Source organism: Theobroma cacao, chromosome 1 (genome assembly GCF_053813885.1).
Source record: "Theobroma cacao isolate CCN51 chromosome 1, ASM5381388v1, whole genome shotgun sequence".
NCBI classification, from domain to species: Eukaryota; Viridiplantae; Streptophyta; class Magnoliopsida; order Malvales; family Malvaceae; genus Theobroma; species Theobroma cacao.
The window spans coordinates 34,415,058-34,550,241 of record NC_142639.1 but is presented as its reverse complement, the minus strand read 5'-3'; the positions used below and the strand labels follow the sequence as shown (position 1 = coordinate 34,550,241).

The 135,184-nt window shown below is 35.0% G+C and overlaps 5 protein-coding genes and 4 long non-coding RNA genes across 26 annotated transcripts; 7 read left to right on the top strand and 2 right to left on the bottom strand.

The window, feature by feature from the left end:
* Positions 1 to 30,681: 30,681 nt before the first annotated feature.
* On the top strand, positions 30,682 to 34,177 carry AT-HSFA7B (winged-helix DNA-binding transcription factor family protein). Of its 5 annotated transcripts, none has more exons than XM_007050421.3 (5): positions 30,682 to 31,454; positions 32,312 to 33,508; positions 33,630 to 33,694; positions 33,803 to 33,930; positions 34,011 to 34,177. In XM_007050421.3, exons 1-2 carry the CDS (start codon positions 31,152 to 31,154, stop codon positions 33,095 to 33,097), a joined length of 1,089 nt encoding a protein of 362 aa, XP_007050483.3. In that variant the 5' UTR covers positions 30,682 to 31,151; the 3' UTR covers positions 33,098 to 33,508; positions 33,630 to 33,694; positions 33,803 to 33,930; positions 34,011 to 34,177. The 5 variants fall into 5 exon arrangements, with proteins under 5 accessions (XP_007050483.3, XP_007050485.3, XP_007050484.3 ...); XM_007050423.3 differs by having other exon boundaries at positions 33,630 to 33,728; positions 33,852 to 33,930; XM_007050422.3 differs by having other exon boundaries at positions 33,630 to 33,728.
* A 2,851-nt stretch (positions 34,178 to 37,028) lies between these two features.
* LOC18613277 (uncharacterized) lies at positions 37,029 to 43,630 on the top strand. 9 transcript variants are annotated; one of them, XR_016028327.1, is made up of 8 exons: positions 37,029 to 37,151; positions 37,964 to 38,116; positions 40,098 to 40,526; positions 40,640 to 40,712; positions 40,804 to 40,955; positions 41,788 to 41,888; positions 42,078 to 42,155; positions 42,922 to 43,630. It is a non-coding gene; the product is annotated as an uncharacterized LOC18613277 (long non-coding RNA). The 9 variants fall into 9 exon arrangements; XR_016028171.1 differs by adding an exon at positions 39,517 to 39,629 and having other exon boundaries at positions 40,098 to 40,712; XR_016028030.1 differs by having other exon boundaries at positions 40,098 to 40,712; positions 40,804 to 40,857.
* A 2,646-nt stretch (positions 43,631 to 46,276) lies between these two features.
* Positions 46,277 to 50,501, top strand: IDD12 (indeterminate(ID)-domain 12). Its single transcript, XM_007050417.3, has 3 exons — positions 46,277 to 47,277; positions 47,366 to 47,762; positions 49,398 to 50,501. Exons 1-3 carry the CDS (start codon positions 47,109 to 47,111, stop codon positions 50,146 to 50,148), a joined length of 1,317 nt encoding a protein of 438 aa, XP_007050479.3. The 5' UTR covers positions 46,277 to 47,108; the 3' UTR covers positions 50,149 to 50,501.
* Positions 50,502 to 54,747: 4,246 nt separating this feature from the next.
* On the bottom strand, positions 54,748 to 66,045 carry LOC18613274 (2-oxoglutarate (2OG) and Fe(II)-dependent oxygenase superfamily protein). 5 transcript variants are annotated; one of them, XM_018113959.2, is made up of 15 exons: positions 65,845 to 66,041; positions 65,607 to 65,684; positions 65,190 to 65,273; positions 64,922 to 65,095; positions 64,636 to 64,704; positions 64,417 to 64,543; positions 60,134 to 60,206; positions 59,893 to 60,009; positions 58,590 to 58,709; positions 58,427 to 58,445; positions 57,702 to 57,777; positions 57,182 to 57,510; positions 56,616 to 56,731; positions 56,423 to 56,516; positions 54,748 to 55,242 (listed from the first exon to the last, which is right to left on the bottom strand). In XM_018113959.2, the coding sequence occupies exons 1-15, from the start codon at positions 65,932 to 65,934 to the stop codon at positions 55,162 to 55,164; spliced, it is 1,647 nt and encodes a 548-aa protein (XP_017969448.1). In that variant the 5' UTR covers positions 65,935 to 66,041; the 3' UTR covers positions 54,748 to 55,161. The 5 variants fall into 5 exon arrangements, with proteins under 5 accessions (XP_017969448.1, XP_007050476.1, XP_017969450.1 ...); XM_007050414.3 differs by lacking the exon at positions 57,182 to 57,510 and having other exon boundaries at positions 57,702 to 57,782; positions 65,845 to 66,042; XM_018113961.2 differs by lacking the exon at positions 57,182 to 57,510 and having other exon boundaries at positions 56,616 to 56,766; positions 65,845 to 66,042.
* Positions 66,046 to 86,155: 20,110 nt separating this feature from the next.
* Positions 86,156 to 88,077, bottom strand: LOC148764760 (uncharacterized). The gene is made up of 2 exons (XR_016028331.1): positions 87,664 to 88,077; positions 86,156 to 87,387 (listed from the first exon to the last, which is right to left on the bottom strand). It is a non-coding gene; the product is annotated as an uncharacterized LOC148764760 (long non-coding RNA).
* Positions 88,078 to 92,508: 4,431 nt separating this feature from the next.
* Positions 92,509 to 112,298, top strand: LOC18613271 (protein SPIRRIG). Of its 2 annotated transcripts, none has more exons than XM_007050409.3 (19): positions 92,509 to 93,313; positions 95,362 to 95,431; positions 95,514 to 95,599; positions 96,461 to 96,596; positions 96,698 to 96,754; positions 97,056 to 97,232; positions 97,504 to 97,695; positions 97,808 to 97,873; positions 99,278 to 99,392; positions 100,257 to 101,419; positions 101,667 to 102,366; positions 102,451 to 102,553; positions 102,655 to 103,766; positions 103,853 to 105,491; positions 105,676 to 108,723; positions 109,047 to 109,355; positions 109,589 to 109,895; positions 110,035 to 110,181; positions 110,593 to 112,298. In XM_007050409.3, the coding sequence occupies exons 1-19, from the start codon at positions 93,123 to 93,125 to the stop codon at positions 111,766 to 111,768; spliced, it is 10,794 nt and encodes a 3,597-aa protein (XP_007050471.3). In that variant the 5' UTR covers positions 92,509 to 93,122; the 3' UTR covers positions 111,769 to 112,298. The 2 variants fall into 2 exon arrangements, with proteins under 2 accessions (XP_007050471.3, XP_017981486.2); XM_018125997.2 differs by having other exon boundaries at positions 95,359 to 95,431.
* A 718-nt stretch (positions 112,299 to 113,016) lies between these two features.
* On the top strand, positions 113,017 to 116,547 carry OTP86 (Tetratricopeptide repeat (TPR)-like superfamily protein). The gene has a single exon (XM_018113856.2). The coding sequence runs from the start codon at positions 113,183 to 113,185 to the stop codon at positions 116,081 to 116,083; it is 2,901 nt and encodes a 966-aa protein (XP_017969345.2). The 5' UTR covers positions 113,017 to 113,182; the 3' UTR covers positions 116,084 to 116,547.
* A 2,023-nt stretch (positions 116,548 to 118,570) lies between these two features.
* Positions 118,571 to 121,007, top strand: LOC148764759 (uncharacterized). Its single transcript, XR_016025318.1, has 2 exons — positions 118,571 to 119,826; positions 120,856 to 121,007. It is a non-coding gene; the product is annotated as an uncharacterized LOC148764759 (long non-coding RNA).
* A 6,594-nt stretch (positions 121,008 to 127,601) lies between these two features.
* On the top strand, positions 127,602 to 128,509 carry LOC108662071 (uncharacterized). Its single transcript, XR_001927852.2, has 2 exons — positions 127,602 to 127,931; positions 128,044 to 128,509. It is a non-coding gene; the product is annotated as an uncharacterized LOC108662071 (long non-coding RNA).
* Positions 128,510 to 135,184: the final 6,675 nt, after the last annotated feature.

Genomic DNA, 135,184 nt, shown 5'->3' with positions numbered 1-135,184 from the left:
AAAAATCACAACTTTAGGATTTAACTAAAACTTTGGAGTAAAACCCATAAACTTAACTACCGAAAAATCATTTCTTTACCTCCAAAAATGTTGAAAAACAAGTTTAAACGGTTGAAATCAAGTTGTTCTTCAAGAAAAATGATTTTGAAGCTTGAAAGAGAGTTGAAAGAGTTGAGATGGTGGCAAAAGAAAGGTTTGGCGGTTCAAAAATGTAGGAAACCATCAGATCTCGAAATTGGTGACCTATTCATAGTGTAAGGGGTGAAATGACAAGTTTAATTCTTATTTTTTTCAAGTCTGGCGTTGAAGTATCGATACCTTTATGTCTTGACACTTTTTGAAACAAAATGGCTTTGTTTAAGGTTTCTCGACTCAAGTCTCCAAACTTCTAATGGAAGTTTCAATTAGATTTGACAATTTTGGACATGACACAGTAAGATACAGGTTAACTAGGTTTGAGTTTAGTCTTAACATATTTCGTGTTTAGCATTAGTTGAAAGTGCAATTGAATATGAGAAAGTAACTTTCAGGAGGAGGTAGGTTTTTTCATATAAGATGTTGTGCTCATATGCTTAATTTGATTGTGCAAGATGGTTTGAATGAGTTGATAATGCTGTCCAAAAAGTAAAGGAAAGTATTAAGTATGTGAAAGGTTCTTAAAAGAGAAAACAAAAAAGTGTGCAAACCTAGTGAATTTGAATGCAAAAAGATACTTAAAACAAGATGTTCCAACTAGATGGAACTCTATATTTCTCATGCTTGAAAGTGCACTTTATTTTCGCTTAGCTTTTTCTCATTTGAAAATTAGTAATTCAAATTTTAAGCATTCTCCATCTAGAGATGAGTGGGGATAGAATTGAAAAACTTAGCAAGTTCTTAAGTGTTTTTTATGAGATTAATTGTGTGTTTTCTGAAACAAAGTATCCCACAACCGACTTGTACTTTCCTTTGATATTCATAGCACACATGACCTTGCAAGAACATATGAGTGGAGATGATGTGCATTTGAAAAATAAGGCTACTCAAATGTTTGTTAAGTTTGAGAAGTATTGGTCTGAATTTAGTTTGATTTTAGCTATAGCTGTGATATTTGATCCTCGATACAAGATTCAATTTGTGAACTGGAGTTATACAAAGCTTTATGGGAGTAATTCAGCTGAATTTAAAAAGGTTTGTCGTGACGTGCGGGTCCGGGAACCCGTCCGCCAGACGCGGGCAAAAATTAAATATGTGTGGGTGTGGGAGTCGCCACCAATCTTTTTTATCTAGGTGTGATTGGTCACCTATTAACCCGATTCTTAATCGACGAAGTCCTAAATTAATTTTAGGTCCGTCGAAAGAACGAGAACTGGTCTACGTTTTTTTTTTTTTTCAGGGATGGGTTCGGGAGTGCGGTTACGCGCGGAGAAGGGTTAGCACCTCCGTGACGCCCGTTCTTCGAACGGTACCATTTAATCTTAAGTTATCTTAATATAGCCTTTTCTTGGTTTAATCCCTATTTTATTAATTAAATTTTTTATTGAATTGTCAGACTGAGTTTTTCACTTGATCTTACGTATGCATATGATACAAGCGTAGAATGATGTCGTGACTTATTTATTTTAAATGATGGAGTCGGTAATCTTTTATTGAAAAATTATTCGAAGACTATCCCAACGCTTTGGTGAAGTCTCGAAATCCTCCTCACCTAGAGATATCTCCGGAAGAACTCGTCTCTACAAGCTCCTCGGGGAAATCCCATCATCGGGATTCTCGCACCATTTGCAAAATAAGAGTGGCATGCAATGACCGTATAAAATGCTGGTATCTATATGCACGCGTTTATTGTTTTTAGATGTTTAAAAAAAAATTGGATTATTTATTAATATTTATTTAAATTAATTCGAATGTAACAAAATTTTCTTATATTATTTTTTAACAATAACTATTTGACTTAATGGGTTTTGAAATCTAGAGTTCAGATTTATCCCGACGCTTCGGTGAAAATCCGTCTCTAACTTCGCACCCAAAAATATCCACCGAAAAAAGGCAACTCTTTACCCCTCTTTGGTGGTAATACTCAAATATTTGTTCCAATTATATTGTTTATTATTATTATTTATTTATTTTTCATTTTATTATTATCATTAATTTTTTATTTATTTTTTTTATTTTTTATCTAAAAAATATAATATAATATATATATTTGCATCATGAATTATTATTATTAATTTTTTTTTAAGCCTCCAAATATATTTATAATATAAATATTTTTTATTCACTTGTCATTGTTATTATTTACATATATATTTTAATTTTTATTTTTATGAAATTTTTTATTTATTTACTTATTTGATATATATGTGCTTTAAACTATGCATTTTTACCATTATTATTATTTTTTTTTATTTTTTTAATACTATCATTATTTTTTATTTTATTTTTGATTTTTTAATATTAAATATAAGTGTCCATATTATATAAATATTTTTTCCTAAAAAAAATGATAAATGCATTTAAATTAAAATGGGCTAGACCCAACACTAAGACCCAAGCAAAACAAAACAAAAAAGGTTATACCTTGTTGGGCTGCGATTGGCCCAACTCGACGGCCCGCGGGAGCCCAAATCTAACACCCCGGCCTGTTTCTGGCAGCACACGAAGTAGGACCCAAAACGCACCGTTTGATGCCTGCAAAGCCACTCAAAACGACGCCGTTTGGCCTGGACCTTCCGGCTTCTTCTTGCCTCTCTGAAACGACGCCGTTTTGCCCACGAAACCTAGGTATTTAACCCCCTTTTCTCTCTTTCTCTCTTCACTTTCATTCCTCACTTTCTCTCTCTAGCGGCGGCACCCTCCGCCTTCTCTCTAGCTTCAAACGCCTGTCAACTCCCTCTTTTCTCCCTTTCTATCTCTGGCGCCCCTCTCCTCTCAGATCTCACCCTTCCGTCGGCCTCACTCCTCTCAAATCTCTCCCTTCCGTCGGTCTCTCTCCTCCCAGATCTCACCCTTCCGTAAGCCCAGCCATCCCCATTTTTTTTTTAATTATTATTTATTTTATTTAATTTAATTTAATTTTAATTAATTTTTTTATTTAGGTGTCTACAGTTGCCCCTCTTTGTACATTCTTGAGAATCAAGGATAGTGCAAAGACGTAGACACCACATTTGGCTTATCTCGAAGCTAGTTGGTTTAATCAAATCGATCTAGAATCGACTTATCTCAAAATAAGTTCGATTTTAAACAAAAATGAAATTTCTAGACTTGATCTGGGCCTGACCCATGTTAGAACCAAATCAATTAATAATTCTTAGACTTAATCTAGGCTCGACCTATCTCACAACAGGTTCGATTTGAACAAAATTAAAATTCCTAGACTTAATCTAGGCTCGACCCATCTCACAGCAGGTTCGATTTAAACAAAAATTAAAATTCTTAGACTTAATCTAGGCTCGACCTATCTCACAACAGGTTCGATCTAAAAATTGAAATTCCTAGACTTAATCTAGGCTCGACCTATCTCACAACAGGTTCGATTTAAACAAAATTAAAATTTCTAGACTTAATCTAGGCTCGACCTATCTCACATCAGGTTCGATCTAAAAATTGAAATTCCTAGACTTAATCTAGGCTCGACCCATCTCACAGCAGGTTCGATTTAAACAAAAATTAAAATTCCTAGACTTAAACTAGGCTCGACCCATCTCACAGCAGGTTCGATTTAAACAAAATTAAAAATTCTTAGACTTGATCTAGGCTCGACCTATCTCACAACAGGTTCGATTTAAACAATATTAAAATTTCTAGACTTAATCTAGGCTCGACCTATTTCACAACAGGTTCGATCTAAAAATTGAAATTCCTTTAATGCTAACTTAATTGGAATAACATGAAATGAAAAGACTCAAATCCTTCCATTGAAGTTTTACAATCTCAACCCTTTAGGTCGAGTGACTTTCTACTTTCGACACTTGGGACATGAATTAATTTTGATTCTTGTCGAGTGCATGGCTAGGCATATATGCATGATTGACATGATAGAATGTTTTTCATGTTTATGATTAAGGTTCCAAGACCTTCTCGCTTCATTCGATTTTTCACTGCAACTTTCGATCTTCTTTGCCTGTTTTCTTTCCTTCTGTAGAATTCAGGTAACTCCAGACTTTCCCTTAAGTACCCTCTCCTTTGACATTTGACTTTGCCTTAGGTTCAGGGCTCTGCCATTCCTTTTTCATCCTTAAGTCTTTTGCTGAACAATGAGTGTAATTTCTTGCTTAATTAGTTTATTTCTTTTACCAATCATCATTCATTTCCATGACAATCATTATGTGAATCATGGGATGGTAAATAACGAAAGAGTTGAAATAAAGAGGCGAAGAAAAACTTCATATATGAGGAATCAAATAGTTCAAGGTAAACAGAATTTACAGGGCAGACATTAGATCTTTTAAATAATGAACACCCAGACCACTAAGAGAAAACAATCTGATATTCGACTTCAAGAATTGTCCTTGATTGATGCTTTGATCAAATCTGTAGGTTGCAGATTCCTTAGCTTCCCCTTCTTTGTGAAATTGTGGAGCTCCATCTATGGTGTATTTAGGCTGACATCCCCAAATTCCATTCTATCTTCCTGTTTTTTCGGCCTCAAGCCGCCCTTTTTCGGGTTTTCGGCATGAGCCTCCTCCCTTAGGTACGAGCTGCCCTTTTCGGATTTTCAGCACGAACCCCCTCCTTTAGGTACCAGCCGCCCTTTTCGGGTTTTCAGCACGAACCCTTTTAGTTTTTTTTTTTTTTTTAAATAGTTTTTTTTAGGCATAGTACTTCTTCACCGCATCCGCATTTATTGGATTAGGCAGATCTCCCCCATCCATGTTAGCCAAAATCAAAGCTCCTCCTGAAAAAGCCTTCTTTACCACGTATGGCCCTTCCCAATTCGGCATCCATTTTCTCCGAAAATCAGTTTGATTAGGGAGTATTCTCTTGAGAACCAACTCTCCTTCTCGGAACTGCCTGGGATGAACTTTTTTCTCGTATGCTCGCATCATCCTTCGTTGGTACATCTGACCATGACAAAGAGCCGCCAGCCTTTTCTCCTCAATCAGATTCAACTGTTCGTAACGGGAGCGAACCCACTCAGCATCTTCTAATTTCGTTTCCATCAACACCCTCAATGATGGGATTTCTACTTCAACAGGTAGAACTGCTTCTGCACCGTATACTAATGAGTACGGAGTTGCCCCGGTGGAGGTACGCACTGAAGTTCGATATGCATGTAAGGCAAAAGGAAGTTTCTCATGCCAGTCTTTATAAACTTCAGTCATCTTTTCGACAATCTTTTTGATGTTTTTGTTGGCCGCCTCTACTGCTCCGTTCATCTTCGGACGGTAAGTTGTCGAGTTATGATGCTTGATCTTGAATTTAGCGCAAACATCCTTCACCATCGCACCATTCAAATTGCTTGCGTTATCCGTAATGATCCTTTCTGGAAGCCCATACCGACATATGATCTCCTTTTGGATGAACCTGCACACCACCTTTTGTGTCACATTGGCATAGGAAGTTGCTTCTACCCATTTCGTGAAATAATCAATGGCCACTAATATGAATCGATGTCCATTAGAGGCTTTTGGCGTAATAAGTCCAATCACGTCCATTCCCCACATTGAAAATGGCCAAGGTGCCGTGAAAACGTGAAATGGGGCTGGTGGAGCATGGATTCTATCGGCGTATACTTGACACTTGTGGCATTTTCGAGCAAAGTTTATGCAGTCTGATTCCAATGTCAACCAATAATAACCAGCTCTCATAATTTTTCTAGCCAACATATGTCCATTAGCATGAGCTCCACAAGTTCCTTCGTGGACTTCTTTCATTATTTTGTTGGCTTCCGCAACATCCACACATCTCAAGAGTACTTGATCCCGACTCCTTTTGTAGAGCACTTCTCCGCTAAGAAAGAAACCCATTGCTAATCTTCGAAGAGTTCGCTTGTCATTGTCCGTGACATTCTCAGGATATGCCTGATGCTTGATGTATTGCATGATATCATGATACCACGGCTTACCATCAACCTCTTCTTCAACATTCAAGCAGTGTGCGGAGACTTCACGAACTTCTAAATCAAAAGGGCATACATCGGTCGCCTCTCTTATTTTGAACATCGTTGCGAGGGTGGCCAAAGCATCAGCAATCTGATTCTCTTCTCGAGGCAAATAGTTGAAGCTGATTTCTTTGAATTGTTTGCTTAATTCTGTAACCAGCTTTTTATATGGAACTAGTTTAGGATCTCTAGTTTCCCATTCACCTTTCATTTGGCATATCACTAAAGCCGAATCTCCGTAAACATCTATCGCGTCAGCCTTCATCTCAATTGCTGCTTGTAATCCCATTACCAACGCCTCATACTCCGCCATATTGTTGGTACAATTGAAATTTAATCTCGCCGTGGCTGGATAGTACTTCCCATTTAGAGAAATCAACACTGCCCCAATTCCGTGCCCCAAAGCATTGGATGCCCCATCAAAATACACCTTCCATGGATTAAGTTCATTGGGACCAACTTTTTCTACATGCAAGACGGCCATCAAATCTTCATCTGGAAAATCGAAACTTACAGATTCATAATCTTCATTAGCTCGATCTGCAAGGAAATCGGCGATGGCGCTCCCTTTGATTGATTTTTGGGACACATACACAATGTCATACTCAGACAATAGTACTTGCCATTGAGTTATTCTTCCGGACAGGCAGGGTTTTTCAAAAATATACTTGATGGGATCTAATTTCGCCACCAACCATGTTGTGTGATAAAACATATACTGTCGGAGCCTCTGGGAGGTCCATGCTAGCGCACAACACATCTTTTCGAGCGCAGAATATTTGGACTCATACTCCATGAATTTCTTGCTCAAGTAATATACGGCTCGTTCTTTCTTCCCAGTTTCATCATGTTGTCCCAATACACATCCCATAGAATTCTTGTTCACAGTCAAATACAAAATGAGAGGTTTTCCGACCGTCGGTGGCATCAACACCGGTGGATTTGTGAGATATTCTTTGATTTTATCAAAGGTTATTTGACATTCTTCATTCCACTCTCCTGGGTCTTGTTTCTGAAGCAGCTTGAAGATTGGATCACATTTGCAGGTGAGCTGGGATATAAATCGAGCAATGTAATTCAGCCTCCCTAAAAATCCTCTCACTTCTTTTTGCGTTTTGGGAGGTGGTAGCTCTTGAATAGCTCGTATTTTATCCGGATCCACTTCGATTCCTTTTTCACTTACTATGAACCCCAACAATTTCCCAGAAGTTACACCGAAAGTGCATTTTGCAGGATTCAACTTGAGCTGGAACTTCCGCAATCTCTCGAACAGTTACTTGAGATTGACAGTATGATCCCTTTCTGTATGAGATTTTGCAATCATGTCATCCACGTATACCTCTATCTCTTTATGCATCATATCATGGAACAAAGCTACCATTGCCCTTTGGTAAGTGGCGCCTGCATTCTTCAATCCAAATGGCATTACTTTGTAACAAAACGTTCCCCACATGGTCACGAACGTTGTTTTTTCCATATCTTCGGGTGCCATCTTAATCTGATTGTAACCAGAAAAGCCATCCATGAATGAGAACAAAGCATGTTTTGCCGTGTTGTCCACAAGAGTATCAATATGTGGCAAAGGGAAGCTATCCTTCGGACTTGCTCTGTTCAAATCCCTATAATTGACGCACATTCGAACTTTTCCATCCTTCTTAGGAACTGGAACTATATTAGCTACCCATTCAGGGTACTTAGCCACCTCTAAAAATCCAACATCGAATTGCCTTTTTACTTCCTCTTTAATCTTCAGCAACATCTCTGGCTTCATCCTTCTCAACTTCTGTTTAATAGGCTTGCAATCTGGTTCCAAAGGTAACTTGTGAACAACCATGTCAGTATTAAGACCTGACATGTCCTGATATGACCAAGCAAACACGTCCACATATTCACGGAGCAATTCTTCCAGCTTCTGTCGTTCATCAGATGACAGCGAAGTGCCAATCTTAACCTCTTTCTTTTCTTCCCCATTTTCAAGGTTAATCATTTCTGTGATTTCCTGATGAGGTACAATCTCCTTTTCTTCCTGTTCCAACATTCTCGACAAATCAAGGGGTAAACTGTAGTCATCCACCTCCTCTTCATTTTTCAATTCATCAATATTCGGAATTATCTCAAAATCGATATTCAAATCGTTGTCTAGATTGTCTTCGTGTTCATTATTTAAAGACCTGCAAACAGGTAAAGTTGGACGGGTGTATGGGCAAGTATTTATTGGCTAAAAGAATAGATGAAAGGAAATATGCAAAAAGATTGATGAATTATGAAACACATTATGCATTGTCATTTATTCAAATGATGAAGGTAACAGAAAGCCCTACTTAAACAGGAAATTAATCTTAACACCCTTGGGCATAGGCATTTAGATAAAATTGTTCATTACATTTTGGAAGACTTAAAGATGATGGGCAGTTCCGTGGCTGTCCAATTGCTTAGCTCCTCTCCTGGCAGTACTGGATACACCACAGGGGTCTTCCCATCAGGTTCTTCATCTCTGATCATATGGATTGATAGCTCATCAAATATCCGTAGAATCTGATTGACCTTTGGTGGCGCTTCGGGATGAATGAAACCTGCAGAGCGAAAAGTCTCATATAGGTGTGGGATTGTCCGTTCCCCGAATTCTTCTTCCTTTCCCTCAAGTTGAGCCATCCTTTTAATCTTCTTTTGAGCTGTCAGTTTCCTTCTCTCTTCTTTGGTAGGCTTGTACCCCAAACCAAACCTTTCTTCGTTCTTCATTGGAGTCAGAGGACGGTTAATTCCTTGTAAATTCTTTCCTAACCCCAAACCAGCACGGCATCCTTTACCCACAGTCTGCTTAACTCCCATTTTAGTGGCTACTGACAAATGAGGGGTCGGTATCACTTTTCTTTCCCCCACATAAGTAGCATTAACAAATTCAAAAGATCTGAAAGAGCATTCTGGGACTTCTTCTGTCGCCTCTACATAGGGAGCAGATGATGGTTGAATAGCCAGTATGTCTTCCTCCGCACATACACTTATCAGTTGGCCTTCAGCTATGAATTTAACTTTTTGATGAAGGGAAAATGGTATGGCTCCAGCCATATGAATCCATGGACGCCCTAACAAGCAATTGTATGACGGGGCAATGTCCATGACTTGAAATTGGACCTCAAAAATGCAAGGGCCAATTTTTATCGGTAGTTCAATGTCTCCTACCACCTCCCTTGTGGTCCCGTCGAAAGCCCTTACAACCATGCGGCTGGTTCTCATATACGACACATCTACTGGCAATTTGGTTAAAGTAGAGCGAGGCATGACATTTAAAGCGGAACCATTATCGACCAAGACCCTAGGTATGGCATGGTCCTTGCATTTGATGGTAATGTGCAGCGCTTTGTTACTTCCTCGACCACCCGATGGTATTTCTTCATCATTAAAGGCAATGAAGTTTCCCACTGTAATGTTCCCCACGATGTGGTCTAACTTTTCCACTGATATATCTTGTGCCACATAAGCTTGGTTCAAGACTTTGAGCAGTGCGTTCCTGTGTGCTTCTGAATTCAACAGTAAAGACAACAACGAGATGCGAGCGGGCATCTTGGTTAATTGTTCTACCACACTGTATTCACTGTGTTTGATAAACTTGAGAAATTCACCCGCTTCTTTCTCGATGACAGGATTTTTGACCTCACTGTTCGGGGCAACTACGGATTCGTCAACTTGGTCCTTGGAAAAGGTATATGCTTTCTTTAGGCCTCCCTCTCCCTGTGCTGGTTTCCCTTTTCCGACTCTTTCTGCTACCTCAGGGGAATAACATCGCCCGCTTTGCGTTATACCCCCCACACCAGTTATGTCTTCAAAAGATGCTTGGGGGGCGGATGAAGCTGTGCCCAAAATATTACACTCATAATTCCATGGGACAGCCTTATCGCTCTTGTAAGGGAATGGGCTGGGGACTTCGATGGTGATACCATTTCTGATCATAGTTGGGGATGTATCATTCATCGAACTTCTGTTTTCTTCATAGAATATGGTGAAAGGTTTAGGTTTGTTTGCCCCGAATGAACTTGATGCCACTTCAGCTGGGGTGTCTCCATTTATGGTTCCAACCAAATTCTCTTCAGCTCCTTCATAAAACTCAATTATCGATGAATCCATCAATTCTTGCAACTTACGACGAAAGCCATCACAATTTTGAATGGAATGCTCAATTGCCCCCATATGAAATTTGCAAGAATAAGCGAGATCATGCCCCAATTCCTTTGTGTCGATGGGTTCTGGAGTGATGGCATTTATCTTGGACAACGCCCCAAACACTTTATCCATCGGCGTTTGAATCTCATCAATACCCTTTTTCACCCTTCGAATCATCCCTTCATGTATGGCATTCACAGTCGATCTTCCATGATTAGGTAACGGGTTCCCATCAACACTCGAGCTGTCTTTTTTGGCAAAATTTAAAAGCCCTGCCTTAATGAGCGCTTGGACCTTGTGTTTTAAAGCAGTGCAATTCTCGGTGGAGTGCCCTTGAATTCCAAAATGGTAATCGCAATGCGCATTCGAATCATACCATTTCAGGAAAGGTGGTCGGAGTGGTTCTAAAGGGGTTCGAGCAAGGAGTCGATTTTCTATGAGTTGCGGCAGCAATGTAGTGTAAGGGACTGGAATATGATCAAATTTTGGTCTTTCTGGGGTAGTTTTAGGTCCTCTTTGACCATGGCCAGGATTATTGGTTGAAGCTATCGGCCTTGGTGGTGGAGTTTGTGGAAGAACATTGGTTTGAAATGTTGGTTGCGGGACGGGTTGGTACACATATGAGTTTTGTGTGATGTTGCCTATGTGCGGATAGAAGGGTTGGTATGGAGGGTACGGGTAATATGGGTTAAAGTTGTGGGCTTGTTGGCTGTCGTGAGCGACTGCTTGCACATCCCCTTCTTTCTTCTTGGGCGTACTCCCTTTCTTTGAGCTGGCAACTTCATGCCCTTCAATTTTTCCGCTTTTGATAGCTCCTTCTATTATTCCTCCCGATAAGACCAAATCTGCAAAGTTTTTCATGGCATTGCCGATCAAGCGCTCATAGAATGGAGCTCGGAGGGTATTTATGAACAAAACAGTCATCTCCTTATCAGTGAGAGGTGGCTGAACTTGCGCTGCTGTATCTCTCCACCTTTGGGCATATTTCTTGAAGTTCTCGCTTTGCTTCTTCTCCATAGTTTGTAATGACAACCGATCAGGGGCTAATTCAGCCACATGCTTGTATTGGGCTATGAAGGCTCTTGCTAAGTTTTTCCAAGTCTTAATACGGTTTCGATCTAGCTGTACGTACCACCGAGCAGCTGACCCAGTTAAGCTGTCTTGGAAAAAATGGATCAGTAACTTATCATCGTGAAACTGTGTAGCCATCTTCCGACAATACATAGTAATATGTGCCATGGGACATTTTGTTCCGTCGTATTTTTCAAATTCCGGAACCTTGAACTTGGCAGGGATCAATACATCCGGCACTAAGCATAGCTCGGTTGCGTCCATGGTACCAAACCTATCAACTCCCTCGATAACACAAAGACGTTCTTCCAACATATCATACTTTTTTTGGTCTTTTTCATTTTCCCCTATTTGTGACGAGTCCTTTCTTAGTTTTTCTTGCTCTTTTGGATCATCTAAATCTGAGACATTTATTGGTTCAGCAGGATTTATCCCAGAATATGGCCCAAATTGCCCATGAGTCGGTTGATGGCCTAGAGGGGGTGGTGCATTGTAATAGACGGATGGCATCACTTGAGGGTGGACCCTTTGAGAGGTTTGGGCATGTGGTGGAGTGAACCCTGGGGGATAGGATGGATCATCCCTTTGGTTTCCACTGTCTTGTGCTGGTGGGTTTTCTGACGGAACTGGCTCTTCAATCGCTCTTTTTCCTTTACTAAGACTCATCATCAATTCCATCATCTTTGCTAACTGTTCTCTCATTTCTTCCTGAGCTCTTTCCATTCTGTCCATTCGTTCTCTTTGTTCTTCTTCCATGATCTTTGCTCGCTGACGCATATTATGAACACGTTGGTCACTTGGCTTAGGTGGTCGAGCTATTTTGGAACCTTATTATTGATCATAAACATGAATTAGATGCGTATTTGATGCATGAGTGAACCCATTATCTTTATTTTTAAATGAAAATACTTATTGCCATGAAATGATGATTTATGCATGTATAGATGATTATGTACTAAAAGTATTCATCACATGACACCCAACAACAAAAGTCATCCATTGCATAAGATATTTGTCTTAGATTACAACTCAAAGGCCATCTAGAAATATTCGCCAATCTTATTATAATGGCTATACACTTCATCTAAATACTTGATCAACTGTTACTCTTGTTTTCCAACTGGAAAGATCTGGCTCCTTAATATGTCCGTTTTCCAAGCCATGCTTCTTGCCTTGTAAGCCACCTCCCTCATTTGCCAAACCAAGTAATCCATCTGGTCGTATTTCTCTGTATAAGCTTGTCTGTAAGATTCACCCCATTCTTGGATTCTGGTGCTCTGTTGCTTGAGGCGCTCATATTCCTGTTGATAAGTCGTCATGACCCCTTCGAGCTCTTCATACTCCTGTCTTAGTAATTGGATGGACTCTTGTTGGAATCGCACTTGTCTTCTTAACCCATCATTGTGCGTTTGAAGTTCATTGCCCTGATTTTCTCTCACCTATATTTCCCTTTGAAGTTCACTGGTTGTGGCAGAAAACTTATCATTCAGGCTCTCATACTTCCCTTCCATTTTTCGGACTTTCTTTCTTTGCTCACTTACTTCTCTTTTCATTTTCTCACACTCTTTTTGGAGGTCTTCATATCGTTGTTTCCAACTGGCATTTTTAGCTTCGGACTTCTTTCGAGCCAACTCACTTTCGAGCAAAGCGTCTCGTGGTTCTGGATCAACTGGGCCACGTAGTGCATCTTCTTTCGGATATACCACATCCTTAACTCGTTGGTCATGCCACATCTGATATCCGGTAGTCACTTCGTCGGTGTACCTCCCTTGATCCACTCGGCTGGTTTTCTTCCAAGCTTGCGCAATCTCTTCAATCTTTTTTAGAAAACCCGGCTCTCCATAAGCAAACTCCAAAGTATTAAGTCGGTGTGTCATTGGCACAAACTGCTCTGACCCAAATTGTCTTCTTACCATAATCGGGGCGTAACTGATGGCTCCCCATGGCCCCATTAACGGTACCCAAGGTTCATTTTCGCATTTGTATAAGACAGGGTGATGCGGTATCCACGGGGCTCTCCATGTTACTTCCACACTCATGAGTTCCCGAAGTCTAGAGATCCATTGTTCCTTAGTCCTATTTTCTGGCCATTCACTTTCACAAAAGTCTCTGATAGGGGCGGTTTGCGGATGAAATGGCTTTCTGAATTTATCGACCTTGCATTCAAAGTGGCTCACTATCCAGATGGAAAGAAGCTGTGCACATCCCACAAATCGTCCCTCACCTTTTCTTCGACAGTGATTCAGTGATCTGAGAGTTTCTGCTAGAATAGAGGGCGAAGGATTGGCCTTGTTGATGACTTGCTCGAAGAAGTCTATAATTCCGACTTCTATATGCCCCAAAACTTTGGGGAAGATCACTAGCCCATAAATTCCCAAGGCCATCACAAGCTGTCCTTGCTCGGTGTCCCGTTGCTTCATGATATAACTACGTAGAAAACTCCACGGGATACATTCATTGTCCCCTTTTTTCCTTAGGTTCTGATCAACTTCCGCCGAAGTAATACCCATCATCTTGGCTAACTTTCGCCTGTGTCCGGTCTTCTGTCCTCTCCAATATATCTTGTCCGGATTATCGAGATCGATTTGCAGGAGAGCCGAGTATTCTTCGATTGTGGGGACCATATCCACCTTATTGAACACGAAGCATCTATACGACGGATCCCAAAATTGCACAATGGCCTTCAACAAATGTTCATCTATCTGAACCTTGAGGAGTCGAGCTATGTGGCCATATTTCCTATCAAAATTTGTCTGAGTGGTAGCCCCCCACTTATCCCATATGTTGAGCAAATCGGTGAAGTCGTTCTGTTTGAGATCAAGGTGGACCCTATCAGGTAGTGATGAGAAGTGATCCTTTAACAAGCAATCTCCTTCACTTTGTTGGGTACTCGCCATATGCTGAGTCACTTGATAAATTCCATCGTAACTTGAGGATGGCCATGATGACTCCATATATGCAACTGGATCTACTCTGTTAATGGTTGTCAGGTGACAAATACTTTTCCTATTATGATGCAAATATGCATATGACAAAAAATTCCAGTTAGCACTATAAACAAAAATTCCAAAAGATGAATGAAAGTAATTAATAACCTGATACCTTTATTATTCGAGGAGAAGAATTTAGGACAAGGGGATTATGAAAATTCCTTCATGTGTACCTAGTCCAAAGGTATATTCTCACGGGTGAAGCTCTACCTAAGCAAAGGCAACTCTTGGTATTCTACATGCTGAGTTTGGGTTGAAAATTGAGCTAAAGGTTCCCAAATCGCTCCTCACTGTCGTCCACACGGACTAGTAAGGCACCCCGGTCCTCACCCATTACAGGCTTCAAACGGACTAGGTTCGATTTGAGTGGGAGTCTTCACTAGCCCATGCGGAGGTTATCACCTCACGAGAGCGTAGCTACTTAACTCCCTCCTAATTAAGGATAAAGCCCGGGTGGAAGGCTTATGCATGAATGCAAGATGTGTAGTGTGTGAGAAGGAATATACCGACCTTGGACCAATAATTTCACATTCCCCTTATCCTAAATTTCCCGTAATTATTAAAATAGTGAAGTAATAATAACAAAATAAATAAATGCATTAAACAAAAATATGCAAAATTAATGCTAGGGAAAACAACAAATTATTCAAGGCTAAAGATAACTTATGATTAATTAATGGCTTGACTCTCGAATATCCCCAGTGGAGTCGCCATCTGTCGTGACGTGCGGGTCTGGGAACCCGTCCGCCAGACGCGGGCAAAAATTAAATATGTGTGGGTGTGGGAGTCGCCACCAATCTTTTTTATCTAGGTGTGATTGGTCACCTATTAACCCGATTCTTAATCGACGAAGTCCTAAATTAATTTTAGGTCTGTCGAAAGAACGAGAACTGGTCCACGTTTTTTTTTTTTTTTCAGGGATGGGTTCGGGAGTGCGGTTACGCACGGAGAAGGGTTAGCACCTCCGTGACGCCCGTTCTCCGAACGGTACCATTTAATCTTAAGTTATCTTAATATAGCCTTTTCTTGGTTTAATCCCTATTTTATTAATTAAATTTTTTATTGAATTGTCAGACTGAGTTTTTCACTTGGTCTTACGTATGCATATGATGCAAGCGTAGAATGATGTCGTGACTTGTTTATTTTAAATGATGGAGTCGGTAATCTTTTATTGGAAAATTATTCGAAAACTATCCCAACGCTTTGGTGAAGTCTCGAAATCCTCCTCACCTAGAGATATCCCCGGAAGAACTCGTCTCTACAAGCTCCTCGGGGAAATCCCATCATCGGGATTCCCGCGCCATTTGCAAAATAAGAGTGGCATGCAATGACCGTATAAAATGCTGGTATCTATATGCACGCGTTTATTGTTTTTAGATGTTTAAAAAAAATTAGATTATTTATTAATATTTATTTAAATTAATTCGAATGTAACAAAATTTTCTTATATTATTTTTTAACAATAACTATTTGACTTAATGGGTTTTGAAATCTAGAGTTCAGATTTATCCCGACGTTTCGGTGAAAATCCGTCTCTAACTTCACACCCAAAAATATCCACCGAAAAAAGGCAACTCTTTACCCCTCTTTGGTGGTAATACTCAAATATTTGTTCCAATTATATTGTTTATTATTATTATTTATTTATTTTTCATTTTATTATTATCATTATTTTTTTATTTTTTTTTATTTTTTATCTAAAAAATATAATATAATATATATATTTGCATCATGAATTATTATTATTTTTTTTTAAGCCTCCAAATATATTTATAATATAAATATTTTTTATTCACTTGTCATTGTTATTATTTACATATATATTTTAATTTTTATTTTTATGAATTTTTTTTATTTATTTACTTATTTGATATATATGTGCTTTAAACTATGCATTTTTACCATTATTATTTTTTTTATCTATTTTTTTATTACTATCATTATTTTTTATTTTATTTTTGATTTTTTAATATTAAATATAAGTGTCCATATTATATAAATATTTTTTCCTAAAAAAAAATGATAAATGCATTTAAATTAAAATGGGCTAGACCCAACACTAAGACCCAAGCAAAACAAAACAAAAAAGGTTATACCTTGTTGGGCTGCGATTGGCCCAACTCGGCGGCCCGCGGGAGCCCAAATCTAACACCCCGGCCTGTTTCTGGCAGCCCACGAAGTAGGACCCAAAACGCACCGTTTGATGCCTGCAAAGCCACTCAAAACGACGCCGTTTGGCCTGGACCTTCCGGCTTCTTCTTGCCTCTCTGAAACGAAGTCGTTTTGCCCACGAAACCTAGGTATTTAATCCCCTTTTCTCTCTTTCTCTCTTCACTTTCATTCCTCACTTTCTCTCTCTAGCGGCGGCACCCTCCGCCTTCTCTCTAGCTTCAAACTTCAGTCAACTCCCTCTTTTCTCCCTTTCTATCGCCGGCGCCCCTCTCCTCTCAGATCTCACCCTTCCGTCGGCCTCACTCCTCTCAAATCTCTCCCTTCCGTCGGTCTCTCTCCTCCCAGATCTCACCCTTCCGTTGACCTCTCTCCTCTCAGATCTCTCCCCACTCTCCTTGTTTTTCTTTTTTGTTTCTTCTTTGTGTTTTTCTTTTTCTGTCGCTGACTCCTCTTTTCCTTCTTTTTGGAGGTTGCAGGGTTTTAAAGAGCCGGGTTGTCCAAAAAATTGGACAACCCGGCGAGGGGGTTCTGGCACCCCCTGGAGTTGGTGGCCAGAACCCCCATCACACGTAGTGGGTGGGGGACGCCCAGCCATCCCAATTTTTTTTTTTAATTATTATTTATTTTATTTATTTATTTTATTTAATTTAATTTAATTTTAATTAATTTTTTTATTTAGGTGTCTACAAGGTTAAAGATCATTTATTTGCTATTTATGATGAATATGTTGTCAAGGTTTCTAATACTCCATTTTCTTTAAATGACACACCTTTTGATGGGAGAAAGGTGCAAAAGGGAAAAAAGGAGTTCTTAAAGGTATTTTTTTTATTTTTGAAGTATTATTTGTTATTAAAATTTAATTTTCTTTTGCTATTTTTTATTTTAATTTTTTTAATTGTTTTGTTTTTATTAATTAGGAGTTTGACAATTTTCTACGTGAGTTTGAGGCTGCCAAGAACAAATCTCAACTAAAGTAATATTTGAATAAACAAATGATTGAAACGACAATTGAATTTGATATTTTACAATTATGGAACACAAATTAGTGTCGTTATCCTGAAGTTTTTACCGTGGCTCGAGATATCTTAGCTATTCTTGTATCGATAGTGGCTTTCGAGTTTGCTTTTAGTGTTGGTGGTAAAGTTCTTGATCAATATCGGAGCTCACTTAAACTAGATGTTGTGGACGCAATTTTATGTTGTAAGGATGGGTTACTTAGGGAACTTGGTAATATATTTTTTCATTTATTTTTTATTATGTTTCTTGTGTTTAAATGCATGATTAGAGTAAGTTTGATTTATTTAAGTGTTTTTAATAAATATTTTATTTATATTGTAGCATATGTAGAAACAAATATGAACAATCTTAACACAGATGTCATGAATTTGGAAATTAGTAAGGAAGAAATGTCATCAGCCGAATTCTTTAATATTATTGATGTCGATTAAACATCAATGAAAGGTAATGCTTTAAACTAAATTTTACATTTTATTTAACTTTTTCTATTTTGATCTAATTTTATTAATATATTGTTTTCATTTCATTATTAGGTTTTGTGACGCCGGATTGATGTGACATTAGTGAACAAGTTTTTGATTTTGGTTTGTTCATGATTGATGATGTAGTTAATGATAAGTATTTAATTATGGTTGAAAATTATGGATGATTTTATATATTATTAGTATTTGAAGGTTAGATGTTAATGATGGATTTTATCATATTATATGATAATGAATTTTATGTATGTTATTTATGTTAAATTTTATTATATTTGATGTTATTATTATTTTTGCTATAATTGTTTTTATAATTATAAATTTGAAATATAAATAATAAAACTATATTTAATTGTAAATATTTTTATTTAATCATGTTAATTGTGTTATTAATCGTGTCGTGTCGTATATTGACATGTTTAATAAACGTGTTAATTGTGTCATGTCGTATTATACGGTTATTAAACATATTCATGTATGTATTTTAGATTTAAGATATGAATATTATTCGTGTCGTGTTCATGTTTAACTTTAACGTGTTTCGTGTCTAATCGTATTTGACACGTTTAAGACACGAAAATACGAATTATCAGGTCTAATTTTTGATACCTGCTTTTTTGGATAACAAGTCTCACTTCCTTCTTCTCGTCAAGAAAGCCTCAATACTTCTTGGATATTCCTTGGCCCTAAAAATTATTTTTAAGGAAAAATCAAATCTCGTAATCCTTATTGGAAATCTAACTTTCCCAAAACTTATTTGAAAATATTTAGAAGATATTTTTAAAGCCTGTTTGGCCTGATTTTTTTTTTAACTTAAAAGTTGTTATAAAACTCTTATGAAAAATAATGTTTTTAAAATTAAAGTAAATCTGTTTAGTAAATTTAGTTTTATAAGTTCTTTTTTATAAAGAGTTGTTTGACACAATAATGTATATAAGTTCTAATTTTGATCAAAATTACCATAAAAGGTATTTAATAAATAATTTTCTATTAATCACAAATTTTTTTGTTCATAATGAAAAAAAGTTAATTTTATTTTTTTATTTATAAAAAGTATTTCTATATAACATAAAACTTATAATTAATAATAAATTATATAAAAATGAAAACAGATAATGTTTGAATTATTTTTAATAGATGAGGACATTTTTGAAACAAAAAAAATTCTCCTTAAAAAGATACGTGTTTTTTTTTTAAAAAAAAAAAAGAAAGCTCCTCTTTGGAGCTTTTTCTAAAGCTTTTTTTTAAAAAATTTATTCTTTAAAAAAACCTGCTTATTTTTTTAAGAGCTTTTTCAAATTCTTATTTGGTCTGGTTTTTGCTTTTAAGTGGTAGATAAACTGAATAAAAGACAAACCAAACAAACACTTAAGCTAAAAAGTGTTCAATGTCAAACCTTAGCTCACCAAGTTAAGTTAAAATTTTATCCTTAAATTAAAAGGTGGGAATTCACATAAAGGTATATTTCGTCTAAAATAAAAGTGCAAAGTTTTTATTGAACGTAATAGAAGAATAAGAGTTTATTTAAATTTTTTAAATAATTCAAGTGCTTTTTTAAATATTATGTCTATTATAATATACTCTCTCTATCTCCATTATAATAAATTTAATTTTTATAATTATTTTTTAAAATATTATATAAAATTAAAATTTCAATAAATATGTTTTGAAAAGTCTGAAATTCAAAATTTTTAAATTTTATTTTTAAAACTTTTATAACTTTATAATTTTATAAAAAATAAAGATTAAAATTGAATTTATTTGACAAAAAAAATCAATAAGAGACAAACAAAATGAGATGGAGAAAGTATAATATATGTTTGGAAAGCCAATTTTGTTGAATACTCAAATAGAGCTTAAATCGTGTCACATAAAATTTTTGTAATAAAATATTACTTTTTTCGAGCATATAAAATTTTTAATTTCACAATGCAATATAAATCCCATCTATTTCACAAATTCCATCCATTCCATCTCAAAATTAGGATCAAAAGCCTTCAAGATCGATAATTCCAAACACAGTATACAATTAATATAGCAAGAAATGTACTAGACCTTTTCCCCCATGGCTCTACGCTTAATAAAGGAAAGGATTCTCTTCATTGTTAAAAATAATGGTCATCTTCATTATTTAATTATAAATTGATACATATATTGCCATATAAATCCATGGTCAAAAATAATTCACATTATTATTTTTTTTCTTATCTTTTTATTCAATTTAAAATTATTAAAATTGTAGTCATAAATTAATTTTAATACATCAATGCCTCTAAAATCAAGGATCTCCGCCAGTACCCGCTGTGCAGCTTGAACAAAGACATACAAGTTTCCGTTTTTTGCTTTCTTTTCTTTTCTGTAATCGTCTATCAAACAATAATCAGTACGGAAAGGTTACAAGTACTAGTAGATATTTTGCAATTATTTTATTATTTATTCTATAAAGAGTATTAGTTTATAATTGATATGGCCGTGGTCCTGCCACTAAGTTTTCTAGTCTCATGCCGATATCAAGAAATATACTACTAACATTAATATATACTACTTACGTAATCTGCAGTTACATTTAAATAAAGAAGGTTAAATATCCAAATAAATCTTTGAATTATATCAAAAAAATCAATTCAGTCCTTATCTTTTTATTACGTTCAAATAAATTTCTGAATTTCTATTTCGGATCAAATAAGTCCCTCTCTCTAACTATTGACTAACTTTCATTAATCAACAATACATGTGACATTTTTATACCATGTCATCTACCACGTGGTAGATTATGTAGTATTAAATATTGTTTATTAAGATTAAGTAAATGAGTAAAAAAGTAAACACACAAATCCTAATTAATAATATTTAATGTCACGTCATCTGTCACGTGATAGATGAAATGATATAAAAGTACCACATGTACTATTGACTAATGAAAGTTAGTTAACAGATAAATAGAGGGGCTTATTTGATAGAAAATAAAAGTTCAAAGATTATTTAAATATAATAAAAGAATAAGAGCTAAATTGATTTTTTTTACATACTTTAAGGACTTATTTGGATTTTTAACCAATAAAAAAATAAAGGCAAGTGGAGAAGAGTGGATTTTGTGCTTTTGACTTCACTTTTATAAGTTCTTAATTAAGCTCTCCAAATAAAGAGGTTCTTCCGAATGTCTCATTACCAAGTCGGCTCCTCACCTGTTATGATTATTATTTACACTCGTTGAGTACTGCAAATGACCAAACCCCATGTAAATTTTTTTTTTGTGGTTTCGTGCTTTTTCCTTCATTAATTATACTTTTTTTTTAAAAAAATTATCTTCATTAATTGTGCTTAATGCTTAACAATACCAACTTGCATAATCAAATCATTAATGGTGATTATAAGAGATCATAGTTTCATCTATTACCTGCAAATTGATCTTAAATAGAGATGCTAATGGTTATTTTGTAATCGGGTACTTTGTATTACTCACTAGATTAAGGTGCCATATAATTGGGATCAAATAGGATTTAAGTAGTAAAACTATCACTTGTCACAAGTTTGAGTAAGGTTTAAATAGTGGTTTTACGATACTCATTATTCAAACTTTATTATAAATAATTATTTTTAATATTAAATTTTAGTTTTATATATATTATTTTTTATTTATAACTTCTTATAATTAGTGTAATACTTACTAAAACTCATTGATTGTTATAAATATGATTTTAAACTTTAATTTTTGTGAACTAACTTTAATTTATCAATTTAATTTTCATTAATAATACACATAAAAAATTTTAAATTTATATTACTTAAATATTTAATGAGTAGTATCTAGAATATTCAGATAACAATTCAAAAATTTAATCGGATATTTACAAAGTTCGAGTTACCTATCAAATAATTGAATTCAGGTTAAGGTACTTAAAAAATAACAAGAACTCTAACCATTGACATCCCCAATATTAAAAAAAATAGTGAATTTGATCCTTATTAATTACCAAGTCCCGTTTTAAATGGTTCAACCAAACTAGAGAATTAAAATTAAAAAATGCACAAGTTATATGATTTTATAAGCTAAACAAATTCTCCCCTTCTTCTTCTTCCATTGAAATTGAGGTTTGGTAAAATTATTCAACTTCAAGATTTAGAAATAATTTTTACTTGTTGAGTTTGGTGATATATATTTTTTAAGTTATTGTTACATTTGATTTAGGATCCAAATAAATAAATTAAGGTTTTACTTTTATTTTAATTTAGGGTAAATGATAAAAATGGTAAAAGTATAATACACTTAATGAAGGATTTTCTGTTATAATTAGGGATCAAATCGACTCGCTGCCCACCTCATCTTTGTACAATGTTAACCAGCAAAAGAATTACTTCCTTTTAAACTACAAGGCATTCTGCTTCTGCATCACTTCTTCTCTCTCTTTTTCTCAACAAAAAGAAAATCTCCATATCAAATTCTTCACTCAACTCTTTCTTAGATTTCAGCAATACTCTTTTTCTTAAGGATTCAATAAAATTTTAGTCTGAATGCCTGCTAAATAACAAGAAAAGTAAGTGAAAGAGGCTTTGGAGAAAAGTGAAAATATTTTAGTTTTCAATTCTAATGGACAAAGAAGGAAGGGAGAAGAAGATGACGGAGTTAGAGAGAGATAGAAAACAGAAATAATAAATGAATGTTGTGAAAGAGTTGGAGAGACAAAAAAAAGAATTTTTATTTTTTACTTAATTTATTATTAAATTTTTTTAATATTTAAATTTAAATCTTTAAAAAAATTTAATTTTACTTATTAATGAGATGTAGTATTTTGTGAGCTGAGAATGTATAAAACTGTCATTGTAGAAAATATGACTCCAATATAAAGAAGAAAGAAACTGCCAAATTCTTCCCATGATGTACAGTGTTTTAGGTGTTGAGAAGAGAGGAATATCCAGCTAGGCAGTGAACCGCCTAAAGTAAAAGACGTCGAGGCCTTTGTGGTACTGGAATGCTGAATACAAAAACCATTTTTCTCCCGACACGTGTATGTCTTACTATTGCCTTACCATGAAAATTCCTATCATCATCTGCAGATTACTTTTGTTCTTTAGAACAGATTATCATCTGTACTTAAATTTGCGCTTTTCCAGGTAAATGATTAAATACTTTCCTCATCCAAATCAGAACAAACCTAGGACCGTAACGTGTCGTCTTGCAGCGTTACAGCCTTTACATTTAGTAAAGTACAAATAATTTTCTTTTATGATCGGGAGTTGCTTGAGCGTTGAGTACGAACTAATATTGCAACATGCGTAAGCCCTGTTCAGTGGACGATATAGGTAGTAGATTATTTTTAAAAATTTTATAATTTTATAATTTATTAAAAATAATGATCAAAATTAAATTTATTTGATAAAAATATTAATAAAGGATAAATAAAATTGGATGAAAAAAATACAATATTTGTTTAAAAAAGTAAATTTTATTACATACTCTAACAGAACTTAAATTGTATCGCTTAAAATTTTTGTAATAAAATATTATTATTTTGAATATATAAACTTTTTAATTACACAATGCAACATAAATCTCATTTATTTCACAAATTCCATCCATTTTGTTTTCATCTAAAACTTTCAAGATCGATAATTTCAAACACAATATACAATGAAAAAAGCAAGAAACTTAGTAGACCTTTTCCCCTATGGCTTTATGCTTAACAAAGGAAAGGATTTTCTTAACTGTTAAAAGTAGTGGTAATATTTATTATTTTATAATATATTGATACCTATATTTTCATATAAATCTATGATCAAAAATAATTTACATTATTATTTTTTAATTAACTTTCAATTATCGTTTTATTCATTTTTTTTAAAAGATAGTACTTTTATTATTATACTTAAATCGGTTTTGAAAAACAAACTCTTGAGCATGCTTGATTGGGGGAATGAAATAGTCATTCCTTCCCCTATTATCATTCTTGAGATAAAACTATATTTGGTTCAATGAAATGACTATTCTTCAGAATAACCATTTCAAGAGAAGCTTGAATAGTCATTACTAAGGTCTCTCTTGGTAATAGCTATTCCAAATTATTGAGAATAAGAAAATAAGTTGATTAGACAAATATATTCTTTTACAATTTAAAAAATTATCTTATAAAAAAATACTAAACCTATTTTTTTTCTCTCTCTTCCTCACTCCTTCCCTCTTTAAAGCACAAAAGACACAAAAAATTTTACTTCATTTTCAAAAAAAAAGGAAATGGAAATATTTAAATATTATTTAATATATTAATATTATTTCACTATAATAAATATTATAAACTATATTACTTAATATTATTATTTGAATATAATAAATGTAATAAAGAATATTATTTAGTATTATTTAAATTTAATGAAGAATATATTTTATCTTTTAATATTAAATATTATTTAATTATAATAAAAAGTTTAATTATCTTCTAATACAAAATATTATTAAATTATAATAAAAATATGTTTGTATTTTGGTGAAAATATTATTTAATTATAGTAAAAGTTATTTTAATTTTATTGCTCAGAATATTTTTATCTTTTAACAAAATAAATTCTTTAATTTTAACAAAGAGTATTTATTTTTCATCATAGTTTTTTTTATTTTTTAATTAAAAATTTTTTAAATTTTAATAAAAAGTATTTTTATCATTTACTCATTATTCCTTAGTCATTCTTAAAATTATTCCTACCAATCAAATAATAGAATAAGTAATAATAACAATTTCTATCCTATTCCATTTCGATGAACCAATTTACATAATAGTTATTTTTCTTTTATTCTATTTGCTTGAAATGACTATTCTATTCTCATTCTATTCTTTCTAGTGAACCAAGCATGCTATTAACATATCATATATTAACAATCTCCTGACTCTAATTGAAAGACTCTCAAACATAGCATCATCATCATCTAAATTAAAATAATAATTAACTATATAATCAGCTACTATGTTACTTTCACTATGGATATGTACTAGATGAACTTCTCATTGTTTTGTAAAATATCCTTGATTGCACATATTAAATTCATAATTCGCATAAAGACGTAATTTATCCACTAAAATCGATTGTACTCATATTATTTTCAACTTGAACCATCACTTTCTTAAACCCCGAATCTCAAGCCAGCCTAAGTTTGTAAAGCATTCCCCAACCACAACTCAACTCTATTGGCTGAACAGGTGTCCAATTTTGCTACAAAGCCAGCTTACCAATAACCCTCAAAATTGAGAATCACCCCCTATAGTAGCTTTGCCTATTGATTTCTTATACGATTTATCAAAATTTAAACTTACCCAACCAGCCAATGATGCAATCGATCCAATTAATACTTCTTATTTCCTTCGCATCTGAATTGTTACACCAACAAAATTTACAAATGCTATTTTTTAGCAATCAAACGTAAAGTTATTTCTGCGCTTCCACAAATACCAAAATTGCAATCATAAATTAAATTTAATATACATCAATGCTTTTGAAATCAAGGATCTTTACCCGCTGTAGAGCTGAACAAAGACATACAAGTTTCTGCTTTTTCTTTCTCTTCTGTAAATGGCCTATTAACGATAATTAGTACGGAAAGGTTACCAAGTACTAGTAGATATTTTGCAATTGTTTTATTATTTATTCTAAAAAGAGTATTAGTTTATAATTGATATGGCCGCGGTCCAGCCACTATGTTTTCTTATCTCACGCTGATGTCAAGAACTATGACTGTTAACAATAACACTAATATTTAAATAAAGGCAAGTGGGGAGAGTGGATTTCGTGCCTTGGCTTCACTTTTATAAATTCTTAATTAAGCTCTCCAAATAAAAGGGTTCTTCCGAATGTCTCATCACCAAGTTGGCTCCTCGCCTGTTGTTATTATGCTTATTATTTTCACACGTTTAGTGCTGCAAATGGCCTGACCCCATGTATTTTTTTTTCGTGGTTTCATGCTTTTTCCTTCATTTATTGTGCCTTTTTCTTGAAAAAAATTTATCTTTATTAATTGTGCTTAACGCTCTACAATACCAACTTGCATAATCAAATCATTAATGGTGATGATAAGAGATCAGCGTCCCATCTATCACTTGCAAATTGATCTTGAATAAAGATGTTAATGAGTATCTTATAAGCAGGTATTTTGTACTATTTATTATGATAGATAAGATTTAGGTACTATATAATTAGGTTCAAATAATATTCAAGTAGTAAAATTATTACTTGTCACGAATTGAGTTTGGGTAGGGTTTAAATAGTGGTTTTATGATACTCATTATCCAAGCTCGATTATAAATATTAAATTTTTTTTCTTCAATTTTTAATATTAAATTTTAGTTTTTTATATATTATTATTTTGTTTATAACTTTTTTATAGTTAGTATAATACTTACTAAAATTTATTAATTGTTATGAATATGATGTTAAACTTTAATTAATTTTTTATGAATTAACTGCAATTTATTAAATTAATTTTTATTAATAATATACATAAAGACAATTTTAAATTTATTTTAATTGGGTTTTTAATGGATAACGTCTAAAATATTCGGGTAAGAATTCAAAAATTTAACCGCGTATTTATAAAGTGCAAGTTGCTTATCAAAAAATCGGATTCAAGTTAAAGTACTTAAAAAATAATAAGTACTCTACCTGTTAAAATTCCTAATATTAAAAAAAATGATGAATTAGATCATTATTAATTATCTAGCCACGTTTTAAAGTAAATAATCATATATTAATAGGTTTGTACATGGTTCGACCAAACTAGAGAATTAAAATTAAAGACTGCACATGATTTTATAAGCTAAACAAACTTCAAATTGAAAATCGCACTTTAAAACAATATATTTGTATTATGGTGAAGTTGAAAGAAAATTATAGTTGAGTTTAAGGTATCATTATTAATCTAAAAGCACATTATAATATATAGTTGCAATGTATAAATAAATATTATCAAAATATACAACAGAGGATCAATTAGATATTGAAAAGGGGAAATAAAAGATAAATATAAAGGTTTATAGTTGATGCATTAACAGTTTTTATACAATGTTAGTTTACCAAATGCTGTCATCTCATTAATGAGTTAAAATTAAAAATCTTCAGAGACTTAAACTTAAATATTAAAAAGTTTTTAATAATTAATTAAAAAACAAAAAAAAATCTCTCTAACTCCCTTACAATGTTTTTTTATTGTTATCTTTTTTATCGCTTCTAACTCTATCATCTTTTTCTCTTCTACTTCTTCCATTAAAATGAGGTTTGGCAAAATTGTTCAACATTTCAAAATAATTTTTACTTGTTGACTTTAATAATATATATTTTAAGTGATTTTTACATTTGATTTAGGGTTCAAATAAGTAAATCAACTTATTTGCTAATTTGAGTTCAACTCAAATTAAAAACTAAATCAAATAAATTTTAAATTTTTTTATTATTATAAATAAAAGAAAAAAATTATTTAATCTTTTTATATTATTTTATTTCAGCATAATGTAAGTTATTCATCTAAATTTGACTTTAGGTATAAATTTTTTTTTCAAGTTTTTTTTATAAAAGGAGAATTCAAACTTAATTTGTACAAAGAAGATAAATTAATATACATATTTTAGAATCATATAATTAAGCAAGAAAATATTTATATATATTTTTTAACATCGTAAGTCTTTTACATTTAAATATATGGTTTATTACTAAGTATATCTATAATTTATTTAAAGGATTTGTATTTTTCAATTTAGTCTCTCAAAATCTCAATCTTATTCAATTTAGTTCATCTATTATATATTTTTGTTCAATTTAGTCACTATGACATGACATCAATTTTTTTGATCTATCACATGGCACTGACATTAGCATTGCCCACATCATCATATTAGTGTCACTTGGCATTACCATATCATCATGTCGATGCCACATGGCACACCACATCAACATGTCTATGCCACATAATCAAAATTACCACGTCAGCACTGATATCATTTCTTTTAACGATAAAATCGAGTGCCATTAGAAAGATGGACTAAATTAAAATAATTATCAAAATTAATAAACTAAATTACTTCAATTTTAAATACAAAAACTAAATTGAACAAAATGTATAAGTACAGAACTTGATAGATATTTTGACTTAATAAAAATGATAAAAGAATTATACTATTACAACTTAATGGAGGATTCTTCTATTATAGTGAAGGGTCAAATCAGCCTGCTGCTCACTTGATCTAGTTATAATGGTAACTAATAAAAGAATTACTTACTTGTTGAGTTATAAGGCATTTTGGTTCTACAGTACTTTTTCTCAACAAAAAGAATATCTTCATATCAAAATTCTTCACTCAACTCTTTCTTAGATTTCAATAGCACTCTCTTTATTAGGGATTTAGCAAGATTTTAATTTGGATGCCTAGCGAAGAACAAAAAAAGAATATGGAAGAGGTTTTGAGAAAAATTGAAAATATTTTAATTTTTAATTTTAATGGAAAAAGGAGAGAAGAAGATGATGGAATTAGAAAAAAAAAAAAGAAAAATAATAAATGAATGATGTTAGAGAGTTGAACCAAAAATAATTTTTTATTTAATTAATTATATAAAGTTTTAATATTTAAATTTAAAGTTTTAAAAAATCAATTTTATTTATAAAATGTCAACATTTGATGAGTATCAGTGCATCACTGCCGAATTCATCGCATGATGTACTGTGTAAGGTGTTGAGAAAGAGGAATGTCCAGCTAGGCAGTGAACCGCCAAAGGTAAAAGACGTCGAGGCTTAGTGTGACAGGAATGCCGGGTACAAAAACAATTTTCCTCCCGACACGTGTATGTCTTATTATTGTCTTACCATGCAACTTCCTATCATCATCTGCCACGTATCTATTTGACAGATTACTTTTGTTCTTTATAACAGATTATCATCTGTACTTAAAATTTGTGCTTTGGCAAGTAAATAATTAAATACTACTATATGCAATTGCTTTTACCTTCCTCATCCAAATCAGAACAAACTTAATACGCTAACGTGTCGTGTTACAGCGTTATAGCCTTTACATTTAGCAAATGGCAAACATTCTTCTTTTATGGTCGGGATTTGCTTAAGCGTTAAGTACGAACTAATGTTGCCACAGGCGCAAGCTCTGTTCAGTGGACCATATACGTAGTTGATTATTTAAGTGATTATTTAAATTACCCAAAAAATAAATAAAAGAAAGAAAGAAATTGAACTCTATAACTACCTAAAACTTTGTTTCCAGAACATTGTAGAATGTTCTACTTAAAAACTAAATATTTGGAAGTGACGCGGTCCTTATTTCTTGGCATTCGCGAGGTTCTGTATGGCTTTTTTGATAATAGAAGTTGGAGTATAGTTTATCTCGAAACTAATAAAATAATGAATTGTTTGCTTTATTTTGGGATTAAAAAAGAGCAACTTGCATGATACTGTTTCCAAACAGAGTTGCTCACTTGTCGTAGCTGGTGAGCGCCTGCTTGTCGCCTTCACCATAGTCGAGAAATGTGAAACGTGTCGCGTTCATGCATGCCACGGTGTCCACTATATTTATTTTTGGGTCTGTCATTCTGCCTCATCTAGACCATCGAGAAGCCAACCTCGAAAACTGTCCTGATAGTAGTAATCAGTAAAAACGGAATCACGGATTATTACTAAACAAGATGAGATTACGTATTCATTTCGTTATAGTGATGTAGTTGGTCAACCAAATTTTTTTTCAGTAATCATAAGTGGTAATAATAGAAATTCATCACTAATATTTAAACAAAGTTACTACAATAAAACAACAATTACTAATGAATAAAACGAAGTCATATTAGTTTGTTAATTAAAAAAAGTACAAGGCAAAATTTAAGTAAGCAACACCAATAATATTCATCAATTTTCTTAATCCTTATTATTTTGAAATCATATTAAGTTGTTTTTTTTTTTTATTTTTTTAGTAGAAGGAGGAAGCAGGCAAAAAAGTACAGGTAATGCTTAGCTTTTTTTCCACCTGAAACTCAAGCGTTGGTAGGGAGTGCAAAGACTAAATCCTTCCAACAATTAGATATAACAAAATTGACCTTTTTGTATTTGATTTGAACGTCATAATCACCACAACCACATATTTTCCCTCAATTTATTTCTTTAATCAATAAATAAATATATTTTTTCAAGTTGAGAGATAGATCAAAAAGAAGAAAAAAAAAGCCCCGACGTCCATTATGCATATTTTCTCAATTGTCATTCCATTAGCCCATGCTATTAAGTTACACCCTACCAACCAAAACACATCAATACACCCAAAGACCAAAACAGTAAAATCTTACATAATTTGCGAGATTTTTTATCTTAATCTAGTAGTGATCTCCGATTGATTGAGACCCCAGTTATAAATGGGATCAGATCCAATCAGACTTTAAATTACCATAGAATCCATTATTTTTTAAAAATAAAAAATATATATACAAAAATGGGTCCCCCACCATGCCTGCACCATACCGTCCTTACCCTTGAAGTTCCAGAACTTTCTAAGGACCACATAGAATCTCTCATACTCGCGAAATGAAGAAACAGATACGATCAAAAGAAAGGAAAAGGTTTATTTAATTGATTATTTATTTAAATCATCTTCTAATTTCACCAAAAAAAAAGAATTAACAAAATAATGAGTTCCATTTTATAGATCTAGAACTTTCTAAATGATTATTATAAAGAAATCCCCAATATTTTTCTTTTAAACCCTTTATACATCTGCTTTCGTGGCTTCTTTATATACGGGCGTGACAAAACTACCAAACTCTACCATAACGGCATAAACGACCTTCCCAAAGAAGAAACCTCTCCACCAAAAAAAAAAAAAAAGAAAATTCTAAAGCATTAGTTTGTCCTCCTCTTGCTTTTGTCTAATTTTCTGTTTCACTTTCAATCTATAGTTGTACTGATTCTCTTTAGATTCAGCTTCAATTTTTTCTCTTATTTTTTTGGTAGATTTTACATCTTTGAGTCCGTAGCTTGGAGTATATGAAGTTTCCCCTGTTTCCTTTCTTCTCTGCCTTTTATCCTTTTCTGCGTTTGATCAAAACAAATCTTCAGCATTAAACTTAGAAATTGTCAAAGCAAGAAATTGAATTCTATAAAGAATCGAATCAAATAGTATCCGTATCCTGGAAGAAAAAGTCCTGCAGAGTTTTTGAACCATGAATCCATATTTTTCGGTAAAGGAAGAGTACCCGAGTTCAAGTTATTCACAGCCCGAAGATGACCCGCCAATGATGCTGCCGCCGCAGCCGATGGAGGGTCTCAACGATCCAGGGCCACCTCCATTCCTTACTAAAACCTTTGACATGGTGGATGATCCTGATACTAATTATATAGTTTGTTGGAGCAGAGGAGGCAGCAGCTTTGTTGTATGGGATCCTCACTCTTTCTCCACTAATCTTCTCCCTAGATATTTCAAGCACAATAATTTCTCTAGTTTTGTTAGGCAGCTCAATACTTATGTAAGTGTTCTTATCTCTTAAGTTCCGTTTTCAATTTTGATGTTTCCTTTCCCGATTTTTACTTCTCTCCAAATATTAGTACATTTCAGAAAAATTAAAACGGGGTATTTGGAAAGTCTGGTAATGATTTCGAGAAACATGTTCTTTTTCTTTTTTTTTCCTGTTTATGTTTTTTATAGCTACTCTTTCATTAGAGTCTATTCAGTTGAAACTTTGGAGCAATAATCGGTTCTTTACTTGTTTCGTATTGGGTTTTCTCAAATAGTCAAATATCTCTGTCTTCATTGGATGCTAAGAATTTCCACTTACCGTGTCTTAAGAAATTCTTGTTTATGTATTTATTAATTGATGCTTTAGATTGTTTTTGGTAGTTCTAGAATCTCACATGACTTGCAGATCATAAAAGCCAATAAATCCATGCTAGTGTTATTTTATTCCGTTTTGGTAGAATGTTCTTTAAAGCACTTTTCCGGTTTTCCCCTCTATTATTTTCTGCATTTTAACTTTTGAGCAATCAGTGAGTAGCAGCTTAGTCTCACTTGGTTTTTTATTGTTTTTTCACCTCCAATGCTTCTTTCTGGCAGTGGGACCTTGCTCAATTATGTTTTGGTGGCAAGACTAAGAAAATAAGATATTACTTTATTCGGTTTGCTGGCTGCATACTCTTGTTTTGATGGGTAGTTGTCTGCATGCTCTTGTTAAGTGCTTGAATTGTTAACTAAGTCTGTCTCCATCTTCAACGAAATTAAAATCAATTATTAGTGTCTTAAGTTTTTGGCTGGTTACTGTGTGATTTTATTGAGCCTGAAATATTGGTAATTGATAATGACTCTGGAATTTTCTTTCTTTTCCTGTAGGGTTTTAGAAAGATTGATCCAGACAAATGGGAGTTTACCAATGAAGGGTTTCTCAGGGGCCAGAAGCATCTCCTGAAGAGTATTAGGAGAAGAAAGACCACATCTCAGCCCCCACCATCTCAACAAGCTCTCGGTCCTTGTGTAGAAGTTGGCAGGTTTGGACTAGATGGAGAAGTTGATCGTTTGAGGCGTGACAAGCAGGTTCTAGTGATGGAATTAGTGAAGCTAAGACAGCAGCAACAGAACACTCGAGCCTATCTTCAGGCAGTGGAAGAAAGGTTACAAGGCACAGAAAAGAAGCAGAAGCAAATGATGTCTTTCTTGGCTAGAGCAATGCAGAATCCAGCTTTTCTCCAGCAACTAATGCAACAAAAAGAGAAAAGGAAAGAGCTTGAAGAAGCCATGTCTAAGAAAAGGAGGCGGCCGATTGATCAAGGACCTAGTGGTGTTGCCGTAGGTGAGTCAATCCGAGGTAGCGAGGGAACAAACCATGTTAAAACTGAACCTTTAGAATTTGGTGATTATGGATTTCAAGTAACGGAGTTGGAAGCACTTGCACTGGAAATGCAAGGCTACGGAAGGGCGAGAACGGAGCAAGAGGAAGCGCAAGATGAGCTTGAACATCGGCAGTGTCATGACAAAGAACTCGATGAAGGATTTTGGGAAGAATTGTTGAATGAGAGATTTGAAGGAGAGTTAGATATACCAGGAACTGAAGGAGGTGAAGATGAAGATGTGAATGTATTGGCTGACAGGTTGGGTTATTTGGGTTCATGTCCAAAGTAGAGAAAAGTGAGTACATCTAGATTCTAGAGGATAGCTACTTGTGAGACCAGTTCAGCGTTGCCTCGGTGACAATATCCCTTTGGTGGGAGGCTTTTGCACAGCACGTTTTGTAGCACTCCTTTATCTCTAATTGATCTGCAAATGGGTCTTCCAGAAACAGTTTAGGCCATAATTATCTTCACGTTGGTTTCTTGTTATTGGCAGGATAGGGGGAAATTACATACCAAGAACTGTATCCGTGGAAAATCTCTCTTGTTACCGGTGTTGCTAACCCTGTTTTCTTAATCTGCCATTCCAATATTTTTCCCTTTTGTATATCCATGCCGCTTATCTTTCTCTATCTTTGGTTAGGTTGCAGCTGTAGACAGTAGATCAGAATCTGTGGTAGTCACCAACATGACTTGTTTCAAGGTTCTCGTTTTTTGCCCCTTAAAAACACCCCAGTGTTGACTATACCATGCGCAATGCGATTTGATTCACTAATTAGCTGCCCTCAATTTGTAATTCTTTTCTTGGCCTTAAATGAGTGTAGATTGTTCCGAAGCTGTTGAAAATCGACAAGATGTAGCTGCAAGTTGCAAGAAACACAACTAAGATGTTGTTGCTATGGGATCCAATGATCACTTAATTGGTAGTTTAATCTTTTTTTGTCGGTTCAGTTTTCCTGTATTTAAGTTGTCTCTTTCTCTCTTTGTCTTGAGGCAGTAGTAAGAGCCGTGGTCGGTGACAAAGAGCATACATTTGTACCATGTAGATATTTTCATGGCCATGGCAATTGGATTCTCATTGGTCGCTGTCAATCTTTCATCAATTCTAGAGCGAGCTCTCAACTGGTAATGAACCGCTCTGCAAAACCAAACAAATGATTTCGTTGCTTTGTTTTGCTGATATTGCTTTCACTATTGCCCTGCAGATGATGAATTCGAGAATTCCAAGTGGGCATTTTTCTTTGTACAATGCAGCTTCGAAATTCTACTTGTATAAACCGTGACAAGCACTAGAGATTTTTTATCTTCTTGGTTGCTGTCTATATCTTCTAAAGTTGAGATTTGTAGAGTGGAAGGACTTGGTTTCATCCTAGGCTATATGATCGTCATCACATATTCAAACTGACATTCATATACTTGTCAATTTTTCTCATTTTGTCACGGAATTGACACAGACACGCATATCTCGGTTACCACCGCAAGTCCTGTTCCTTTTTTCCCCTGGCCAATTACCACAAAGTCCATTGAAAACCCTTTTTATTTAGCTCGTGGAACATGACACTTTGGGAGAAAGCTACTCCTTGCAATGAAAGATGGAAAAGCAAGCACGCTCCAAACACCGACAGGGATTGATTATGGCCATGAGTTGTTCTTTCAAGATTTTTAGCGATTTGTCTGCATTTTTTTCTTTTTTGAAATTATTCTGAGGACACACTGCTTGCAAGAATTCTTATGGGAGCGCAACTTCCATCACATTTGAATCATATTTTGAAATAATTATTTTATATAATAAATATACTTCTTTTTATTGTAATCACATAATATATACTTAAAGAAATGTAACTTGCAAAGTAAATAGAAAACATTCAAGATGGAAAAGTATTAAAAAATATCTACTTGATCTTGAGCTCAACTTAACACCAAATGGCGTCGAAATTCTTCTCAAATAATTTGATTTGCTTGTACTTTTGTCTTTAAAAACTCATAATATCAAAAAGTTTTTAAATTATTTATGAAAATTTGAATAAGTTTTTATATTTTTATTATTTAATTAAATCTCTATGCTTTTATTTTGAATTAAATAAGTTTTTATATTTTTATTTTGACTTAAATAAAACCTATGCTAATGATTGACATAGTCAAAATGTAATTAGTCAATTATTAATTATAAGAGTTTATTTGATTTAAAATAAAAGTATATGAACTTTATTGAGAGTCTGTTTAGTCTAACTTTTTTTAATTTAAAAGCTATTATAAAGTTCATATGAAAAATAATAATTTTTAAAATTATACTAAAATTGTTTGGTAAAATAAACTATATAAGTTTTAATTTTGGTTAAAATTGGTATAAAGAGTATTCATGTTATCTTCAATCATCCAATAAACCAAAACGAAACAAATCTGCTTCGAAAATGTTAAAGTCGAATAAATTCATAAAGAAACGAAACAACTTTCAAATTTGTGTAATAATAATAGTATTCGACTTTTTTGTGAAGAAGATAAAAAACCTTTAAATAATACCTAAGTACAACTTTAAATTTTATGTCTTCCTTTTTTTAAATTTTTTTTAAAACAAAAAAATCTTAAATTTTGCTATTTTGTTGTTAAGTTTTTTTTTATTATTATTATTTTTAGTGCTTATTTGGCCTGACTTTTTTTTTAACTTATTTACCTCTTAAAAGCAAAAGTCAGGCTAAACATAAATTTTGAAAAGCTCTTCAAAAAAAAAAAGTTTTTTTTAAACAAATAAAATTTTTAAAAAAAGAACTTTAGGAAAAACTCCTATGAAGAGCTTTTTCTTCTCTTTTTTTTTTAAATGCAAGATAATTTTTATTTTTATTTTAAAAATATCCTTATCTATTAAAAATAATTACAATATTACCTTCCTAAAAAAAAAATACCTTTTACGATAATTTTAATCAAAAGTATAACTTATAAAAAAAAACTTATAAAAAAAAATTCACCAAACAATTTCAACTTAATTATAAAAGCTATTATTTTTCATAAGAGTTTTATAATAGCTTTTAAACTAGAAAATAGCCAAGCTAAACAGACTCTTAGTAATCTTTTTAAAGAGAAGTAGAATAGATGAAGATTGCAATTTTACGTTGGAAAATGATGATTTGCAAAGAAAGAGAGAGAAGAGGGAGATTGATTGAAAGAGATGAGTATTTTTGAAAATCTTGCATATTTTTAAAAGAAGATAAGCTCTTTAGAGATTTTTTTTAAGTATCCGTTTGGTTTGACTTTTTTGCAGCTTAATTACTTCTTAAAAGCAGAAGTTACGTCAAGCAGAATTTTTGAGAAATTTTTTTAAAAATAGTTTTTTTAAAAAAGCAAAAATTAAAAAAAGAATTTAAAGTAAAACTCCAAGAGCTTTCTCTTTTCTTTTTTAAGAAACATGTCAATTTTTTAAGAAATACCCATCTCTATCTTTCTTTACGAAGATTATTAAAAAAAATAGAAAATTGAGCAACAGAATAACAAAATCTAAGATTTTGTTTGTTCTTATAAAGATTAAGAAAAAAGAAAATCCCAAATTTAAAGTTACACTTAGATATTATTTAAAAGTTTTCTCTTTTTTATACAAAAAAATCTAATACTATTATTGCTATACAAGTTTGAGAGTTGTTCTATATTTTTATGAATTTATTTGATTTTAATATTTGAAATAGTATACAAACTCGAAGTAAATTTGTTCGCTTTGATTTATTAAATGATTGAAAATGGTATGAATATTTTTTATGGTGATTTTAATCAAAAATAAAACTTATATAATTTATTTTACCAAACAGTTTATCAAACAATTTAAACTTAATTTAAAAATTATTATTTTTTATAAGAATTTCATAATAATTAAGGTTTTTTTTTTAAATTTATTCTTTAAAAATAAGTTATTTTTTTTTCAAGAGCTTCTCAAAAATTTTATTTGCCTTGATTTATTTTTTAAGTGATAGATAAGCTAAAAAAAATTCAGACTAAATAAAAACTCAACGTAATAAAAGAATACGGATTTATGTAAATTTTCTTAAATAATTTTGAGATTTATTTAACCATTATGTTAAAAAAAAAAAAACTCATAACGATCGGAAGGTGGTTCATGTTGGGGCCCAATGGTCCACTATACTACCAAGGCCCATGAAAAGTGGGCTTTGTTTGGACTTTCGAGGTCCAAAAACCCAAATAACAGAAACAAAAAACAACTGCCAAAATCTGGCATGGAATGCCAAATGCTATCCGGAAGAAGGGAAACATAATCCCTCTGGGAATTATATCATATACTTTTCTGCTTGTTCCCTCTTCAGGTATGCATAAAGCATTTCGAACAGGATTTCGCCCAATTTAGGGTGAGTAGTGCTCTCTTTTAGCTTTCCTGGTTCTTGTTCCTTTAACCTTTTATAGATTCATTTTTTGGGCAGTAAGAAACATGCTACACTCGTCGTAAATTCATGGTCTGGCGTCACATTGTGTAGAACTTCGGAATTAACGTCACTTTCAATAGTTGAAATCGTACTAATTTTGATTAGTTACTGTTGAATTAAGTCATTACGTGATATAATTTCATGAGGTCTTGATCGCGTATGTCTTTTACTCTAATGCTCAAATTCGAGCGTGCATTTGATCAGTTTTATTCTTTTTTTTATTTTCAATATCAGTCTCGGTGAATAATTTTAATTGCATTTGGCTATTAATGTGGCTTAAATTAGACACCTGTAGAGATGCTTAAAAAATGCAGAAATCATTTGTAGCTTGCTTGAAGTTTATTAATACAACTTAAACGATTGGTCATTTTGATATATGGCTACTACCATTGTCATTGGTTTTGCTTCACTCATGCAGGAACAGTTTGATTTCATTGGATTTTCATTTTCTAACTCTGTTTGGTTAATGCTTTTACCCTTTATTTTTTGCCATTTGCCTTTTGTTTGCTGCTATTCATTTTTTAAAAAAGTTTTTCACCTTTTGCTTTCTTTCATTTTTTGCAAAAAAGCAAAAAGAAAATAACAAAATCATCAACCAAACAGAGCCTAAATTATCTTATGTAGCATCCTGTTTCAGTTGCTGTTACTCTTAATAGACCACCATCCTTGGAGGTCGTAACTTGAATTTACCAAAGTTGTAAATCTGATGTGTATTTAATTTAAGTTTATAAATGCAGGACAATAACTGTTTGGACGATGTTAGATAAGAATCCTTCTTCTTAGGTACTTGTAGTGGAGGTTAATGTTTTATTGACATGTGGGGTACTGCCTTCTGAACGAATTGTGGGGCTTCAGTTGCAGGACCTATAGGAAATCCTGCAAGTTAAAAGGTAAACTGTTATTTCTTGCAACAAGTAATGTTTGGGCTTCTTCTCACATAAAATGATGGGAAATACTTCTGATTAGATTCTGGCATGCAACTTGCCAAACATGTAATCTTTCCTATATCTGGTAATCATTTATCAAATGCATAGGAAAGATAAAGAATAAAGAACACGGTTTTTCAATCTGTTCACATTCTTGTTAAACATGATCATGGCATAATTAAGTTAGGTCAATATTTAAATGATTCTAATCATGTCAATGACATTGACCTGACTAGTGTCTGTTTTATTTGTCGTACAATTTTAACAAGGGGGTGGCGATATGGCCGACATGATATAACAGATGCTTGAGATGTACGTTTCACTTGCTTTATAATAAGACATTGGCATATGGTGACAGAAATGGTGTTTAAGGATAGGATCCAGCCAATTGATTAGTCTTTATATCTTGCTATCTAATTAATTTTGTGGTTAGATTATGAAGGTAGAAAGCTGGTAACAGACTGAAGGTAATTGAACTTATACAAGTGTTGTAAGAAAAGAAGGTATTGAATGGATAAGAACATATTAATATAATTATTCTTATAATTTAGAAATGGATCGAGGTAGAATTTTAAATCTGAGACGATATGATGTTCCATAATAATCATAAAAGAAAAAAAGAGCATATGCCATTATTTTTGGAAAACAGCTTATGATGTTTGTTATTTGCTGGAAGAAAAATAATTATAGCTGAACTTTGTGTAAGCAATCAGAATGAGATGCTTTTAAGATATTAGTTGATTTCATTTTACAGAAGGCTGGTAATAAACTGATTGAGCTTCATTAACAAAGTTGTAGTAAAAGAAACTTTGGCCTAAGTTGATAATTGGTATATGCTCAAGAGAAATTTCAGGAAGGTAAACAGCTATAAGACAGTCGTGTTTAATGGTGTAGACTGTAGAATAAGGAACCAAAATCCAAAAATGAAGTGATGAGAAATTTGTCGATGCATGAGTGACTAGAAATAATTTGAAGTTGACTTTGCATTGGGAATGGTTGAACATATCAGTATAACTGACTAGATCTATGGAGTCATTTCATGGGATGGCCATGGATAACCGGAGCAAATGTTTGACAAGATATCTAGTTTTGGCTAAATAGCTTTAGGGGAAAGGGGAGGTCAAAAATGATGGGTGTGCAGAAAATAGAGGTTGGCAAAATGAATGACCATGTTAGTGCATGTGTGCGAATATGAATTGTTTTTCTTAGCCCAAACAGATATAAGAAGAAAATGTTAGAAGTTTTCTTTGACACGCTTCTCAATGGTACTTGTTTCTGTTGTATTTCATAGAATTTCAATTTTGCAAGTTTCACATTCAATGCATGTAGATATTTTCTTTCTATTTTTTTTTTCTGAAAAGCAGAATTTGTAGAGAGAAAAATAAAGATCAGAGAGAGGAAGGAGGCTTCACAGAAAAAGTACTCACATGCACACATTGGCTGTTCTTTGACCGTTTTGAGCATCAGATATGTGAAAGTTTGCAGATTGTATCCCTTTAATGTCTAAATTTTTTTTAATGGAAGTGGATTCCATACTTTAATTGTTTAATAACTACTTGGTTGAAACCCAAAACTGTCACACAAGAATAGTGCCTGACATTTCTTTAAAGAATCAACTAAACAATGCTGACAATTAAAGCTACTTCCACAATCCAACCTATGCAATAGTTGTTTATATTTGACGGTTATGCAAGGTTAATATTGCCTCACACTGATGCAAGTTGTTGACTTTTTCAGTAACGTAATAATAGTTCTTTTGCAACTTCTTGTTTAAGGTGTTGTTATTCTTTTAGCAAACTTCCCTGGAGATTCTTTTTATGGTCTACACAAAAGATATTATTGTATTCATCTATTTCTTTTTCTTTTTTGTTTTCTATGTATATGACTTGTTTCGTAGCACTTTCATTTACACTTTTTTAATCTTTTTCCTTTTTTGTTTCTCCAGAGTAGCCCTTAAAATGAAGAGGCTGGTATATCCATTAGGAGCATGTTTTGAATTAAATTGGTCAGTTAAAGATGTGGCAAAATTTCCTTGGCACATCGGAGTATTTGCTTCATGGCAACATCTGTCAAATGATGCTTCTCATTGCATGGACAAAATTTTGAAACCTTTTGATGGGTTTTGAGAGACAATTATGAATGGGACCTACTGCTGCTCCAAAATGCAAGCAAATAAACTTTATTCTTCTCATTAGCTTAATATTATCTAGAAGTGTCCAAAAATTTTGAAATAGATGATCAAAATTTTCAGTTGTTGTATATATCTGCTGGAGCATACGACTTGATTGAGAGTGATAATCTGTTTTATATTCATCTGTGCTAACATGAGGTCAGGTCTTGCCTTGGTTACAGTTTACCATTTTAACCATATCAGGTGCATGGAGTCTCCAAATTTTGTTCATTCTGTTCTTGTTGTGTTTGCATAGGACTTCCATGATCTTTGGCTCTTGCCTATTATTTTGGACTTATTATGGCAGAATCCTGCAGGAAAGATGATTTAGTATCTCCAGTTGAAGCAGGATGGATTACTCATCTATGAAGTTCTAAGTACTGTGAGCAGGTTAGTTGCCATTTTCCTAATTGTACTATAATTTGCTTACCTTCATTAGTGTTTTCGTCACTTTTTAGATGAAAAATACTTTTCATGTTAGGTATGCAAAGGGCTCTGTTCCAAGGTGCAATACACGGCATGTGATTTTTGTCTGGTGGGCTACCATCTAGCAACGCAATGTTTTTTATGTCCACAACTGTGCACCCAAGTTACATTGAAACTATAGGAGACACTAGGTCACAAGAGGCAAGAGTACGTTAGACAGCAAAGCAGAACTGTATGATAACATTAATCTTGAATTCTTGGCCATGACCTCACTAAGCAAGCATGTCACAAGCTCCAGTTGTTGAAGTTTGCAACTTCCTCTTATTTTTTCTTATGGGGTCTTCATTTATTTTGATATGGATCTGATGATGTTGTAGTTGCATGCTTATACCTAAATGTGCAAGTTGCATTATGGCATGGTAAAAATAAATATATGGTTTCACATGGTCCATTTTTATTTCATTTTGTGGAATCAACCACTGCAGAAAGATTAATTCTTCCAGTCTTATGGAGAAGTATAAGTAGAATAGTTCTAAACTCATTGGAAATTTTGGGTTGCAGGATAGTAAATATAAGTTAATTGAAGCCATTGAAATTGTGTTGATAGAGTCCCGCTCCCCCACTGTAGTAATTCTGCTACACTAGTTTGGCAGGTCAGCATGATGTATAAAGTTGTCCTGAGCTTGGTCTCTTGCCTTTATCGGCTTCCTTACAAGCATCTGAGTACCATTGTTCTGTAGAATGACCAGCATTTTGTTTCCTTGTTATCTTCTTCTAAGTAATTCAACATGTAATGACAGTAGAATTTGGTTATTGCTGGGGGCTCTTAAAACTGGTTTTAATTCTGTATGGAATAGCTCTCCATTTTTGTTCATGAATTATTCATAATGAATATTAACAGTTGCTTATCTAACAAACCCTGTTCCAAGTCCACAAAATCTATGATAAAGTAGATAAAATGAAGATTAAAATTTTAATTTTCTGATACTTTAGTTGCAGCTAGTTTGATTACCTCTAATTATTTTCTAATTTGTCATAGATATGGATGCAGAAGAGAAGTTCATCTTGTATTCATGCTAACTCATCGGCAATGCAAGAGCAGCACAGTGGATGGAGGGGACAGAAAGGAGACAAAACTTGGTAATCATGTGATCATTATTATTGCCATAATAATGCTCTTGATCCGTGGTCCTACTTCTGCTCTCCTCTTTTTCTCTTCTCATCCGTGACTCTCAGTCACCCAACATAACATTATTCAGCACAATGATTAAAATGGTATTTAGGTTCTCTTCCTTCACAGTGATTCTTTTTTGGTGCCAAATTTCACAGATAATGAGTTTGACCCCAACGCAAAAAAGAAATGGGGAAATTCTCTAATTTCATGGTCAAGACAAACAAGCCATCATCGTAAGTCCAATCACGAGATCATTCTTATTTTTTTTTTCTTCTTATTTTGTTAATTTGATCTTTCTAGTGGGCTGGTCACAAGGATTATAGTGTAAGTGTTATCTAGGACCCATCCACGTCCTTGGCTCTATGCCTTTCTAATTACTATGAGGGATTTCTATTATTTTATACCAAACCAAAGTTTGTAAGGAGTTGAGAGAGGTGATAGGAGGTTGGGGTCGGTTGAGGAGGAGGCAAATCATCCCCTTTAATTGGATTTCTTAAAGTGATTCTCGATCTTTAGGACAAATCATTTCAATTTATACCCCCCCGTAGGTAGGAGATTTTTAAATTTGTATCATACTCTTAAAAGTGTATACATATCAAATCAACTAAAACATTCTAAGATGCAAATGGGCATTGTTAATCACATTCATCTACTTCATTTTTCTAGCCATGATAGCACTAGCTTCGTTTATGCTTCTGAGTGGTTAGGTTGTAGTGAGTGAATGGATTAAGATGAGGCATTTTAGATACCTGTAGCCTCCACTCTCAATCTCAGAATCATGCCCTTGGGCCCAAAAAATAAAGAAAGGAAGAAACCTGTAAGTAGATATTGTATGCATGTCTATCCACTTATTTATCTAAATATATCTATTTAGGTATGTATTCAATGATACTTTCAATTTTTCACACAATAGAGAATTGAAAATGAGATGAGAGGAAAAGTGGGAGTAAGAAATGTAAAAATCTGTTTCCATGAGCGTGTCTATCTTTCTGCTGGCAGGGCTTTTATCTGTAAATGTTGCTTTACCTTTCTCATGGAGGCACGTGACTGGAACACGTGGATCGAGGTTGGGGTCCAACCATCCAAGTCAGCGCTCGCGACTGGCAACAACAACTGTGAAAATCTATTTATTTATTTTTCGAAGAAAAGAAAGCCTCTCTCTTTAGCTTTCTCGTGAGGTCATGACTAATGAATCATGATCCTTAACGTGGGCCCTATCCGATTGTTGTAATGTTATCGGCACCACCTTCGTACCATATGCACAGGCCCTTCCTGGTGTGCCGGGCTCAAGGTCCCTAAGGCCTGGACTGGGTTGAGCTTTGTTCTGGCCCATGATCACCGCATTTCGGAAGCCTAGTAGAATGGGGGTAGTAGTTGTTGACAGACCTTCAACTATTGTATCATCAAACAGCTGATATTCACCCCAAGACTTTGTACTTAACCTAATCCAAAAGATTGAGGAATGTATAACAACGATCAGGAATCAGGTAATCGCGACACTCGCAATTATCCTTAAAAACTTATCCGACCTCTGAACATATCCATGGCACCGATTTGGCTACATGCACTTTACTTATGGGTGAAAGCAGGTGCCATCAATGATGTTGCTAGACATAGTAAGCATAGAACCAAGCTAGAGATGGAAATGAAGTTTGACTGGTCATAGCAAGGGTACTGCAATTCAGAATGGGAGGATTGGGTTTTTATTTTTTTCTACATATATATATATATATATATATATATATATATAAAGAATTTTTAATTTTCATATCTAACATTCTTATTTTAGTATTTCGTTCAACACATGTCTAAAACGCACCATTATCCCCTACGGGTAACAATGTTTGAGCTTATTAGATAGTCAAATGAATAGCTGCTTTTAGGGTACAGAATCTTGATGAGATAAGAGGACACAGGAGAAAATGATAACAAAATTTCCTGGAAGACATAGAAAAAGACCCAAAATTTTGGTCCACCACTGCAAAAATACTTTTTTTGTGCCCTTGCGGGGCAAGAGAGCCAAAACTGCATGCGAGAATCTGGTAATAGAAGAACCCGTGAAGAAGGGCATGGGCCCGCTTGGGAGGGTTTTGCTAGTCTTTCCCAATCCCCCCCCCACCCACCCCCCTCTCTCTCTCTCTCTCTCTCTCTGTGCATGCAAAGCAGAGGGGAAAAAATTGAAAAAAATAAAAAAGAAGAAGAAGAATAAAGAATATCATAGTCTTGTAGTAAAATCAGAATCAGAAATTGCATTGGCAAGTGAAAGACTATAATTAGATGGCTATCATAACTCTGCATGAGTACTTGAATATCTCGAAAAGGTAAAATAGCTTATTTGTTGGTTGGGATTGGCCAATGGCCATGAGCATGTGCACATCCCAAATTGGTGGGATCTTTTGCTCTTGAGACCAAACACAAACTTTGAGTTAGTCTAATTGGTTTGTTACTGGGCGTTAATGTTTTTAGGTACTTGTAGTCAAGACTTAGAATCGACTCTTACATTCAATAAAGTTAGGTTGCAAAAGACTACCAGACTAATATTAGATCAGTGACTACCCTAGCTATTGAACTTTGTATTCTACCAGTTTGAAGATTTTGTACGAGTCACCCAAATGGGGCTTCCATTTGTCTTTCTCTCTCTCTCTCTCTCTCTCTATATATATATATCTCTTCCTTCTTGTCCAATTCCCAGTCACAAAAGCTCATATTTTGAGTAACTTATTGTCCCAACTAACCTTTCTTTCCCCATTTTTTTTTTACTTTTTCCGTGTATTGTTTTAAATAGGACACCTGGACAGGAAAAAATCATATCCAGATAGTATGCATGTTTATACCTTTCGAATTAAACTAAGTCGTATTAGGGTAAAACCAGAGATCATGTTTCACTTGACTGATTTATTAAATTTATCCTTGTTTAAGTTTTTGATCTGGGAGGAATCCTTTGTTCCACAGTTTAAAGACTTAAAAATCATGGGAGGTAGTGTTTTTATGTGAACAAGCCACATTAATGAGAGAGGTAGAGGTAGATACAGTTTAGGTAAGTGGTGGTAATACACGCCAAGCAACAGAAAAAACTTTCTGGCCTTAAAGGTGAATCAAGGAAGCATAAATCTCATCTTAACCAAAAAGAAAAGGAGCATGAATCTCACTCAAAAGCCAAATGATTCAATTGATTTTGGATCAGAAGAACCCCATCACACATAGGATTCCAAAGTACTTTCAAGAACAACTACGACAACAACATTAGGAGATCATTTGTTCTCCCGAAGGATCTCTCCAAATGCAAAAATGGGTCCTATCTCTTACGCACAGTCTATTATGATAATGGGGATTAATTGTGTTATTGCATGGTTTTGCTGCCTGCCTGGCCCTTGTGCCCTCTGCCTCATCACCAGCCGTTAGGACTAAAGAGCTGCCATGCTTAGCCCACGCATGCCCTCTAAAGAAAAGCGAATCCCCCTTATATGTTAACGCGCAATTACTCTTATACCCATTAATGCCAGAAAAATGGCCTAGAGGTCACCAGATTTGGACAAACGAAGGGGATAGAATGGTCAATTTGACGCTATCTCCCTATGCTTTACGTTTGGGTTTGGAATAAATAAAGTTAAATAAAGAAAGGGAGAAAAAGAAGAGAGGCCTTCCAAATTCCCCTTGGTGGGGTTTGCTTGGGCAACTTTCACTACACACTAGGATGTGAGAGAATAATAACAAAAGAAAGAGAGACAGAAAGGGGATAAAAATCGTCAAACACATATATGTAGTGGAATGTATAGAGATATTCATTAAGATTCCACAAATCCAACCCAAAATTTGATTGATAATTCTTGTGAATTAATTTGTGGCCTTGATGCAAGAAGGAGATGCCTAAGGGATAAAAGAAAATAATCTAAAGCTTAACATGTAGTGTAAGCCAAAAACATTGACAGATTGTTGGACAAGTAATTAAAACCATTTCTCAAATGATGTAAAAGAACATATTAGTTTGCTTTTACATTTATCATTCAATCAAGCTTCTAATAATGTCTGGTTTACCAGCTGAGAGTCAATCAATTGATCAATAGTGTTAGTTGTGGGGTATTAGAAAAGGTTGAGACTTAAGAGAAGGGCCATCTCTACTCTCTACCCCTTTGCCTTTACCACCCCAAAAGCCTTTTTAGGCTTCTCAATCTTCTAAGTGATCTTGTGGTAAGCAAAGCAATCCCTACTTTTAATACATCATTCCATTCAATTCAATCCCCTTTTAGGGTTTGGGTGTTTTATAACAGGAACAAAGGAAAAGACAGAAAGTGCCAACGTCAAGTTCAAAGGATAAATTATTATTAAAATAATAATTGAGAGAAAATTTTTTTTCTGAATCAAGTGGGCTGGGATACTTCCTAGTCCTTGCTTGAGCTGCCCCCTCTCTCTTCCCTCTGTAGAATTCTTAGCTTTTTTTTGGGTTTCTTAGCCTTTTTTTTTTTCTCACCTGGACTTTACATTTTTATTTTAATCTCTTTTTTTGTCTAATTTACCACTTAGTCTGCCACTGTAATCATCACCTTCTGTACTCTGTTATCTACAGGACCCTGCTACTGAAACTTTCTCTCTACTCTCTCTCTCTCTCTCTCTCTCTTCTCTCAGTCTATCTGTGTATATCTTTATATACACATAAATGGATAGAAAGGAGAGGGTTATTGGGTAGTGGAGAGGTTTAGAGAAAAAACCATCTTATTGTCTGTATTTTCCTCAATGTTTTGATTGCATGGGAGAGCTTCTCCGCTCTTGATGTTTTCTAAGAGAGATAGATAGGAAAGAGATATATCTGAATTGCGTTGCAGAGTTGTTCAGACAAGGAATCCATGGCTAGATAGTGACTTGGAGAATAACCCATCATCATCATCTCTTCACGAGATTTTGCTTTTGCCACCCAATGAATGATGCCTTTCTGTATCTACATGTCACCGCGCTCTCACCTGTTTAGTAACAAAGCTGTGTTTTAGTTGTGTCCAAAGCTTGGATTCTCTATTTCTGGGCTACCCTTTGCTGCTGTCTTTCTTGTTATTTCTTCAAAAGGTGCAAAGTGGTCACTCTTGAACAAGAGCTAATAAGTGGAAAAAGATATCAAACAAACGAGGAGAGAGATCAGACTATTCCTCTGGGGTTTTCTCTTGTTTTTCTTTCTTGGAGTTTTCTTCTTCACAGGCATGTTTCCTGCCGCTATGTCCAATTCTACTTCTTTGTCGGAGGAAGCTAGTGTTTCTTCTGGTACAAGAGTTCAAGACTTTGGTGGCTTAAATCCTATTGTTTCAACCGTTTCTCCTCAGACTCAGCCACAAAAAGTTAAGAAGAAAAGAAGCCTCCCTGGAAACCCAGGTAAGACTTTCTTCTATCTCTTACAAAATTTTTTGTTAGATTAGTTTAGGTTTCATTTTTTGGTCTTAACTGTTTGGTGCTGTTACAGACCCAGATGCTGAAGTGATTGCTTTATCTCCAAAGACGCTATTGGCTACCAACAGATTTGTTTGTGAGATCTGTAACAAAGGTTTCCAGAGAGATCAGAACCTCCAGCTTCACAGAAGAGGCCATAACCTTCCATGGAAGCTGAAGCAAAGAAACAGTAAAGAGATAAAAAAAAGAGCCTATGTTTGCCCTGAGCCTACATGTGTCCACCACCATCCTTCAAGGGCTTTAGGTGATCTTACTGGCATCAAGAAACACTATTGCAGAAAACATGGAGAGAAAAAGTGGAAGTGTGAGAAATGCTCAAAGATCTATGCTGTTCAATCAGATTGGAAGGCTCACTCTAAGACCTGTGGAACAAGAGAATACAGATGTGATTGTGGAACCCTTTTCTCAAGGTAAATGTTTTATCCTTTCTTTTTCTCCTAAAAGAAAACAAATAATTGAGATGTTTGATCTCTTTGATCTTTCTAGCTTTCTGTTTTGTCACAAGTTTCCAACCTTCCCTTCTTTATAAACTTTGATGTTTCTTTTCTTTGCTATTCATCACTTTGGACGCTAATGGGATTCATAGAACTCTTGGTCTTTAGTTTAAAGTGGGAAGTCTTTGTGTCTGTAGGGCCGTTTTTGTTTTTGTTTAGTGGGTGTTTTTGTTTCTTTAGCTGTTCTCTTACACAAGAGTGGTAAGCTATGGATGGAATATACCTGGAACTTAAATGCAGTGGCAGGTTTCGTTTCGTCGAAGTGGACACCATTAATACAAGTGTCTGTTACTGGGGACCTTGCGAGAGAAACTGAAACTGAGAGCAATACCTCCGAAATCTGATACCTGCCATGTTCATATGTGAAAAGAACAAAAAAATGATGGTAAAAAGAAAAGGAACAGTCATCATAATCTGTAGTATTTTATCGTATTGTTCATGAATCATGATTCAATAGCTATTAGACTCGACTCGTTTCTCTTGTCTTGCATTAATATTATGCCAGAGTTCTTGACTTTTTCCCTCTTTCTCGTATTCTCCTTTACTCCTCTAGCTAGGATGAGGATCTGAGTTTTTTCTTTCAAAGTGTATTAATGATAACGATAAATCAGGAATACTACACGTTTTCTTCAATATTTTAGTCTGATAAACATGGTTTAATATCATGCCAAATTCATGCAAGGGCCTGAGTTGCTCTTTTTCCTGTGTTTTCCCCTTCGGTACATTGTAATGGAGTGGAGTGCAGTCTTAAAAACAATGATGGATATCCAAGAAAAAGCGAAAGCTAGTTTAATTATTGCTTTTGGGGTTTCATTGTTGAGAAATCCGTGACAAAATTTTCATGTAGCATTAGCCATTATTAACTTGCAGAGAAAACTGAAACTCTGAAACTTTCATCATGATGTTAAACTGATAAATCTGCAAAAAAATCTGCGGCCGATTTGTTTTCTTTTTCCCCCTCCATCATTTAGATTCATGTTTCAATTGCATATCTTTGTTACATGCATGAGCTCTATTTTCAATAGAACACTATCCATCATAGACAATTTACCAATTTCTTGAAAATTTGAGCCCCTACCTATCTTTGCATGCATACACATCAGTTAACTGTCATGCATCTCTCTCTCTCTCTCTCTCTCTCTCTCTCTGTCCCCTCTACATTTGACCAAACAAAGATAAGTTTCTCCTTTGTGTTCTGTAAACTTACGACAGCAAGTCTATCCAATGCTCATGCACGATCCTAGGCTAGCTTATACCCTTTTTCTTTCTTTAATTGTTTTAATCTCAACAGATTAATAGCCGTTTCCTTTCTTCATGCAAAGGCTGCTGCAATATTATGATATTAATTTCCTTTTCTATTCCAGACACAAGAACATGCTGTATGCATGATTCACTTTCCCTACGTTTAAGCAGTTACTATATAACATTCCAAACCCCTTAATCAGTCCACAATTCTGGAAGTAAACACAACTGTTTCATTCATTTCCTCTTCATTGTTTGCTAATGCAATTAACTATGACTTTGTAAACTTTCTTGTGAAACCTGCTGCAGGAAGGACAGCTTCATAACTCACAGAGCATTTTGCGATGCATTAGCTGAAGAAAGTGCAAGGCTCTCAGCCAACCAACTAGCCTCCGCTGCCACAATTCCAGCTCTCCATCATTTGCCATCCCAAACCAACCCCAACCCATCTTCTCTTTTCCCTTTCCAAACCCACATCTCCCACAACCCATGGGACTCTACTCCAACCCCTAACCCTAACCCTAATAACCCACTTCATGTCAAGCCCGAGTCTCACCATTTCTCACCATTCTACCAAGAGCCGCCGCCGCCTCCACCCAAGGCCCTCATCACCACACCCTTCCAAAACCTCCACGTCAGCAACAACCCTTCCTCCAATGCTGCCACGTCGGCCATTCCTCACTTGTCAGCCACTGCACTCCTTCAAAAAGCTGCCACCGTTGGTGCAACCGCCACGCAGATAAACAACAACAACAACATGGCGAGTCATGTCTCCCCAGATTTCATGGGTTTCGCAGCTGGAAACCTTGTCACGTGGCACAAGAGTAACGACCGTTTCACCAGGGACTTTCTAGGTTTGACTGGAGACCATCAACACCCCCATCACCATCACTACCATGGAGGTGGCAATGGGAATGTTAACATTAGCATGAACGTGAGGGATGTGCTAACGTACGCCGGGGGAGTGGAGTTGCAGCACCTTGAGAGAAACCACTCGCTGTTGAAGCCCCAAGGTTTTGGATTCGCTGAGCCTGCCTCGGAAACATGGGGTGATTGTTGAAGGAAAAAAAAAAAACCAAAGATATTGATAAAACCAGTGGAAAAAAAAAAGGGTCAAATAATAATTTAGAGATAGCCCTTTTTACAATGATAGAAGTGCCCTTCTCTATCTTAGCAAAAAAGAAAGAAAATGATGGAAGAAAACAAAGAAGAGAGGAAGAAGGGCCATGACATAAGCCATAGAGTAGCCACCCTCCCCTCTTCACCAAAAAAATTTTGTAATTTGTGTTTAAATCTCCAAAAAAAGTTTAGTACTTTATAATTTGCATTTTGTTTGATCCTTGGACTGGTCTTGAATGGTAGGAAACTTGTTCATCATGAGAGATTTCCTAAGAATTTTCGGTTTTGTACGCATTTTCTTCTTCATCTTTCCCAGAAAAATAAATTATTGCTAGCTAGGTGTGTGAATGGTGGAAGGTAGTTGCATTATTGTATTTTTGAAGAGGAAAAAATGTCACATGCAAACCATATACGTAAGTACCTGTCAAATTTTCCTTTGGGGGTAATGTCCTATCTTTTTCATGACAGCTATATAACATGGATTACAATTTACAAATTGGGGAGAAGTTAGGCTAAAAAAATGAATTTTCTTTCTTTTATTATATTTTATTTGTAATTTTACCATCTTTTTCTTTCACAATTAAGTTACATTGTCTTGACTAGCTAAATGAGGTCGACTTCTTGAAAGAATATTCCAAGTGGAGAAAAGGACAAATGGTTATGAATTACCATCAAGAAGTGTCAAGTGTGTCTTTTACTATAAACAGAAAAAATTGAATGAATCTTGAAAATTCATTTCTTTGTTCAGTCTTCCTCCCCTACGCTCTCCTTCTAACAGTATCTTTATACAGTTAACCCTTAGTTGACCGTTCCTTTACAATATCTTTGACATTTTGAGATAAAGATCGGTTAATCCCCTTCAGCCATGGAGCCCTAGGTTCCAGATTTCTTTGTAAGTATGCATGAGGGGTCCAATTGATATGATTAGTTCCTAACATAATTGCACTTTCTATTCATGCCTTGACATGATCGGTGTTGTGGAAATCAAGTCCAAACTTCATTAATTTCCAAGAACATGGCTATGGAATTTAAATAGAAACCAGAAGTTAAGAAATGGAAGTACAACTCTTTATTCCTTATTAATTCATGAAAATAAAGTTAGGGGTTTGAATTGTTAATAAGAAGGAAGGAAGGAAGACATCTTATTGTAGATTCTTTCTTTAAAAAGAATGGATGGTTATAATTTATGAGCAATCTTTTCTATATATATTTCCATCCAATATATGTAAGTGTGCTTCCTCCACTCATCATAAATTTTCAAAATCCAAATAAAGTGGAAAGCAAGTATTAGAATCCAATACCACTAATATTCTTCTCTTTGAGCAAGTGAAGGACTGGAATTTACAGGCATGATATTTGAAAAGCATTGTATCTACCGCTGAGGGAGAAAATTTGAGAAAGGGAAAGAAAGGATAAAAAGATAAAGAAAGGAGAGAATATTCATCAGCCATTCAGTCTTGCATGTGAGTATTCTCCTCTCAATGATGATGACCCTACACGTTTCCATGGAATACCATGCTTGTCATGCATGCATTAGATTTACGCTTATACCCTTGGCTTAGTACTAGACTCGGGAAAAGAGACAGTATATTGTGGGGGGAATAAAATAGCAGAGGTAATTAAGCCACAGCAGCAGTGGTGAGGAGGGAGATGAGGTCAGCATGTCGGTGGAGGGCCACACCTTGTAGTCCTGGGATGACGAACGTGCCCTTCCGGTTCCAGCTGCCAACCTAGTTGACACTGATAGCCCACATGTTTTTATCATATCATCGACGCATGAATCAACCCACAAGCATCCATCTTCCTCGGATGCTAATTGCTAGGGCTTCCTTCTGAAATGGATACTGTCTCTATAACTATATACCCAAGGAAAACCATAGCCTTCATTGAATATTTCCTCATCAGTGACTATATCTTTTGATTTGTGATTATTATATATGAATAAATCTAATTGATTTATTATCAATGGTAACATCAAGTGCTAATACGAATATATTGTCATAAACAAATCCGTTACAGACTCAGATTGACATTATTATTATACCTTAATATTGACATCCATAAAAAAAAAAATCTCAAAAAACACCCAAAAAATCTTACATAAAATCATCATTAAATTATAAGTATTGTTTATTATTTATATATATACTCAACATGAATCACAAGTAACAAGAAATTTGAATGTTTTGAGGTGCCCGTGATGCTGAGGATTATTGCATACAAGTAATTAATATAGGTTTTCCACATTGCGGTCTACGCGCCTTTTCCATCCTAAGGTGGTCAAATGATCATTTAGCTTCACAAGCATGCATGGAACCATGTGTCTACCACTGGTCAAGGAACGTAATTATAAAAGCTACATAAATAACACTATTCTAATTTCAAGTCCTAACATGATATCTCACCTATTTGAAGTTTCTGTATAGTTTACCATTTCATTCTTTGAGAGAAAGGGTTTCTCTCAACGAAAACTCTATAATCAAACCTGGCCTTGTGATCTTTTCGGATAGAGAAATTAATGCTTGAGCTGAAGTAAGTTACAATCGGTTAGAGATACACTAAAGTAAAACAAAGATTGTATAAGGCAAGAGGGCATGTCGTTTTGTGGAAATTGCATATGGAAATTAGGTCCAAAGAGTTGCAAATGTAGGTCCAATGAGAGAGCAACCTCTTGAGAAAAAAGAGAGAGCCTAAAAGGAGTCGTCCAGGGAAAAAAACCAACATAAACAAAATGCTGCTCGATCGCTATTATAGATCATTATCGAATCTATTGACTAACACAAGTTAAATTGAAACCCGATAGAGGAAACACTTGGTAATTTCTAATTTGAACATCATTGACAGCAAGACCAGACCATATGATGATACATATGTGCTAGTTTCTTTTCACAAATTCAATCACATCACTTGTTTTTTTCTTTCCTCCTCAGTCCTCACACTTGGAATTCCAATTAAAGATGGATGCGTAATCAATTTCCAAGAAATTTTTTTTCCAATCACTTTCTTTTGGGATACTAAGAAAGAAATTGGATTATATATACCAAAGAAATTATGTAGCCTTTTCTAAAGAGAGGAGGGGGTGGGGGAGGGGCCGTAAAACCTGTTTTAAGCGTGAGTGAAAAGGTTTACTAAGTTGATGGTGTATGTGAAAATGTGCTGGTGTGTTGGTGGTCCGGGCCATAGTGGTACTCAACCAAAAGGGCAAAAAAAAAAAAAGAAAAAGAAGAGGAAATAAAAGAGAAAAAAAAATGTCAACGTTTATGAAAAAGATGCTGGATAGAACTTTGAAAGTTTAAATCAACAATTGAGTCTTCTTTTTGGTTGATGACCCTTTATCAATTTCTGTGCACGTCCCCATATCACAGCCTTTGGTTGGCAACTTAACTTACAATTACGTCCAAATTATACACAGGCCGCTACTTCCCTGCCTTGATTGAATGACCCACCAATCCATTCCATTGCATCTGATTGTTTGGGGTCTTACTTTTGCAACCTGCTGTGTCTCCATGCAAAATTATTTACCATGGGATCGAGGGGTAAGCGTGAAATTAGACCCGTAAACACTTAATACACCAACTCGGGTAAAAGAGAGTAGCTCAACTCTGCTTAGTAACAAATGGTTTATGTGTCAATTGTTAGGAGATCAATCGAATACCACCTTACTCTTTAACGACTCTTTAACCAGATGAAAAAGATACTGGCAAATCCTTGTTAGCATATTCAACGAGAGAGAGAAAGAGAGAGAGCGAGAGAGAGAGAGAGAGAGCCTTGGGATTAATGAAAGTAGGAGTTCAGTGCTTATGGGTATATCCAAGCTTTTAGAAAGTATGCAAGAGTTGCAGGGTTAAGGTACAATACATGATATACATGCCATTTGCCTACTAAAAAAGACTGCCTCTTTTTATCTCCCTCTGCTGCACAACCAGACAAACTAAAAGCTTCTCTTCTATTCCCTCTTCCCCCTTTCCTCTCTCAACAGACTTTGCATGTGTCATCTTCCATCAGGGAATCTCATCTCAACAAACCTTACTTTTGCCTCTTTCCTTCCTTTCAATCCTAATAATTACCAAACCCTTCTTTTCTATGCTTTTCTTTTCTTTTCTTTTACCTTCTGCTGCAAATCCCCATATGGGAGCACCCTCTTTTCCACAACCCCTCAGTTTTAACATTCGCACTACAAATGAACAAATGACATAGATGTTTGCATGGCCTCTTCATCCTACATATAAAAAAGCATCTTTCTACCGTGTTGCTTAAGCCAATAACTGTAAAAAGCCCATTTTCATTAATACTTGCTATTTTCATCCTTAAAGCTTTAGGATTTAGCAATAGAAGCTTAGCAAAACATAGTTACAGGAAGGAGACAACAAAAGAGATCAACAGCCATGATAGCATCTGCTAGGAGAAGAGGGGTCCCCATTTCCTCACCACTAATAGTCATTTGTAATCAACTCATAAGCAAAACCCACAGCATTATGGCAATCTCAATGCCCATTTCAAACACAAAATAATGCAGGTTAGTATCATTGTGTGCGGGTGGTTTAACCTCTAGGACGACTGCTGTCCCTTTTCTTTATTCTCCTCAATGCACTTCAGGGTTCAAACAAACACATAATCAATCTCAAGTTACTTACCAGATCCCCCATCATGCTTGCCATTTTCATCTAGTTCATGTACAAGAGATTTTTTCTCTAAAAATGTTGTTTATGCTAGCTATGCAGCCTTAATGGATCACTCAGATAAGGCAATAGAAGATCTTTGTTAAATCATACAACATCTAAGCATAACTGAGAGATGCTGCACTATTCAAAGTTTGTAATGATTTATATTCTACAAAATTGTTGATGACTCACATGTAAAAGTACTGATTGTAACAGAAAGCTTCTGAGATGAAATATGCATCAATTTACTATCTCGATATCACCACGGGACCAATTTTTTGAAGAAGATTGTGTCACGGGATGTCTCGTCCAACACACACTTTTGGTACATCAAAATTCCCTCCCAAGTATTTATCCAACACATTTTTGAATGCCTGCAATATAAAATTATAAGATTGAGATTTGCAAAGTTTAGAATTTAATCTATGCTGTGAGTATAATGTATCATAAGTCAGTGAAATTTCTATATTTTGGATTGTCCAGTTTCTCTCAGCAAGATTCCAGAATCTTCAAAATGTATACACTAAAATATTCTCTGGTAAGCTTGGAAAAAATTTATAGTCAACCTGCACATTATTATCATTGCCCTTGTGCAAACATAAATATTGTAAAACATATTAAAGCAATGAACATATAAACCTGCTGAGGAAATAATGATGGAAAAGAATAAAGAACAAAACGAAAAGAAGTGGCACTATAAGGAAAGTTAAAGACTCTTCTTCTTGGGGGGAGATGAAGGTCTTCAAAGGTGAACTGGATCAGAAAACTGTAATGAGTAAATCAAAAATTTTACTTGGTGCTGTTCAGCACAGCTGTAAGAAGGGAAAGAGATACCCTCCAATAATACCTAACAGAATCATAATTTTGATGACAGCATGGAAACAAAAATTAACACGATTAGGCACAATGGTCCCAAGAGAAACTTTTATTTGAACTAATCCAGAGCAGTCTGAGTAGAATCAGGTGATGAACTCTTTTACATCTACAGAATCATGCAGCAGACAGGGTTTTCAACACTTTTCTCACAACTGAAAAACCTCAAAAAAGAGATTATAATTGCTGGAAGGATGGCAAGAATGAACCTAGCAAGCTTCTATGTTGTTTTCATTCCCTCACCCATCTACCAAATCTTAACCTCTTGCTGATGAAAAAAATGTGACAAATAATCTATAAAATCAAAGAAAGGATGTAGTCAACCTTGAAAGTCATTTTTTATTGCTTTGTGCAACTCCAATTAGGCCTGTCATAGCAAACCACAATGATGGACTGACTTGACAGAATTCCTCTGAAAAACCATTAACACTAACCAACATGTAGTTCAGGATGAAGATTGCATTGATTCCTTCAATCAGCCCAATACACCCCCCCACCCCCCTCCTCCACAACCGCAGAAGAAACTAAACTTAAATAAAACATTTGTTGGACTTGAATTCGAGCAGGTCTTTCTTATAGAATTACTCATTGCGGATGATATCTCAAATCTCAGAAACCATAAAATGATAAATACTTATGTTCTGTTCCGAAAGAAAAAGTTTAACAAGGTCAAAGCAATACCTGGCGTGCAAATGACTCTTTCCCATTTAGAATTGCATCCATTGCTGCAAATTGGTTATCAAATACACCATAGAAGACCTGGTAGAATTTGTTCCTGAAACCATAAATATGAATAACATAGTGATGCTAAAACCCACTACATACATTACAAAAGAAGAACTAAATCGGAACTCCAAGAAAAATTAATATGTACCGATCTTCTTCAGTGTTCTGCTGATCTATCTCATCAAATTTTCGTGTAAGGACTTCTGCCCCAACTGGTGAAAGCAAGTGCAGTATCAGAGCTTCCAAAGTTTTGGGGAAGTTGTGCTGGAAAGTGATAGAACACGAATGGATAACTATTCCTTCATAAAAAAGGCAAGAGCAACAAAGAAAACCAGCAAGGTAGAATGAGAAAAGCAAGGAAAATTAATAGTAATAAGAACAGTGGAGGGCAAGTTACAATGAAATTTGATAGGTAACCCATTCATCATGCTATTGTTTTAAGTTCCTTCATGCAGAGTCCAAGTTTCTTATATTTAGTTTTCCGCAAAAAGTGTTAGAACAGGACAGAAGCTTCACTTGGACAAGCACCAATTCAGTAGATGCCACCAAGATTCAACGTTATTACTTCTTCAAATTTAAAATACAAATACTAATATAGGAAGAATAGCTCAGGAAAATAATTTCCAAAATTCAAGAAAAGTTAAAATAGCATTAATGAAAATTCCAGGCACATACTGAAAGTGTAACAATGTTTATAGGAGAATGCAAACTCACAGCCATGGCAAGAAATATATCCTGAAACATGCCTGGTTCAAGGATCCAGAGAATTTTAGCTACTGGATCATCTTCTATATGAAATATTTCAGTCGTTAAAGTCTTATGTTGCCCATCTGTCACATAACATGTCAAACCATCTCTTGAAGTAGACAAGACTGGTTGATTTTGATCAGAAGCATTTACATGGTCATGAACTAAAGCAACTAGTTCATGAAGAGCCTGAAGAGCATAGGGTTTCAATTCAAGCATAAGAAGGCTATGTTGTTGTTCTTTCCCTTTCAAATTCTTTCTTAGATTAGCCTGGTCCAAGCTATGGTCTTCATGATCTGGTAAAAAGTCATCAAGTTTAATTCACAAAGTGGCTGCAAAACGATGTCAGCAGTTTTCATTTACTTCTCAATTAAAATGAAAAACTAAAGCATAACGCAGGGAAATAAAATATCAGATAGTTTTCTCAGCATGTTAGTTTATGTTATCTTGCTTTTGGCAAAAGTCGGCATCCTTATCCGTAACTGACCTTTCTTACATGGCAGCTCAGATATATTCCTCTCCTGTCTCCACATAGCCGTAGAACCCTGAAGAAGTACTTGGTCCTGTCCTAATTTAAGAACAGAAAACACGGCACATAGGTTGATGGACATGGGAAAATGAAAAGGGAAGTAACAACTAAACACACAGAGACTGTAGCACATGTCAACCCTCAAAAATACAGAAGAAGCCATAGAACATAAGAATAATGTAGCTTATCATATTAACAAATGCTGACTAATGCATCAACTATCATGGTTCTGGTCCACACTAGTTCGAGGATCAGATGGCAATAAGACATGAAAAGTTCACTAAAGATTGAATTAATTAAAATTTTATGAGATAATTTGATATATCTCACTAAGAATGTATGAGATTAAAAAAAAAGTTCAGATAAGCAGATCAAGAATTGTCTGCCACTAAAATTCAAGCTTTCTTTCAAGATACAGCTATAACATTTTCAACCCAAATTTCAAAGAAAACGGTTTCTTTTGTTGCAATGAGCTATTAATGCAAAGAAAAAGTTCTCAAATTACAATTCTGGAGACAGATGAAAGTTCTGCAAACTCAAAAACTAATTTGGATAGAAATCACAATCAAGAAAAAGGATTCATTGATAAGCATATGGTGTATCATAGAATGTAAAAAATAACCAGACAAGCGGAGTGTTGTAACAACCAAGACTTAAAAACATAACCATAGCAGCATACATACCATTTCTCTGTCTGTCAATCTTCATATAACAGGTTCATTCCATGAGTAACAGAAACTCACGTTAGCTTGCAATGTTGATAGTGATTAACAGATTCATCTTCATAGGCAAAAAGGATAATAATAAAAAGCTGAAATATTTTAAAAGATGATGAAACACAATTACCTTCTAAGTATTCTGCGCAAATAATATGCATCCATGTGGTCTGCCAAGCTAGATATTATGCTGGAACGCCACCAATAATTAACAGCAATTGTAAAGTCATCACTATCTACTTGGTGGAACCTGTAGCAATCGGGAAGAAAAAATCACCTAACCTGATGCTGTACAAGAAAAAAGTAGTTCTAACAAGAACATATTTTCATGAGAAAATAAAAACAAAAATTCTAATGGTTAGTGAGATTGTATTATAAACCAAACAAGCAGTGAGGGACAAAGCTAGCAACATTTAAGTTTTAACAGTTTTCTTTGAAATTACAAGTGAACCTTTACTCAATTGCATCATCAAAGAAGACATCACAAGTTACCAAATCTTTTCTAAAGCCGAAAATTCTCCTTCACAACACTTATCACTATGTCTTATTAACAGATGCCCTCACGGTATATGCTGCACTTGTTCACTATATCTTTTATGATTCTCTAGAACAGCTGTCAACTCATAAAGAAAGATACAGATATTGACTTGCACCACCAAGCAACTTTGCTTTAAGGTTTACTTTTCCCAGTAAGAAATTAGCCAAGTGGCTGATATCCAAAATCCAAGGGCTTAGGCATCAAGGTACTAGGGTTGGCTCCCCAGTTCAACAATTCTCTTATGGGTAAGGAGTTGTCAAAAATGGTGGGTGAGAAAAGAGGATAGATAGAAGTATTGGTTGTATCAAAATAGATTCCATTTTTTTTTCCTTCGAGTGGAACAGATTTAAGAGGATTAGATAGTTTTAAACTTCTAGTTCAAAGGAGATATACTATCCAAATGTGCAAATAACCTGAAAGCAAGCAGTTACTAGAAAAGAGAGTGTACTCATCTTAAGAAATGGAACAACAGGAGATGATGTTTTAAGTGACCCACCAGCCCAAGTAAATGGGAAAAAGCACAGATCACAGTTAGCTAGGAAATATTGTTGAATGATACAGTCACTAATATCCTAGAAAGGATCACTCCTGCCTTCCATTTTCAACAAAAATCTAAATTCCACAATGAAATCACTGCTGGGAATCTCTAACTTCTAGTCTAATTGCCAGACTGACAGCACTACATTGGGCACATGCATAATCAAATCTAAGATCATTAAAGAACTTTAATGAAGAGGGCAGATGCTCTCAGTAACTTATAACTAGGGTGTACCAAACTTGAAGAGAGATAGAAAGAAAGATCAGTCTTATTCCAAAACTTAAGGGCCAATGTAAAAACAGAGACTTAAGGGAAGCCTGCTAACAATGCTGCTTTCCCACAAAAATAAGAGCTTACCAGCCTTCAGGAATGAAAAGTGCATCACCGGCATGAAGAATAACCTTCTTAGAGTATTGCATGGAATATTTTGCTCTTGGATGAACTGAAAAATCAGGGTTCTCCAAAGCCACAGAACTGCCAAGAGAGTGTTGCCTTTTGGTCAGAGCAAAGACAAAGTTAAAGAAATCAAAATTTTGCACTCAAATGAAGAAAATATGGCAAAATTATGTTCTTGATGCAGATACACAAAGTAGCATACCTATGGTTTGAGGCCTCCCCGTATATAGGCATGGGATATAACATGGGGCTTGCAGAAGGGGGCCATAAAACAACTGCAAAGCAATATAGTTCATCAATAAAACAAAACTGATTCTGATGACTCACTGCATAAATGAATGGATCAAGCAAGGAAGACAAGATAGGTCGAAGACCACAATCATGTTTTCTTATTTACAAACACAGCCAAATAAAGTGGACAATCAAAAGGACCATCTTGATTTGTCAAAAGAAAAAAGGAACATCTCAGGCTAGGGTTTTTTGGGTCTATTGTATCTCTTTACGAAGCAAACTTAGAAATTACGAGTAAGACAATGAAACTCAAACACCAGCCATGAGCAACATTCCTTATTTAGTCATCCTATATATGGCTGACTTAAAAGGAAATTGTCACGTCATCTTGTGCCATGCACACAAGCAATATCAATCTTCATCCACTTTCCCCACAAATTTATGCTTAAATTAAAATGAATTGAGTCTATCAAAACATAAGCATTCATGCTGTGGTTTGCAAGGTCCCTTAGAGGTAACATGATTAGAGATAAGAAGAAGGCTGTTTCTGATAAATATCTAGACATTTGAACAAGAGAGAGCATTGGCGAATCATAGAGAGATAAGAAGAAGAATAACTAACTTACGGGATATAAGAAGATCATGGATGCATTGAAGACAGTTGAATTTGTCAAGAATCAAACCAACATAAAGGTCTCTGAGTGTGTGTGTGTGTGTATTGATCTGGTTGTTCATCATGGCTTCCAAAAAATCTAGCAATAGCAAGAGTTCAATGTGGGAGTGACAATGAAGGTTGGTGTCGAAAAATTTGATGGTAGAAAAGGTTTTAGTCTTTGACATGTAAAGATGAGGGCTGTTCTGATCTAACAAAGGCTGTTGAACGCACTGGAGGGCAAAAGCAAGCTGCCGGCACACTGAGCAAAGAAGATAAAGAAGAATTGCCTGAGTTGTGCTTTGAGTCTGACGCAGTCATGTCTATCAGATGAGATTATTTAGGAGGAGCCGATGAAACAACTACTGATGGGTTATGGAAAAGCTCAAGAATATTTATTTGACTAAATTCCTCACTGACTTGACCTAAAGTGGAGGTTTTATGGGTTTATATGAGAGAAAGTATGTTTGTGAAAGACCATCTCAATAAGTTCAAGAAAGTAATTTTTATTTGAGCAATATTGAGGTTAAAATTGAAGATGAGGATCAATCTCTTTTACTCGTGTTCTTTGCCACCTTCATAGGAAGTTGATACTATGTTGTATGGGAGAACTTCAACATTCTTAGAGGATGTCAAAGCTTCTTTGAAATTAAAGGAGTTAAAAAACAAGGTGATGGAGGAACGAGGGATACTAATGTTTGTAAGGGCCATGGGTTAGTAGCACAAGGAAAAAGGATGGGAAAGAGTGGTGATAGGGATGAGACAAAATCTAAGTCATGTTCAAAATGGATTGTGACATGTTGAGAAAAGTCAAGTTAGGCGGAACTGTCCTAAACTTAAGGATGATAGGTCGGATGATGATGCTTATATAGTTAGCAGTTGCAGTTCCAAGGATGATGGTTTGGTTATTTCTGTTACCACTAGCAAGTCTAACAAGGTTTAGGTTCTTGACTCGGCATGTCCCTATCACATGTGTAGTAGGAGGGAGTGGCTTGTTACCTATGAAACCATTAATAAAATAATTTTCTTAGGTGATGATTCATATCTCAAAGTTATTGGTATAGGAGTTGTTCATTTCGAGATTTATGGTGGTATGGTGAGAGAACTGACGATTCATCATGTCTCGGGTTTGAGGCAGAATTTGTTATCTTTGAGTTTGTTAGAGGAGGTTACTTATTATGAGTTCTCCGGGGAAGGATGGTGTGCTTGATGTGTATAGCTCTCATGTTTATTTGAAGAATATTTAAATTTGAGCTCTACATCATCTTCAAGGTCTTGTAGCTGAGGAAACTAAGGGAAAATCATCTTGTAAACTGTGTTTAGATGCTTTTGTTGGAGGTGGAGTTGACTTGATGTGTAAATCATGTATGACTACATCATGCAGTACTCATGTTGGTGACTTAGAGGTTTCACCATGGTTGAGACCTAGTCTTGCTTGCTCGGCAGGCATGGTAGATTCAAGTTATGCATGTCCCTCTTGGGTTGCATCTAATGGAGGTTCAACGCTTGGTGATTTGTGGATGTGGACTTCGTTGCTCTTGGTGAAGAGTGTTACGTTCTAAACCTTTAAGCGATGCTTGGATTTATCGGGAGGACTACCAAATTGTGGCATTGAATCCATAGTGTGCTTGGGTAAAGGTAAGCATGAAAGATTCTACATGGGTTGTGCTGTGGAGAATTACACTGTTAGGAAAACACTAGTTCAACAAAGTTGCGGAATGGAATGCTGGTCTCTTGTTTTGAGCATGGGACGTGGTTATCTTAGTTACTCTAGGTGGATTAATTTGTGTTAAGAGTTGACATTGATTATTCTTGCTATGTTGGTTGGTCTCTATCTAGTGCAATGGTTGTCAGAACTCCTTGTAGTTGGTTGGGTTTCTCTAGTGGACATCACTATTGTTTTCTGGTTCAAGTAATGGATGGTAAACTTAATGATAGAACTTGTTGTATATTTCTCGAGTATACATTGGGTGTCAGAAGGCCGCAATGCAAAATCCTTCTTTGTAAGAAAGTGATGAGAGAATGTAAGGGCAAAGAGGTAGTTAGGGAGTTGTTTGCACAGTGAGCTTCTGACAGTGTGTAGCAGTGAGGGAGCCTCATGTTATCTGTCTCTTGGTGGTAAAGGCATGTGGTGTTTGTCGACATGGGGCACAAACAAGTTGCCTTTGGTAAGGAGCAAAGTAAGAATGGGGCGAGATGTGATATGGTTATTTGGCAAGGCGAGTTTAGGCTTAGGCTCAAGCTTGGTAGTTTCTCATGGAGCATGGTGACCTCATGGTGGATGGCAGGCATTGAAGAATTTCTTTCTCGAAGAGATTGGCTTAAAAAAATGCAAGCCAAGGTAGAGATTTGTTGGGTCTTCTGTCTTGATTCTTAAGCCAATTTAGTGTCTTTTATTTTTGGGCCTAAACTAGTTTTAGGGTTTGCCTAACGTTAGTATATAAGGTTTTTTTTGGAATTTTGTTAAGTTAGCCACCATCAAAAAAGTGGGAAACACATAGAAATCCTAAAAGAGTGATTAGAGATAAAAGATTGATTGTAAGTGGATTTTGGGGTGAACTTGACCATTGTAATCTCAGATCTTTGATAGTGAATTTCTTCTTTGTTGTGCCCATGGACATAAGGAAAAGGTATTAGAACCACATATATTGTCAGTGTTCTCTCTTTACAATTTCTTTCTTGTTTTGAGTTTCTTGATTGTTTGTGGCCTTGGTTTTAAGTAGTCTAATTTCTAAGTTGGTTAATTTGATCATATTCCACTGCAAATGTGGTTTGAATTAAGGTCTAAATCACAACAAACTAATATCTGAACCAAAGGTTTGGCTTGGCTGTGGTGAGTATGGTCGTGCAGTATTTCTTAAAAAAAAACCAAGGTGGTGCATTGGGACGGTGTGGTTGAGTGTCGGGCCGAAGAAGGAGGGCATTGAGACAACTCAGACACATAGGAGATACGAGGTTGAGTGTTGGGCCTAAGGGTGTGTTGGCAGCAAAGGATGAATGCAGAAGTAGGCACACTTTGGACCTGGTAGCAAGGAGACATGTGGTAATTGAGTGCAGACTTAAAGGTGCATTGGTAGCTGAGAGAAATGGAATGGCTTACTCGCACATGGGAGTTGCTCACAACTCACAAGTGAAATGAAGAGACTTCTTGAGGTTCACATGTTAGTGTGGGATGTTTGTGCATATATATATTTAGACACACACAGAGACAATGAAATAGTAGCCAAAATAAATACATATCCTAGCAGTCAATAAGTTCATCTTGCCAATTGTCACTTTCAGGACTCAGATGAAGAGTTCAAGATGAAAAGCATCAATAATGCATGAGGAAAAAGGTTTTAAGCTTTCTTCCAAAATCAGAAAAATAAAATAAAAGAATAACAGCTGTGCTATAACCAGAGACAAGACTGTGTGGCTGAGTAATACGAGTTTACTGAGAGTTAGACTGCGATATACTGCAATGTATGATTTAATGCAAATTATGATTTTTACAGATTAAAAATGAGAACTCCCACCGAAGAAAGCTGGAAAGGAGCACCAAAGTTACCAATAATCTATAGATTACAGTTAATTGGTGAAACAGAAAAGAGAGAAAGAATCACCTTGTTTCCTTCCAGTGACTATACATAGAAGATTGTTGTGAGGATCATAGTGAGCACTTGATCTTGCTTGGGCATTGTTCATCCACAAATTAACAGAAGATAGATTTTTTTCCTCCAAAATTGCAGGCTGTGCAAATCAAGCAATTGCAACCCTTGCTTTACTTATTCTTCTTTAGAGAGCTAAACAGTAAACAACAAGAAGTGGTGGAAGAAGCAGACCATTTGAATGTCTTCCCTTAAAGTTTCCAGTTGAACCCTATCTTCATTCTCAGCATTTATGATTGGAACCTTAATCAAAAGTATCCAAATTATTTTGCAAAAAAAAAAAAAAAAAGTATCCAAATTCAATATTACATTAATGCTTGAAAAGAAAAATGAAAATGAAGGATATGCAGTACCAAGCAAAAGTTTATCTGACCTGAACAGATTAAATAAATGAAAACAAAGAATCACAGAAAAAATATCAACAGAGATATCAGCAATCATAAAACCCTTGAGTTGCAACCTGTGCTAAGTACATTTGTTGTGGAGCAGCATCTACAAATGGTGAATAGCCTTGCTCTGTGTCCGATTCTCCTGGTTGGTGCCCTCCTGAATTAGAATTAAAGCTGCAAGAATTTCCAACATTTTGCCTATGCTGCTTACAAAAGCCAATAAAAGTGGAAAACGGTAATGGAACCTGTAAACAGATGCAAAAACACAATGATCATGGTCCTGTCATCCAGTAGCAAAAAGGCATCATAATCCTCTATGCACAGAGAACATGGAATTACCCTCTCATGGCTTCTAAGATCACCATAAAACACCGGTGCAGTTCTAGAAACCATAGCCTCCACCATGAATGATCCTACTCGATCCTAAATTTGAATTCATAAACAAGGAAAATTAATAAAATAAATACTTCAAATCAAATCAAAAAAATTGGATACAGTTCAGTTGATGAAGTTGAATTGTAAACACCAATGAATCAATCATGTTTTTCATGATTAACTTAAAGCTCTTGTTTATTAGGTTACCAATCACATATGCTATTAAAGTTGTAGAATCACTACCAATTCCGCATTTCAAACTCAGTAACTCACTGTATGTTTTTTAACTTAATTAAGATTCTCTCTACTAAAAAAACTGTCACTAGATCAATAAAAACAATTCCAGAGTTTCGAATTCAAAGCGAGGATTGAAGAGAAAACCTCCAAATACTCGAGGCCGCCACTAGACGGATTCCACTTGGCGACAGCTTCCCAACCCTTAACGCACCCAACGAACACCTTTAAATGAAGACAAACAAGTGAGCTGAGATTGTAGCAAATGCCACTGTATAAAAGCAAAAGGAAAATATATATTTAAAAAAAAATAAAAGGCTTGGTCCAATATCGCTCGACAATCAGACGGAAAAGAAATAAAAAAGAAGAGTTGGGAGATGAATACAGCGGGAACATTTCGGGATTCAATCTGAGAGGCAAATTCTGTAGCCGATGGAAGTTGTTGGAATCTTTGGATTCGTAGAGAGTCTTCCATGTTTTTCACTTTCTCGCTAAGAAACAAAACAAGCTTTTATATCTGAAGGATGATGAGCCGTTGAGTGATCGATGCGGTGTGCGACTCCAGGCTTTCTTCGGGTTCTGACCGGATTCACATGGTAATTTGTAAGAGCCTAATAGGAGGCAATGAAAAGCTGTATTTTGGGCCTTCTAGGTTAAGGACTTGACAATAAGGCCTAATAAGAGGATTATTCTTTTCCAAAGAGGAAACCTCATGGGCCGAATTATAACTTCACTACATTTCAATACTTCGTTTAATAGACGTTGTAACCTTGTTTGATTCATGAAAATTCATACGGAGAAAAATATAAAGGAAAATTTGAAGAGAAACAAAATAAAGTAAAGATTAAAAACAGTTGCATGTTTATTTTGTAGCTCATGATGAATTAAACTCTTGAATAAGCGGATAAAAAGTGTCAAATTAAAATAAATTATAATAATTTTAATTGTAATAGAAAGTAAGAATAAACGTAACTTAATTATAATTTAATGTAAATAAGTAAGATGTATCATAACGTTTAAATTAATATGCTTCAAATTTTAACATAAATGTGTACAAATAAAAAGTAAAATTTTATCTTATTTATAAAAAAATCCAATATATTTTTAAAAAAATTTTATAGTAATTTGTATCCTCAAACTAACCACCAAGAATTCTTGCCAAAAAGTATAATTTCACATAATTAAATAAAATATTAATGTTAAAAAATAATATTTTAAAATACTAACAAAAACGTGAGAACAAAAAATAAAAATATATAATATATTTTTTTAATGCTGGAAGTTCTTGTAGAGCCCAGCTACTCTGTTAAATTTTATTAATTAAAAATAAATGTATAAAAGGAGGGGGACCTAAATTGTACTTCAAGAATTACATGAAAACCATGATTGAAAATAAAAAATGCACCTAGTAAAGATAGTACTTCTCATGCATAGTTTTTCAGAATGCATATGGAAAATAATATTACTTTAGTACAGTATTCTATGAGAAAGTTGAAACTGTAAATTAGAAGTACTACTCTTTTACATTTATTTAAAGCAAACATAAGATAAATTTAATTTGTCTAATCTAATGATTCCTTTGAGCTCACCTTCGGCTTTTGAAAATACATGCAGGTTCTGATGTGTATACCCTTGATTGGAGAGATGATCTACAGCTTGGTTTCCTTCTCTATGAATGTGTGAAATCAGAAAAGAAATACAACTCAAGCATTTTTGGATAGAGGCTAGCAAATATATAGTCTGAGAGGAACCTTTATGTCCCTTATGTATCATTTGTACAACCATTTTTGCATCCATTTCAATCCAAACTCTACATACATTGTACTTAATACATAAAAGCAAACCTCGATGTAATGCCATTAATTCTGCTTGTAATGAATCATAAGGTCCAAAATTTTCTGAAAAGCCAAAAATCGTAATACTTGTGTGGTCCCGAAGAATTCCTCCACTAGCAGCATTCTGAAAGGCATCTTTGAAACTACCATCGACATTCAACTTAAACTCACCTATCAATGGTCGATACCGGTAAATAATTTTTGGTGGATCGTGGCTCTTCCTGTCAAATCGGAAACCCTAATGTGTGGCAATATCAAGATCTCCTCTCAATTGCCATTAACGTAATAAATTACCCTAAAACAGTTGTCGTAACATTTTCATAATCCGCCAAATTACTCTATCAGGATACATTCCCAATCCCATATGCTTTGCATTATTTCTTTCAACCCAAAGAAACCAAGAAATTAGCAAAGGTAATAATACTCGAATATGACCAGGTTTATTATAATCCCTAGAATAATACCAAGAGTAAAAAATTTGCATAACATTTTTGGGATTGTTAACATAGATTTAAAAGAATTTCGTGAAATAATTCCAAACCTATTGTGCAATCGGACCTTCCCATAGTACATGCATAATCGTTTCCTCTGAACAACAACACAAACACTTTGATGCTAACTAGAAGCCTTTTGATTTCATCCGTAACTCCACAGGAATCCAATTATGCACCAAATGCCCTAAGAAAAAGGAAACAGTTAGTGGGATGCTCGTGTGCCAAATAAACTTACCCAATGGATGAATAAGTTGTCTTTGGCAAAGTAGTTCCCATGCACTCTTGGTAGTGAATTCTCCATTTGGTGTTAGGGCCCAGTATGCCAAATCCTCCTGGATATAGCTGATATGAACCTTCAAGATCTCATTAATAATAATAGCTAGTAAAACAGCTTTAAGTTTATCCATGTCCCATTCATTTTCATGAAAAAAATAATTAACTTTAATCATGGAATGAGAAAGTGCAGGGAAAAAATTTACCAATGGCTCATCACCCAACCAAGCATCATGCCAAAAACGCAATTCACCCTTCCCAATCCGCCACATTATCTGTTGCCCAGTTTTGTCTATCCCACTGATCATTCGCATCCATGTAGGGGAGTTATGTGGTTTAGTAGTGATTGTGTGAGGAATTTGGCCAGTACAATATTTAGCTCTCATATACTGTGTCCACAAGTTACTGCAACTCTGAAATCTCCACCAAAGCTTTGTAGAGAAAGCCTCAAAAACATCTTTCAAGCTATGAATATCCAGACCACCTTCAGAACCAAGAAAAGTAAGTTTAGCCCAAGATGCCCAATGAATCTTTTTGCTGTCCGTGGATCTTCCGCATAAGAAATTATTAAAAAGTCTCTCTATTTTCTCAATAACACTCACCGGGGGGTTAAATACCTGCAAAAGATATATAAGCAAAGAAGAAAGCACACTGCGTAATAAAATGAAACGACCTCCACGAAAGAGAATTTTATTTTCCCAACTCGTGATGCGTTCCTAGATTTTAGTGATGAGTGAATCAAATAACGAGACCTTTTTAGGACCTTTTATAAAATGGTGCACCCAAATAAATAATTGGCAGAGTTTTGTGTACAAATCCCGTGGTCTTAGAGATAATGTGCCTTCTTGAACTAGCCATATTGCGAGTTGTGACAAAACAACTCTTTTGAGGATTAACTTTTTGTCCCAAAATTTGCTCATATTCCTGTAAAAATTCAAGAATTCTCTTCAAGACTGATTTGCTTCCATTAGTAAAGATCATAATATCATCTGCGAAGGCTAAGTGACTAATATTTGTAGAATGACTAGAATGGAAATGCAATGAACCATATTGAGAAAATAGATAATTAAGGCCTCTAGATAAATACTCAGCTGCCAATATAAATAAAAGAGGCGAGATTGAATCACCTTGTATTAACCCTCTCTCCGATTTGATGTAGCCAGCCGAATGCCTATTAATTAAGACAAAAAAACAATAATTAGAGACGCACCGCCTAATCATGTCAATCCAAAGAGAATTAAAGCCAAATGCCTCCAAGATTAAATACAAGAAATCCCAATTCAATCTGTCATATGCCTTCATCATATCAAGCTTCAAAATCACATTACCTCCTCGAGCTTTATAGTCAATCTGACCAACTAATTTTTAGGCTAACAGAATATTATCACTTATCAATCTGCCACTCACAAAACCACTTTGGTTATCTAAAATTAAGGAAGGTAAAACTTTAGCTAATCGGTTCGCCAATAGTTTAGTAATTATTTTTGTCACGACCCGGAACCTCCCTTGGGCCCATGACAACCGCCGCGACGTCTCGATTGACACTTATTACCCTGAATGCCAATCGAAACCCCGCAAGGCTTACATATCAGTTTCTTTCCTTTCCTGTGAGCAATCGTTGTTAAACATTCCATTTAAAACAATTACCGGTCGTTTCCGGCTCAAATAAATCCAAAAATTTTTTTTATAAGATTTATAGACAAATATCACTATTCAAAATATTGATTAAAATATAGCATTTTTATATAAAACAATATTTATAGAAACACGTGTAAGAAATCTTTTGTAAATGTGTAAGTAAAATAAATTCATACATACAAAAATTTACGAAGTTATAATGTACAATAATAGTTACAATGACAAGTGACCCAAAATACACCTAGTGTTGGTACTAGAAACCTACTGTCTCTGTGGTAGAGATGTCAACTGGAATCCTCGACAAAATAGGGTATCTAAAAGCTACCACAGACCTGAAATGTTTGGAAATGAGGTGGGTGAGATTTTTGCAATCCCAATGAGTAAATAGACATTATCATAAATATCTAAATGCGAGTAAAATGGAGGCAAGCTTAAACAACAAATCACAAACCATTTCATAATGTTTTCAATTTATTTCTTAAACCATAAGATATTTGTAATTTACCAAAACAGTTGTTAAGATTTATGTCTTTTATAAAAGAAAACAAGGCTCAAGCCAAAACTAATCCTCAGGGATACCTTGGCCGAGGCATCTAACCTAGTCCGGCAAGGTTGTTATAACATTTACATGTGAAACACATTTTTATTTTTAAAACAAGTTGTTCCTTAGCGTTGACCGAGTTACACATTCACGTGACGATTCGACGTGAAATGAGCTCTAATACTACCCTGAGAGTTACCCTCTTCGCCTCTACAATCGGAGTAACTATATAACTGAGTTTACTGTGCCCCTCTAATAGGCAGTCCACGGAAACCCGTCACTGCAGTGACTAACCCACCAATTTTAATAAAATTTCGATAGTATAACGTGGTTTTTATTTATTTATTCAGCCTACATAGTAAAAACAGCTTACATAAATTTTCCAATGCACTTACAAAATATAGCCACATATACTTATATCTCATAAGTCATTCATAGGAAAATATATAATTTTCAAGATAGTTAACAGCCTCCAATTACTCAATTTTATAATCAACACAATATTTTTTTTGTCACATTTATTTCTAAAACATCAAAAATCTTGTTTTAATCTCATTTTCGTTTCATAAAATACATAAAGAGCATTTTTAAAATAACTCTAGATAATTCACAATAATAATAGGTTTAATCACCGTTTGTACAAATTAATTACTTTTTTTAGGTGCCCCGATAACTACTCGTCGGGTAGGATTTTCTTGCCTTTACCAGAAGGCTCTCCTCTTAGACACATTGTAAAAATTTACTCAATTCATCACATTAATGCTAAATCACTATATATTTGACTTAAATCTTATAGTAATGCATGGTATGAAATGCAATAGCCAAAAATGGCTTAAACGCGGTATTAACCTATTTTTGGTATTTTACTCGATAAATTGCTAACGCGCTCCATTTTAGCTCTAAATCATCTCATACTCTCTCCAACATTTCTAACCATTAAATATCAGCCAATAACCTTCTAAAATCACCAAAATCAGTTCACTTTTCTCCTTGGAAAATTCAGCCAAAATGGGACATTAACTCGATAAATTTTCTACTTTGTTTTTCTATCACATTTAACCATTTTTCATCATTTTCTCTTCATTTCTCTTAGAATAAAAATCAGATCATCATCATTGTACCTCATTGCAGATTAGGCCAAGGGTGGGTATTGTGAAAATTTAATGCTTTCTTGCCCAATTTAATTTTTGAACACATTTAACTAACTAAAACTACCAATTTAACTAAAAATCAAAACCTAAAAATTTCAAAATCTCTCTCCTAGAATTTCCTCCAGCCCTTGATGTCACTTTTAGATCTCTCTCCTCAAGCATGCTAAATGGAAACAAAGGCATAAGAAAGGTAGAAATCAAGCTAAAGTCGAAAAATCTTACCATTAGACGCGTAAACGAACGAAAAATGTGAATTCCCCTTTGAATTTTCTTGTTTCTCTTTGGTTTTTCTTTTTTTCTTCCTTTCCTCTCTATTTTCTCTCTTGTTCTCCCTTATGGCTGGCCAGCACTTAAAATGGGGTTTAAATGGGCTGACTTTTCATTAAAATAATATTATATCATTATAAAAAATACCACGTGTCACTTTCCCATTAGCCCATTTTTAAAATTTCATCCATTTGTTTCCAAATTTTCACCATACACTTGTCCCACATATCCATAGCTTAGATAAAATTCTCAGATTTATCCAAAGTCTCGGTGGAGTAATTTTTGAAATTTACACTTTTGCCCTCGTAAAAGTAAAAAATTACATTTTTATCCAAAAAATTGAAAAATTACCCATAGACATATTTTTCATCCCTTATACTCATACCATTCTCCAATTTGTCAAATGTGATCTAAATTCTCTCAAAATCTCAAATTTTGTCCGCGAGTGGAAAAATTACGATTTTGCTCCTGAGCATCAAAATTTTCAATTTTCCCCAAATGAACCCTCGAACTCCGAACAATCATTTTTAGTCATTCCTTGACTATAAAATGTTAAATTTCATCATACGATTCCTATTTGAACTAATTCGAGGTTAAATCAATTCAAGTGTACCGTTAGGTACAATACCGGATTTCGTATATTCTTAGGGACTTTCCTAGCATAATAACATGCTACTTAGTGTATGTATATTATGACATGTATTTATAGGGTCGGATTTTACAATTCTACCCTTTTTAAAATAAAATTTTGACCTCAAAAGTTCGCTTACCAGATTCGACAAATAGATGCGGGCATTGGCTCCTCGTCTGATGCTCTACTTCCCATGTCATTTCTTCCATTCGAGCACTTTTCCACAACACTTTAACCATTGAAATACTCTTGTTCCTCAGTACTCGATCCTTTGGATCCAAGATACTCACAGGTTGCACCTCGAACTTCAAATCGTCATGCAACTCGATCGGAGGTGCTTCGAGGATGTGAGAGGGATCTGGTACATATTTCTTAAGCATGGAGACATGAAAAACGTTGTGGATCTGATCTAACTTCGAAGGTAGTTCTAGTCTATACGCCACTTGCCCAATTCTTTCAATAATACGAAAAGGTCCAATGTATCTCGGATTGAGCTTTTCTCGCTTTGCAAACCGGATCACACCTTTCATTATCCAACAAGATATCATAATTTACCACAATAATATAATCAAATAAAACTTAATACCACAAAGCATTCAAATTATTACCTTTCCAAGGAGAAACCTTAAGAAAAACTCTATCATCGATCTCAAACTCCAAGTCTTTTCTCTATTTATCTGCATAGCTCTTCTGCCTATCCTGGGCTACCTTTAGCCTCTCTCGTATAACCTTGATCTTGTCATTAGTTAGCTCGATCAATTCCACACTAACTAACTTCTTTTCACCCACTTCGTCCCAACAAAGTGGAGTACGACATTTTCTTCCATATAAAGCTTCGTATGGTGCCATACTAATGCTGGACTGGAAGCTGTTGTTGTAAGCAAATTCCACTAACGGCAAGTGTCTATCCCAACTCCCAAGAAAATCCATGACACAAGCCCTCAACATATCTTCCATAGTCTAGATAGTCCTCTTTGACTGACCATCCATTTGTGGGTGCAAAGCAGTGCTAAATTTCAATTTGGTTCCGAGAGCTTCTTGAAATTTCGATCAAAATTAAGAAGTGAATCGAGGATCTCAGTCTGACACTATAGAAACGGGAACTTCATGTAGCCTCACAATCTCATCTATATAGAGCTGAGCTAGCTTCTCAATAGAGTATGTACTATGGACAGCTAAAACGTGAGCGGACTTAGTCAACCGATCTATGATCACCCAAATTGCATCCTTTCCCCTTTGTGTCCGCGGCAGTCCCAAAACAAAATCCATGTTACATGCTCCCATTTCTACTCGGGAACAGGTAAAGATTGAAGTGTACCTGCTGACCTCTGATGCTCCGCCTTAACTTGTTGACATACGAGACACTTGGCTACGAATTCTGCTACGTCTCGTTTCATACCCAGCCACCAATAATTCTCCCTGATAGTCCTATACATCTTGGTGTTTTCGAGATGTAATGCATAGGCAGATGAATGGGCTTCTTCCATGATCGCCTGTCTCAACTAGTTTTCCTCAAGAACACAAACTCGGTCTCTAAACATCAAGACGTTACCCTCTCCAAATCTGAACTCACTGACTCCCCCATTTTGAATTTCTTTTCTTAACTCATCATCAGATCTCTGAATGTCCTTGATCTGATTAAGTAACGAAGGTCGCACAATGAAGCTTGCCAATAAGGATCCATCCTCACCATTTCTTAACTAGACCCCAAGAGATTTCATCTCTAATAATGCTAGAAAATAACAACTCTGAAGTGCTGCTAAAGACGATGAAGACTTACGACTTAAGGCATCAGCTTCAACGTTCGCCTTTCCCGGATGATAGTCTATCACCAAGTCATAATCTTTTATCAACTCCAACCATCGCCTTTGCCTCAAATTAAGCTCCTTTTGGTTGAGCAAATATTTTAAACTCTTGTGATCCATAAATATCCGACAATGCTCACCATACAAGTAATGCCTCCAAATTTTTTAAACAAACACCACTACTGCTAACTCTAAATCATGGGTAGGGTAATTTGCTTAATGCTTCTTCAATTGTTGAGAAGCATAAGCTATTACTTTCTCATCCTATATCAACACACACCTTAACTTAAATGCATCACTGTACACCACAAATCCCTTACCACTCACAGGAAGTGTTAAAACAAGAGCGGAGGTTAACCAGTTTTTTAGCTCCTGAAATTGATTCTCACAAACATCATCCCACATAAACTTAACTCCCTTACGAGTTAGACGGGTCAAAGGAGCTGTTATTAAGGAAAACCCTGAACAAACCTCCAATAATAACCGGCTAATCCTAGAAAACTACGAATCTCTGTCACTGTCTTAGGTTGCTCCCATTGTAAAATTGCCTCTATCTTCTTGGGATCAACATATATTCTAGCTCTCGATACTACGTGTTCCAAGAATACCATTTCCTGTAACCAAAACTCGCACTTCGAAAACTTTGCATACAACTGTCTTTTTCGCAAAGTTTGTAATACTATACACAAGTGGGTAGCGTACTCATCATTATCTCTCGAGTAAACCAGTATGTCATCAATGAACACAATAACAAACTTGTTCAAGTAAGGGTGGAACACCCTGTTCATGAGATCCATAAAAGCTGTCGGTGCGTTAGTTAACCCAAAAGGCATGACCAAGAACTCATAATGACCGTACCGAGTCCTGAACGTTGTCTTGGGTACATCCTATTCTTTAATCCTTAACTGATGATACCCAGACCTCAGATCAACCTTAGAAAATACTGTAGCTCCCTGTAATTGATAGAAAAGATCATCAATCCTCGGTAACGGATACTTGTTCTTAATGGTCATTCTGTTAAGCTGTCGGTAATCGATACATAACCGAAGTGTACCATCTTTCTTTTTCACAAATAAAATCGGTGCTCCCCACGGAGATGTACTAGGGCGTATAAAATCCTTGTCCACTAACTCTTTCAACTGCACTTTCAACTCCTTCAACTCTGTCGGACCCCTTCTATATGGAGGAATAGAGATAGGTGCGGTACCCAAAAGTAAATCAATAGTGAATTCGAACTCACGATCCGGAGAAAGTCCTAGTAATTCATCAGAAAATACATCAGGGAACTCACTTACTACAGGGACATTCTCTAACTTAAGTTCCTCCCTCGATATATCAATCACGTGAGCCAAGTATACCAGATATCCCTTTCGTACCAATTTCAAAGCTTTGAGGGCCGAGATTACACAAAACTGTAATACTCGACGCTCTCTCGTAAATACAACTTCTGCTCCCTCTAAACTCTGGAGAATCACTTCTTTCTTAAAACAATCCAGTTTTGCTCGATGAGTGGACAACCAATCCATACCCAAGATCAAATCAAAGTCCCGAATCTCCAAAGGGATTAAATCACCCATGAATTCTTCTTCCCCAACTTTAATACCACAGTCTCTATAATACGTATTTCTTACTAATCGCTTGCCTAGAGGAGTATGCACTATAATCTCTTCCTCTAATGATGACAGGTTCTTATCTGAGAATGATACAAATGATATGCTCACGTATGATCTATCGGAGCCTGAATCTATCAAAACATTTGCATCTCTATCAAACACAATCATAGTACTTATCACGGTGCTAGGTCGAGCTCGGGCTTCATCCTCAGTCACTGCAAAGACCTTGGTCAAAATCTGGGGTTGTAGTTTGAAAGATGGCTGCTCTGGGGTATTACTCCCCATGCCTGACCGTATCACTGGGCCCTGTCTGGATTGTGATCCCGAAGTGTCTCTCCGCTGTATACTAGGACGAGTCAAAGGAGTAGAAGTAGTTATTGTACCTCGTCTCAACTGAGGACAATCTCTCTTGATATGCCCCTGTTGGCCGCATTGAAAACACTTTACAGGTTGTCTACATGACCCAACATGAAATCCTCCGTAATTACGGCATCTGTCCAATCCTCCTAAAGTCCTCCCCTGACTACTCATCACTGGTCGATCAAATCTAGAAGATTTCGGCTGCGACTGTTGAGATTGAGGTCTAGTGGATGCCACAAATGCTGAGGTAGTACTTCTTGCAGTAGATGTCGAATCTCTACCTCTCTTTGAAGACTGACCCGGGAACGTAGGCGGATTTTTTCTCTTTGCGAACTTAGCTCGGATCCGTCTATTCTCAGTGGCGAGCTTCTCAGCCCGTAAGGCCGTCTGCACAACTTCCTTATGTGGCTCCATACCAGTCACTATCATCCGTTCCCTGATCTCATTACGGAGCCCTTCCTCGAAATAATTTGCCTGATCCTGCTCAGATTTCACCAGATCCGGCACATATAACATTAACTCGTTAAAACGAGTCTCGTACTTCTCTACAGTTAGATTTTCTTGTTTCAAGCTCATAAATTCTCTTTTCTTTTCTTTCTGATGAAAGTAAGTAAAATACTGACCATCAAATTCTCTGAGGAAGTCAGACCATGTTTGAGGAGTTGTGGAACGGGACTTCATCGAATTCCACCAAGTATGGGCCCTCTTCTCTAGTAATCTAGTAGCCACCATTAACTTCATGTCGTCATCTAATCTCATATCAGAAAGAGTCTCCAAAACTTGATTAACTCAATCCTTAGCTGCAGTTGCATCCAACTCACCAGTAAACGAGACGCAACCCAACTGTCTAGTTTCCTTCAATTTCTTAGAAATGGAGACATCCGGTGTTTGGGGTGGAATAGGAGGTGGTGGTACTGGGACTGTTACAGGGAAAACAGTGGGTGAAACTGGACCAACCTGAGCCTGACCTGTAAGAGTAGCGAGAAAAGCCACTAATGCTTGAGCTACCTCGGTTGTCATGGCAGGTACGCCAAGAGTAGCAACAGGTGGTGGAGGAGGTACAGGAAGGTCCGTAGACTCAGCAGTAGAAACTGCTCTAGAAGAAAAAGCAGCCGACTCCTCTTCTATGGAATCCGATCGACTCTGTCTGGGGTGACCTCTTCCCCTACCGGTAGATCTAGTAATAGGTGGTAGCTCACATCAAGGAGGTATAATGATCTACAAAAAGAACAAAATTGGTTTAGACAACTTAAAACTCTATATGCAACTACATGCAACTGACTAATCTTAACTGGGCCACACTGACATTGTAAATTATTTTAAAAATAACTTTAAATCTAAGAACTTTAAAAATCAAAAACTTCTTTCAAAACCATAAGCTTTTAAACCAAAAGCTCTGATACCAATTGAATTGTCATGACCTGAAACCTCCCTCGGGCCCATGACAACCGCCACGACGTCCCGATTGACACTCATTACCCGAAATACCAACTGAAATCCCGCAAGGCTTACATATCAGTTTCTTTCCTTTTTTGTGAGCAATCGTTGTTAAACATTCCATTTAAAATAATTACCGGTCATTTTCGGCTCAAATAAATCCAAAGAAAATTTTTTTTTAAAGGACTTATAGACAAATATCACTATTCAAAATATTGATTAAAATATAGCATTTTTATATAAAATAATATTTATAGAAACACATGTAAGAAATCTTTTGTAATGTGTAAGTAAAATAAATTCATACATACAAAAATTTATTAAGTTATAATGTACAATAATAGTTACAATGACAAGTGGCCCAAAAAACACCCAGTGTTGGTGCTAGAAACCTACTGTCTGTGTGGTAGAGATGTCAACTGGAATTCTCGACAAAATAGGGTATCTACAAGCTACCACAGACCTGAAATGTTTGGAAATGAGGTAGGTGAGATTTTTGCAATCCCAATGAGTAAACAGACATTATCATAAATATCTAAAGGCGAGTAAAATGGAAGCAAGTTTAAACAACAAATCACAAACCATTTCATAATGTTTTCAATTTATTTCTTAAACCATAAGATATTTGTAATTTACCAAAACAGTTGTTAAGGCTTATGTCTTTTATAAAAGAAAACAAGGCTCAAGCCAAAACTAATCCTCGGGGATACCTTGGCCGAGGCATCTAACCGAGTTCGCCAAGGTTGTTATAACATTTACATGTGAAACACATTTTTATTTTTAAAACAAGCCGTTCCTTGGCGTTGGCCGAGTCACACATTCACGTGGGGGTTCGACGTGAAGTGAGCTCTAATACTACCTCGGGAATTACCCTCATCGCCTCTACAACTGGAGTAACTATATAATCGGGTTTACCGTGCCCCTCTAATAGACAGTCCACGGAAACCCGTCACTGCAGTGACTAACCCACCAATTTTAATAAAATTTCGACAGTATAATGTGGCTTTTATTTATTTATCCAGCTTGCATAGTAAAAACAGCTTACATAAATTTTCCAATGTACTTACAAAATATAGCCACATATACTTATATCTCATAAGCCATTCATAGGAAAATATATAATTTTCAAGATAGTTAATAGCCTCCAATTACTCAATTTCATAATCAACACAATATATTTTTTTTGTCACATTTATTTCTAAAACATCAAAAATCCTGTTTTAATCTCATTTTCATTTCATAAAATACATAAAGAGCATTTTTAAAATAACTCTAGATAATTCACAATAATAATAGGTTTACTCACCGTTTGTACTAACTAATTGCTTTTTTTAGGTGCCCCGATAACTACTCGTCGAGTACGATTTTCTTACCTTTACCGGAAGGCTCTCCTCCTAGACACATTGCAAAAATTTACTCAATTCATCACATTAATGCTAAATCACTATATATTTGACTTAAATCCTATACTAATGCATGGTATGAAATGCAATAACCAAAAATGGCTTAAACGCGGTATTAACCTATTTTTGGCACTTTACCCGATAAATTGCTAACGCGCTCCATTTTAGCTCTAAATCGTCTCATTCTCTCTCCAACATTTCTAACCATTAAATATCAGCCAATAACCTTCTAAAATCACCAAAATCAGTTCACTTTCCTCCTTGGAAAATTCAGCCAAAAATGGAACATTAACTCGATAAATTTTCTACTTTATTTTTCTATCACATTTAACCATTTTTCATCATTTTCTCTTCATTTCTCTTAGAATAAAAATCAGATCATCATCATTGTACCTCATTGCAGATTCGGCCAAGGGTGGATATTGTGAAAATTTAACGCTTCTTGCCCAATTTAATTTCTAAACACATTTAACTAACTAAAACTACCAATTTAACTAAAAATCAAAACCTAAAAATTTCAAAATCTCTCCCCTAGAATTTCATCCAACCCTTGATGTCACTTTTAGATCTCTCTCCTCAAGCATGCTAAATGGAAACAAAGGCATAAGAAAGGTAGAAATCAAGCTAAAGTCGAAAAATCTTACCGTTAGACGCGTAAACGGGCGAAAAACGTGAATTTCCCTTTGAATTTTCTTGTTTCTCTTTGGTTTTTCTTTTTTTCTTCCTTTCCTCTCTATTTTCTCTCTTGTTCTCCCTTATGGCCGGCCAGCACTTAAAATGGGGTTTAAATGGGCTGACTTTTTATTAAAATAATATTATATCATTAAAAAAATACCACGTGTCACTTTCCCATTTACCCATTTGTTTCCAAATTTTCACCATACCCTTGTCCCACATATCCATAGCTTAGATAAAATTCTCAGACTTATCCAAAGTCTCAGTGGAGTAATTTTTGAAATTTACACTTTTACCCCCATAAAAGTAAAAAATTACATTTTTGCCCAAAAAATTGAAAAATTGCCCATAGACATATTTTTTATCCCTTATACTCATACCATTCTCCAATTTGTCAAATGTGATCTAAATTCTCTCAAAATCTCAAATTTTGTCTACATGAGAAAAAATTACGATTTTACCCCTGAACATCAAAATTTTTAATTTTTCCCCAAATGAACCCTCGAACTCCGAATAATCATTTTTAGTCATTCCTTGACTATAAAATGTTAAATTTCATCCTACGATTCCTATTTGAACTAGTTCGAGGTTAAATTAATTTAAGTGTACCGTTAGGTACAATACCGGGTTTCGTCTATTCTTAGGGACTTTCCTAGCATAATAACATGCTACTCAGTGCATGTATGTTATGACATGTATTTATAGGCTCAGATTTTACAATTTTATTTAATACCGTACATAAACTGATTGGGCAAAAATCACCCCATGAATTTGCATCCGGTTTCTTAGATAAAAGAACTAAAGTTATAGAAGTTACTCCCCTCAGCAACATAGCTCTATTGATGAAACTCCTCACTCCTGCCAAAAGATTATCTGCAATTATGGGGCCAACATTGCTGATAAAAATAAGATGAAAATCCATCCGATCCTACTACACTATCTTTGTCAATATCAAAGACCGTTGCCCTCAATTTTGTCATGGTAGGTTCTGCACACAAGCTATGATTGTAATGTTTAGAAATTAAATGAGGGATAAAACTAGCATTAAACCTAGTAAGATCTGTAGCTTCCGCCTTCAAGAGATGGGCAAAATAATCTATTGCTAAAGATTCAATCTATCTCGGTTCCTCAATAATATCCCCTTCACTATTTTTTATTCTAAAAATAAAGTTTTTCACGCGTTTTTTTTTTTTTGCACTCTCATATGAAAAAACTTTGCATTCCGTTCACCCTCTACCAACCAATGAACTCCTGATTTTTGTTGCCAGTACATTTCTTCGATGTTGAGCGGTGACTAAGCTTAGCATAGGCAAGATGAAGTTGCTACTGGTTTACAGGTGACTGGTCTTGCTGAAAAATTTACTCTCTCCCTCTTCTGCATATTTTTTCGCTACCTTAAAATTACCAAATATATCTCCAAAAACGTGTTTATTCCACTCTTTCAAACTCTTTTTGAGACCTATTTGCTTAAGCCAAAAAGCCATCATCCTGGTTCCTTGCACTGGATCTTTCTAACACCTTTCTATAAAATTAAGAAAATCGTGATGTTTTACCCATGCATGAATAAACCGAAATGAGGACGGCTTTTGTAAATAAGAATTGGAACATGAAACCAATAAAGGACAATGATCCGATCCATCACGATTTAAATGTTGAATCCTTGTGCTGGAAAAATGGGAAGCCCACTGCATATTAAAAATAACCCGATCTAAACGCTGTAACATATGGCCATTGGTCCAAGTATATTTATTCCCTTCAAACCTTGCATCCATCAAGCCACAATCAATGAGAGTAAGTGCAAAATCTTCCATTGAACCTGCATTTGGATCGGCCCCAAGAAGTTGTTCATCTTTACTAAGTATTACATTAAAATCTCTTCTTACCAACCATGGTTCTTGAATTCCGGTAGCTATAAGCCTAAAAAAATCCCATAAATTTTTTCTTTCCAAACAAGTGCACTTAGCATAAATAAAGGAAATTTGAAAAGCTAAAAGGAGCCAAGGAACAGAAATTTGGGCATGCAGACATTGGGGGTGATCAAACCTGATGGAGCATAAAACATCATGTTTCCAGAATATCCATATTTTTTTAGAGCAATTACAAGTTGCTCCCTCAAACCCCAACTTCCTTCTATAGAATTCCAACAGAAACCCATGCACCATCAATTCAATGGTGCATCAACTGTAACTTTTTTATTCTTCTTTGGATGACTTTACTAACCACTCCCCTCACATTCCAAATTAAAGCACTGATCATGGATATGTTTTAAGAGTGAATTGCATGGAGACAGAATCTTCACAGGTTCTATCTGTCAACGAGTGAGCTTCATTTTCAGAAGAGACATCCTCATATGGGTTGTAAGACAACTCACTATCAGATTTCCTTTTTCTGGAAGCCACAGGGTGATATTCAATAGGTTGACTGCCCGATTCTAGTGATGGATCCATGTTGGAAGGTGATCTGCCATCATCATCATCATCTTGCATCTATTTTGCCTTTCCTCGGCTTATGCTCCCATTTTGCCCATAGTCCTCATAATGATAATCTCTCACCGAATGCCCTTCACTGCTTGCATGGGGAATGGTTGCATGGGAAATGGTTAAACTAATTTCTTTATTTAAGCCGTAGTGTTCTTGCTCATGCATATCGTGGTCGGCTTGTTTGGTGCCTGCATGATGAACAGTGCCGAGTTGAAGAAAGCCATCTAGACTCACTTCATGACCACGACCGAGGTGACTCATTTCCAAACCCAACATAGGGATATATTCCCCACTGCCTTCTATCATTTCAGTTTGCGGTTGAATCTGTTGCTAGCCCTCCAAATGCCTGCCAACCTCTGATAGCTGCAGTTTACTACCACTAGCTATTATTGAGTCTGGCGCTCGGTCTAAGATCTGTTTTTAAATTTTTTTTCTTTTGGTTCTTCCTAATGGTTACATTAGAGGCATTCTCCATAGCCCATTGCACGTAATCACGAGTGTCAATATTCTCTACACTGTCAAACAGGTCACCGTCAGTTCTTGAACTTTCCTCAACTCTTAAATGAGTGGACCCTTGATCGGAAACCATTCTTGCCAAGACTGAAAGCCCCTTATCAGCTACAAATAAAAGAACAACATCCTCTCACACAGTAGGTAAATTTTCAGTTGATCCTCGACCCTCATGCACGGGTAATACCCGTTAAAAATTTCCTTCTGAGGCTTGCTTTTTGGCGGATAACTCTTCTTCCTCCTCTAAGATAATCCACTGTCTTTGATTAGTTTTGTGAGTACTACTACCCATCCTCTAACCTTTTTCCATTCCACGAATCACTACCCCCGCAATGTCTCACCCTGCATCCATGCCGAACAGCGCAGCCAAAAAAATATTTTTCTTCGTAGGATCACTGTTCACTTGCTCTATTTGCGCCTATTTTTCGATTCGTTTTTGCTCCCAATATTCATCCTTAATGATCGTCTGAAATCTATTGAAGATCGGTACATTGGCATCCTTTGGATCCTTTTCTGATTCTATTTTCTTGCCCATTTGATCCTTTGCCTCGCTTTTTCTCGGTTTACCGACTACTTGCCATTGTTTCCCATGTTTTGGCACCTCCATATGTTGATCTGCCCTTCTCTTTTCTGTGTTACTAGCTCGATCTTTTCTACCCTGGTTCTTATCATCTGTCTCCAAAAAATGATCTGTAGCATGATCTCCAAAGGGTTTATCCCAGTGGTTTCCAATCGATTTTGACTTAGCTGTTTCAGTTCTCTACCTCAGCACCAAACAGTTTGAGATCCCATGTCTGACATGATAGCAATGATTACAATATTTTGACACAGGATAAAATTCAACCTTTTGTAAATACCAACTTGTGATATCATCTGAGCCTCTTTTACTCACAATAATCCAAACACTGTCCATTAGAGGCTTCAAGCAGTCGTATTCAATGCAAACTCGAGCCACGCTCGATTTGGTTCCATTTGCAGTTGCTTCATCCACACAATGAGGGTTGCCAATGGATTTAGCGATTAACAATAATGCAAATTTCTCAAATAAATGTGCTCTAAGGTTTGGAAATGAGGTCCAAACAAGCACGATTGAAGGTTCTTTCTCTGGTTCAAAATATGAAGTCCACTTAAACTCCCGCATCTTCTGTTTTGCTATAAACCATGTTGGCTTGGTCCAAATTCTGTTAAAGTCCTGTTCGTTTGACAAATGAATTGAAATATGCTTATAATTCATCCATTGTATATTATAAACACCTGATAATCCCAAACCTACAAAGGCTTGTCGAATCTCAACCAACCTTGGCATTCGTGAGAATTTCCAGATGATTGAATATTTAAAAGGCTGCGCTAGGGCTTCTATCTCAACTTGTATAGTAGCAATAGTATTATATTTTTGTTGATCTAATAAGCAATCGGACCATGATGCTTCAATTTCCAAAAAAGAAGAAAAAAGAGGAAACGATGTATTTAATATTAAAATCCTTTTTTTGTGAAAAAGAGAGAAAATATTTACATAGTATTTGAATGCAGTTTTGAATTTTAGATTTTTTTTTTCTCTCAATCTTTGTAAGAATAAAAGAATTCTAGATTTTAATATTCTATTGTTGGGTCTTCTGTTTTTTTATTAGTTTTTGTAGAGAGAGATAGAGAAGAGGGAAATCATGATTTACATTGAAAAATGGTAATTTGTAGAGGGAAGAAGAGGAGAGGGAGATTAATTAAGAGATGTGTATTTCTTGAAAATTAATGTTTTTTTAAAAGAAGAGAAGAAAAAGCTCCTCTTTGGAGCTTTTTTTTAAGCTCTTTTTTTAAAAATTTTGTTCTTCAAAAAAACTGCTTTTTTTTAAGAGCTTATCAAAAAATCATATTTGTCTTGGCTTTTGCTTTTAAGAGGTAAATAAGCTGAAAAAAAGCTAGGCCAAACATGCACTCAAAGCCTATTTGGCTTGGCTTTTTTCTAGTTTAAAAGTTATTATAAAGCTCTTATGAAAAATAATAGCTTTTAAAATTAAGCTAAAATTATTTGATAAAATTTTTTTTATAAGTTAATATTTTGATTAAAATTATCATAAAGGGTATTTCTTTTTTTGAGACCGTAATATTGTAATTATTTTTAACAGATGAGGATATTTTTGGAATAAAAATTAAAATTCTCTTGCATTTTTAAAAAAAAAAAAAGAAGAAAAAGCTTATCATAGGAGCTTTTCCTGAAGCTCTTTTTTTCAAAAATTTTTTCTTTAAAAAAAAAACTATTTTTTTAAGAACTTTTCAAAATTTATGTTTGGCCTAACTTTTACTTTTAAAAAATAGATAAGTTGAAAAAAAGTCAAGTCAAACAAACACTAAATACATTTTATTTGAATAAAACAAGCAAAAAAAAAAAAAAAAGAGACTAGAAGTTGCATGTTTTGAAGTTCAAGCCACATTGATGGCTCAACAAACATCAAAATTGACATCCCATGAATCTTTCCTTGCAACTGGCAGTTTTATGTTTTGCCTTTTAAGTTTCTATCTTTGAGTGCTTTACCTTATTTTTCACATTTCTGGTTTCATGCATCATTTTATAATATATAATATTTAACGTAAAATAATTAAAAAATGTCGTAATCAACTTAAGATAAACTATTATGATTAGAAACGTAATGAAAGGTAACCATAAGTATAACATATTTTTATATATTCGAACATTTGACTTATTAATTGATGCATGGGTTTAAAGAGAAGAACTCGAATCCCCTTTCTCCAAATTAAAAAAAAAAAGTATAACGTATTTTTAGTTTAAACTTAAAAAGTAAAAGGCATCATAAAGTTGAAAATATATTTCTTAAAAATTTTAGAAAATAGAAAATCCAATTTTTATTTGTAAAAAATTTTATAATAATTTGTACCCCTCAACTAACTACCTAGTATCCATACTCGAAAAGTATAATTTCACACAATTAAATAAAATATTAATGTTAAAAATAACATTTTAAAATATTAACATAAACGTGTGAGAATAAAGATAAATAACATGTAACATTTGATGTATAATAAGTAAAAAATGTCGTAATCAACTTAAGATAAATTATGATGATTACAAACGTGATAAAATGTGACAATAAGCATAACATATTTTTAGTTTAAAGTTAAAAAAGTAAAAGGCACCGTAAAGTTGAAATTATCTTTCTTAAAATTTTTTAAAGTAAACGTGTCAAATTAAAAGGAAAAAGTCATATCATTTATTGTAAAATAAAATAACTCAATATTTAGTTTTTTTTATGAAAAATTATAGAAAATAATTTGTACCCTCAAACTAGCTAACAATAATTTTACATAAAAATATAATTTTACACAATTAAATAAAATATTAACATTTTAAAATTTAACACTAACGTGTAAATATAAAGATAAAAATACATAACATGTGATGTAAAATGGGTAAAAAATATCGTAATCAATTTATAATAAATTATAATGATTTTAAACGTAATGAAGTAAGAATAAGCATAACTTGATTATAATTTAACATAAATAAGTAAGATGCACCACAAAGTTAAAATTAATTTTTTAAAAAATTTAATATAAATGTGTAAGAATAAAATAAAAAATGATATCACTTATTATAATTTTATTTCAAAGTCGGACATAAGACAAACACGAATTATACCATCATCTCAACCAAGTTTATAGGTATCCCAACCATGGTCCATGGATATGTGGCCCAAAAAAGAAAAAATTATTGTCCATGGATGAATAATAATGTGAGTGACCTGCCCTGCAAACAATATTACCGAACTTCCTGCCTTCATTAGTTCCCAAAATTGCAGATAATCTGCCACTCCAGATCCATTAAACACGTTCAAAGAAACTGATAGACGTCGATCCACGTAAAATTAGTAAAGCAGTAAAGATCAAAAATCAAATGGAGACATGTACCAGATATGATGTATCTGCAAAATTCTGTTTTGTCTTTGGATGTCTTGTCAGTTGCTGTGTCCACCATGTTTTTTCTCTTTCTATAACAGTAGCGGAGTTCGAATGTGTGTCCGAGCTCGTTGTCTCTGAAGGGGATACAATTTCTGGGAACTTTGTCGTCACGGATCATGAGATTTTCTGGAACTCTGAGCATCCTGGAATCGAATTCACCGTGAGCTCTACTTGCATTGTCTGCATTCTTTTTTTCTTTTTCTCTTCCAAATTACATTTAGGGTGATTATGGTTTGGCACGCCGGATTTGCTCGAAATACACTTGAAAAATGGAAACCATGATTAAGAGATGCAGAGAATATTGTCAAATACGTCAGGATATAACGCAATCCGAGTCCCATAATAGTTTGGTTCTGAAACAACAAAACCTTTAGCCTAGCCCAATTGGGAAGTTTATCACATTCTTCCCTCCATTAAGGTAAAGGACAAATGTGAGCCCTGCATCTGCAAAAACCGAAGAACTTTCTCTTTTAAAATAATTCTGAGGGCTTTTGAGGCAGGTGACTTCTCCAGGAGGTAAGCTTGTGTACTTTCTGAAAGGAACATCGGGGGATAAGTTCGAGTTCAAAGCCCCAAGACGCGGAATTTACAAATTTTGTTTTCATAATCCTCTTACCACTCCAGAAACCGTCGCCTTCTACCTTCATGTTGGCCACATCCCGGAAACAAATGACGTCGCCATAAATGGTATTAGTTTATACTTAATGTTCACTTTACTTTTACCTTTCTGTATTAGCCCTTTGCACGCGTTATCTTCTGCTTCTTGTTCTTCTATCGTGACATTATTTGTGGATGACTAGTTTCATGACTGTCGAGTGTCAACTTCTTCCGCAGAACATTTTCATCCTACACATGTTAAGATTGCTGAACTGAGAGAGGTGTTGGAGTCTGTTACAGCCGAGCAGAAGTATTTGAAAGCACGCGATGCTCGCCATCGATACAGTTAGTTTTCTAATCTCCTTTGTATGTCCCTGATTGACTAAATACAATTTGAAACATGTATTCATCCAACATTATATAATTGAACACATTTTTCTCTCTTTTTTTGCCCTTTCCAAATGCAGGCGTCTCGTTAGATTTCAATAGTTTATTACTTTTGGGACAAAAAAAGAACGACCTTACCTTTGATTGTTGGTGACTGCAGCAAGTGAGAGCACCAGGAAACGTGTAGTCTTCTACACTCTTGTCGAATACTTTGCTTTGGCTGCTTCAAGCGTGCTTCAGATTGTGTACATTCGCCGTTTGTTCAGCTCCTCCCCTGCTTACAACAGAGTCTAACTTTTTTTTTTTTTTTTATTTCAACATTTTATTGTATAATTTCTTCTGATGGCTCTGCTATCATCACTGAACTCCTTAAGCGCTTGTTGAATTAATGAATTCGGTGGTTCAAGTCGGAAACTGTCTGCCATAAACCCATCACTCAAAATTTTACACTCTTAGCCAAGAAAATGAGATTATTATTCGTTAAGGGAGTATAATTCTAGTTCAACTACCTCGAGATCACCCAATATTGTCACGAAGAAAAAGAAAGTGGGATGATTAAGTCCGTGGCAAATGGCAAGTATGCCTTGCACATGATTCAAACAAGTATTTGCGCCCTTTATTCAGCTACTACGACAAAAGACGCGGAGAAAATGCCACGATTACAGGTGGGTTATCTACCTCCACTGGGGAGGAGTTGGTCATACCGTGCAACAAAATGTAGTTTGGAAGGCAAGTAGTTGCTTGATGTGAATCGATGATAGACATGATTACCGTCATCTGTCTCCAGTAATGGCTTTGATTATCTTGGCACAATGACAACACAAATATCATTCCTTTCATATTAGATGTCATCAAATTCCCATTCTTCCAACTACGTCTTGAGTAATAATGTTTAGGCTAGTGTATGAATTTGATATTTAATTAACATGATTAGAAAGAAAGTATGCATGCCAAAACATTTGCTACAATAATTAATTGATATGTAATTTCACGGCTCAAAGTACAAATTTAATCAATATTTTTTTTCTTTATTTTAAAAAAATAAAAAATATGTTATCATCGTTATAAATAATTAAATTTGATCAATTAACACATAAATGAATATACATGATCTCACAAATATAAGTACACCCTTGTACACGTATGTATTAGTATTTCAATATTTATATTAGGTTGGGAAATCCTACGAGCTTTAGTGGCTAAAGTCTAATTCAATATTCAAATCAAATGTTAATTTAACTCCATTATGAAAACACTTTGAAGGCTTTCTTAAACAAGTTTCGGTGGCCCAAGTGAATGACCCACCGCTGTCAACCTTTTTCCTCCCCAAGTTTCTGTCAGTGCAATTAGTCAATGAGGTATCCTCAGCAAATGGCTCCCTAGATCCGGTGGTGGCAATAAAACAAAAGCCAAATAGGATATGGTCAAATATGAAAATGTCAATTGAGATGTCATCAATATTGTTTGATAAGATTAAAGAGCTAAAGGTAGGCCAGATGGCCAATTCAAATACTAGCATCATCTAATTCGAAAATTGAACCTTTCAAGCCACCAGATTTGTAATTTGCGCAAGTAATGCTACTAATCAAGGAGGGGGTGGAAGAAAAAGGAGGGGGACGGGGAAACATTCAAAAATCAAAACTCGAAAAAAAGTCAGCAAATGTGAAAAGGGTTTAAGATCCAGTTTCTTGGCTCCTTTGCCTTTCTAGCCCGCGACTCTCGCGCCATCTCACGTTCCAAAAATCATAGGCGTGGGCTCCACTTTCACGCGCTTTGTGTTGCGGTGGGGCCTCACCACAGATACTTTCTTTTAATCCTTCTAGTAATAATTTTTTTATTCAAATTTCGCCCTTTTCAATCACCATCTCCACACGCGCAGCTTGGCATGTTTAACACTTCAACTATCTCAAACCATCTGAATAAGTTTCCCTTTTTAGTTTTTATGATTTTATTAATATTTTATATTATTAGGTGTATACTTTTGCTTATAGAACTTGAATTTATATTTTAGATAATAATAAATGTGATAAAAAAAGCCAATAAAAAATTAGTAAACGTTTTTTATTTTTTTATTACCGAACAAAAAAATCATAGTCTTCGCCGTGGGTTACACGCGATCAGATGCAATGGGGAAAAATGGCCCAATTCTAGCATATATTTTAAAGTCTTAATTAGGACAGTATCACGGGACCGGCGGGAGATTACGCTTCGGAATTCATGCAAAGAGATGTGGGGAAGACATGCCATGTCCTAAGATTACTTATAGGTGGTATCGGCATTGTACTTTATTTTTGAAATAATATGTAGTTTTTGGCAGCTAACTTAATATCAAACCCAACACGGTTTCAGTGAATTACTAAATATTTATCCTTATTTTGCAATATTACAAAATTACCCTTCGATTACTTTTTGGTGTAAAAATAATTATCATCTTTTTAAAATTTTACTTTGAATATATAGAATTTTCATTTTTTTGATATGTTGACATATTTTGAACTTAAAATGAAATATAAAAGAAATATAATTATTTATTTTCTAAATTGAAGTCATTTAAATTTTTTAAAGAAAATTTAAAAATTATATTTTGTATAAATTTTTAAAATTAAAATTTACAATAATATACTTTTTATAAACTTTTAATAATAATTTACTTAAATAATATTAAATATAACTTGTTCTTTATTTTTCAACATCACGTTCCTTCTAAACATTTGAACCCTTCACAAACAAGAAAATATCAAATACTTAAACATTTCAAGTCACAAATTTACACACATTTTTCTCAATTCAAGCCTTTTCAATGACAACATCAATACCAAATTAGGTCTTAATCCATTAACAAAACATGATTGTTCCCTTACTTTTCTTTACATTAAGGCAACTATTTCCTCTCTAACAATTTAATTAATTATTCATTTAGAGACAGAAGTGGGGAGTGTGCACATCGTCACCTATTAGTTCATCGAGTACAAACTACTACTGTACTTTGCATTTCTAGAGATGCTAAAATTGACTCTCAATAACGGCCGTATTTATTTACCAGAAGCACCGTAGAGTGATTGCTAGTTAACGCGTAACAAGTAAGTTACCAACATGAAAAGGACCTGAAATTTTATCCTACTATTCTTCTTTTCTTTTTGTTCACAGAGTTTGGCACTCATCCAATACATGAATTGCCATCTTATTTGACAGATTCTGGGTTAATGACTGCTTCTCTAATCTCACCTACCTTTTTTTTTTTGCTTTTCACTTTATAGTTGGGATTAAGAAAAAGCAACTTGGGATGAAATAGATTGACTTGATCCGCTTATCCTATAATTTACTCTGTCGTCTCTTACGGCTTCAAAAGCGTGATTACTTCTGCCTGCTGCTACCTTTGATTAGGTCCTCCGTCGGATTTCAATTCACCTAATTTTCTCTTTGGCTTTAATATGAGAGCAAGGAATGTTCAATTATATAGATACTGCGCAGGAAGTTTATTTCCTTTTTTTGTTCAATTCCAATATATACTTGTCACGAGGAAAGTGAATATCGTAGCCACATATGGTAATCAATGCAATGAAGGAGTTTTTAAAGCCACAACCGTCTTATTAAAGGCCTTGCAGTGTTTTTTTTTTATATAACCAGCTAGGGTTAATGAGAAGAAGGACAACTACGATTATGGAGTATGCAGGTGGCACATGAATTTAATTATACTTTTTTTTTCTAATATAAGATATACATGTTTGTTTAGTATATACCAAATCAAAGTGGTCTGGCTTATAATTAATTATACTCTAATTTTTTTAGTGGTGGAGATTTGAATCCGGCTTTACAGTAGGGCATACAAATTATTATTTGTATTTACTTTGCAATAGAAATAAAATAAATAATGTAATGAATAGAGCTTAAATGAAATGCAGATTTTTGGTAATCTTTTTTAGGTGTTAAATTTTTGTAAGTTGAACATAATAAAAACATAGCCTCTTATTACGTGCCTTAGCGGACAAACAATTGAATGACGTTGACAACACCTTTAAGAAACTTGTTTGACATCTTTTTTTAAATAGGAAAAATGCATGTTTGATCTCCCTTATGTATGACCTTAAGAAGTTAAGTTCAATGATGTGTAATTGGTAAGAATCTCATTTTACCGCGGGGGAAAAAAAGAAAAAACAAAAAAAGGCTAGTAGTAGTAAGAATTAGTTACTACTAGTACTAATTTCACTTGCGTAAGGATGTTAAGGGTAAAATATTCATTATTTTTGAAGTATTATAATTCGAACTTGATTATTTTATAAAGTATTAAAATCTTATAAATGCTTTATTAAATTTTGAAATTGTCCTAAACATTTCCCGTTAAACGTTTACTTGTTAAGTATGCAATTAAAATAAATTTTTATGTATATTATTAATAAAATTTAAATTATAAAATTATATTTTTATTAATTAATGAATTTTAGTAAGTATTGGATGCAACGGAAAGTAAAGTTCAAAAGTTCAGACTTCAAATTCAGCTTTATCTATTAATTAATTTAATAATAATAATAATAATACAAAAATATTTATTATTTACAACAAAAGCATACCCTAGATTTCTAAGAAAGGGGGGGCAGCTCATAGACACTTTAAAGATATGCCTTTGTCATTAAGGAATACTATAACGCCAAAAATAATAACACTATCATCGGTTTTGTTTCGTTTTTTTTTTTTCTGCCAAGTTACAGTATATCAGTTTGAAAGAGAAAATCAAACAGAATTTAAAAAAAAAAGAAAAAGAAAATCAAACAGGTCAAAAAGTCCCTGATAAACCGGCAAACCGGCTTATCATTTGATCTTGCGCCGTCCAATCTGCGGACCAAATACAGACCGGAACGATGCACGCACGTCTTGTCCGTCAATCTCGAAGCGCCACGTGGAAGTCGTAGCAGTCATGGATCCCACGCTGACGTGGTCGAGGAACAATTAAAAAAATGGTAACAGTAATAACATACTCCTACTACATAAATTAATCGAAAAAAATAATGAAGAAGGACCGCGGAGAAGGAAAGATATAGAGCGAGAAACAAGGCGCGGAGTGGCAGTCCAAAATCAGCAGAGAAAAGAGAGAAACCAAGAGAGAGAGAGTCCATTTTTTGAGTGTTGTTGATCTTCATCATCGTCTTTTTTTTCTTATCCGAAGTAGCGGTTTATTAGCTCTCCCCTATTATAGGGTTCGAAAAATAAAATACACATTTGTATTTTCTGCTTTGAAAAATCAAACGACTAGAAATTTGAAAAAATAGAAAAATTAAGACGGCAAAACGGAAAATAGAAAAAACAGGACAGATTAATCGCAGATCCCCTTCTGCTTAGAATCTTCACCCTAATTCCGATCGATCCGTTAATCACATTTTCCAGCTGTATTCACACGGTTTCTTTGGAAATTTATAATTTATTTCATATTTCATTTTTTGATTTTATTTAAATTTTTTGGTTTGGGGATTGTGGTAATCCTTTTGTTGGTTGGGGGATAAATCGCAAGCTGCGTTGAGATGAGATCTTCTAGACGGGATTTCTAGAAGGGTAAGGATCTGGTGCTGCGGCCGCGTCGGATGAGAGGAGGGAGGCGCATGTAAATGTTTCAAGGATCGAAAGGGAAAACGATGAAATGGGTATCATTGCTTAAGGACATCAAAGAGAAGGTCGGTTTAGCTCAATCTCCTACTGCTACCACTGTTTCTTCTTCTTCTCCTTCCTCTTCTTCCTCTTCCAATCGCGATGCCAATGCTTCCTCAACTCGCCACGACTTCGCTTCCTCTCCTTCGAGGTTTGATTTATTATTTCTTTCACTCTTTCTTATTCTTCTCTTTTTATTTTTTTGAATTTTTCCTTGCTTGCATTTGCATCACTGAATGATGATTAAATTTATGGGATGAACTGCTAGAATCACAGCTGCACGCTTTATTTATTTCCTTCTGTTTTTTTTCATCTTCTTTACTTGCCGTTGACTGCTTTTAACGTTGATCTGCAATATATTTTGGGCAATTAGAAGTACAAATTCAGTTGTAGCGCGTGGTTTGTTTATTTATTTATGTTTTTGATAAGATAAGGATGAGATGCTCTTAAGCATATTGGTGCATTTTCTGCAAGAAATAAGTCTTAAAGATTTAAATTTAATTGTGGATGGCTTGTTGATACTGTTGGTTGTACTATTATGCATGGTCGAACTTAATTTTTAGGTGCCAATGTGTAGTCTCGTGGCGAGCATTGGTGATTGTAGGATAGTATTTTATCTGCTAGGGCCACTATAGTATAAGGTTCTAGGACCGGGCTAACTCAAGCAGCTTCAGTTAGTTCTGGATTGCTGTTTCCACTAAAAGAGCATGAGAGGATGCAAACAGAAAGGAAGAAATACAGAAAAAAGATGAGTCAGAAATAATCCATAGAAGTTGTTGAAGCAACATATGATGGTTTGCTTATTAGCAAAATGCATAGATAAGTGTATTATGAAAAATGATTGGACCAAAATTTTGGTGAAAGTCTGATTAGTGTAATGGGAAGAGCAATAAGAATTTAGTTGGCAATTGCTGACAGTAGGATTATGGGCCTGCAATAGGATGAATGCTACATCTTTATTTGACTAATCAGGGATATTTTATTATCTTTTTTTGTGTCTTTTAAATTGTTGAGCATCTGAAGTTTGCTTATGCTTTATTCCTCCTTTGAAATGTTTCACTTACAACTGAAATCCATATTCCTAAACTTCCCTCACTGGCATTTTGAGATGAGTTAGACACCTATGTTTAGCGATCTAAATGGAAGGTAATTTTGAAATCAGTCTTAGGTGGGAGCTTGCATTTACAGCTTGGAATAGTGTGGATGATTGGTTTACCAGTGCATAGATGTTTAGTTTACTGAAATGTTTAGGTTTGGACAGCAATAAATAGCACATGAATATCATCTATCATGGGAATCAAGGATGTAGGGATGTTCTTTAGTTACAAATAAGTCTGGTAATTTGTTCTTTTTTTCCAAGGAAAAAAAAACCACTGTGAAATCAAGCAAAAGGAAACACAAGAATTTACGTGGTTCAACTACTTTCCAACGTCCAGAGTGAAATAATTCTTCTATTATTGAGAAATTAAAGTACAATAGAATCTCACTATATGACTTCCCGAACCAACTCAAAGACCTTTTGTACACCCTCTCTCAATAGTCCCACAAGAACACCCATTCAACACCCACTTTAGCCCCGCTTAGTGTAGAAGACAAAATTACAAGATGTTTACCTCTCTAAGGCTCCCAAAAGCTCTACTAACTTCTTAAGACCTAGAGAATTACTTTTATGATATGAAAGTCTAAATTAGAATAAGACTAGGTCTCGATGCAGGACAAGAAGTTAAAACTGTACAACTATTCAATGTTGTATGCAAACTAAAATTTTAGTCAAATAAGGTTTCAAATTCTAGTCAAACCAAAACTCAATTGTGATAGTGTAAGATCCTTTACTATGCTACTGCTTTTTGTTCTCTTTAAAATCGGAAGTTGATAATGCCCTTTTGCTTGTCCTGTTCTACCAATGTGTTGAGTATGATATTATGCAAAATATTTGGCGTTTACAATTAGGTTTCAACTTTCAGTTATTGCACTCTACCATTTATTTTTGTTCTTGTGCAGTATCTAATCATATATTGTACTCATAATTTCCTTCTCCTTTATTGTGATTAAAGTGACTAGATTCGATTTTTGGTTAACTTGCATTTTTAAACTTAAAAACTGTGGCAAAGTGACATCTTTTCTCTGCTTTCCACTGCTTTCGCTTATGGATGTGACATTTCTTTCTAAATGAATTTACCTTTTTTCTTGTGACAGCAGAGACAAACATGAACTGGAGTTGGACTTCAAGAGATTCTGGGAAGAGTTCCGCTCATCCAATTCTGAAAAGGTTCTTTCTCGTCCATATTTTAAATCCTGGCATCCTTTTATGAACCATCTTGATTTCCCTTATGTTTGTATTGTCTTTGCAGGAGAAAGAAGCGGCCTTGAATTTGACTGTAGATGCCTTTTGTAGATTAGTCAAGCAGCACGCTAATGTAGCTCAATTAGTCACCCTGTATGATTGCTGATCCTCAAGTCTGTGTTCTTAATATTGCATGGCTTATTTTGTCTGAATAATTTATCAAGGATTTTTACTCTGTTCTGATTGTTGAGGAAAACTTTTTCATACCCTTTCACGTTGTCAAGTACTGTTGCCCAAGGTTGCTCTGTCCTGTCCTGTCCTTCACCTACTTGTTTGAGTTGTTGAGAAACTCAGCAGCGTTATAACTTTATTGCCATGTTTAATTCAGAAAACATCTCAAAGTTGCCTTACTCAGAAGTTTGTGTATCTAAATTCATTCTCCTGATATTGAAGTTGCATCACATCTCCTGATAGTTAGTCATAGTTTATGATTCATTCTTGTCGTGACTTGATCTGATTGCTATTAGAATGATTTTGTTCTCTCTACTTTCTAATAATTATTTAGATTTTTTATGGAGTTAGCATAATTATTAGCTAAGACCCCTACTATGTAACTTAATACAAATTTTCACTATTCAAACTATGTAGACACTGGCTGTTTAGTTGATATAGTTTTCTTCTTCCAAATATTAACTTCTCATGAGGATTGTTGTAATTAAAGTTAGTTCTTTGTACTGTTTTAAGTTTTCATCAGCTTCTGCTTCAAATCTCATAAAGAAATTGTCAATTATTCAATTTCTTTGTGCCATTTGAATAGTATTAATCATTTTTGTATTTCCTTTGAGAATAGTTCATATCGTTTCTGTGCTTGTTCGCTGAATAGTTATATTAGCTCAGTACTGTACATCTCTAGTGGTATGAATTGGTTGTCCCTATTCAAATGATATTGCTGCTTTCTGTCGTTCTCCAACTGTGAGCGTGTTGACTAATATTAAGAACTTTAATTAATCACAGGTTAGTAGAAACGCATATATTCTCTTTTGTTGTGGGAAGAGCGTTTGTAACAGATATTGAAAAGTTAAAAATTAGCAGCAAAACAAGATCTTTGGATGTATTGAAAGTTCTACAGTTTTTCTCTGAAGTCACCAAGGTTTGGCTCTGGATCCAAGTTCTTTATATCTCAATGAATTTATTATCCATATTCTTTGTGGGTTTCTTATTGGGGTCACATTTATGTGTGCTGATCTGCAGGATGGCTTCAGTCCTGGTTCAAATTTGTTGACTGCTGTTGAAGTCCTGGTGTCGGGGGTATATCTCATTAAATTCTAATAGCTTAATTGATGTTATGTATGTGGGATCATGTCATTAAATTTCTTGGAACAAGTTTGTGTCATTTATCCCACCATAAAGATACTACAAACTGTAATGATATTTGAATTAAGTTGTTGGAAACTAACCAATCTACTTTGGCTTATTTGAAGTGATCTGGTTGAATTGGAGTAGTTCTTAACATATAATTTTGCATCACATTTGGCATCCTAAATTCTGTTCTTTCTGATATTTAAACACTATTGGTTGTTTTTATCATTATTTTTTCTGTTGTTTGCAGCCTATTGATAAACAATCTCTCCTTGATTCTGGGATATTTTGCTGTCTCATACATATTCTGAATGCTTTTTTGAGTCCTGATGAGGCTAATCAGAGGCCTAAAATTACTGACTCTGAGGAATCAATACTAGCTGAAAAGGATTCAGTTGCTGATGTTAGGCAAGCCCGCCGACTCGAGGTAGTTTTCTTTTTGTGATTTCTTGAACGTCTAATTGTGTTTTATGTACACTGAATACACATACACACACATATCTATGTATGTATATGTGATGCATGTTTTTGGGCATGTATGTAGATACTTTTGCGTTTTATTGTTTGCTGCTTAAAATTAAAAAAAGAAGATATCTTATTGCACAGTATTGACCTGATTTTTTTTCTCATTTTTATGACATAGGTGACTTGAATAATGCTTTTTCGTTTGACTTTAAACTTATTTGCTATTCATGCAGGTAGAAGGAATTGTGGTGCATATTATGAAAGCATTGGCAAACCATCCTTCAGCAGCACAGAGTTTGATCGAGGATGATTCTCTGATGTTGCTGTTTCAAATGGTTGCCAATGGATCTTTAACTGTCTTCTCTAAATATAAGGAAGGTCTTGTTTCACTGCACATCATACAACTTCATAGACATGCTATGCAGGTAAACTTGTTGTGCTTACTATATAAATGTTCTTAATTAGTATGAAGGAGGTTCATTGAGCTTCATGTGCTGATATTTAACTGATGTTCGTATAATTTGCTTGTTCTTCTAGATCCTTGGACTTCTTTTGGTCAATGATAATGGAAGCACGGCCAAATACATACACAAACATCATCTGGTATGCTTTCATGGAAATTTCAAGAGCATATCTGAAGAATGTTGCTTGCTGGATGCTGTTTCTTAACTTTTCTTCTTCTTTTAAATATAGTTTCCTATCCTTTAAAGGATCTTAGTCATTGGATCATGTTTTTGTCTTTACATTTAAGGCTTGTTTGCAGTTGATTTGGAATGAATAGTGATGAATTGTATAGGCAGCAAGATAGGAATTGTGTGTCAATATGGGGATTTACTAAAGCAATTTAGGCAAAAATTTGGAGAGTAGTGGAGTCCATGATTTAAGTGAAGGTAGAATCCTGTTTTAACTTAAGAGTGGAAAAGTTGAGGTGACTTTTTTTGGCAGTTTGATGGATGGTGCGAGTGTTGACATAATGTGGAATTGTGTATATGAAATGGTAGGTTGCTTCCTTAAGTCTCTTTGTCTGGGCATCAACTCAAGTCCAGTGGTGATGGTAGCTCGATTAACTTGCTACTTCATTGCTGTAGAGTTTAAGCTTCCTTTTAGTTGGCTTCTTTTGCGTAATTTTGGTTAAGACATTGATTCACTGGAGAGAAATATCTGGTGAGCAAATTCACTATGTTTATTGGTATTAACTTCCAATTATTGTTGATGTGGTCTATTTGAAGACAAAGACTTAATAGAAACCCTGAAGGAGTTAAACCTTCATTACCTATTTGAAAATGTTCTTTTCTCTTAAGAAGATCATACATTTGGAGGGCTATTTCTCCCTCTTATAGTACTTCCTTTCTGAATCTTCAGTTCATAGTTTTAATATAGTGCTTGCATGTCATTTGTTATTGCCTTCTTACTGTTTAATAGCTGCACCTTGTTGCATAAATTTTATTAAAGACTAAAATGAAGGAATTCTTAATTGTAATATCCTAGATGGTTGGCTTTGAGAACAGCTCCACTTGTTTCTGTGTTCTGCATTTGAACTAAGAAATAGTATAGCTTTTGATAAGATGCAGTGGTTGAATTGTAAGAGATTGAGATATTTATTTTGAGGAGCCTTTATGCTGCCTGTCAAGTGTCTTCTCTCTATCCACTTCGCTTTCTGCATTATGTGGATTCTTTTTGTTTGATCTATGGACAGAAACAGTCCATATTCATCTAACCTGGGTCATGGCTGCCACAGCTGTATATCATCTGCCTTTCAGCATTTGAGGCACTAGTGAAGCCATGCCTTTTGAACCCTAAGTTTTACCTTAGTTTCCGATGTAGATCTCTAATGCTCACCATCCAACCAAGTTAAACTGTTAAATTTGCTTTGTCGTATTCATTTTTTTTTTCAGCAATCTTTTATTTATATCTTTCTCAAGCGTGTATTTGGTTTATTTTCTTGTTGCCTTGTCATTCATCAATATGTCCTTTTACATGTGTTTCACATGCTGTTCTTTTGTGCAGATGAAAGTTCTTCTAATGGCTGTTAAAGATTTTAATCCAGATTGTGGGGACCCTGCCTATACTGTTGGGATTGTGGACCTGTTACTTGAATGTGTGGAATTGTCATATAGACCAGGTAATTGGTTTGTGGTTTATCCATGAATGGCATTTGGTATGGGTGATTTCCTTAAAATCCAGGTTGATCTATTCACTGTGATTAGATCACCATGTTTGGTAGTAATTTGGGTGTCCTTCATGGCAGTGCTCTTAGATAACAGTGAGTGAGTAGATCACTTACTGGTGGAAAAGTTTTATCGCCAAGGGCGAGTGATCTCCAACATCATTTCATGACAGATTTTCCCTTGTAATGGTGTGCACAAAAATGTGTTTCCCTCCAAATTTTCAGTCTTTATAAGCTAACATCCACCTTTTAACTAATTCAATTTGAAAGCAACCTATGTGACTTTGACCTTTATGGGACACACCAATAAATATAATTGGTTGTTCTAGGAAATTGTACACACCAAAACTGGTTCATGCCTTATAATTCCTTTTAGAACAATGGATTCTTAGTTTATAAATGTTCATTAACTAAGTTTGAAATTTTTGCTTGCTTTTTAAATAATCTTCTTATTAATAATAAGGTTATTTTGGCTATTTTGTACTTGGTGATTTTTCTTTATGCAATACCCAACACATGGATTCAAGATCACTGGTGATTTGTATATTACACCAAACATGGTAATCTAAGATCTCTAGTAATCTCATCATTATGCTGATTGGATCACCATGGTGATCATAAATTTGCTATCAAATGCTACCTTGTTGAATTGATTAAGATGACTTTGGTTAGTGTATCAATTTGTTAATGTATCGTAAGTTATGTGGTCTTGGCTTCTGAAAGTATTAATGTTTCTAGCTGTTCTTGTTTTTGATGATTTTTATTTAATATTTTTCCTGTCTTCTGTTATTGCTGATATCATGCAACTTTGACTTGTAGAGGCTGGTGGTGTCAGGCTTAGGGAAGATATACATAATGCCCATGGTTATCACTTCCTTGTTCAGTTTGCTCTAGTTCTGTCCTCCATGCCACAGAATCAAGGCATTGAATCTATATATATGAGGCCTCGGACTGACAAAGATAGTGGTTCAGGTAGTGCTCATACTTTTGACAATGAAGGGGAAAAGGATTTAGTTGGAAAAGAGGACCCTTCTTCTGAACATCTCTCACCCACTTTGAGTAGGCTACTTGATGTTCTTGTTAACCTAGCTCAAACAGGTCCTGCTGAAGGCAAAAAATCCAAATATTCTCACACAAAGGCCAGTGGCCATAGCAGAAGTCGAACATCATCTACTGACAGGCTTGGTGATGAAATCTGGGAACAGGGAAATAATAAAGTTAAAGACCTTGAAGCTGTCCAGATGTTGCAGGACATTTTTCTCAAGGCAGACAGCAGGGATCTGCAGGCAGAAGTATTAAACAGAATGTTTAAAATATTTTCAAGTCATCTTGAAAACTATAATTTGTGTCAGCAACTGAGGACTGTTCCTCTCTTGATCTTAAACATGGCTGGATTTCCTTCATCGTTGCAAGAGATAATCTTGAAAATTCTTGAATATGCTGTGACTGTAGTGAATTGTGTTCCTGAGCAAGAACTGCTGTCTCTATGTTGCTTATTGCAGCAACCAATTACATCAGAACTAAAGGTCACCATCCTTTCTTTTTTTGTAAAGCTTCTATCCTTTGATCAACAATACAAGAAAGTCCTACGAGAAGTAGGTGTGCTGGAAGTCCTGTTGGATGATTTGAAGCAACATAAGTTTCTTTTGGGTCCAGACCAACATGATGGTAATGTTAATCAGTTGGAGAGAAAATCTAGCTCCAGCAGCTTCAAGAAACGCTTGGACAGTAAGGATGTTATTATTACTTCACCCAAGCTCATGGAATCTGGTTCAGGGGAGTTTCCCATTTTCGAAGTTGAGGGTACAGTTGCTGTTGCTTGGGATTGTATGGTTTCATTAATAAAAAAAGCTGAAGCCAATCAATCTTCATTCCGATCTGCCAATGGTGTGACCACTGTTCTCCCCTTCCTGGTGTCCAATATTCATCGTCCTGGGGTCCTCCGCTTATTGTCATGTTTGATCACTGAAGACACTATGCAGGTTTGTCAAGATGCACGTTCTTCTGTTTGATATTTAAATTTGGATAGATCTTGCACTCGAGAATATTGTTCTTCTCCCCTTTTTTACATTTTTCTTTATTCTTTTCGTACCTTGATGAGCGTCCTGGGCCTTAACTTCCAATTGATCTAATGTTCAATGTCCTTATCCCTTTGCATGGAGTAAACTGCACATGCACAGCTGTTATTTTGCCTTTGGTCACACCAAATTGGTTTCCTTTTTTTCCCAGGGTCATCCTGAAGAATTAGGAGCACTTGTTGAAGTTTTAAAGAGTGGAATGGTTACAAGTGTTTCAGGACATCAGTACAAGCTTCAAAGTGATGCAAAATGCGATACAATGGGAGCCTTGTGGCGAATTCTGGGAGTAAATAATGCAGCTCAGAGAGTCTTTGGTGAAGCCACTGGATTTTCTCTTCTGCTGACCACCCTCCATAGCTTTCAGGGTGATGAAGCACACTCGGAAGAATCTTCTTTATTAGTTTACATCAAAGTCTTCACATATTTGTTGCGCCTTATGACAGCTGGGGTGTGTGGTAATGCCATTAATAGGACAAAATTGCATGCTATCATATCATCACAAACATTTTATGATCTTCTCTCTGAGTCTGGCTTGCTGTGTGTGGATTATGAGAAGCAAGTTATACAACTGCTGTTGGAACTTGCTCTTGAAATTGTGCTTCCACCTTTCATGGCACCTGAGAGTGCCACATCAGCAGATCTGGCTGAAAATGAGTCCACTAGTTTTCTTTTAACCACTCCATCTGGTTTGGTTAATCCTGATAAGGAACGAATATACAATGCTGGTGCTGTTAGAGTTCTGATCCGTTCATTGTTGCTTTTTACTCCTAAGGTGCAGTTAGAAGTGCTGAACCTTATTGGGAAGCTTGCTCGTTCTGGCCCCTTCAATCAGGAAAATCTCAGCTCTGTAGGTGAGAAAGTATCTTCTATAGCCATTATGTTCTTTTCTATATTAGACATTAATTTCTTACTTTTTACTTTTTTAATTTATTTAGGTTGTGTGGAACTTTTACTGGAGACAATTCACCCCTTCCTTTCTGGCTCATCACCGTTACTCTCTTATACTTTGAAGATTGTAGAGGTTCTAGGGGCATATAGGTATGCTGGTGGTCATCTAGGAATCACTAGATTTGGTCAATCTATTTAATTTTTGTTTGTCTTCTATTATTTCTGAGATAAGGTTTGTATTTCTGGTATAGGTTGTCCGCATCTGAACTCCGGGCACTTGTAAGATATATTCTGCAAATGAGGCTGATGAAATCAGGTCATACAATTGTTGATATGATGGAAAGGTTAATCCTTATGGAAGATATGGCCTTGGAAAATGTTTCTTTGGCTCCATTTGTTGAGATGGACATGAGCAAGATTGGGCATGCTTCTGTTCAGGTGTCTCTGGGAGAAAGATCTTGGCCTCCTGCTGCTGGTTATTCATTTGTTTGTTGGTTTCAGTTTCATAACTTTTTGAGAACACAAGCAAAAGAAATTGAGCCTGTCAAAGCTGGTCATTCCAAGAGGAAAAGTGGCTCAAATGGTCATCATGACCGGCATATTCTCCGGATATTTTCTGTCGGTGCAGTAAATAACGAGAATACTTTCTATGCAGAACTTTTTCTTCAAGAGGATGGTGTTCTTACCCTTGCCACCAGCAACTCTTGCTCCTTATCATTTTCTGGATTAGAACTGAAGGAAGGTCGGTGGCATCACCTTGCTGTTGTTCATAGCAAACCTAATGCCCTTGCTGGATTATTCCAAGCTAGTGTTGCTTACGTTTATCTTGATGGGAAGCTAAGGCACACAGGAAAATTAGGATATTCCCCCTCTCCCATTGGAAAACCTTTGCAAGTAACAATTGGGACTCCAGTTACTTGTGCAAGGGTTAGTGACTTGACATGGAGACTTCGCTCTTGCTATCTTTTTGAGGAAGTGCTCACGCCAGGTTGTATATGTTTCATGTACATCCTTGGTAGAGGATATAGAGGGCTTTTCCAAGATGCAGATCTTCTCCGTTTTGTCCCCAACCAGGCTTGTGGTGGTGGTAGCATGGCTATCTTAGATTCATTAGAGGCTGACTTGTCTGTACCTCCTGGTACACAGAAACTTGACAGTGCAATCAAGCTGGGAGACTCCAAGGCAGATGGAAGTGGAATTGTTTGGGATTTGGATAGATTAGGAAACCTTTCATTTCAGCTCTCTGGTAAAAAACTCATATTTGCTTTTGATGGAACATGTGTGGAGGCTGTTCGAGCATCTGGGACATCTTTCATGCTCAATCTGGTTGATCCACTGTCAGCCGCTGCGTCTCCCATTGGAGGTGAATAACCATTTTTTCCCCTTTTTACATAACCATCTTGAAAATTCATCTCATCTGAACCGTTCTTTCTTCTGTTGTCTATGCAGGTATACCACGGTTTGGGCGTCTTCATGGGGATATCTATATCTGTAGGCAATGTGTGATTGGTGATACCATCCGCCCTGTTGGTGGGATGTCTGTCATTTTGGCCCTTGTTGAGGCTGCTGAGACTAGGGATATGCTCCATATGGCCCTTTCATTTCTTGCCTGTGCACTTCATCACAATCCTCAAAATGTAAGAGACATGCAAACATACAGGGGATACCATTTGCTAGCTCTATTCCTGCGCCGAAGGATGTCATTATTTGATATGCAGTGCCTTGAGATGTTTTTCCAGATCGCTGCATGTGAAGCTTCATTTTCAGAACCAAATAAATTGGAACATATTCAAACTCTTATATCACCTACTACAACTATTCGTGAAACTAGCTTTGATGATCTTAGTTTGTCGAAGTTCCGTGATGAAACATCTTCAGTTGGATCTCATGTTGACATGGATGATTTTTCTGCCCCAAAGGATTCATTCAGTCATATTTCAGAGCTAGAAAATGCTGATATGCCAGTTGAAACTTCTAACTGCATCGTCTTGTCAAATGCGGATATGGTAGAACATGTTTTGCTGGACTGGACACTCTGGGTGACTGCCCCAGTTTCCATTCAAATTGCACTTTTAAATTTTCTAGAGCATCTTGTGTCCATGCATTGGTACAGGAATCACAACCTTACAGTTCTTCGTCGAATCAACCTTGTTCAACATTTACTGGTGACTTTGCAGCGTGGTGATGTTGAAGTTCCTGTTTTGGAAAAATTAGTTGTACTCCTTGGGGTCATATTGGAAGATGGTTTCCTGGCATCTGAACTTGAAAATGTGGTTAGGTTTGTTATTATGACATTTGATCCACCTGAGCTGAAACCACAGCATCAAATAATGCGTGAGTCCATGGGAAAGCATGTGATAGTGAGGAATATGCTTTTGGAGATGCTTATCGATCTTCAAGTGACCATCAAATCAGAAGAGATGCTTGAACAGTGGCATAAAATTGTCTCTTCTAAATTAATAACATATTTTCTTGATGAAGCTGTTCATCCTACAAGTATGAGATGGATCATGACTCTTCTTGGTGTGTGTTTGGCTTCTTCTCCCACTTTTGCTCTTAAATTTCGCACAAGTGGAGGTTATCAAGGTCTGATGCGTGTGCTTCCTAGTTTCTATGATTCTCCTGATATATATTATATCTTGTTCTGCCTCATTTTTGGGAAGCCTGTTTATCCGAGATTGCCAGAAGTCCGTATGCTGGACTTTCATGCACTAATGCCAAGTGATGGAGGCCATGTGGAGTTGAAATTTGTAGAACTATTGGAATCTATAATTGCTATGGCGAAATCCACCTTTGATAGGCTGAGCATGCAGTCAATACTTGCCCGTCAAACTGGAAATCTTTCCCAACTAGTGGCAGAACTTGTGGAAGAAAATGCAGACATGGCTGGGGAGCTTCAGGGTGAAGCTCTCATGCACAAGACGTATGCTGCACGCTTAATGGGTGGGGAGGCATCTGCTCCTTCAGCTGCAACCTCAGTTCTGAGATTTATGGTTGATTTGGCGAAGATGTGCCCTCCTTTCTCTGCTGTTTGCAGACGAGCAGAGTTTTTAGAAAGCTGTGTTGACCTTTATTTTTCTTGTGTTAGGTTTGTCTTGAGATGCATTCTCCTTTTAATACTTTTACATTTTGTTTTGCATAAATTGCGTATCTTATTTTTGTATAATGTTCCAAAAAATATATATATATATATATATAATGGAATATAATGCCTACATGATCTCTAATTTGCCTCACAAGTTATCATGTTTTCTTTGTATTTTGTCTTACAGGGCTGCTCACTCGGTGAAGATGGCAAGAGAGCTCTCTGCAAAGACAGAAGAGAAGAATTTAAATGACTGCGATGATGCCAGTTCGCAAAATACATTCTCTAGCTTGCCTGTGGAGCATGAACAGTCTGCCAGGACTTCTATTAGTGCTGGAAGCTTCCCTCAAGCACAGGTCAGTTCAAGTTCTGAAGAAACGCCTGTCTCTTCAAATTTCCTGGCTGAAGATAAAGAAGAGATTAAGCCTACTACATCCCAGGAATTGAACAAATCATTGCAGGAAGATGTCCAAGGTATTCAGAGCATAGATGGTGATAGTGTCGATCAGGTTTCTGCCACCTCAAGCTCAAATGAGTTCAGCTTCCAAAGTATCAAAGACAATTTGACAATTCAACCACCAGATTCCCAGAGTTCCGCATCTCTTGCTATTCCAGATTCTCCTATTTTATCTGAGAAATCCAATTCCAAAATCCCCCTTACACCTTCTTCATCTCCAGTTATTGCTCTGACTTCGTGGTTAAGTGCAAACCATAGTGAATCCAGAAATCCCATAATTGCCAGTCCTTCCATGGAGTCTTCTATGTCTGCTAGTGATTTTGATCAAACCTCAGACTTGAAGTCTGGTTCTCAAGGTCCAACGGCTACAAATATGACCTTTTCTGTTACCCCAAAGCTTCTTATGGAAATGGATGATTCTGGCTATGGTGGTGGCCCTTGTTCTGCTGGGGCAACTGCTATGTTGGATTTTGTAGCAGAAGTACTGGCTGACTTTTTAACAGAGCAAATAAAAGCAGCACAAGTTGTGGAGAGCATCTTGGAAATGGTTCCACTATATGTTGAATCTGAATCTGTGTTGGTTTTCCAAGGTTTATATCTTAGTAGACTAATGAATTTTGTTGAAAGGCGTCTCTTGCGTGATGATGAAGAAGATGAGAAAAAGCTAGACAAGACTAAATGGTCCTCAAACTTAGATGCTTTATGCTGGATGATTGTTGATCGTGTTTACATGGGTGCTTTTCCCCAAGCTGCTGGTGTACTGAAAACTCTGGAGTTCTTGTTATCAATGTTGCAATTAGCAAACAAAGATGGTCGAATTGAAGAAGCAGCTCCTACTGGCAAGGGTCTTTTGTCTATTACAAGAGGAAGCAGGCAACTTGATGCTTATGTACATTCAATTCTTAAGAATACAAATAGGATGATACTGTACTGCTTCCTACCATCATTCCTGATCACCATAGGAGAAGATGATCTCCTTTCCTCCTTGGGTTTGCTTATGGAATCTAAGAAAAGATCACCCACAAATTCACAAGAAGATCCAGGAATTGATATCTGCACAGTTTTGCAGTTATTAGTTGCTCACCGACGGATCATATTCTGTCCTAGCAATCTTGATACTGATCTAAATTGCTGCCTTTGTGTGAATTTAATTTCTCTTCTTCGTGACCAAAGGCGAAATGTTCAGAACCTGGCAATTGATGTTGTCAAGTATTTACTGGTTCATCGAAGAGCTTCACTGGAAGACTTGCTTGTCTCTAAACCTAACCAAGGACAGCACTTAGATGTACTGCATGGTGGTTTTGACAAATTGTTGACTGGAAGTTTATCTGCTTTCTTTGACTGGCTTCAGAGCTCTGACCAGATGGTAAATAAAGTACTGGAGCAATGTGCAGCAATAATGTGGGTGCAGTATATTGCTGGCTCAGCAAAATTTCCTGGAGTAAGAATTAAAGGCATGGAGGGTCGTCGTAAGAGGGAAATGGGAAGAAGATCACGAGATACTTCAAAGTTTGACCTAAAACACTGGGAGCAAGTGAATGAAAGGAGATATGCATTGGAGGTGGTTCGCGATACAATGTCTACTGAGTTGAGAGTTGTCCGTCAGGATAAGTATGGATGGGTGCTTCATGCTGAGAGTGAATGGCAAACCCATCTCCAACAACTTGTGCATGAACGGGGAATATTCCCAATTCGTAAATCCTCTGTGCCTGAAGATCCTGAATGGCAACTTTGCCCAATTGAGGGTCCATACAGGATGCGCAAAAAGCTTGAGCGCTGTAAATTAAGAATTGATAGTATCCAAAATGTTCTTGATGGGCAGTTGGAATTAGGTGAGACAGAGCTCTCCAAAGTCAAACATGAGGATGGCCTAGATGTTTCTGATTCTGATTCTGAAGCAATTTTCAATCTTTTGAGTGATAGTGTTAAACAGAATGGTGTTGACAGTGAGCTTTATGATGAATCATTGTATAAAGAGTTGGGTGATGTGAAAGATGTAACATCTGTTAAAAATGGCTGGAATGATGACAGAGCTAGCAGTGTAAATGAAGCTAGTCTTCACTCTGCACTTGAGTTTGGTGGGAAATCTAGTGCAGTCTCTGTCCCTATATCAGAAAGCATACCAGGAAAATCTGAACCTGGATCTCCTAAGCAGTCATCTTCTGTTAAAATTGATGAAGTCAAAGTTACAGAGGATAAGTTAGATAAGGAACTGCATGATAATGGTGAATATTTAATCAGACCTTATCTGGAACCTCTTGAAAAGATACGATTCAGATATAACTGTGAGCGAGTAGTAGGTCTTGACAAACATGATGGTATATTTCTGATAGGGGAACTATGTTTGTATGTAATAGAGAACTTTTACATTGACGATTCTGGCCGCATATGTGAGAAGGAATGTGAAGATGAACTCTCTGTTATTGATCAGGCATTGGGTGTAAAGAAGGATGTTACTGGAAGTCTGGATTTCCAGTCAAAATCAACTTCATCCTGGGCCACAACACCAAAGACATTGGTAGGGGGAAGGGCTTGGGCCTACAACGGTGGTGCATGGGGAAAGGAGAGAGTGGTTAGCAGTGGTAATTTGCCTCACCCTTGGCGTATGTGGAAGCTTGATAGTGTTCATGAGATTTTGAAGCGTGATTATCAGCTCCGTCCTGTTGCTGTTGAGTTATTCAGTATGGATGGATGTAATGATCTTCTGGTATTTCACAAAAGAGAGAGAGATGAAGTATTCAAAAACCTGGTTGCGATGAATCTACCACGGAACAGCATGTATGTAACATTGAACTCATTTATTGTCTTTTTATTTTTGAATTCTGTTTTTTATGGTAGCTCTATGGTTGTGGTTAGCTGCTTCCTGAAAATGAATTGTGGTATCAAGGTACAGAAAAAGGCATATCCACTTGTCTTTCTGTTTATTTCAAAGTTGTTTTCTGTTTACCCTTTCCTTTATCATCTATCTTTTGGCCATCATTTTTTTTCATATACTATTTTTTGCTGTGCTTATGCTTCTTTCTATTGTGTTTGTTTTTCTTCCTGATCTTTGGAATCTTGGCAAAGATTGTTTACTTTGTAATTTATTTTCCTTGCATCAGGTTGGACACAACCATTTCAGGATCGACAAAACAGGAAAGCAATGAGGGTGGTCGTCTTTTCAAAATAATGGCTAAATCTTTCTCGAAGAGATGGCAAAATGGAGAAATTAGCAATTTCCAGTACCTCATGCATCTCAATACCTTGGCTGGACGTGGATACAGTGATCTTACCCAATACCCTGTCTTTCCATGGGTTCTTGCTGATTATGAGAGCGAAAATCTGGACTTGTCAGATCCCAATACCTTTCGCAAACTTGACAAACCAATGGGCTGTCAGACACCAGAAGGGGAAGAGGAATTTAAGAAAAGGTGAATCCTAATATTTATTCAAAATCCATTTTTAATTATAAAACTATTTAAAAATATCTTTGTCAGACATGTAGTGTGTGCCATTTAGATGAGTAGTTATACTGTCTGGTTCACTGTTATATGAATGATGTATAATGTGAGGAATGTTTATTTAACCTGGTCTCTAAGATGAATGTTTTGAGTTGTATGTCTATGTTACTGCTTACCCATTCCACTTCTCTTTTACTTTTCAGATATGAGAGCTGGGATGACCCAGAGGTCCCAAAATTCCACTATGGTTCTCATTATTCTAGTGCTGGTATTGTTCTCTTTTATCTTCTTCGCTTGCCACCGTTTAGTGCAGAAAATCAGAAGCTACAGGGTGGCCAGTTTGATCATGCTGATCGTCTTTTCAATAGCATAAGAGACACTTGGTTGAGTGCTGCTGGGAAGGGCAACACCTCAGATGTGAAAGAACTGATTCCAGAGTTCTTCTACATGCCTGAGTTTTTGGAAAACCGCTTCAATCTTGACTTAGGAGAGAAACAGTCAGGGGAAAAGGTCTGTTGTGGTTAAAATTTTCTAACTTTGAGTTGTTTAGTATGATCTTTATCTCTTGTTTGATAATTTGCGAAAATAAAGTATCTTTAAGACTCACAAATTTCTCATTTTCTGTTTTTCTGTTTTTTGTATTCCCCAGGTTGGTGATGTTGTCCTACCTCCTTGGGCTAAAGGCAGTTCTAGGAAATTCATTCAAAAGCATAGAGAAGCCCTAGAATCTGATTTTGTTTCAGAAAATCTGCACCATTGGATAGACCTCATTTTTGGCTATAAACAAAGGGGAAAGGTGGGTATATGCATTCTCTGTGAAGCATATTTTGACCTCCATTTGCTGAATTTTCTAAAAATTGCTACTCATTTTAACACTCACAAGTACATACTCGAGAAAAATGTTGAAAATTCTTATGTTTTCAGTCATATGCCAATCCTTATAATTTGCCTTAATCCTTTTTGGATTGCTGTGAAGTTGCACCAGATGAACTGCCAGTGCTGGTTGCAACTATTTTTAATTTGAAAAAAACTAAAAAACATTCTTTTTTGTTGGCAATATTCTCTTTCTTTTTTAATTTCCTAGGTTGGCTTCATGTATTGCCACTCACATAATCAAAATCCCGAATCCATATCATTCCAAGATATATGTCTTAAATCTTCTTATTGTTCTGCTTGTAATTCTGTATATTGTTGTTACAACTGACAGGCGGCTGAAGAAGCTGTTAATGTTTTCTACCACTACACATATGAGGGGAGTGTGGACATAGACTCAGTCACAGATCCTTCAATGAAAGCCTCTATTCTAGCTCAGATCAATCATTTTGGACAGACACCTAAGCAACTATTCCTCAAACCCCATGTGAAAAGGCGGTCTGACAGAAAACTTCCTCCTCATCCACTGAAGCATTCAGCCCTTCTTGTTCCGCATGAAATACGGAAAAGCTCTTCTTCCATAACTCAGATTGTCACTTTCCATGAGAAAATTCTTGTTGCCGGGGCAAACACTTTACTCAAACCTAGAACGTATGCCAAATGTGTAGCATGGGGTTTTCCTGATCGCAGCTTGAGATTTATGAGCTATGACCAAGATAGACTCCTTTCAACACATGAAAATCTTCATGGGGGAAACCAGATTCAATGTGCTGGTGTTAGTCATGATGGTCACATTTTGGTTACTGGCGCTGATGATGGTTTAGTTTCTGTTTGGAGAATCAGCATGGACGGGCCACGTGCCTCAAGACGGTTGCTGTTGGAGAAAGTGCTTTGTGCTCACACAGCCAAAATCACATGTCTTCATGTCAGTCAGCCTTATATGCTGATTGTGAGTGGATCAGATGACTGCACTGTTATCATATGGGACCTCAGCTCATTAGGTTTCGTTAGGCATCTTCCTGAGTTTCCAGCACCAGTTTCTGCAGTTTATGTGAATGACTTAACTGGGGAAATTGTGACAGCTGCTGGAATTCTGCTTGCTGTCTGGAGCATCAATGGGGACTGTCTAGCAGTAATTAACACATCCCAGCTGCCATCTGATTCTATACTCTCTGTGACGAGTTGCACATTTTCTGATTGGCTGGGCGCAAACTGGTATGTAACAGGTCACCAGAGTGGGGCTGTTAAGGTCTGGCACATGGTTCACTGCACTGACGAAGAGAGCACCATTAGCAAGTCAACTAGCAGTGGAACAGGAGGGTTGGATTTGGGTAAGTCACCAGAATATAGATTGGTCCTCCACAAGGTACTAAAGTTTCATAAGCACCCAGTTACTGCCCTTCACTTAACTAGTGACTTGAAGCAGTTGCTGAGTGGTGATTCTGGTGGGCATTTGATATCTTGGACATTACCAGATGAGAGCTTGAGAGCTTCTTTGAATCAGGGGTGATAATGTTAAAAGTAATTATTGTGTGATTCTGGGCTATAGGATCTGCTCCTGGTTCTGTGTAATGGTTCTGTGCAAGCATTTGTTGTGAGAGAGACAATGATTCATTGTTGGTGATAACGTGAAAAGGGAAAACAAGACAAGAGGGGAGGGCTGGCCAGGTATTGTAACGGGACTTGCTGGGATAATTTATGGGGATGAGGAAGGGAAATCTCTTCCAAACTTCCACATGTACATGTTGAAAATTGCAAGCATGAAGGCTAGTACAAAGCATTTGCCTGGTGGCTTGAGCTCCCTATTTTGAAGGTGGAATGACAGGGCAACGCGTTTGTTGTATGTTTGACAAGTGGAGGATATTACTTTTGAAAATATCGCTCTACTGGTTTTTGTTTGTAAATAGATGGAATTGCTAACAGTGTGAAATCAAGTTGTATAGCAGAAAAAAAGTGCATGGCAATTGGATTTTTGGGTGGAATTGGTCTGGTTACCGAGGGATGCTTTATAGGATTTGAGTGTATTACTTTCGGCAAAAATTCTTTTCGCATGGTGCAAGTGGGCGCATTTTTATTGTGAATCACTCTCATTATTACTATTTCTCTTGTTGAAAACACAACAACGTACGTAGGTGCTGGTCGCATGAATTCATCACCCGTTGGCTAACCAAAGTCTTCAGTGCTTTTTCCATCCGGGCATGAATTCCTTTTCTGGTCGCATATTAGCGATTGACAATTCCGCAAAAAAATTCGCTTAACCCACTTAACCTACTTAACCGTCTTTCGATCTTTAACTGAATTGATCTAATTTCATCTCTTAATCGACTTAATCCTAAAGTTGATTAAATCAGTTTCAATCTATTTTTTTCTAAAGTTTTAAAAGTTTATTGAACTAGTTTTTATTAAAAAATTATTGGCATTATATTTGTTTTATACTTAATATAATCTTATTTTAGGAAAAAATTAATATTTTTTTTTAATTTTTGTAAATCATATTTTTTTTAAAAAATTCAATATAAAATCAACAAATTATGATGTTAAACTATTAATAGTATATTAATATATAATTTATTAACAAGTCACATATCCATTACAATAATAGTGTATTAATAAGTTATTATAGTACAAGTAATATTAAATTTTTGTGATAAGGAGTGAGAGTGTGTTCTAATAAGTAAAATGAGACGTGGAGGAATACCGATTAGATAGTAGAGAAGGCTGTAGACGAGAAGGTCGAAGCGGTCGTTAAGTGGTGAGAAATATCATATCAATTAGATGGCAGAGGAGGCGTAACGGTGGAGACGGAAAATAAGACGGAGAGAACAGAGAGAGTAGAGAGTAATCTCACGAAGTTCTAATCGATCGTGAATGCCAAGTTCCTGTATATAAACTTCAAACCCAAAAGTCGCATAATAACGTTGCTCATGCGCCTGCAGTCTTATCCTTCGCCCCGCCTCGTCTTCTCATGCACGCACTCTCTAGTGCCAACTCCTTTCGCTCACGTCTACACCAATAATTCCTCTTCGATTTTGGTGCATCCCCCCATGTTACCCCAAACCCAGATACACCCACCTCTCAAAATCCCAACACTCCCTCATCAGCCCAATACTTTGAAAGACATTTGCCTACGAGGAAACCTCAAGGAAGCCTTCCGATCACTTTCTGTTTCCTTCAACGATTACCCAGATGAGATTTATGCCCCGGTTCTTGAGCTTTGTGCCAACAAGAAAGCTCTTTCTCAAGGGCTACAAATTCATGCCCACGTTATAAAATCTTGGTCTGTGTCTGAGTCCGTGTTTTTAGGAACTAAACTTGTGTTTATGTATGGGAAATGCGGGTCAATTGAGAATGCTGAGCAAGTGTTTGATCAAATGGGTCAGCGAAGTATTTTTACTTGGAATGCTATGATTGGAGCTTATGTTTCAAACGGGGAACCTTTGGGAGCTCTTGAAACGTATAAACAAATGCGGGTTTTGGGAGTTTCTCTTGATGCTTATACTTTTCCTTCTCTGCTTAAAGCTAGTAGTTTGCTTAAAAATCTCCGTTTAGGGACTGAAATTCATGGCCTGGCTGTCAAGTTTGGATGTAGTTCTACTGTTTTTGTCGCCAATTCTTTAGTTGCTATGTATGCAAAATGTGATGATCTTTATGGAGCAAGGAGATTATTTAAGAGAATGGCTCAAAAAAATGATGTTGTGTCATGGAATTCTATAGTTTCAGCATATGCTGCAAATGGGAAATCTATGGAAGCATTGAAACTTTTCAGGGAAATGCAAAAGGCTGGTCTTGACAGAAATACCTACACTTTTGTTGCTTCTCTTCAGGCTTGTGCGGATTATTCCTTTAGGAAATTAGGTATGGAGATACATGCTGCTGTTTTGAAATCAACTCAGCATCTTGATGTTTATGTTGCCAATGCTTTGATTTCCATGTATGTCAGGTGTTGTAAGATGAGTGAGGCCGTGAGAATTTTTAATGAATTGGATGAGAAAGATAAAGTATCGCGGAATTCTATGCTTACAGGGTTTATCCAAAATGGTATGTACCATGAAGCTATGTATTTCTTCCATGATTTTCTGAATGCTGGTCAAAAACCTGACCAGGTTACAATAATAAGCATCCTTGTAGCCTGTGGGCGACTGGGTTATTTATTGAATGGAAGGGAATTGCATGCTCATGCAATAAAATATGGGTTTGATTTCGATTTACAGGTTGGAAATACTCTTATAGATATGTATGCAAAGTGTGGTTGTGTGAACCATATGGGCCGTGCTTTTGATAGGATGCCTTACAAAGATATTATTTCTTGGACTACTATTATTGCTGGCTATGCCCAAAACAATTATGGTTTAAAGGCCTTTGAATCATTCCGAGAAGTGCAACTAGTTGGTATGGATGCTGATCCAATGATGATAGGTAGCTTACTGCTGGCTTGTAGTGAAGTGAAATGCGTGTCCCAAGTTAAAGAAATTCATGGTTACATTATGAGAAGAGGCTTGTCTGATGTTGTGCTAGAAAACACAATCATTGATGTATATGGAGAGTGTGGAAACATAGATTATGCTGTGCAAACCTTTGAATTGATCAAGTTTAAAGATGTTGTGTCATGGACAAGCATGATTTCTGCATGTGTACGTAATGGGCTCGCAAATGAAGCTCTTAAACTGTTCCACATTATGAACAAAACTGGTATTCAGCCTGATTCTGTAGCATTAATAAGCTTACTCTCTGGTGCTTCCAATTTGTCTGGCTTGAAGAACGGGAAAGAAATCCACAGTTTTGTTATTAGGAAAGGTTTCATTCTAGAAGGATCCATCGCCAGCTCTCTTGTGGATATGTATTCTCACTGTGGAATGGTGGAGAATGCGTACAAGGTATTTAAGTCTGTTCAAAATAAGGGCTTAGTCCTATGGACAAGTATGATTAATGCATATGGAATGCATGGCCATGGAAAAGCAGCCATTGATTTGTTTAATAAGATGAAGGAAAACCTCACTCCAGATCATGTAACTTTTTTGGCAGTTCTATATGCTTGCAGTCATTCAGGATTGATTGATGAAGGTAGAAGAGTTTTTGAGATTATGAAATATGAATATCAATTGGAACCATGGACAGAGCACTATGCTTGTCTGGTTGATCTCCTTGGTCGAGCAAATTGCTTGGAAGAGGCATATGAAATTGTGGAAAGCATGCAGATGGAACCCACTGCTGAAATTTGGTGTGCACTCCTTGGGGCTTGCCAAGTACACTCAAACAAAGAACTAGGAGAAATTGCAGCCCATAAACTTTTGGAGTTAGACCCCAAGAATCCAGGACATTATGTGCTCATTTCTAATGTCTTTGCAGCAAGAGGAAGATGTAAAGATGCTGAGGAAATTAGAACTAGAATGAAGGAGAGAGGTCTGAAGAAGAATCCTGGATGTAGCTGGATTGAGGTAGGGAACAGGATTCATACTTTCATGGCAAGAGACAAGTCGCACCCAGAGTGTCTCGAGATAAATAAAAAATTGGATCAAGTCACGAAAAAGCTAGAGAAGGAAGGAGGTTATGTGGCTCAAACAAAGTTTGTTTTGCACAACGTGGAGGAAAATGAGAAAGTTATAATGCTATATGGACACAGTGAAAGGTTGGCCATTGCATATGGTTTGCTTAGGACTGCTGAGGGAACCCCTATTCGGATTACAAAGAATCTTCGTATCTGTGGTGATTGTCATACTTTCTGTAAGCTAGTTTCTGAACTCTTTGGACGTGAACTTGTTGTGAGGGATGCCAATAGATTTCACCATTTTGAGGGTGGGGTTTGTTCTTGTGGGGATTTCTGGTAAATGTTACACCAAATGATTCAAATCATAGGCTTTTATTCTTCATTCCTGCTGCTGGTATTGGAATCACTCTCAAATGATCAATCCATGGTTCTGTCTCCCCCTGTGGTTCAAGTCTCTCACATGGTCAGATTGCAAACAACAGAGATAGAGATTATTGATAACCTAAAAATTTGACTTCAGGAAAGGGGTGGAGAAGAACTCTGGAGTGAAGCAGCACTTTGACGAGGGTTAATGGAATTTTAGTAAATCTGAATGTCAGATTATTGTGAGAACGCATTGAGAAAACCATGATTCTGACAGAAATTGCGCTCGCCATGCTACAAGGAGTGCCTAAAAAAGTGATGCATATGCCACCATATTGGTTCCCATTTTTGTTCATGCCATTGCTGATTCATCATTGTTGTACATTATGATTTGAACTCGACTGAAAATATGAAATAATAAAGATTTTGTAAATTTCCAGAGTCTTGTTTCCTCTAGAGTATTAATCAAAACCTTAAAATTAATTTGCCCTATGAAAATGCAGTGAAGCTGCTATACAAAAGTTTCTGGTCAGCAGTTATGCTCTGCTGTGGGTGGCCACTCGTGCGCTAAGGGAAAGTAAGGATTGATTAATGTGATCATAGTAATTGAGAGACTGACTTGTTCTAAAAGTGAGAAGGGCAAAGGGATCTCAATACGGATGCGATACTAATACATTTCATTTTGGATGTCAATTCTGCATGTAAACCCCACCAGTAAAGCATTTATTTCTTGGTGCATGTCTGGTAGCTAGGATGCCCCTTATGAGGGAAAACAAGGATATTATAGGATATAATTTTCCCTGTCTTTCTTGGAGTAAAAGGTTAAACATTCTACCCAGATTTGAAGGCAATATCCTGCAACTTTGGGTCTGTTTCATATCGAGGTGAAGCTAACCTGTTTTGTGCTGTTGCAGTGAAATATAGTGTGTGCTGTTGCAGTGAACATAGTGTGTTATCATACCAAGAGAAGACGAGATTTGCCGGCCCTATCTCCATCAAGCACTTTATGTACCAAAGGACAATGATGAATGCCACAGGGACCACTCTATGGAAGTCCCACTAGATAGGACCACAGCAATTCTACTTTCATCAGAGAGTCGGATACAGTTACAGATCAGAGATACAGATGCATAGCTAGCTTGCTGCATTTGTGTGTATATGTAAAGGGATAGATGAAGGTAACAGAAAGTTACACTAGCTGCCAAAACACAGCTATTTCTTAATTGGGGTTCTTGAGCTTTCACTATCTAGATATTGATTAGTTTAAATCACTTGTGTAGTTGCATTCATCGTGATTGGAACCATATTCAACTTTAAGATGTTTACATCCTTTGTTTCTTTCATCATCAATTTTGCCTCACTCATTGCACATTGGCAACTCCTCTTCCTAGCCACCCAGATTAAGTGGCTCATTTCTTTATTTTGTACAAGATATTAAGATTGGGTGGATACTTTAATAAACAATCTTAAGATTAAGGTGTTCTTTTTTGAGACTTGCATGATTGTAGTCTTAAAACAAATGTGGGCTATCCTAGTGATCCGAGCATGGGTTTTAGAGTGAAACATTTGTTTGTATGGAATTTACATTTAAATTGTTAATTCAGTATTAGAGAGTTGAAAGTGGAAATACTATTGAGTTAGTTGATCCAGGCATCGCGAATTGAAGTACGAGTTGGGGCAGGCGGGTGCAAGAACTGCATCTCCTAGAGAATCCATGTGCTCATAAAATTATCAAGGCATGGAGACTCATCCCTTTGCCCTCCCTCCCAAAAGAACCCTAGAAAACTGGGTAGTCCAAATGGAACGAGAACCCTAGGAAACTGATAGTTAGACTTGAACAGGGTGTTGGAGTAGAAGGCTTGAAATAATAATAATGTATGAATAGTCCAAAGCTTTAACCATGCATTGAAAAGTCAGAGAAAAGAGATGCATAAGCCAGGAAGGCAACCATTACATTGCTAACACGTACGAAACCTCACCTTCACTAATCACTCAACTCTGATCTTCTCATCTTCTTCTTTTAATTCACTTCTCAGTCCTGTCATCCTCACATATTTTCCTTACCCTCTTTCTAGCTCAAACAAACTTCTTGGTAATTACGCAGCCACTGTATCATTTCATTTGTTATCCTGTGCTAAAGCTAACATCTACAACTACAAGGTGGCAACTCTCCTTAGGCATAAATATTATTGTTGGGGTTTGGTTATCTTTCCTTCCTTTGTCTCGATGAACGGGAAGTAGCATTAAAATCACCCGCAAACTTGAATTGACAACTGAGCTTTGAACAAAGCTTAGAAAGAAAAGAAAGAAGCAAATTTTAAGAGATGAGAAAAAGACACAAAAACGAACTTGTTTGGGTTGGCCACCCCAAGTAGTCCAAAATAACGCATTGAAATTCTAAAAGAAAATGATTTAATTTACTAGTTTTTTTGAAATGGATCCCAATAATTGCGAGGCAGTGCCCCTTATGCCCCTGTTGAGTGATGAGGAACAGTCAAATGGGAAATGAGGTACGAACCCTATGTTCCTCTACTAGACAGTCTATGGTTACTACAGTGGTTACCCAGAGATGAGCGCAGAAGCCCCCACCTGCCATGCCACCCTATTTTTCTACCACCTGTTACCCCCTTATGATACATCTATGTCCATAGCCTTGTTAGCTTTCTCTCTTCTCTCTCTTAGCTGTCCTCATCATGCTTCTTTTACTTCACTGTTCTGCGAGGTGGGTTATGTCTTCCTGAAACTCTCTCTACGCATCTACCACCTCTTCCCTCTTTTCAATGCCATTTCACGCTCAGCCCTCCCCCCTATAAATAATTGCAGTACCTGCTTTCTGCTTCACCAATCTATTCCACCAACATCTCCACGCCCTGCTTTCTTCTTTTCTGTCCTTCCTTCTATCTTTTCTTACCTGTTGTCTCCACTCTTCTTATTTGACAAAAAGAGTTGGTTCTTTCTATTTTTCTTTTCTGCTTAATGCATTATCTTCTTCAGCGTCTCATCCAAATAAGCTTAATTTTATCTTTTTTTTTGAAAAAAAAAAGTTATCATTTTCTGAGCTATGTCTTTATCATATTTCTCCTTATTTTGTTTCTCTTCTTCCATGTCTTACTATTTCATAAATCATAACTTGTCTCGCCGTCTTTCTCTTCTGTTACAAGCTAGTTACCTCTGAAGAGCTTTCGGTTCTTTTTTCTCCTCAACATTTTCTCAGTTTTATTCTACTAAGACGTATGTTTTACTACACCTCCAGTGTTGACCTATGTGCTCTTTATCGGATCCTCTTCAAAACTACCCGGGGTTTTCCTATCTCTTCTTTTCCATATCAGCTATCACTCCATAGTCTGTAGCAGGTGGCACATGAAGCTTCATTACTGTGTTTTCAACTTATTCTAGATCCTCATCATCATGAACAATATCCCACCAAGTTTTTTCGTCTTAATTCTTTTTTTATAATATATACTGTTGACCATATCCTTTTAATGCAAGTATTGAGGAGAATTCTGCAGTGGAAAAAGTGAAGCTGCCAGCATGATCTATCTTTGGTTAGTGAGTGAAAGGGGGTGCTAAGGCTATGTTGCTAACCCTAGCTAGGTCATGCTCTGACAGCCTCACTCCTTCCTACTTGGGGACCCAATAGATTCCAAACATTCTCCAGAGATGAAACTCCCAAATCCAAGAAAAAGGAAAAGCAGAAGGGCAAGTATAAGAAAAGACTGTGTAAGTACATTACTATACCTTTTGGTTTGAAATGTGAAGGCCCTAGCATGCGTTTCCGGACTTTTGCTTTTCCCCTTTCCTTTTGTTTTTGTTTTACGCGTTCCTTTTAACACATTGCCAGCTGATCTTATCTTATACTAGCATAGCTTTAATTCATTTGTATGGAGATTTGCAGTCCCATGTGCGAACTCTAAACCTCATATTTCAAGTTTCCAAGGTTCAATTGTTCTGGTCAATGATGTTGAATTGGTTTATATGATTATGAGACCTTAATTTTAAAGACTCCCTCCCTCCCTCCCTAGTCCCTCCCCTCCCCAGAAAATAGAGGAAAAGAAAAAGAAAAGTAGTTGTATCAGGAATTGGGAATATTAGTTTTCTTTTAATATTGATGCTATGTTGATTGGATGATCCAAAGATTAAGCCTGTTTCCTTCGGACATGAGATCATGGTCTTTGTGTTGTGCCTAGAGCTCTAGTATTATTCTAGAGGTCAATTAATGAGGAGCCTGGATAATCAAAGCTAGCGAGAAAAACTTGTCCTGTACTCCTAATCCTCGAGGAACCTAAAGGGAGTAAACAGAATTTATTTTCTTATCCTTTTCTGGTTGTGGTCCTTCTTTATGGTCTTATATCTCCTTCAATGCATTAAAGATAAAGAAACAAAATGTAAACTGTTTATTGGAAATGTAAAACTGACTTCCCAGTTTTTGCTTGTCAAAGGATGCTTTCACATAATTTTGAAGCAGTGGTAGGTCTTATTCTTTACTCGATTAGACAGTTGAGTTGTGTTGTGTTGTGTTGTGTTGTGAGTCTGAGCATATTAATGTTTCTATTATAGTACAATAAGCGTTGCCGATCAAACTCATTCACTCAATTTTGTGAAAAAATAATGAAATCAGAGGCCGTACAACAATTCATGGCAACCATCAGTTAACTCAAATTTGGTTTAACAACTGTTATTTGTCCTTACTATGATTCGAGCAATTGAATTAACTTCTTTTTTTGTTTTCTTCAAATGTATTTGGTGCAGTGGTATTTGCCTGAACCCTTTAAATGGTGGGTATCAAATAAATATGTTTTTCAGTTTTTGGTTAAATTATGTAATTGTTTCTTATATTTTATTAAAAATGTGAATTTAATCTTTCTATAATAATTTTTATGAGTTTTTATGTTGTTTTTCAATTGTTAATTTTAATTCAAATTTTAATATCGGTAAATATGTTGGTTTGATATATGTTGACATGATACTTGTTGATATGGCGTTTACTGATATGATTATCGATGGGCAAAACACTTTCCCTACTACTGCGAAAAGAAATTCTGAGAGAAACCTTCAACTGGTAGATCACTTTTTTCTTTCAAAATTTTTATTTTGTAATTGGTCATTTCGAACGAAAGAAGGATTTGAGTAAACTCACACAACTATGAAGTTATAATTTAACATTGTTGAAATTTGAATTGAAATTAATAATTTTAGAAATGTCTAGATTTAATTTATATAAATTATTATTTAAAAGTTAAATTTATAATTTCTAGGAAGTATATGGATTAATTGAATAATTTGATTATTGAGTAAAAAAAATTATGTAAGTTGAGTTAAAATTTTGTTTTTACTTGAAAACAAAAAGCATCGATGAGCCAATTCGATAATAAATTCAGGTTCAATCATTTTACTTAATTGGGAGCTAATGTTGGGGTAAACTTAGTAAAATAAAGGTTTTTAATTAGTTTTGACCCTTTATGCTCTAATTTCGTCCTTTACCTTTATGGAAACTTGAGCATCTAATTTAAGTAGTAATAGTAATTTCTTCTAAACCAGCTCTTTTAGAGATTTAAATAGGTATGGTATCTTTTTTGAAGCCCTTTAAATCGATTCTATTTAAGGAAGAGGTATTTGAATTTTATTAAATGTCAAATAAAATTGTAAAATATTACCTAAAATTAAATTTTAGTATTATATTATTATGTGTTAATTATTTGAATTCATTAAATATTTGATTAAATAATTTAAATAATAATTAAAATAATTATAAATTATATAAAAATTAATTTTTTTAAGAAAAGAGTTGGTTAAGATGACAAATGTTACGAAAGTAAGGAGCATCAATTACAAATTTGTGAAATATTATATATGATATTGGATATATATGTATATAAAATTGAGTTCAGATATAAGATACTTTAAAAGTGTTGTTTGAAATTTACCTGAACTCAAGCTGGCTCTTAAAAGCATTATTCAAATTTATTTTATAATTGAATATAGATTATTCAAATCTTGAGTTATTGGGTTGGATATCGGTGGATATTCATATAACAACAATTCATTTATATCCTGAATCTGAGTCAAGTTTTAAAAACATTATTTAAATTCATGTCTTAAAAATAAAACCCAAATCTATCTTATAATCGAATCTTATATTATCAGGTTGGGTTCATGTGGATACCAATATAATGACAAATTCATTTACATCTATTAACCCGAGTTGGGTTTTAAAAGCATTATTCAAATTTATTTCATAATTAATTATAAATTACTCAAATCTTACGATATGGGGTTGGGAATTCGTGGATATTCATATAATAATAATTTATTTACATCGTCCAGTTAGAGTTGTCTTAAAAACACTATCCAAATTTGCACTATATTTATATATGAATTTGAGTTTGAATTTACAGTATCTTAAAAGTGATACTTGAAACTTACACGAATTTGAGTCATTTAAAAGTATTATTTCAATCTATCCCATAATCGAATATACATTATCGGGTTGTATATTCACGGATAATTATATAACAACTCATTTACATTATTGAATTCAAGTTGGGTTTGTAAAGTATTATCCAAATTCATCGCATAATGGAATATAGTTACTCGAATTTTATGTTATCGAGTTAGACATCGGTGGATACTTATATAATAACAATTCATTTACATTTTGACTTGATCTTAAAAGCATTATCTAAATTCGTCTCATAATCGAATATAGATTACTTGAATCTTACGTTACTGGGCACCGGTGAACACTCATATAACAATTCATTTACATCCCAGTCAAGTCTTAAAAAGTATTAGCTAAATTCATCCCATAATCGAATATAGAGTACTTGAGCCAGTGGCGGAACTAAAATTTTGTGTTTGGGGGGTGAAGAGCTGAAAACAATGTTTATAAGATAATCATATTAGAAGTTCAATGTTTGGCAAAAATATAAAGTTATAGAAAAAGTTTATATGAAAATTATATAAATAAATTTTAAAATTATTTAAAAGAATCAATTTTAATAATTTACTCAAAGAATTAACTAGTAGAATCATAAAAATTTAATAATGACAATAATTTCAATTTTTTGATAAATTTAATAACAAATAAAAATTAATAAATATAATAAAAAAAATCTCAATGAGAAGCAATCTCTTAAAATATATTAAGAGCTATCAATAAATAATTCAATGGGAAACAATTTTTTAAAATCAATCAAAAAATTAAATACAATACCAGTAAACAATTTAATGAAAAAGTAATCTTGAATAAAAAATTTAATTGTTCATAAAAATCTAAGGAGAAAAAAAACAACTAATTTGTAGAAAAGCAATAAAGCAATATCTAAATAAATAAGTAACAACTAACTTTAGGTGCTTAATCAAATTCTTATGTTGTTGATTTCAACAAAAAATGGTTCAAAGGATAAATCTTCAATCATAATCGCTAAATAGAAATTATTAAATGAAAATTTTAAAAGTTGAAGATATTAAAAATAAAATAAATAAATAAATAAATAAATCAAACTTACTAATTATTATGATATGAAAATTAAATTATTGATTAGAGGTTCTTTGCATAGAGAATGCTGACAAGCAAAAAAATTAAAAAAATGATATATATATATATATATATATTTATTTTTTTTGTTTTTATAGTATAAGAGGTAATGGTTGTGAGATTTTGAAAAAGTGAGGTTTGGGAATAATTTTATTGTAATAGATTTTATTTTAGTCCTATTAAACTTGGTTGTTGACTGATTGTTGTAAGTGCATCTCACTAAATAATAAATTATTGTAAAAGTAAATTTATAAAATTTCAAAAAAATAAAAATATATTAGAAAAATTTAAAATTTTTTGTAAAAGTGAAATTATAAAATTTCAAAGAAAATAAAAAAAAGTTATAAAATTTTTAAAATTATTAGGACTGCCCCACTAGCCCCCCTCCGCCTCTAACCTAAACTCTATTTTATCAAGTTGGTTACAGATATCCATATAATAACAATTTCAAAGAAAGATTGTAGTTCATAATAAGTAGGGGAGAAGGTTAGTTATCATAATAAAGGATAATATTAAGAATTATATCATAGTTTTAGGACATTTGATCAGGAAAGCAACTGAAGTTAGCCAACATCACCCACCAATGATTTCAAAATGAAGGATCATAACTTAACTTAATAGGGCACTTTAAAAAATAATTTTTAAAAATAAGATGTTTTCAAAAATAATATTTTTTATAATTTTCATTGTTTTTAATCAAGTTGGACAAAATTATCCTTAATAAAATCTCTTTATATTCAAGTGTACATGATATTACACATTATGTTGAAAAAATGTTATTGTTACCCATCATGTACAAAAATATGTTACACATTATGATTAAAAAAGATTATTACACGACATGTTGAAAAAAAAATTATTACACATCATGTACAAAAATATGTTACACGTTATGTTGAAAAAAATATTGTTGTTACATGCCATGTTCAAAAAAATTTTGTTACACTTTAATGCCTAAAATGTTGTTACTTGTGAACCAAAACTTCAAATCTTCTCAACTCTTTTTTTTGACAATTTGGCTCTTATTAAAGTGTTTCTAATATGTTTTCATAAATCAAAATACAATTTTTCTTATCTAAAACACATATTTCGACTAAAAATAAAAAAAAAATTTCCTTTCAAACTTTAAGTTTTTAAATTTCAAATTCTTGAGTTTATTGGTGTCTAAGTCCCGCATTGATCTAACTAAAAGCTATTTCAAACATATGTGATCATTTTTACTGTTTTAGTTTCATTAAAAATACTTAAAAATCAAAATTTTCAATTAACCACCTACCTCAAGCACATAAAAACTATTACTTGGCATTTTGAAAGTGCAGTAAAGAGAAATCGAGAGTACAGCAGACGAATGTTGAAGGGAAAAATCGACAAAATTAGAGAGAACTGGATGATGAGAGAGAAAAATTAGAAACACAGACAAAGATGTGGAGAAATTATAATAAATAGTTTAATTTATTTAAAATAATTTTAAAAATATTTTTTTAAAATCAAGACTAAATATGATCAAAAAATAATTACATTTATTTGAATAATTATTTTTAAAATTCTCTTATCAAGAAAATTATTTCTCATTATTTCCTCTAACTTAATTATTTCCAACAGCGTTTTCGTTGCTTTTGAAGTTTTTTGATCAATTTCTCAAGAAGATATTAGTTAAGTCAAATGCCGAAGAAAACATTTAGTAGTTAATTATGCAATGGCAAGTAAAATGATGTCGAGTGATCAGTGGCGTGTCGGCCACTAATTTCTCTAATCTATGTGCCTTCCCACACAAGCAAAGAATGAAGGAACGAGAAAAAGCCAGAACTGAAGGGGAGGCCAATTTGACTACTGAAAACCGGTTTTAAACATGATGCAAACTCTGTGAGACTTAAATAACCCAAAAGCAACTTGGTGAATTGTCCATGTACTGATCCGGAAATAACTGGAGCAGGGAAGATTATTACCCAAAGATTGAATTCTGGGAAGTGGAAGTTTGTTAATATGTGCATGTTTTCCTATTGTTCAATGATAAAAGATAGACGTGGCTAATTATGACACAAAAACAATTACATGGGGGCTGTGACTGAATGACCTTTTTTTTTTTGTTTGTGGCACTCTGCTAAATTGGATTTGGTAAGCATCGAAGCATGCTCATCCAAAGCACAACAGTGTTTTGACTATAAACCCTCCACAGGCTTGAAGCTTGCGCAATTTGATTGAATTTCCTTCTAATAACTGTTAGCATTATAAGCATCCTTTTGTAAGTGGGATCGGCTGATCAATTATCAATCCAAACGGCAATGCTACTTACTATATATATATATATATATATATATATCCTTTTTAACTATTTATTGGTGTTTTTGGGGGGTACAAGTTAAAAAAGCATCAATGTTATTACTTGTAATGCTGTCAAGACTGTAGATATATAGCTATTGCAGATACAAGAAAGCAGAAAACATAAAAACCAGCAGGTGGCCCATGTCACGTTCCTCTATCTAAATCATCGACGGAATCTAAACTATTACGAGTCTAACAATTGAACTAATGACGTTCAATGTGCTTTCCAACTCAACAAAAAATTTGATGATCAATCAAAAAGGGATTCATGTTCAAATAATAAAAATATAGATAGAATTATAAACTCTGTTTAGTTGTTAATTTGTAGGAATTTTGTACGGTACAATTCAGAATATGTATATGCCAACATACTTTTTGCTTTATGGAAAATAATAGAAGTTGTCAAATAGTCATTCGTGATTTGTTCACACCCCATTTGAGTCAAATTCTAAGGGACTTTTCTTTGGAATATGAACATCTGTTCCAAATTTTGGATACCTTTGTATGGTGATGACTCTGGCCCCTGCCTAGCTCTATCTGTTCCTTCTACCCAAACCTACCAAGGAGATGGAAACAAATCATATGAAACAGAATGTCAAAATCAGTACATAACAAGCTTTATCAGACTGTTTGCTTTTATCGATTAGACTGCTTAAGTGCTTACTTAATCAAAGTTTATGTGTCTTTAAAAATCCTTTTAATATGTAGTTGACACTAATTAGATGCTAAGAGGACCAAGCTTCTGACAAATGGCATCTCATGTTTTGAAAAGGTGGAATTAATAATGGCCTTCACCATAACAAAGGATAGATGCTTAAAAGGAAGGAAAGAAGATACCCATCAAAGTAATCAGCGAAGATTCGAGTGAAAGGAGATGAGAGAGAGAGAGAGACACGTGATATTGTTGCAGTTATGAGCATTGAGATGTTAACTTTTTTTTGTTTAATCTACTTTAAACTTAGGAAAAAGAGTATATATGCATTCTTGATGAAAGCAAAGATTATGACAAAACATGAATGGAATTCAATAATTTAAAAAACATGAGTTAGTGAAGATAAGGAATCCATGACCTGAGATGCAAACATAAGATCATGGTTGTTATATGAACTTGATCATGTTTATATAATATGTAGCATGAAGAATTTGAAAGATGAGGTAGCTTAATAGTTAAGTTTTGAAGAGTAAATACATGTATTTACCATATCTAATTAATCTAATCCCTGTGGGGGTCAAGATGTTGACATTTTTCCTTTTGTTTTGTGGCGATGCAAATGGTCCCCTTTAAGCTTAATCGTGCTTAGCACTTTTTGATTTTTGTTTGGGGGGTTTGATGGGAAGATGTTGAAGGTGAGAGGGAAAGAGAGAGAAAAAGAGACCCACCTAAAGCAGAGAAAGGCTCTAATCTATGCAAGTTTTGGAACTTCTCACTGCCTTGTCTGCATGGTATTGGCGTGTCCATGATAATATTCATTTTGCCTCACTTTGGACCACCGCCAAGTCAAGCCATCTGCATTTGTTGCTTAATATATTATTACTACTACTGTTTTTCATAAGCTAGCCTTTTCATCCGACTCCTGTAATCAATAAAAGCACCCAAATTCCTCTCTCTCTCTCACTTTCTCTCTATATATATCCCCTTGCTCCTACTGCCATGCATCCTTATAATTTGAAGGATAATTACTACTCAGATGAGTTAGATGAATCTCTCTTTCTTTCTCTCTCTCTCTGGGGATTAAGGAGGAGCTGATCAGCTAGATGATTACATGCTATGTTGCCGTGCACCCACTAGCAGTTGAAGCTGCCAGCATGATCTAAACTTCCTTCTCTGTCGAGAGGATAGATTGGATCATGTGGTAGCTTCACCTGTTGTTGGGATCACGAAGAAAAGAACCCTTAGTCTGCTCCCAGCCGCATTCATCGAATATACCCACAAGTCAGAACTTCAATTCCAGTTTCCCCCACATAGGTGAAATTTTTCAACATCTCCAACCGCAGCCTAATGCATTTCCCTTATTTCTATTTTTCTTTTTTTCTTTCTATGTGATTGTAACTCTTGTTGTTTTTGTAACTTTTCCAAGGTTTTGAATATCTTTCTTGCTTTCATGAGTGACAATTGGTGCTACTCCAGCAGCCGGTTGCAGGTATCAGTCCACATCTTCTAGAGGGTTGAGAGGCTTTCACAATAGCAAAAAAAAAATAGTAAAAGGATGATACCATCATCATTTTCTGTTGGAGGAGAGTAAGAAAACGAAAAAGAAAAAAATCAAGAGTCTTGAGCCTTGCACACGTGGCACAGCATATCCCCCATTCACTTTATTTTTTCCCCCCTTCCTTTGGGTGTCTGAGTAGTGTGTGGGGAAGCGAATCTCACAAGAAGTAAAGAAATTAGTATTAGGGTTTTCAGTGACGGGATTTCTCACATCTCTGAAACGAAGTAGAGATCCCATCTCTAGCCACATTTACTGTGTGTGTGGTTAATGACAATTTTCATTGGCTGCTTTGCCATAATTTTTCGTGTTATTATAAAGTATAATTTTTGAGGCCTGGCAACATGTCATTTCGGAATATAAAACTAGTGAAAAAGGAGAAAAAGCAAAAGGCGAAGGAACAATGACAATGCAATAAACCTTGTTGCTAGCTAGCCTTTTTGTACATTTTCAAGAACAGGATACAGTGTATTTTTGTTTATTCATAGGAATCATAACAAGCTGCAGAATAATTTGAATCTGGGAAACTAGTACTATAAACCTCGAATGCTTTTCGTTTCTTTTTCTATTGTTTTAATTAATTAAAGATATATTGCAAAAAAAAAAAAGAAACCCAATTTTTCCATCAAGGTTAACTGCTTTCCCCTTTTTTTTTCCTTTTTAATTCCTTTTGTTCTCTATTTAATAGAAACTTATCCAGCCTGCACCACAAAGAAAAAAAAAATAGAAATCCAAAAAGGTCTGAAATTAATATTTCAATTTTCAAGTGTTCATAAGATCATTCAAGGACTATTGACAATTTTGGGTGAATATATATATACTAATTTCAATTATACACAAAAGGTAAGGCTTCAATTTCTTAGTAGTATCATACAGTCCAAAAATGAGCACAATATTTATTCATTAAAATTAGAAAGTGAAATTCATCTAGACTGTATTCCATGATCCAAGATGAACTAGTAATTAGTTTACACTAATTAATTAAAATCTTTCTTATAGTATAGTGGGTCTGGGGAGTAAGTAAGCAAGCAACGTGAGGAAGACTAGGGATGGTCTAAATTTGTCTCAATGTCCTAAGACTGCCCGCAAATCTCCCGCCTGCACTTAGGTTAAAGACTTGATTCGGCGTTACACACTCATTAATTTAATATAAATGATAATTGCTTTTCAAAAAGAAATATTGTTTTTTTAATATGTTGGCAACCCAACCACAACTTGAATATGTACGTTACTCTTTTTTCTATATCAGTTGATACAGACGGGTACCCTTTGTTTTTTTCAGAACTATAGAAAAGCCTGATTCCCAATGGATGAGTTTGTTGCAGCTCGACACCTTGCTACTTGTTTGGAAGCTTCATTTGGCCAAGAATCCCATGCCTTTTCGTGATTCTATGAGCACACACACCAAATCTTTAAATATATTATATATAGTAACTGATCTGATTCTCTTTACCCCTTTTAGGCTTCTCAACAGTTTTCGTCGCTCTCTCCTAGGGTTTAAATACATGCCATTTGTGGGAAATATTCCTTCTCCTCACTGCCTATCAACCTTTTCCATTTCTTTTGTCTTTTTTGTTGGACATTTTCAAATAAAAAATATGATTTCATATCAAAATAGAAAGAAAAATTGTGACTGTTGAAAATTAAATTAAAAAAAGAATAAATAAAGAGTCACGTCTGTTGGAAAAGACTAATAGAAGCAACTTTTTGAAACAGACACAAACAGTGTCTGTTGGAAACAAGCACAAACAGTGTCTGTTGGAAACAAGCACAAACAATGTTTGTTGGAAACAGGCATCTAAGCTTATAAAAGAATACTTTCTTTATCAAACAGAACGTACATCAGAAGAAAAAAAAACTTTCCTTCCTTTCTCAAATTTCTCAAGTTTTCTTTTATACTATTTTTCTGTGAAAAAATACTATAGAAGTTTGATAATCTTGTTATACTTCGGTGAATGCTTAGTGGATTGATTTCGTCAGTGCAAAACACCGTCAATCATTGGGCTTCATTGTATCTTCGAAGTTATACGCCACTAACTTTTTGCACACTACAAGTGAGGGTGAATAAAACCTTAAGGATAGTGGCATTAATACACTCCTTGATGCCATTCTGGTATTTTCCAATTCAGTGTTCTAACAATCTTAAGGTTTTATTTCTATTCCAACAATGGCTGCTGCAAGTGGAACATTAAGAGAATTGGCTTCTGACTTTGTAAAATTGGATCGATTTGACAGTGGCAACTTTCTAAGATGGCAAAAGAAGATGCATTTCCTACTATCAACCTTGAAAGTTGTCAATGTTTTGACTACACCTGGACCAGAAGAAGGAGAAAATGAGTTTGTTGCTACAACGAGAGAGAGGTAAAAATGGGACAATGTCGATTATATGTGTAAAGGTCACATCTTGAATGATTTGGTTGATGGCTTATTTGACACATACCAGAACGAGGTTACTATAAAAGAATTATGGGACAAACTAGAAGACAAGTACATGACAGAAGATGTAACAAGTAAGAAATTTTTTGTTAGCTGCTTTATTAATTATCAAATGGTCAATGGGCGTTTTGTTATGGAACAACTATGAGAATTGAAAGAATGCTTAATCAGTTTAAATACTATAAAATGAAAATGGATGAAACTATAGTAGTATCTTCCATTATAGACAAACTTCCTCCATCATAGAACGACTTTAAAAGATGTCTAAAACACAAAAAGGAAGAAAGAACTCTTGAGGCTTTAGCAAATCATCTTCGAATTGAAGAGGAATACAAGAAACAAGAACAAGTTGCTGTTTCTAGTGAAGCCAAAGTACATGTTGTGGAGGAAAGAAAAACCATTAAACCTACCAAAAAGAGGTTTAAGCAGATTACTAGTGGTTTGAAATTCAAAAGACAAAACAAAAGCACATGTTTCTATTGCGGAAAACCAGGACATTTCAAGAACGAATGTCAGTTATTGAAAAAGAAAAATAATTCTTCAAGAAGAAAAGCTTTTGAAAATCTTGTAGCCATGATTTCTAAAATCAATATGCTTGAAGAAAATGAAGTTTGGTGGGTTGCTTCTAGAGCAACAAAACATGTGTGTAATGACAAGAATCTTTTCAAGAATTTCGGACCAAGTGAGTGTGGATATTTCCTATACATGAAAAATTCTTCTACAGCAATGATTAAAGGCAAAGGGACTGTTGAACTTGAAATCACTTCTGAAAAAACTTTAACTTTGAAAGATGTATACTATGTTCCAGAAGTTAGGAAAAACTTAGCGTTTGGAAGTCTATTAAATAAGTTTGGTTTCAAGCTTATATTTGAGGCAGATAAATTCACTCTGTCCAAAGGGGAAATTTTTGTTAGGAAAGGTTACATGTGTGATGGAATGTTCAAATTAAATATTGTCAATAATAATAAGAATAAAATAGTTGTTTCTCCTTATATGATTGAATCTTCTTATTTATGGCATTATAGTTTAGGACATTTAAATTATAGAAGATTGGATGACATGTATAAAATGGACTTAATTCCAAAATTAATCCAAATATTGATAAATGCAATACATGCATGTTAACAAAAATTACTAGAAATCCTTTTCCTAAAGTTAAAAGAAATACCAAATTACTTGAATTAATACATAGTGATGTGTGTGATATGCATAGTACACCCACATTAACTGGAAAGAAATATTTTGTCGCATTCATTGATGATTTCTCTAAATATTGCTATGTATATTTGTTGCATTCTAAAGATGAAGTGCTTGATAAATTTAAAGTTTATAAATCAAAAGTTGAATTACAATATGAATATTTTATCAAGTGTTTAAGATCGGATAGAGGTGGAAAATATTATAGTCCAAGTTATTTTGCCTCTACTGGAATAATCCATCATATTTTAGCACCTTACACACTACAACATAATGGTGCAGTAGAAAAAAAGAATAGGGTCTTGACTGAAATGGTAACTGCTATGTTATCATATTCAGGTCTTGGAAAAGGTTTTTGGGGAGAAGCTTTGTTAACAGCTTGTCACATATTAAATAGAGTTCCTATAAAGGAAATTAAAATGACCCCATATGAGTAATGGAAGAAAAAGAAACCAAACCTTAGTTATATGAAGGTTTGGGGATGTAGAGTTGTAGTTAAAGTTTCGAAACCCAAAAGAAAGAAATTAGGTGAAAGAGGAATAGAATGCATATTCATAGGATATGCACAACATAGTAAAGCATATAGGTTTATGGTAATTGAACCAAATGATTCAATTCCAGTCAATACTATTATTGAATCAAAAGATGCAATATTTGATGAAAATAAATTCAAATTTGTTTTAAGGCAATTACAACTACTACAATCAATTCAATCAAATGTCTGTTTTAAGCAAAAGGGTTAGAAAGGTAAAAGATTTTGATCCAGACTTTTATATGTTCATTGTAGAAGGAACAAGAGAAAATATTGACAATAAGATTCCTTATTGTTTTAATTTAGAATCGGACCCTATTTCATATGACGAGGCAATGAAGTCTCAAGATTTTGCATTTTGAAAAGAAGCAATCAATGATAAGATGGACTCAATAATGAGAAATAATACTTGGATTTTGGTTGATCTTTCATCAGGTTCCAAACCAATAGGTTGTAAATGGTTTTCAAAAAGAAAATAAAAGTAAATGGAACCACAGACAAGTTCAAAGCAAGATTAGTAGCCAAAGGCTTTACGCAAAAACAAGGGATTGACTACTTTGATACTTATGCTCCAGTAGCAAGAATTGCTACAATTAGACTTATATCTCCCTTGCATCAATTTATAAGTTGGTAATTCACCGAATGGATATCAAAATAGCATTTTTAAATGGTGAATTATAAGAGGAAGTCTACATGGAACAACCAAAAGGGTTTGTTGTTTCAGGACAAGAGCATAAAATTTGTAAACTTATCAAATCATTGTATAGGCTTAAACAAGCACCAAAACAATGGCACAAAAAAATTAATGAAATTGTTTTAGCTAATGACTATAACATAAATGAATCTGACAAGTGCATATATAGCAAATTCCATAATGGTAAAGGTATTATAATTTGCTTATATGTGGATGATATGCTAATTTTTTGTACGGATTTGGAACAAGTTGAGGAGACAAAGAAGTTTTTGTCAACAAACTTTGCAATGAAAGATATGGGTGTAGCAAATGTCATTTTAGGAATTAAAATATTTTGAGATGAAAATAACATAACTTTATCTCAATCGCACTACATTGAAAAAGTGCTTGAAAAGTGTAATTTTACTAATTGTATATTAGCATCTACGCCCATGGATCTTTAAACTAAATTAGTACCTAATGCTGGTAGGGCTGTTAATCAATTACAATATGCAAGATTAATTGCTTGCTTGATGTATACAATGACATGTACAAGGCCAGATATAGCATTTGCTGTTGGAAAGTTAAATAGATATACAAGTAATCCAGGTACTTTGCATTGGCAAGCCATAAATTGAGTACTAAGATATTTAAAGAAAACAATTAATTATGGACTTTACTATAATGGATATCCATCAGTACTAGAAGGATATTTGGATGCTAGTTGGATTACAAGTTTAGAAGATCATGCTTCCACAAGTGGATGGATCTTCATGCTTGGTGGGGGTGTCATTTCTTAACGGTTTAAGAAACAAACATGTATAACTAAATCTATCATGGCAGCCGAATTTATTGCATCGGCTGTTGCCACCAAGGAAGCTGAATGGCTAAAAAATTTACTCTATGGTGTGCCTTTATGGCCTAAATCAATTTTTCTAATTTCTATCCGTTGTGATAGTGAAGCAACTATAGCAAAAACATATAGCCAAGTGTATGATAGAAAGTCTAGACATATTGGATTAAGACATAGCTATGTTCAACAATTAATTTCTGATGGATTGATCATTATAACTTTTGTGAAGTCTAGTGAAAACTTGGTGGATCCGTTAAAAAAAAAATCCTACTAGAGATCTTGTAAATAAGACTTCAAAAAGGTGGGGCTCAAGCTCATAAATTAAAAGTCACCCATGGAGGAAACTAGACTTAACGCTTAGTATAACTTCAAGTCTTGAGTTTAATGAGACAAAGTGCATCATTTGTATGTGGCTGCTAGCACTATAATATAATATATTATATTCCATCCTAAGTGAAGTGCTAGGTACCCGTAACAGTAAGGAAAGGATGAGTTATATATCTTAATAGATCAATGACATAATTTGTTAGAATGCTTTAGTTACAAGGACATTCATGGGGTCTACTTATGTGAGTGTGAAGTGTTGCCGCTTTTAGGAGTTCAAGAGCTTGGCTCTAACAGCACTCATGAAAAGAGGATACAAACGCATGGCCATAAAAGCGGTGCCAAATACTGTGCATTCATTGGTGTTGAAAACGTTGTGTGAGATGTGTTCGGTTAACCAAATGGAATAGATGGTTTAAAGCATAGTCTACCATACAATTTCGGTTAACTTTAATATGTTTTCATTGAGTGAAGGTTCAATTAGAAGGCACCTTCATTTATGCAATTGATTTCCAAGATTATCAAAAATTTGGATTAATTTGAAAATGGTGGGGGATTGTTAGATATTTTCAAATAAAAGATATGATTTCATATCAAAATAGAAGGAAAATTTGTGATTGTAGGAAATTAAATTAAAAGAAGGATTATGTTTGTTAGAAATAAAAATAAATAAATAAATAAAATAAAAAGAAGAACAAGAAAAAGAGTCACGTCTGTTGTTAAAGACCAATAAGAGCAACTCTTTGAAACAGACACAAATAGTGTCTGTTGGGAATAGGCATCTAAGCCTATAAAGAGGACCCTTTTTATCCAACAAAACGTACATCAAAAAACAAAAAAAACTTTCCTTTTTTTCTAAAATTTCTCAAGTTTTCTTCCATACTATTTTCCTGCAGAAAAATATTATAGAAGTTTGATAATCTTGTTATACTCTGATGAGTGCTCAGTGGATTGATTTTGTCAGTGCAAAATGTCGTTAATCACTGGGTTTTATTGT

What these genes read in the sequence shown, in the direction of transcription:
- LOC18613274 (XM_018113959.2), bottom strand. Translation starts at nt 65,934, where the DNA reads ATGGAAGACTCTCTACGAATCCAAAGATTCCAACAACTTCCATCGGCT. An exon ending in AACAAATGTACTTAGCACAG is followed by an intron (nt 64,705 to 64,921) that starts GTTGCAACTCAA and finishes CTTTTGATTAAG; the next exon opens with GTTCCAATCATAAATGCTGA. An exon ending in TGAGCTGCCATGTAAGAAAG is followed by an intron (nt 57,511 to 57,701) that starts GTCAGTTACGGA and finishes ACTTTTTACCAG; the next exon opens with ATCATGAAGACCATAGCTTG.
- IDD12 (XM_007050417.3), top strand. Translation starts at nt 47,109, where the DNA reads ATGTTTCCTGCCGCTATGTCCAATTCTACTTCTTTGTCGGAGGAAGCT. An exon ending in AAGCCTCCCTGGAAACCCAG is followed by an intron (nt 47,278 to 47,365) that starts GTAAGACTTTCT and finishes GTGCTGTTACAG; the next exon opens with ACCCAGATGCTGAAGTGATT. An exon ending in TGTGGAACCCTTTTCTCAAG is followed by an intron (nt 47,763 to 49,397) that starts GTAAATGTTTTA and finishes AACCTGCTGCAG; the next exon opens with GAAGGACAGCTTCATAACTC.
- AT-HSFA7B (XM_007050421.3), top strand. Translation starts at nt 31,152, where the DNA reads ATGAATCCATATTTTTCGGTAAAGGAAGAGTACCCGAGTTCAAGTTAT. An exon ending in TTAGGCAGCTCAATACTTAT is followed by an intron (nt 31,455 to 32,311) that starts GTAAGTGTTCTT and finishes CTTTTCCTGTAG; the next exon opens with GGTTTTAGAAAGATTGATCC.
- OTP86 (XM_018113856.2), top strand. Translation starts at nt 113,183, where the DNA reads ATGCGCCTGCAGTCTTATCCTTCGCCCCGCCTCGTCTTCTCATGCACG.
- LOC18613271 (XM_018125997.2), top strand. Translation starts at nt 93,123, where the DNA reads ATGTTTCAAGGATCGAAAGGGAAAACGATGAAATGGGTATCATTGCTT. An exon ending in ACATACACAAACATCATCTG is followed by an intron (nt 97,874 to 99,277) that starts GTATGCTTTCAT and finishes TCTTTTGTGCAG; the next exon opens with ATGAAAGTTCTTCTAATGGC. An exon ending in GGAATTGTCATATAGACCAG is followed by an intron (nt 99,393 to 100,256) that starts GTAATTGGTTTG and finishes TTTGACTTGTAG; the next exon opens with AGGCTGGTGGTGTCAGGCTT.